The sequence below is a fragment of the Narcine bancroftii genome, chromosome 9 (genome assembly GCF_036971445.1).
Source record: "Narcine bancroftii isolate sNarBan1 chromosome 9, sNarBan1.hap1, whole genome shotgun sequence".
NCBI lineage: Eukaryota > Metazoa > Chordata > Chondrichthyes > Torpediniformes > Narcinidae > Narcine > Narcine bancroftii.
The window spans coordinates 23,715,425-23,859,603 of NC_091477.1; the positions used below are offsets into that span (position 1 = coordinate 23,715,425).

The 144,179-nt window shown below is 39.7% G+C and overlaps 1 protein-coding gene across 2 annotated transcripts; it reads left to right on the forward strand.

Annotated features, from left to right (window-relative positions):
* The first annotated feature begins 30,884 nt into the window (after positions 1-30,884).
* tgfbi (transforming growth factor, beta-induced) lies at positions 30,885-99,320 on the forward strand. Of its 2 annotated transcripts, XM_069897772.1 has the most exons (17): positions 30,885-31,081; positions 31,552-31,650; positions 63,056-63,120; positions 63,790-63,947; positions 66,321-66,485; positions 66,624-66,770; positions 69,305-69,446; positions 71,119-71,331; positions 74,546-74,683; positions 89,031-89,176; positions 91,478-91,614; positions 91,925-92,055; positions 94,186-94,301; positions 94,391-94,493; positions 95,648-95,727; positions 98,311-98,335; positions 98,451-99,320. In XM_069897772.1, exons 1-17 carry the CDS (start codon positions 30,963-30,965, stop codon positions 98,486-98,488), a joined length of 2,022 nt encoding a protein of 673 aa, XP_069753873.1. In that variant the 5' UTR covers positions 30,885-30,962; the 3' UTR covers positions 98,489-99,320. The 2 variants fall into 2 exon arrangements, with proteins under 2 accessions (XP_069753873.1, XP_069753874.1); XM_069897773.1 differs by lacking the exon at positions 63,056-63,120 and having other exon boundaries at positions 30,911-31,081.
* Positions 99,321-144,179: the final 44,859 nt, after the last annotated feature.

The window sequence follows — 144,179 nt, forward strand, 5'->3', positions numbered from 1 at the left end:
GAGCTGAGTGGAGAGCCAGCAATATTGCGTCTGCTGTGGAGCGATTGTGACAAGAGGCCAATTGTAGTGGGTCCAGATCTTTTCAACACCCAACCCCAACCAACCAATTTTCCCTTGCAACCGCTGCAATCGTGTCTGCCTGTCCCGCATCGGACTGGTCAGCCACAAACGAGCCTGCAGCTGACGTGGACTTTTTTACCCCCTCCATAAATCTTCGTCCGCGAAGCCAAGCCAAAGAAAGAAAGATCTTTTCTTAGGAACATGTTAATTCTGGCCATGACCATCCTCTCAAAGCATTTAATCCCAGTAGAAGTTAGTGCAACTGAGTGCTAGTCATTGAGATAGCTCACTCTACTCTTCTTAGGCACCGAGATTATTGATGCCCTTTTGAAGGAGGTGGAAACCTCTGACTGCACTAATGAGAGGTTGAAAATATCCATGAATACTCCAGCTAGTTGGTTGGCACAGATTTTCAGTACCCTGCTAGGTATGCTGACGCCCTGCGAGGATTCACCCTCTTGAACAATGTTCTGAAGTCGTCCTCAGAGCCTGATAGCATAGGACCCTCAGCCTCTGCAGAGATTCTAATAGCGATTGTTTGGTTCTCCTCCTCAAAGTGGGCATAGGTGTTCAAGCTCATAGGGTAATGAAACTTCACAGCCATCTATGGGGTTCACCCTCGCTTTGTAAGCTGTAATGACCTGCAATTGCTGGTGTGTATTTGTCTCTCTCTCTCTCTCTAGCTTTGCTTCAGAGATGACCTTCAGCAGGTCGTACCAGGACTTCTTGTAGGTATATATATCCCTGGGCTTAAACACCCTTGATCTCTCCATCATCAAGTTGCAAATCCTTTGATTCAACCAATGCTTTCAGTTTGGGAACACTGGTATATGCGCACGGGCACACAGTCATCCATGCAGGTCTTGAAGTTGGTGACACTTGTTGCAAATTCATTCAACTGTCTGAGTGTTCTGCATCAAGGGTGTAACCTCTTGAATTTCCAAAACCTCTGGATCATATCCAGTAAAAAATGTAATGGACATTATCCCACATACATGGCTCAAAGATTTGTGAGAAATAAATTGGGAATTGACATCAAAACTGGCATAAATTAAACTGATCCATTGGGATGAACTCAACAAGGTTGTCAGGAGTGTTCTGATGAGGGAAAGGGAAGTTAAAGATAAAGGACAGTGATAGTGCCTGGTAGCTAAATGGTTAATGAGAACTAGAAGCATGCAGGCACTAGCCTGCTTTTTCCTCTTACCTTAACGAAGGGCTCAGGACCGAAACTGGTTACCCTTTAATTCCTATGAATGCTGTGTGACCTGCTGGGTTTCTCTGGCGCTTTTTTGTTTTGCACTACAATCACAGCATCTACTAGACTCTCCTGTTTAACTCAATGAGAACTAAAGTTCATCAGGAAGGGACAGTTCATGCAAAGGAGGGAGAGTAACACACAGTCAACTCAGAAGAGTGATAGAATACATTGAGATTGAAAGAAGCCAATGGACATCAGAATGCATTGTATCCCTGTTGTTTATACTACAGTTCCACATCCAGCATTTAAAAATATCAGTATCATGTCTTGCTGTTTTGTTCAGCACTTTTTAGAGAGGAGGCTAAATCAAATTTAATTATTCTGCTAACCACGTACAATTATTGCATGGAAATACTTACGGCCTTGTACCCATAGAGTCATAGAATCCACAAAACCAGAACAGGTTTTTGAGCCAATCATATCCATGCTGACCATTAAATAGCTATCAGAATTGATCCCATTTATCATATTTCATAGCCTTCTAAACTTTAGTGATTCAGGAGTACAACTTGATACTTAAATGTGTGGAAGGAAGCAGCAACATCAGCCATTCAGGCAATGCATTTCAGGTTCCAATGAGCTACAATGGAACTTATCCTTTACCCTAAAACCATTCCCTCTACTTTTAGATTTCTCTGCTATAAGAACAAAAGTTTCCTATCATCTGTCCTTACTATCCTCTCATAATTTTTAAACCTCTATCAGCTGCTCTCATCTTCAACCTCCTCTAATGTGGCTTTAGAATGACATAGAATTTATATATTTTTTGCAAAATAAAACTATTCACATTATTAGTTAATTTCTCTGTAGATACACAAAACATTTATGTAAAATATTCATTTTGTTAAGCAGTTAGATTAAATAAGGGCAAGAGTAAATATTCAAGGACTGAGTGTCAACTGGGCACGGACGAACTAAGGGACTATTAACACGATGAAAAATTTTGAAGTTGTACCTGGTTGTAATGGTATGAAATGAGCTAGACTCTTGTGATGCAAGATGCGTAGAGATGTTACTTATCAGTAAAACCAAAGAGCAAAACCCTTCTCACCTGGTTAAGGTCAATTTCCTTAGTTCTGGGACATGGGAACATTCCACACAATTTCAGAGGTAATTTAAATTGAAGTTACTGATTGAAATACACGTTCCTTAGATTTCCCAGCAGTTTGAAGTCTCCGCTAGTTTCATTTGCACATCCAATTATTTTGGAAACCAGTGGACTGGTCTCACCTATTTACACCAGTGTTACTTTTCCAAAACAGGGGAAAGGGTTTTGAAGAGTTTGATTGGGACATTTGCCAAATAGCTTTCCATCTGCTTGCTTCTGAGCAGTTAATTTTGTATATATTGCTGCACTTGCTACTGGGTCAGACTGCCCAAAGGTTTAACAATCCCAAACTCCCCACAAACCCTGTTTGTATCTGCCACCATTATGGAGGTACAGACATAGGTTTGGAGAAAGGAAAACTGAGCATCCTGTAATATTATGTAGCCCAATAGGTATAAAAGACTCTCTTACAAAATAATTAATGGGCAACACAGTTCATATAAAGAACTCATTGAGAAATTTGGCATCAGAAATGATTGCTTCTTTTAACAGGGTAACTTAATGACTTGTTGCATGAAGACTTCAAGCCTCATGCATCTGTTAGCACAGCTCCCTCAGTGACTTAACAGTCATATCCCTCACTGAGCCCTGCAACATGAAACAGAGCTGATTTTTGTGGTATGAACCACGACACCAAAAATAACAGTTTCTGTCAACTTAAGCTTGGGTAACTCCACAGCCTGAACCAAAGTATCCCTGAGTTACAAACTAGGATGTTACTGAAGCATCATAAATCAGGATTTTTTTTTTGTAGCGGAACATCCTGCTTTCTAAACTTCAACATTGCATTTTGTGGCTTTGAATATCACTTTCACTGATTCTCTGTATAATGAGGGATTAACATTAAATGTTTCTGTTTAGCTCACACAAAGACATTTTTCCTGCACCATAAGCAAAAGATTTTCTGTTCCGCCAGGACATAGTAGACACCATTAATGAGGCAGGACTAATCTATCAGTAAATGAAAAGTCAGTGCATAACATACACAATACAGAACAAACATCTGGAAGTCATTTTATTGAGGGGAAGTCAGGAGAGCTTACGAGATGTTGAAAATCTTACAATCTGTTTCAGTGCTTCTATCCATGGGCTTTACTGCTTTGGAAGAATGCCTTAAAAGGAGAAAACACTGAACATGCCTTTTCAGGAATACACTCTTCTTAAGGTCTAAAAGCGTAGAAAAATAGGATAAAGACTCTCCATCAGATTAATTGCCAATAGCTTGCATTCAACTTCACTAATCACTCATAACATGATCTTCAGTAATGAAAAAGGATGCATTTCCTCACAGTACAAAACTGATTAATATGAACATTGAACTGGCTTCATTAACAGTAAAATCTGAACAGCTGACTCATGTTTAATTTTAAATTTTAATTGCAATTTGAAAATTACATTTTAAGAAATACCAAACTTACAATTACACTTTGTCAAACTTGCACTTTTGCTTGAAATACTTAATAAATAAAGAGATGTAGAACAGAATAATTACATATTCAGCCATTCTGAAAGGCAACAATTTTGGCCGACTATTTTCTGATAGCAGCAGCAGTTGGCTGTAAAAATTACTATTTTAAAAATCATTAGATCTATACAAATTGTTGCTAACATTATTTATGTAACCATAGAAACATTCATAATATGTCAAAGTGGCTTTGGCTGAGGCAGTGGATGACTCTGGCAGATGACCATGTCACCAACTGAGGAATATGTATTGGAAATATTAAACTATTAAAAAAAACTATAGGGAAAACCAAGGGGTCTATAATCCTTTGCAGATAACAGAAGAATGTTCAGCTCTAAAATCTGCCATACATTGATTTGTGCGTCAACTGCTGAGATAACCAGGGCACAAACTTTGCGTCTATTTGTGGGCTGGCAGAAAATTCATAAATGTGAGATGGACAGAGTTCATTTATAAAGCACCTGTAAAGTAATAAAACATTCTAAGGTGCCAACCTGAAGGTTAAGAAAGAAAATATGATGCTGAACTACAAATGAAACTTCTTGACTGAGTGATCAAGCTCTTGGCTAAAGCAGAAGGTTGAAAGCTACACCATAAAAGTGGAATGGTAATGGAGCAGAGAAGTTTAGGGAGAGAATTCCTGAGCTTACATTTGGCCATGGTATTTGCAATTAACCACACGAAAAAGGGTAAAAAATGGAGAAGGATAATGTTTATTTTAAATGAGGCCATTAATGCATTGAGTAACAGCATTGGTGTAGATTAGGATACAGGCAGCTAGTTATTTTGGATGTTCTCCATGAATCCGATTGAAATGCCTTCCACAATCCTCTTTTACCATGATAGGCAATTGGGACAAGAAAATTACTCTTTGTTGGGTTATCATTCGGAGGAAGAAGGAAAACAGTGTCCAGGTGCATGGGGCCAATGGGCACTGACACTTTGTGATGCAGCAGTTGAGCAGGTCATCATATTATTGAGCAGCTTCACCCAAACCTGACTCCTTCATATCATTAATGTATCCTAGCAGTCCTTTCTCCTTCATGTACTTATCTAGCTTACCCTGAGTTATGTCTATGTTATGCCCATCAACTTCTTCCATATAAATTGTTTGAATTTTTCAAGTGCAGTAATTTCTTTTCTATATCTACCATGTCAAATTTTCTTAGAGCTTTGTCTCTGGAGAAGTGAATTGATAGAACTCATACTGCCCTACCTTGTTCAGTCTTTCCTGATAGCTTTAGTGTCTCAGTTCGAATATCATTCTTGCAAATTTTTTGATAACCCTGTGTCCTTTTTACAGTATGAAGAGCAGACCAATGCATAATATTCCAAGTATGATGTCAACCAACCACTTATCCAGCAAGATGGCAGAAAGGAGAAAAGGCGTGGGATGTGAGTAGGCACAAAGCACCATTAGATTTTCCAGTATGTTTGTGGAGTTGCAAGTAAAAGTTAGAGTCCAAAGGAACTCTAGTAGTTTCTGATGGCATGATAACAGATGACAGAGTTCATTTATAAAGCACCTGTAAAGTAATAAAACATTCTAAGGTGCCAACCTGAAGGTTAAGAAAGAAAATATGCTGAACTACAAATGAAACTTCTTGACTGAGTGATCAAACTCTTGGCTAAAGCAGAAGGTTTAAAGCTACATCATAAAAGTGGAATGGTAATGGAGCAGAGAATGTTTAGGATAATCACTTTACAGTGAGATATTCCAGAGTTACACAAAAGTAGTTGAATTCAAAATAATATTGACCTTCACTCAAGAGCACCGTCACTTCTCCTATCATACATCCTTCATTCATATTTCTTTGGATCGGTTTCAAGGTAACCAATTCTGTTCATGAGAACTTGCCAAGCTTCTAAATACCTTCTTCAATCAAACCTTGATAACATCAGGTCCCACATGCCCATATATGGACAAGTCCAAACAAATGAACCAGAACCACAGAAGAAAAGAGTAGAAGGATAACCATTGTTGCATGCCCTGATTTTGAAGGAATGGAGGTATTAGACTTGTTGGGCAGATTTACATATTCAGAAATAATGTGACACAAGAAAGCTGAGCAACATTCATCATGTACAAGTTCAAGCTTCTTGCGGTATGTTCTACTTGCTTGCATTCTTTCTTCAGGAGTAAGTGTCATTGTGTGTACAGCCTTTCACATCACAGTGAGGAAAAGTGTAACCACTTACTCAATTTGGTGAGACACTTGGAGTATTGTGGGCAGTCTGGTTGCCTAGCTACAGGAAGGATGTCAAAAAGATGGAAGGGATGCAGAAACGATTCACAAATTCTTATTGGGACTGGGGAGCTTGGGTTTCTGTTCCAGACAGGAAGCTAGTGATCGCATAGAGGTATATAAAATCATGAGAGGCCTAGAAAAGGTGAAAGTTAACAGTCTTTTACCCAGGGATGGAGAGGCTAAAGCAAATGAGCTTAGATTTAAGATGGGAAAAGAAATATTTAAATAGGACTTGAGGGACAGTGATTTGCGGGTATGAGGAACAAGCTGCTAGAGGACATGAAAGATTATAACCTTTAAACTAGTGGTCTCAAACTTTTTTTCCACTCACATACTACCTTAACTAATTCCTTACTAACCACAGAGCACCTATGTCATAGGATTGGTATGTGAGTGGAAAAAAAGTTGAGAACCATTGATTTAGAGCAGGGGTGTCAAACTCAAATTCACGGAGGGCCAAAATTAAAAACTTGGACTAAGTCAAGGGCCGAACTAAATATTTATTGAAATTTTTCGACAACATCTGCATGTTTTCTCTTCTTTCAACATATGTAATGTTAAACTTTAGGATATAACTTTAGGACGATAATGTTACAGGTCAGGAGTAGGTAGCTCAAGTTCACCCTTTGCTTGACCTGAGGGAAACCTATTTGGTCCCTGTGGAGATGTAGTCAGCATTCACAGGCTGTGTCCATTTTGGCCTGCATCAGGACTCAGCATTTCCTGCTCACTCCTCAGGCTCTAGGCCTCTATTCACCCTCGACCCACCATCCCTCTACCTGACCAGTCCTTTACCCAACCTCTACTCACCCCTCACTCCACTTGCTCTGCCTCTACCCACCCCATCCTATACACACCCACCTACTGCCTCTCCCCTCAACCTGTTCCTCCCTCTACCCGTCTCTCACCCTCTAATCACCCCTCCCCTACTCGCCCTGCCCCTCCCCTTTTACCTCTTTCCTATCCACCCCTCCTTCTACTCATCCCTCCCTCTAACTGCCCCTCGCACCACCATAACTTCCCCTGCCCATTACTCCTCACCTACACCCTCTGCCCACCCCTGCTTGCCCACCCCTGCTTACCCACCCACTCAGGCCCAGTGCGCTGCCGATCAGCCTTTGCGGACAGCCACCATCTCTCTCTTCACGTGCAGGGCCAAACCAGCCGTCCCTGGGGTCCGTGCGGGTGCAAGCGCTGAAGGCCGTGGCGACCGGGAGAAGTGCGCTCGCACTGTGGAAGGGCCGTCCGGTGCCAGTCACGCGGGGCTCGCGCTGCCCGGGAGCCGTGCGCAGCCTGCCATGCCCGTCGCGCCGACAGGAAATCACAGGCGCTCGCCAATCCGCCGCACCGCTCGACAGGTGGGAGAAGTGACTGGTTGTGCGGGGAACCTTCCAACTGGCTTGCCGGCTGATGACATCGACAGACTTCTCGTGTTACAATTTCTCGTGTTACAATGGGGAAGGATGTGCAATGAAGGGGGAGGATGGTGGGGGTGACATTACCAAAAAACAGCATCGGCTCTCGCTGCAGGGCGGGCCACCTCTAATACATTTTTGAAATGATCTTGCGGGCCAAATATAATTACATCGCGGGCCAAAGGGCCAGAGTTTGACATGTGTGGTTTAGAGGGATATGGGCCAAACATAGGCAACCACAATGATCCCAGGTAGGCAACTTGGCTAGAATGGACATTGGACTGAAGGGCCTGTTTCTGTGCTATATGACCCTATGCACTATGGTCACTGAGGAACTCCTTCAGGAATGTCCTGTCGTTAAGATGATTAACTTCACCCACTTCAACCATCTTCCTTTCTGATAGGTATGAAAACAATCAGTGGCAGTTTTCCCCCCTTACCTCACCCCACCCCACCCCCCGATTCCCAGAAACTCCAATTTAGTTAAGACTCCTTGATGCCATACTTGATCAAATGCTGCCTTTACATAAAGGGTAGTTACTCTAGCTTCATATACAATGAATATTTTCTGAAAGAATAGTTTTTCTTCAACAATCTGAGTGGTTTTTTTTGCAATTGCCTGCACATAATTAGAGGGATTCACATTTTCTTCAGATCAGGTGTGGGCAATCTTTTTTTAAAAAGAACTTACATTCCACCTGAAGTATTCGCTATGCCATAATGGCTCTGTGATTGGTAAGGGATTGCTTAAGGTGGTATGTGAGTGGAAAAAAAAAGGTTTGAAAACCAGTGTTGTAATCGAACCTAATTGACTCGTTATGTGCACAGTTTCATAACTCCAAACAAAATGTGCCAATGACAATTTTTCTCAAGCAAACTATTTCAGTAACATTTTGGTCAAGAGCAGAGGTTCTCAACCTTCCCTTCCCACTCACATTCCACCTTAAGTAATCCCTTACAGATCACAGTACCTTTGGCATAGGGATTACTTAAGGTGGAATGTGAATTTTTAATAAAAAGGTTGCCGACCCCTGCTCTAGATCTTTATGAGCTCTACAGATTTTGCTCAAAAATATCTGTAACCAATAACAGCAGCTAATGGAAAATCTCAGCCTTGATGTTTAATTCCGATGAACATTTTCCTGGAAGTATGTCTGAGTCAGGAGGTGTAAATATTTCCCCTAACTCTGGGATAGAATGCAATAAGCATTCAATGCCGAATGATTGATAATTTTTCCTCAGGCTAAGAAATTCATTTTTGGCAATCATTGCATCATGTTTTCTGATTAATGGAGAGTGAGGGGGATGTCACGTAACAGAATCTGCTTTTGAGAAAACCACTGGACATGTTGAAAATCTCTGCCTGATGCCAATAAATAGTATAGAAGATATCTCATATAAAATGAGCCTGGTATTTTAATACATAGTAAAGTGCTAAAATATTACATTGCATTTCAGTCTGCCATACACTGTGATGTCAACTTTCTGTTCATTGGTCAATTTTTTTCTCTTTGTGTAGAAAATATCTTTTGATTCTAATTACATTTTCATAATATCGTGCTTTGGTTGCAGATAATCTAAAACAGTTAAAATGACCAAATAGTCCACTTAAGGAACATAAAAACATGAGATGTCAATTAAGAATAAGATAAGAATCAAAATGGGGCAGCATGGTTGGTGTAATGGTTAGTGCAACACCTTTACAATTCCTGTGATTGGGAACAGGGTTCAAATCCTGTGCTGTCTGTAAGGAGTTTGTAAATTCTCCCTGTGTCTGTGCGGATTTTTCCCAGGAGGCTCTGGTTTTCTTCCACCATTCGAAACGTACCAGGCTGTAGGTTAATTGGGTGTAAATTAGGAGGCATGGACTTCTGGGCTAAAATGGCCTGTTCCCATGCTATATGTGTAGATTTTTTTTTTAAATTGAATTTATTGTGATGAACAAGTCATGGAATCTGTTGTCTTGCAGCAGCAAGATAGTCCAAACATTTATATAAACCTGACAACAATAAATAAATATAGTGCACGAAAAGTCAAAGTTAGGCAGTGTCTGTGGTTTGTTGATCATTCTGGAATCTATTGGCACTGGGGAAGAAGCTGTCCTTGTGATGCTGAGTGTTCATCTTTTGGCTCCTCTATCTTTTTACCGATGGTAGCAGAGTGAAGAGGACATGGCCTGGGTGGGTGGGGGGGGGAGGTCCTTGAAATTCTGGAGATACCACCTCTTGTAGATGTCCTTGATGGAGTGAAGACCGGTGCCCATGATATTGCAGGTCGAGATAACAACCATCTGGAGTTTTTTCTTGTCCTGAGTGTTGAGACCTCTGTACCAGACAGTGATGCAACCAGCCAGAATGCTCTCCACAGTATATCTATAGAGGTTTTCGAGAGTCTTTGGTGACATGCCGAATCTCCTCAAACACTTCACAAAGTATAGCCACCGGCAAGCCTTCTTTGTGATTCCATCGATGTGGAGGCTCCAGGAGATGTTGATACCCAGGAATTTGAAGTTCTTGATGTTCTTTACTATTGAGCCCTCGATGAGGATCATTTCGTGTTCTCCTGAAGTCCAAAATCATCTCCTTGGTTATGCTAACGTTGAGTGCAAAGTTATTGGTGTGACCCCTAACCCTAACCCTCAATGAGCTGATCTGTCACCCTCCTGTATTCTCCCTCATCGCCATTTGTGATTCTGCTGACAACTGTGGTGCCATCGGCAAACTTGTAGATATCATTAGAACTGTGCCTGGCCACAAAGTCATGGGTATCTAGTGAGTAGAGCAGTGGGCTAAGCCAGCATCCTTCAGATGTACCTGTGAGGAGGAGACACTGTTTCCAATTTGTGTTGCTTGTCATTGGCATCTACTTATTTTTAATCATGTATGAGATTTGAGCTAAATTTTGATAATTCTTATATGTAGGTTCATCAGGTTACATATTGCATGAAAAGGCAAAAAAACATTTGCTCTTCATTTAATATATATGAGTTTGATAATGTTTAGACTAACAATCTGCCTTGAGTTCTTTCAGTGTCTGTTTACTTAGGTATAGTTCCTAATGAGGTAGCTTTAGCAAACCACATATAGCGTCAGGTACTTATCAGGTTCAAATTCATTATCATCTGATTGTACGTATACCTCCCGACAAAACCGTGTCTCGTCAGACCATGGTGCTCGCAGAAAAACCACACAATACACAGTACATAAGATAATGTAAATAATCAAAATAAATATGCAAATGTATTTTGGATGACTTTCATGGTTACAGGATATTGTTCATCAGTCTCTCAGCCTGTGGGAAGAAACTATTCCCCAGCCTGGAAATTCTGATTTTGATGCTCCTGTACCACCTTCCTGATGGTACCGGGTTGAAGACACTGTGGGCTGGATGGAAAGGGTCTTCTATAATTTCTTGATCCATATTTAGAAAACACTCCCAGTAAATATCATCTGTAGGGGAAAAGGAGACCCCAACGATATTCTGGGTGATGCTTGCAGCTACCATCCCAAACGATGCAGTCAGACAGAACACACTCGAATATGCTCCTGTAAAAGTCTGTCAAATGGGAGCTGGTAGCCTTGCCCTCCTCAGCCTCCTTGGATAGTGTAGGTGTTGCTGCACCTTCCTGTATAATGACAAGGTGATGTGAGTTCAGAATCAGTTGTTCCTTATATGCACGACAAGGAACTTTGTGCTCTCCACAATAGAACAGTTGATGTTCAAGTTTCTTTATTAACTGATTGTACAAGTACTACCCATTGAAACCGTGTTCTCTGATTCTTGGCGCAACACACTGCAAAATGAAACATATGCATAGTATATAAGGAGTACTTGTACACAATATTAAAATCAATAAATATTATTGTTAAATAAGCAGTTGAGTCACAGAGGGTTGATATGAGTAATTCATCAGTCATTCAGCATTCTCACTCCCCTGGGAAGAATTTGTTCCTCAGCTGACTCTGATACCCCTGTATCTCTTTCCCAATTGGAGTAGCTGAAAGATGTTTTGTGTGGGGTAGTTGGGTCATCACTGATTTTGTGAGCCCTCTTTAGACAATGATCCCGGTAAATTTAATCAATGGGGGGAGGGAACCTCAGTGATCCTCTGTGCCACTCTTATGGTCCTGTGGATTGACCTCCAATCCAATGCTCTACAGCAACTGTACCGAACTGTGATGCAGCTGGTGAGGATGCTCTCGATAGAGCTCCTGTAGAAAGTTGACAGGATGGTGGCCAGTAGCCTTGCCCACCTCAGTCTTCTCAGGAAGTGCAGTCATTGTTGTACCTTCATGACAAGTAAGGAGATGTTTTTTGTCCAGGATAGGTCACTTTTCAAGTGGAACTTGGTGCTCTCTACTCTCTTCACTACCTAGTTATTAATGTGTATTGGAAGGTAGTCATCTCTGGTTCTCCTGAAGTCTACAAATATCTCCTTTGTCTAGTCCACATTGAGACTCAGATTATTATTTTTACACCATATCACAGGATTTTCCCCCTCTTCTCTGTGGCTGATGAGGCCAACTTCTGTTGTGTCATATAAAAACTTGATGACTTTGTTTAAGTAGCATCTGGAATTGCAGTTGTGGGTCAGTAGCATGAACAGGAGCGGGCTGAGCACACAGCCCTGAGAGGAGACAGTGCTTGACGTTCTACTTCCAACCCGGACAGATTGTGGCCTTTCCATTAGGAAGTCCAGAATCCAGTTAAAGAGAGGGGTGTTGAGGACAGCTTCTCCATGAACCTCTGGAGTATTATCTTATTAAATCTTAAGCTGAAGTTAATGAACAGCAGCCTGCTGTATGAGGCATTGTTTTCCAGGATGGAATGGAGGGACAAGGCTATAAGCATCATCAGTGGAATGGGTCTGACTATAAGCAAATTGAAATGGGTCCAGAGTCTCTGGGAGGTGTGCTTTGATATGTTCCATCATCAGACATTGAAAGCATTTCATAATGGTGGAGATCTGAACCACTGGGTGGTAGTCATTGTTACTGTCAGTATCTTTGGTACCGGGATAATGGTGGCAGTCTTGAAACCCTTGAGGACAATGGACTGTGTGGCTAGTGTCACACAAGTAACTGTCGATTCTCTGTGCGAACCACGCTTTGCATTCCTGAGTTTAGCACTTGCTGCTCTTAATTCCATCTTGTCACTTGACCTGAAAGCAGGAGCATGATCTCTGTGCACCATTGGGTGTAGCCATGGTGTTTGATTTACCCTGGCTGGGTAGTGTTGGATCACTATGACATTTTCAATACATTTACTTATCACTGTATTCATTGATGTGGTCGTTGTAGGTGGCCGTCTCCCTGAATGCCCTCCAGACCGTGGATTCAAAGCAGTCCTACAGAGTTGTTAGGCCTTATCTCATCAATTATGCCCAAATATGGAATTCAAAGATGCATTTAAGACCTCTTTATGATTTATAATTGGAAAATTTTCATTTGAAAATCAAACTGTAACTTGTTATCTGGTGTTATTTTACCATCTAACATTTATCAGCCTGAAATTATTTTCAAAATAGGTGATCTTTATTAAATGTAGATTCTGAGAACACATGAACTTGAGATATATAAGCAGGAGAAGGTCTTTCAACTCCTCAACATGCTCCACTATTCAATCTGATTGTCATTATCTTTTTTTACACTAACCCTTGATCACTTGATATGTAAAAAGCTATTCAGTCAGAATCGGAATTTACTGTGATTAACAAGTCACGAAATTCATTGTTTAGCGGCAGCATCGCTGTGTAAATATTTATATAAACCACTTTATAAAAATAAATTAAAAATAGTGCACGAAAAGTCAAAGTAAGGCAGAGTCTGGCTCGTTGATCATTCAGGAATCTGATAGCAGCCTGGAAGAAGCTATCCTCGTGCCACTGAGTGCTTGTCTTTAGGCTCCTGTACCATTTTCCTGATGGTAGCAGAGTGAAGAGGGCATGGTCTGGGTGGTGGGGATCCTTGAAGATAGAAGCTGCTTTCTTAAGACACTACCTCTTGTAGATGTCCTCGATGGAGTGGTCTGATGCCTGTAATGCCGCAGGATGTGTTAACAACCCTCTGAAGTTTTTTCTTGTCCTGAGCAGTCACCTCTGTGCCAGATACTGATGTAACCAGCCAGAATGCTCTCCACTGTACAACTGTGGAAGATTTTGATCTACCGAATCTCCTCAAACACTTCACAAAGCAAAGCCACTGGCTACCCTTCTTCATGAAGCAGAACGTTGTGATAGTAGGGGATTTTAACTACCCAAGTATTGACTGGGAATCCCATACTGTAAAAGAGATGGATGGCTTAGAGAATGAGATGTGTTCAAGAAAGTTTTGTAATTCAATACATTGGGGTACTAACGAGAAAGGATGCAGTACTTGATCTCCTATTAGGGAACAAGGTAGGTCAGGTGACAGATGTATGTGGAGGTGAGCATTTTGGGTCCAGTAACCATAATGTCATTCGCTTCAAATTATTTATGGAAAAGGATAAGTCTGGTCCTCATGTTGAGATTTTAAATTAGAGGAATGCAAATCTTGTTGAAATGAGAAAGTATTTAGAGGAGTAGATTGGGATATGTTGTCTTATGGCAAGGGTGTGTTAGGAAAGTGGATGGTCTTCAAGAATGAAATTTTGAGGGTGCAGAGATTGCTTGTTCCTGTTAGGATTTAAGGAAAAGTTGCCAGGCATAGGGAACCATGATTTTCAAGGGAACATCAGTGATTTGGTTAAGAAAAAGAAAGAGATGTATAGCAAGTGTAGACAACACGAAGCTTATGAGGTACTTGAAGAGTTCAAAAAAAGCAAGAAAATACTTAAGAAAGAAATCAGGAAGGCAAAAAGACCTGAAGTTGTTCTGGCAGATAATATGAAGGTAAACCAGAAGGGGTTCTATAAGTATATTAAGCGTAAAAGGATAGTGTGGGACAAAATCGGTCCCCAAGAGGATGAGAGTGGTCCAACTGGTGTTTCTTTGGCTTGGCTTCGCGGACGAAGATTTATGGAGGGGGTAAAAAGTCCACGTCAGCTGCAGGCTTGTTTGTGGCTGACAAGTCCGATGCGGGACAGGCAGATACGGTTGCAGCGGTTGCAGGGGAAAATTGGTTGGTTGGGGTTGGGTGTTGGGTTTTTCCTCCTTTGCCTTTTGTCAGTGAGGTGGGCTCTGCGGTCTTCTTCAAAGGAGGTTGCTGCCCGCCAAACTGTGAGGCGCCAAGATGCACGGTTTGAGGCGTTATCAGCCCACTGGCGGTGGTCAATGTGGCAGGCACCAAGAGATTTCTTTAGGCAGTCCTTGTACCTCTTCTTTGGTGCACCTCTGTCACGGTGGCCAGTGGAGAGCTCGCCATATAACACGATCTTGGGAAGGTGATGGTCCTCCATTCTGGAGACGTGACCCATCCAGCGCAGCTGGATCTTCAGCAGCGTGGACTCGATGCTGTCGACCTCTGCCATCTCGAGTACTTCGACGTTAGGGATGAAAGCGCTCCAATGGATGTTGAGGATGGAGTGGAGACAACGCTGGTGGAAGCGTTCTAGGAGCCGTAGGTGGTGCCGGTAGAGGACCCATGATTCGGAGCCGAACAGGAGTGTGGGTATGACAACGGCTCTGTATACACTTATCTTTGTGAGGTTTTTCAGTTGGTTGTTTTTCCAGACTCTTTTGTGTAGTCTTCCAAAGGCGCTATTTGCCTTGGCGAGTCTGTTGTCTATCTCATTGTCGATCCTTGCATCTGATGATCAGTATTTTCTCAGGAAACTGACATAGAATCAATGAACATATGGAGATTAAGGAGGAAGGGGTGCTTGCTGCCTTACAGCGAATAAAGGTAGATAAATCACCTGGGCCAGATATGATATTCCCTTGAACCCTGAGAGAGATGAGTAGAAATTTCATGGGCCCTGGCTGATTTATTCAAAATGTCCTTAGCCACAGGTGAGGTACCAGAGGACTGGAGGGTAGCTCATGTTGTCCCTGTTGTTTAAAAAAGGCTCCAAAATTAAACCAGATAATTATAGGCCAGTGAGTCTGACATCAGTAGTAGGTAAATTATTGGAAGGAGTTCTGAGAGACAGGATATATTTGCACAGTCATGGGCTGATTAAGGATTGTCAGCATGGTTTTGTGCGTGGTAGATTGTGTTTAACAAATCTTTTGGAATTTTTTTGAGGAGGTAACCAGGAAGGTGGATGAAGGAAAGGTTGTGGATGTTATCTACATGGAGTTTAGTAAAGCCTTTGAGAAGGTCCCATATGGGAGGTTAGTTCAGAAGGTTATGATACTAGATATTCAATGAGAGATGGTAAACTGGATTCGAAATTGGCTGTGTGGGAGAAGGCAGAGGGTAGTAGTGGAAGGTTGCTTCTTGGATTGGAGGCCTATGACCAGTGGTATACCTCAGGGTTCTGTGTTGGGACCATTGTTATTTGTTGTATATATCAATGATCTGGTTGATAATGTCCTGATGTCAGGTCACTTGTCTGAGTGCTACTGGTACCATGTAACCCAGTACTACTTGTCACATGGTCAGGTGGTCAGCGATGAAACTGGCTTCCCCACCAAGCTTGCCTGGTGTGGAGGGTGGCTAGACATCCTGGAGGATGAAAAACAAGACTGTTAAAGGGCAATGAACCTTCTCATAGGATCAATGGTAACACGTGCTGTGAAGCATGGAAAAAGCATCCCTTGTATTGAAGTTTGGCCATTCACTGCAACAGAACTTCCACCAGCCGTCTTGGACCTCACCATGCCACTGGGTCTGGGAGGAGATGTCGAGAGGGTGGTTCTGAAACTGAGCCAACCCCTACTCACATAAATCCATTCACGCACACGCTGTTCCTTTCTGAGGAGTGGGTTGTCCTCATATCAAACCCCACAAACTGATTCAAAGGAACCATCATCATTCTATGCGATGGATAGCCAGATTGTGATTGTGTGGATGATAATGTTGGAATTAGATCAGCAAATTTGCTGATGATACAAAGATAGGAGGCGCTGTGGACAGCAAGGAGGTTATCAAAGCTTGAAGAGAGACCTGGACCAGCTAGTAGAATAGGACCGAAAGTGGCAGATGGAGTTTAATGCAGACAAGTGTGAGGTGATACATTTTGAAAAAGCAAACCAAGATAGGAGATGTACAGAAAATGATAAAGCACTGAGGAGTGTGGAGGAGCAGAGAGATCTAGGAGTGCAGATACATTGTAACTTGAAGGTGGCGTCGCATGTGGACAGGGTTGTAAAGAAAGCTTTTGGTATCTTAGCCTTTATAAATCAAAGTATTGAGTATAGGAGTTGGGATGTAATGTTGAAGTTGTTTACGACATTGGTGAGGCCAAATTTGCAATATTGTTTGCAGTTCTAGGCACTAACCTATAGGAAGGATATCAATAAGATTGAAAGAGTGCAGAGATTTTCTAGAATGTTGCCTATCTTCAGGGGATGAATTACAGGGAAAGATTAAGCAGGTTAGAACTTTATTCGTTGGAGTGAAGAAGAATGAGGGGAGATTTGTTTGAGGTTTACAAGATTATGAGAGGTATAGACAGAATGGATGCCAATAGGATTTTTACACTTAGATTGATGGAGATAAAAGTGAGAGGTCATAGTTTTCAGCTGAAAGGGGAGAGGTTTAGGGGGGACATTAGGGGGAAATTTTTCTCTCAGGGGGTGGTGGGAGTGTGGAATGAACAGCCATCTAATATGATGAATGCGGGCTTGATCATGTATTTTAAGAGTAAATTGGATAGGTACATGGATATGAGAGGAGTGGAGGGAATGGAAACAGACCAGTGGGACTAGAGAAATGATGGTTGGCACAGACAAGAGGGCCTGAGTGGCTTGTTTTCTGCATTGTAACATTCTATGGTTCTATGATTGCATTGCAATGGTGGCTCCAGGACAGATCCTCGGATATGCTGACACCTAGGAATTTGTTCTTGATCCTTTGCATGACTGAGTCCTCGATGAGGACTGAATCATGTTCCCTGACTTCTTCCAGAAGTCCATAATCATCTCCTTAGTTTTGCTAAAGTGGTTTGTTGGTGTGACACCACTCAATGAGCTGATCTATCTCCCTCCTGTACATTTCCTCATTGCGGTTTGTGATCTGCCGACAGCTGTGCAGACATCAGCAAATTTATAGATAGCATTGGAACTCAAGTGGTGGTATCGACCAGAGCTTCCACAGCCTTCTGAGGTAAAAGAAACATAAGATACCCATGGCGTGAAGCAATTTCTCTTGATTTCTGTCTGGAATGGATGAACCCTTATTTCTTCAGGCAGGCTGGCATCATCTCTTCATGTACCTTGACAGAACACAAGATATCAGAGCATCTGGCCCATTGAGTCTGCTCCACCAATTGATAATATCATAGCTGATCTAGCTGTAGACTCTGTTCCATCTATTGCCTTTTCTTCTAAACTTTAATTCCTCTAGTATGCGTCTTAAATATATTTCATGTGGTAGCCTCTACTGCTTCCTTGTCAGAGAATTCCACAGATTCACTACTCTCCAGGAAAAATTGTTCCTCTTTATCTTCATCCTAGATTTACTTTCCTGAATCTTGAGGCTATGCCATCTCATTCTAGTTTCACCTACCAATGGATACACTTTCCTGCATCTATCGTATCTGTCCCTTTCATAATTCTATATGTTTCCATAAAGTCCCTTTTCATCCTTCTCAATTCTAGTGAGTATAGTCCCAGGTGACTCAATCTCTCCTCATAGGCTAACCCCCCTCATCTCTGGAATCAACCTGGTACACATTCTCTGCACCACCTCCAAATACTTTCTCAAGTCAGGATCCCAGTCTGTTTAACACCTCTCATGTGGCAAATTCACCAATACAGGAAACCATCCAGTTATTACTGGTATAATTCCTCTACCCTGTTTATTCTTCAATATGTTGAAAGCTGAGACTTCTATGCATTATTCCAGATGTGGACTCACAGTAATTTGAGCATGACATCACAATTTTTAGTACATATAAATATTTGCTGTGGGGCTTCATATAAACGTTTCAGTGATTTATGTACAACAGCATAGAAATATCTTCCAATTTTTCACTATTTAAAAAATGCTTCACCTATCTATTCAATTCCATGTCCTTGACCATTCATTTAGCCTATCTCCATTCTCCTAACACTTAATAAGGACGTGGCATAAGAAAATAGATGGGCTAAGTGAATAGGCAAAGACATTGCTGATGGAATATAATGCAGAAATATGGGAAGTTACTCACTTTGCTCGTAAAGAATAATTGTACATTTCTCTATACCCCGCGCTATCTTTACATAAGACTCTACCTTACATTATTTGACTTGTTGAAACACTGGACCTTGTAATTTTGTTTACTTACTTGTTTTCATTGCACTACTACCTGTCTGTATAGCACAACAAACAAAGGGTTTTTTTTTGCTGTATCCTGATACACATGACGATAAACTATTCAGTTCAATTCCCTTCAAACTTCTTCATAAACCTTTCCTGCCAACCTGCCTTGCATCTGCAAATTTTCAAATATTTCCAGATTATGTTTATAAATTATTTATAATTCAGGCCCCATCACTAATTCCTACCACAGCCCACTCATCACTGCTGTCCAGTTTGAAAATGACCCAGTTATTTGGCTGTCTTTTCCATTTATTCTAGTCCTCCGTCTACTTCAGTACATTGTGCCCACTACCATGTTCTCTAATTTCTTTTTGTAATCTTTTGCGTGGCACTTTAGTGAAGGTATCTGAAAGTCCAAAGAGATGATATCAACTAATTAGTATTTATCAATTCTACTAATCAAATATTAATAATTTCAGCAGAATTTCTTTGTTGAACATGAATTGAAAAGGAATTAATGATTTGCTATTGGATGCTTGTAAAAAATCACTAAGTGTTTAGAATCCAACAATTGCATCCAACACTTTATTTGATTATGGCAGAGCAAGAAATTTTTGCAAAAGAAAAAATGTGATACTTTTCAGGAACACAGGCATAGGATACAAATTCAAGGAAAGTAATGGCAAATCTTTATGATTCACTGGCTAAGATCATCTGGAATATTAGATCCAATACGTGACTCATGGTTTCAGATTTACTATCAGAGTTCATACATGGACATCACATACAACCCTGATAATCTTTTTTCCTGTAGGCATTGCAGAGGTAATTGGTAGTGCAAAAAATAAACTGTACACAGTGTAAAACTGTAAACAAACTGCAATATAGAGAGAATAAAAAAATCAATAAAGTGCACAAGTAGGAGTCCTTAAATGAGGCCCTGATTGAGTTTGTTGTTGAGAAGTCTGATGGTGGAGGGGTTGCAGCTCTTCCTGAACCTGGTGGTATGAGTCTTGTGGCACCTAGACCTCATTTCTGATGGCAGCAGTGTGCTGAGTGATGAGTGTCTTTGGTGATTGCTGCTGCTCTCTGACGGCAGCGCTCCCTGAAAATGTGCTCAATAATGGAGAGGATTTTGCCTATGATGTCCTGGGCTGTGTTCACTACAGATGGTGATGCAGCTGGTCAGCACACTTTCTACCATACTTCTGGAGAAATTTTCCAGGGTTTCTGGTGTCATACCAAACCTCCACAAACTCCTGAGGAAGTAGAGGTGCTGACATGCTTTCTTTATGACGCCATTGGTGTGTTAGGTCCAGGAAAGATCCTCTGAGATAGTGACTCCCAAGAGTCCATTCCAATTGGCTCACTCTCTCCACCTCTGATCCCCCAATGATCGCTGGATTGTATACCTCTGGCTTTACTTTCCTGAAGTCAGCAATCAGCTCCTTAGTTTTGGTGACATTGAGTGCAAGGTTGTTGTTGCAATATTCAGCCAAGTTTTCAAAATCCAACCTGTATGCTGACACATCCCCTTCCTTTATACAACCCATTGTTCTGGTATTGTCATCAAATTTGTAGATGGTGTTATTCTTGTACCGAACCACACAGTCGTAGGTGTAAAATGAGTAGAGCGGGAGGCTAAGAATACAGCCCTATGGTACTCCAGTACTGATGGAGATTGTGGAGAATTTCTTGCCAATCTTCACTAATTGTGGTCTGCTGGTGAAGAAATCCATGGTCCAATTACACAGTGGGGTATTGATTCCCAGGTCTTGAAGTTTGCTGATCAGTTTTGAGGGGATGATGGTGTTAAATACCAAACTGTAGTTGATGTATGCATCTTTGCTGTCCATGGGTTCCAGAGGTTTTTGTAGAGCCATAGACATGATACTCTGATAGGCGAACAGGATGTATCCATGTCCACAGAGTGATATAATTTAGTAAGGATGTCAAAGCCGTAGGAGAGGGCATAGAATGACTGAAGAAAATGCTCATCACATTAAGTTTCTCGGGAAGTTGAAATTGGTCTCCTCATACTAGAGAAGGCAAAACAAACATTTTTTAGGATTACTTGTAATCTTGGGTGATTTCGGCAGAGTCAACAATGAGAAATAGTTCCTTATGGTAGAAGAATCAGAGCTATAAATTAAAGATGAATTGGCAAAATAATTTAGAATTATAATGAGGTGTTGAGGTGATGAAACAAGTTTTGCAGAAATTTTCAAGGATAATTTAAATAATTGTATGCATGTAAAAATATTCCAATGTAAATGAATAGGGTATGAGTGTACAGTAAAATCTCTGTTGTCTGGAATTCAAGCCACTGGCAAAAATGATCGAGGAAAATAAATGGGTAAAAAATACTGTTTTAAACTCGCCGTTAGTTCTCCATTCATGCAACACAGTATGAAACAACTGGAAAACTCACTTATCCGGTATCTACCAATCCCCTTAGGTTCTGGATATCAGGGATTTTACTGTAATTGGATAGTTTTCGTAAAGAATTTTCTAGAAAGTTCCATTATTCTATTGACATAATACTGAGAAACACTAGTACTATAAATAGTTCATATTAATCAGAACTAAATACAAACTGAAAGTAAAACTACAATGCAATTGAGCTATTTTTGGTTTATCGTCTACCCCATCAAGTCCTGAGCTTTGTTTAAAATAGATAGACCTGAGAATAAATAATTTAAAGATAATTTCCTCACCAGCTACTGAATATCACCTTAATGTAGACATAGCCATGAATATGACATCAAATGTGTTGCAAAGAGGGTTAAAAAAATTTTTTTTTGAGGATTTGGGATTTTGTAACTCTTGAAATTGAATAGTGAAGTGACCAGGTTTGGGTTAAGGAGATGATTAAATATTTGATTTGGGATTATAAGGTTTAGATTGCCATGGTTTACTCTGCCTTTCATTGCCCTGAGATGATAGAAGGAGTATTACAATATGGAAGGATAAAAAATAATGGCAGTCGAGGTTATTTATTCCCATCATACTGTTGCAGTATAACCTTTCTGGTAATGAAAGACAGATTACTTCTACAACTAATAAAAACCATGCTGAACTAACTCCACATCTTTGTTATAATCTCACTCTGCTTTCCTCTGTAGTAGAGATTGGCGTAATATACTGAATATTGTGGTAACGTTTGATTGTCAGTACTTCCATTAGCACCCTGCTGCTCTGAGTTTGGAAACCAGAGGCATTTCACGCCAATGTGAGAAGGGAAATCTTTGATTTCTTCTTCTTGTCCAAAGATGGTTCTCCCAAAACAAAATCTCTTTGGAATTGATTATCATTTGAATTCTCAGTGGTGGTACTCACTAATGACACAACAATTTCTCTGACTTCTTTTTAATGATTTCACAAAGCTCATAGGATATGTCTCTCAGTCCTCAGAAAAGCCATCAGTAACTGTTTTCAATGAGGTTAGAATTAAAACAAGAAAAACAAGGTTTTTGATGCATTTTAAAATTGGTATCAAACTGTTTTCTTCTTGGCTAAGGATGAAAACTGTCTGGATCCACAGGGACATCTGAAAAGACTACAGCACGAATGCAAACCATGCTTAACAGTGCTCATTGGCAGGAATGAGACCTCAAAAATTTAAAGTATAGATTACTTTAAGAATAACAATTGATATTCTTGAATCTATATTTATAAACTGTTTTGTGTCACAAATCAAATAAATGATGAATTTTACAGTGAGACATCTGATTATAAATTTTGGTAATTTCAAATACCTTTTCAAAACAATGATTTACACTATAGTAGAAACATTTTTCTTATTTCTTGTATTTAGTGGTTTTTGATATATTTATTTATTGTTATTTTTAATTTAACAGATCAGAAAATATAAGCTTGTAAAACTGGAGGATGATTAACTCCTATTTGATACTAAACTGTTCTTTCTTTGGCTTGGCTTCGCGGACGAAGATTTATGGAGGGGGTAAAAAGTCCACGTCAGCTGCAGGCTCGTTTGTGGCTGACAAGTCCGATGCGGGACAGGCAGACACGATTGCAGCGGTTGCAAGGGAAAATTGGTTGGTTGGGGTTGGGTGTTGGGTTTTTCCTCCTTTGCCTTTTGTCAGTGAGGTGGGCTCTGCAGTCTTCTTCAAAGGAGGTTGCTGCCCGCCAAACTGTGAGGCGCCAAGATGCACGGTTTGAGGCGTTATCAGCCCACTGGTGGTGGTCAATGTGGCAGGCACCAAGAGATTTCTTTAGGCAGTCCTTGTACCTTTTCTTTGGTGCACCTCTGTCATGGTGGCCAGTGGAGAGCTCGCCATATAACACGATCTTGGGAAGGCGATGGTCCTCCATTCTGGAGACGTGACCCATCCAGCGCTATGTCAATAAATCTACAAAACTAGTGTGTGCACAAGTGTGAGTGTACTGTATTAGAAATATGACACAAAAAGATTCTTTTTAGAAGATTCTCACAAGATGCCATCGTACTGTATTCCAAAAGATCTTGCAATGTTAGTTGCAAAAGTAATGATAGTATGAGAGAAAAACAAGGCCTCCATGACATAAGCAATCATGTTGCTGGCAGAGTGTCAGCAAGGTCCCACATCACATTGCTAAAATCGACATTCTGTGAGGAGTGGGATTATAGTCCTCCCTTTGAGATGGCGAAAGTGACTAATTTGAAGTACATGGTGTTACTTAATCTCAATTTGAAAAAGAAGAAAAGAATGCAGATGCTCAAAATCTGAAATAAAAACAAACAGAAAATATCAGAAATATTCAATAGGGCCAGGCAGCATCTCTAGAGAGTAACCATTTTAACATTTCTGTTTGATGCCCTCTAATCAAAACTAAGAAAGTTAGAAATCAAAGATGCTTTAAATTGCATTTAAAGGAGTGGAGTAGAGTCAATGATGTCCAAGGTAAAGCCAAATGTGGTTGGGAAGACAATGGTGGTGCCATCTGAGAGAAGGTGATGAAAGCTTATTAATGACATTTTTGCAGGAAATATAAAAGATGTTAAATAAATGTAAACAGAAGAGAAAGAGTTTTTTTAAAAAATGAGATAAAATCATGAAAGGTATTGATGGGGTTGACAATAAGATTTTTTTTTCCCCAGGGCAAAAACGTTACAGTCTAGAGCAAAAGCATTTAAGGTAAAGAGGAGGAAGTTATAAAAAGCACCAAATACATATTTTCTGCACTGCAATTGCTAAAGGTCCAGTCTAATTTCTGACTTTTCTTTGTCTGCTAAAAGGTTGCAAACCTGAAATGCTAATTCTTTTTCTCTCTCCTGGCCCGTTGAATATTTCCAGCATTTCCTGTTTTTAACTCAATTTCAGCTGCTGAATTGGCTCAGTAGGTCCAGATATCTACTCTCTGGTAGGTCATTAATTCTATTTGTGTCTTATATCAATGCCTGAAGAGGGGGCACAAAATCAGTGAACCGGTGCGGACTCGAAAGGCCAACATGGCCTGTTTCCGCTCCGTAAATGGTTATATGGTTATATATCCCTGAGAGACGTATTGTGTACCAAACAAATTTGTAAAAGTGGTCTTATGACTTAAAACATCCAAACGTTGGCACTATTATTCTCTTAGAGGAATTCTTATAATAAATGTTCAACCACTTATTAGAAATAATTATTAGATGAGTGTGCCCTAATGTCAAATATAATTTGTAGAATTAAAGCCAAATATAAAAACATTCAGTCATTTTAACACAACTTTTACAGCAGAAGACAGCTTGAGAGTATTAGCAACAATACTTCAGAGGAAGCTGTGACAAGGCTCCTGACTGAATTTTTATTGCTTTGAATTTGACAGGTAGCTGAGACATGTTTTTTTTTTAAATTTATATCAATGACAGCACCATCTGGAAGCTGTTATAGCCTTCAACAAAATATATTAATGTGATTGAGAAATACAGTGAATTATAGATTAAGAATTAGAAATTTTGGACTCGTCTTCTCCAGACACAAGCAATTTTGTTGAAACATTTGCTGATATTTACCTAATAACAATTAATTTCTCAGGAAGTTATCTGATCAATATCTTTTGACAGATGGTACTGCTCTTCTCTCAGTTTAGTACAGAGTCAGCACTAGATTCCTCTGAAATACTGACTCTAAAAAGCAAACCAATCAGCTGTTCCCTCCCTCCAACCAAATCAATTTTCATTGAATTGGTAAGAGACTTGTGGTTAACACAATCCCAGCAAACAGAAACACAAATCTGAAATCAGTGTAGGTGTACAATGAAAACTATCATCCTGATAATAATTTGGAACTCATCCAGAAAAGGAATTGGGACAAAATAGACTCTATTTGATGGCAGAACACGGAATTGCAGAACATAGAATTGTACCACACAGGAACAGGCCCTTCAGCCCATGTGTCTGTGCTGAACATGTGCAAATCAAACTTCTACTCTGCTGCAATGCTCCTGGTAAATATTCCTCCATCCCCTTTATATACCTAAGTCTTTCGAGAAGCCTTTTGAATACTACCATTGTATCTGCTTTCACCAACGGTAGGTAACATTTTGGCAAATTTTTCCTATACTTTTTACAAAGCCCCCACATCCTTCCTGTAAAGGGGTGATGAAAATTACAAACAGTATTCCAAGTGTGGCCTAACCAAAGTTTTATAGAGGTACAATATCACCTTCATGAAGCTAAGTATACCAGAAGCCATCTTTGCCACTTTATCTACTTGTGTGGCCAATTTTGATGAGCTATGTGGCTGCTCTCTTAGATCTCTCTGAATGTCATTATCTCTATACATTCCTCTTGCATTTGATCACCCAAACTTCTCCAGATTAAACACCATCTGCCATTTCTCCACCCATATCTGTAACTAATCTTTATTCTGTTGTATTCTCTTGTAGCCCTCTACACAACTCCCCAATTTTTGTATAATCTGAAATCTTATGAACGACTCACCTACTTTTTCACCCAAATCATTTATAAATATTACAAACGAAATAAAATGAAATGATCTGCCTAGACAAAGCTCAGTTTTTTACCTGTTATGGACAAAAGAAATTTTAAGAGGCGAATCAGCTAACCTAACGGCAATCAATTCACGGCATCACGCAAAATGAAAATCCTAAGTGTCAGCCTAAATTCTTATTATCTATTTTGAAGTATAGAGTAACTAAAGGAAAATACTTTTTCATTGTAGTGGAGTAGAATCCTCTTATCTACCATGGTTTGTGTTGTAGAAAACAGCTGCAGAACAGTGTTGCCAGTAGCCTCCCACTCAGTTGGAGTTAGTGTATAGAAGGAAGTTAAGTATGATGGATGGACTTGCTTCAACTTGCAGCCACCCACATTCAAAATGTGATTGAAGTTCATTTGGAAGTGGATAGCAATGAGAAAAGAAAGATAAGCACAGCTGAAGATGAATCATGGTCTCTAAAACATATGGCAACCAACTAGAGGTTGCTCTAATAGTACAGCTCTGCCGCACAGCATATGTAATGTGTACAAAACTCTTAGTACACCTACTGCTTCAGATGTACTTGTGCTCTCCAGAGACCAGCATTCACTTTGATGGCTTGGAGAACTTATGCACCATCATACACCAGTTAGGACACTTGCTGCCAGAAATGTAACAGACACAGGTTGGTTAATTGAGTTTTCTAGGTCAGGAGCAGCTTCTTTTGCAAATAAAATAACAAGTAACTAATTCAAATGGATGCACTGGAGATTTTTAACGACCTGATGTTTCACAGCCAAATGCTGACCTCACTCGATATATAGCAATGGGAAGGTTCACCTCGTTGTGCTTGTGAAAGGGACCTTCTCAGACATGCACTCTCATACACTACAGGTGTGTTAGGCACAAACAGGGGTAATAGTCTAATGGTAACATTTTGAAGGCAGGAGTTTTATCCTCAGTGTCCCACAGAATCTTCAGCATCGGGTCAATGTTACATTGTTGCTTAGGGATGAAAGTTGTTACCAGGCTCAACATGACGTCAGTAACTATTCTACAAAATTAACTCATTTACTGGGGAGTTTTTGGGGAAATTCTGAGCTCCTGAAAAATGATAATTGAGAAAACATTTATGATATGAACTCTCTTCTTCACTAAAGCTAGATCTTCAGCATGACTTGTGGCAGCAACCTTGTCACACTTACATCCAGACCTGCTGCTCTTCCCGAGGGTCACCTGCAGTGGCTCCCTGTCGTGCTGGACTTATCTGTGGAAGGAAATGTACACGCATTTTGTGTCTCCGTATCAGCCTTCTTCCAACTGCATAAGGATGAAAGCAGATATCAGAGGATGCAACTTCATTTAAACAGATTTGACATTTTAAATAGGTCACAACAGACTGTCAATAGATACATGGTGAAAGTGCACTGATTTTTATCATTCATTCCTAGCTTTTTCCATTAAAAGCTCCTAGTCTTTCGCAAGACATGCTGTAGTCGCTAGGGAAACACTGCAGAGGAGTACTGAAACAACCAAAGGCTCATAAAAGCAAGCACAACAGAAAAACACATATCCTGAAGACTTCTAGATCTTGAAACAACTATAAAAAGCGCCAAATACATATTTTCTTACAACAAGGATGGAGGGCCATTAAGTCCACTGAGACTATGCTAGCTCTCAGAGGAACCACATCAAATCCATGCATCCACATATTTCCCTGAAATGTCATGAGGCATCAGTTTTTCTCTGAGTCTGATCATCCCACTGTGGTAAACCACTGTTATGCTGTGACTGGCTGCTACTGACTAGACATGCCTCCCGAGACTGATCCTACCCAAAGCCCCTTGCTTGCCACCCTTTTACATTTGCTCTGATAAGTTAAGGAGGTGGATGGTTGTTTGATAGAGGTCTGGTCTTTAGCCATTAAAAGCCTGATTGTTTCACTACTCAGGCTTTTGTGAATTATTGATGGTACATCACCCACCAACCTGCTCATTTTTGATGTAGAAGGAAATTGAGGCACTGGGAGGAAACCCACGTGGTTACAGGGTCCATGTCAGACTCCACACTGATGGCATAAGAGACTAGGATTGAATGGGAGTCCCTGGAACTGTGAGACAGGAACACTACCTACTACATCACTATGAAGCCCTACCCAAACACCTTCAATGCAGGAGCCATTATAGTATCCAAATAGATCCCACCGTAATGACCTGATGCTTCCTGCACCAGATGCTGAACTCAGTACAAGACAGTTGGAAAGCTCACTCTGTGGTGATAGTTAAAGGAACTATGCTATGCTTGCACAAGGGAGTACAGGAGTGTTAGGCACAAATGAGATAAGAAGTCCAATGGTAACATTATAAAGGCAGCAGAGTTGTCCTCAGTGTCCCACAAAATATCTGTTATCTGAAAAAATATTATATAGCTGTTTAGGACTGAAAGTAATTACTAGGTTTGACACTTCCAAAATAATTCATTGGCTGTAAACCTCTTTGGAAATCCTATGGTTATAAAAAGAGATATCGAAGAACAAATTAATTACATGAACCCTTTTCTTCATTGAAGCTTGATGCTGACTGTAACATGTGGCAAATACCTTGTCGATACTTCTATCCATATGTGTCAGACAAGTTGCATGTATGAACATCACAAAACCTCAACTTTCAGTACAGTTATGCTTAAAAGCTTTATTAAAGGGCAAACACACAACTGCTATCTTCGAGTGATAGGCAGGATCTTTTAAACACACGTTCTCACTTTCATTAGTGGGCCTGATCATATTACTTTATGCCAAGAGTTGTGGAACTGGAATGGTTATAGGCACTTCACTTTTCTAATAGATGATTGGACATCATGCATCAAAGATGGGCATCTGGGGAAGTCTTTAGATGATCTAAGTTCTCCCAAGAAAATAGAAGATCATACTGTCAACAGAGGTGACTTTGGGATGAGCCATGTTCATGTTCAATTGTGGACTTCTTGGCAGCTGCTCAGGCAAAGTTTTTGATTGACTTACTTTTTATGATCTCCTGCAGCTTATAAAAAGGCTTAGTTCATATGAAGAGGTGGCAAAGGAAAACATGTCTTCTCAAAGAGGAAGCCTGTAGTCTATTTCACCTCTTGACTTCCCCCCAGGCCTTTCATCACTTACAAGGCACACATCAGGAATTTGGTGGAATGTTCTGCATTTTCTTGGATGAATACAGCAACTGCTCTTGGCACCATCCAAAACAAAACAACTCACTTGATTGGTTCGATGTATAACATCCCAAATATTCTTTCCCTATGCCACTGATTCACAGGGGCTAAAATCTGGACTGCTTTTGAGTTCTCAAATTAGTTATCACCTGCAGAATTTCTTGACCATAATGTCATATTGGAAGATCATAGCATTAAATATCATTTGAAGGGTATTTTAAGTCAAACAAATATAGACAAAGTTTAAAATATCAGAATGATGGAAACAAAGAATATATTTTAAGTGAATATTCTTGAAATTATTACTTTAAATCACTTTTAGTGAATAGAAATCGGCTGATCTCTCTCAATATTGCTTTACTGAATCAGTTTTATAGATCAATCTGTATAATTTTCCTCTTAGCAGGTTGTCTCACTCCTTTCATCTTCTTATCATTGTGTTCACAATGTTGTAAGTAAGTAATCGATAATGTTAAATCCATGGCCTTATGAGGTTATTAACAAAGTAAATTTTATAAAATCAAACGTTTACCCAATTGTTTATATAACTTGGCTGTGTTTGACAACCTATAGTTTGGTGAATGATTGGAAAGTCATTGCAAGTCAGCAAAACAATAAAAAGAGTTGTTAATTTAAGATCATGGGATGGGTAATAGATTGACATTGCCACAGAAGCCTGATTTGGCCCCTTCCTATATTGAGCTGCTAATGGTCAACTTAACTGTAAAATGGAAGCTTGCCAAATAGATTGTACAAATTACATATACTCCAATGTCACTGAGACTGCAATATCTGAGATAGAATTTTACCAAAAGGTTAACCAAATTGTAATTGGGCTCAGGAATGGACTGGGAAAAAATGCTGCAAGGAGAATTATCTGAATGCAATGAAATATAAAGTATTTATTAGGAAAGAGGTTAGCTATTTCAATAATATTAGTACTTCAAGGTATCAGATGTCTTCATTGACAACTTGGATTTCGAGGAAGAAATAAGATGAAGAGAGTCTGACTGGATGATGTATCATTTCATTCTTACTGTACCTTTTCCTTGCAGTTTGAAACAGTTGCATAGCTTACGATATCACTATGCTTGTACTAGATTTTCATTCAAGCATTTAAATTTCTTACTTGGCTTATTGCAATTTGAACTTGTATCTGTAGATCATAATGTAGGTTACTAGATTACAATTGAAATTCTTTGTCAATACTTAAGGACACAGATTTAGGGTAAGGGGTAAAAGACTTAGAGGGGATCTGAAGAGAACCTTTTTCATCCCGAGAATGATGAATATCTGGAACGCACTGGCAAAGAGAGTGGCGGAAGCAGTGTTGCTAACAGGGGCCCATTTGAGTTACCTAGTGCTGGAAGAAGGAATTAATATGGATTGATGCCCATAGGTCAGCCTGAACAGATGGGCTGGATGGCTTATTTTCAAGCAGTATAATTCTATTGCCATGTATCTCTAACTACTTCATGCATAGATTTGATGAAGTAATAAGATAACTTTTAATAAAAATGTTTTCATTGTGATGCCTGTTCAATAGGGGAACAGGATTGAGGGCCTGAATGGCTTGTTTCAATTCATAGATTTCAAATCATTTCTGGTGTTTTCCATTTTTTTAAACTCCCACAGTATTTGTTCATTCCATATGTAAACCGATCATATATACCTCCATTTCTTTTGATTTAGTCTCAAACCAAAATTATGCAAACATCTTGCCAAAGTAAATGAGAGAGAAGGCATGAGGTTGCTTTAAAGTTTCAATGACAAAACTGTGGGTTGCTCCTCTCGCCTGCAGGGTCTGGCCTGCCCATAAGTTACATCAGTTAGATCTTACATGCTAATGATCCTCTCCGCCCCTATAGCTCAGGGCTCTATAAATTGCAACTGTGTAAAAGGCAGCATTTTACCCCAGCAGACTGTTTAGATTTTTCAGAGAGAACGGTCAGAATGAAGTACCTTGTTCTCTTTGGTTTTGCTTTAGTTTTGTTTTGCATTAGTCTGACCAATGCGATATTACCCTATAAACAAGTGTTACAGCACAGCAGGATCAGAGCCAGGCAGCACGGGTAAGTAACTTTTAAAGCAATTTTAGCAATGTTTTGCCTGAAACTCTTAACTTTAAAATCAGTTTACTGGAATTCAGATATCATGTTGTGCCTGAAGTGGCATACAGCACAAAGACAGGTATGTGTAGAAAAACTAAAGTGAAAGTGAAAAAGCCCACAGGCTTGATTTAAAAAAAAACTTTAAAAAAAATTCAGGCTGTATTGTCCATTCAAGCACATGTACTTGAGAAAGACACTATTGTTGGAATATTCACGTTAATTTGGAATAAAAAAGTCACTGTCTATTTCAGTAATGAAATCACAGCTTTTAAAACTGAATTTGATGAGAGGCGTGTTAGGTAGTACTATACTATGGAGAAACAATAGTTTCATTGAATGGCTGTGTGGTAGATTGATTATGCTTTTGCTCTTTCCTGGACAAATCCTGTTCAGCTTTCTTTACTTAAAAGAAAAAATGTGTTCTCCCTCAGCCCCAATGTATGTGCTCTGCAGCAAGTGGCAGGATCCAGCAAGAAATACTTCACCAACTGCAAACAGTGGTACCATCGGAAAATCTGCGGCAAACCAACGTAAGCAAAATAGAAATTAAAGTTAGTCTTCAGTTTCAACATGAGACTGAAAATATTTAGCAGAATTATATGTTCTAAGCATGACAGCAATGGTTCTAAACAAATGTTCAGAATTCATTTTACTGCTTATCTTGTTAAAGTAGTTTTACAGTGAATATGTACAAATAAACATTATAGAACAAAGTGTTCACCATCAAACATCCATTTGCAATTAACTTCTACTGGTACAATTCTGAGTTGGACTTGATTATGAGCTATAATTGACATTTAAAAAAAAAGATTTAGAAGAAAACTGTTTATACCATGAGGAAAGAAGTAAACATTTGGCAAATGACCTGCCCAAAATAAAACCAAAAGTATCACGTTTCACCCAACATTTGAGGCTTAATGTTAAATTCTGAGCAAAATGTCCTAATCTGAACTGTACCAAGTTCTGTTAGTATAGTTCTAATTAATTTAGCAAAATACATCTTCACAGTCAACTATCCTTCTGTAGTGTAGAAGTGTATTGCAAAAGGATGTTTGACTGTGAAGATGTATTTTGAATAGCCAGGTCTGAAGGTCTGATTTCCTCAGACAGACTTAAAAAAAAGATTTCAATTCACTTATGTCTGGGTGTTGTAATAAAAATGCATCAAGTAGCAAAGTGGAATTTCTTATAAAGGAGTGATTCTGGGATATAAAGCTTTTAGGTTAAGTATCCCAATGCATAATAGGGTGATCCACTTGGAACATAAGTAGGAGTCTGTGGTAACTGGCCTGTTGTGTAAAATATTTGACAAATCTCCCTTTGTTGTCGGAGCTGGAAGTTTCCAAGTTAAACCTGCCTCTGGATACCACACAGGCACATGGTGCCACTTCAGAACATCAAGTAATAGGGAAGAGAATGACAGAAACCTGAGTTGGTGGAATATTGAAGTCCAAATTGGATCAACGTGTCCAGATATTGTAAAAGAAATCCTGTATGGTTGCTCCCACAGCATTTGGGTCGGGAAAGGGACAAATTTTTCAGGTTCTTCATCATCTTTTTAGGACTTTACATATATGTCAGACTGATTAATATATTGGTAAACATAGTTTAAGCACAATGTATGGAGGAAACATGTGAAATGATTAAATATGCTGAAAGTAAAAAAAAAATCAATCTATTCTGTAAATAAACAGCTGAAGGATAAAACAAAGTCTTCACATCCTAGTAAGGTGGTGTAGGTTACACATAGAGTACTTCAGAAATAACAAGGATGGCAAGCAGTGCACACTATAAGAAAAAGTCACCCATGACACCAACCAGATCAGAGTGTGTTCATACACTGTGGCAATGAGGCACATAAAAACAGAATAGATATTTCAGGATTTTAATTTTTTTTAACCAATTACAATGTAAAATTGTACAAGTCTTTCTCTCAATAGAACATTATATCATTCATTAAGAATTGCAACACAGAAACAGGGCCTTCAGCCCACCAGCTGATCATTAAATACTATCCATGCTACCCATTCACCAGCACTTACTCTGTACTAAGCCTACTATGCAGTGACAATTTAGGAACACATCAAGGTGCTTCCTTAATATTGTAAGGATACAAGTTCTGCGTTACAGGTGAAAAAAAAAATCTTCCTCAGATCTCTCTAAATTCCTCACTCCTATCTTTAAACCATGTCCTGTGGTCTTAGACACTCAAACCTTTCATTTATCCTATCTATGCTTCTCGTAATTTCTATCAGATTCTCCCCCACCCACCTTAGCCTCCTCATTTCTAAAGAAAATAAATCTAGCCTCTCCAGTCTCTCATCAAACTGAAATGATCGATCACAGGCAATATTCTGGTCAATTTCCACTATACCATTCCTCGAGCCTTCAGAATTCCATAATTTAAACTAAATCCATCAAGCCAAAAAGAACCCATTTACATTGATCAAATGCAAATCCCATTTTATTTTGTTCACTTTCCCATCAATCTCTCAGATTCGTCTACACACTATGGTCATTTTACACCAGACAATTAAACAACCAGCCTGCATGTGTTTGGGATGTGAAAGGAATTTGGAACACCCAGGGAAAATCCATGCAGATGTCCAGATCCCACACAACAACACTAGAAATCAGTTCCACAAACTCTGAGGCTGCAACTCTGTTATGATTTCCCTTTGCCATATTTAGTTGATCAGAAAGATTCAAAAAAAAAAATGACAGCACTGCCACAGCTTCTGTAACTGTAGTGCTGCCCTGGTACAGTCTCACGGATATCGGGGAATGGAGACACAGCATTCCCCTGAGTGGTCTAACTGTCCAGTCTGACTGCTGTCAGCTCCATACAGGCTTTAAATGGCCTGTTAAAGGTGGATAATTTTGAAATCCTGCGACCACTGCGTCTGAACCCAAGATGGTGATGCTCTTGTTTGGCAGCAGCCTCAAGAGGTTGCAGACTCCGGGGAAGAAGAGGCCTGGTGCTGGGCTCCAGAAATTGGGAAGACCACCTTCCATTTGAGAAGGAGAAGCAGAGGAGATGAGCCATAGGATAGTACCGTGGTGGCAGACTAGCAAGGAGCTCTAAGCTGAAGAACACACAAATGGTGGACTGTTGATGACTCATGGTGAGGAACCCACACAGATTGCAGGCTGGGGTCAAGGGACCCACACTAGGCTGCAGACTGCTGGAGATTGGCTCAAGACCGGCTGAAGGGCTACCAGGTATCTGAACTAAGATGTGAGGCAGTACCGAGGGTGCTGAAGGCTTTGATTTTGTCACAGGTTTGGATCTGGAGTTCGGGTTGCTGATGGTTTGGACTAAAGTCTGTGTGGCTGCAGGAGTGCTGGAGGTGAACCCATGGACACTTGGTGACTCGGTGGTGGTGGGGGTGGGGGGGAGAACAACACACTTTCTTTTTCTTCTCTTTCCCTGTCTGTAAGGGGCACGGCAATTTCTGCTGATGACGAATCTTGGTCTGCTTTATGGAAGGCTAAAGGAAATTTCATGTAATATTACATTTTCTGTTTTATTACATGACAATCAAAAATCTTGGAGTTCAGAGTGTCGCTTCATGTTAATGATAATTACACTAGTTTTATCTCTCTTCACCTCAGTGTCCAAACTTTCTTCTTTTTTAATCCCCTTCCTTCATCATTCTGCTTTAATTTTATTTGTCATTTTTGATTTAATTATTCAAATCAAGGACTTTTTTTCTGGAAAATTGGTGTAATTGTCAATGTGGGAATTTACTGAAGTGTACATTAGTCTCGGAAGTGTAAGCTGTGAATGTTGATGACTGATTGAAGCATTGGGATCAATATTACCAAGGCTGATCCTGTCTTCACATATATATATTTTCAACCTCAGATAATTCTGAGGTCAGTATCATCACTGCTGGTTGAAACAACGTGGGTCTCTTTTTTGAAAGATGCCAGCTTAATGTTGGCTGTTTCATACCATTACTCAGGCATGTCATAAATGTCGAATTGGAACATCATGTCAAGGTTCTCTTGATAACTTTCTTTGATGTTCAGATCACTGAAGTAATTTCTGCCTGAGAATGGCAGAAATGCATGTGCTCTGCGTAATATATCTGCTCTGAAAAATTCTTGAAGTCTATGAGCCTATTATATCTAGAATGACGTTCTGCTTATTTAAATTAGAGTTAACTTTTAAGTTTAATGATAGAGTCTCTATTGTGGTTACACATTAAAAATAAATTAGACTGAAAAGAATGAATAAAAATGTTCAAAAGATATCCTTATTGTCAGTTGTACTGAACATGAAATGATAATATTTTGTTATTAAATTACATATTATGTATGACCATCTATCATATACAATTTCAAAAGACGAACTTTTTAAAAAAAAAGATTTATTTTAAAAAATGTATATATACATTTAACATAAGCTTATGTTAACGAAGCCAATATTTATTCCCTTGTCCCATGAGAAGATGTGGTGAGTGGTTTGCTAAGCCATTTTGGGGAAAAGTCCTCCACATGAGATAGACCAGACTGAATAAGGATGACAGAGTCATGGAGTCTGTAGTTAGTAAAGGATTACTTAAGATGGTATGTGAGTGGGAAAACAAGGTTGAGAATCACTGATCTATGCCTTGTTCTTTCAAGTACCCAACCAGTTAACTCTTGCATGTTGTTCCTGTCCCAGCCTTCACCATCTCCTCTGGCACCTCATTCCAGTCACCAACTACCTCTTCTGTGAAAAAATGCCTTTAAACCTGTTTCTTCTCACATTAAACTCATTGGCTATAGTTTTAGATACTCCTATAATGGAAAATAGACACTAGAAATTTACCTTGTATATGTATCTCATAATTTTAGATACCTCTCAGCCTCCTTCACTGCATGGAAACCTTTTCCCTGCTGCAAGCTTGCAATACACCATCTTTACCACCATCTCTATCTATGTACTCATTTTCATGATCTATATTTTACAGTCATTGTACTGGTTGGCCCTCCCCTGATGCTGTAACTTCTCCACTTGAAGTCCACATTTAGATATTCAAGGGGGAAGGTGGCCTTGATCAAGTGAGATTTCTCCACCCAGAAGAAGTGCGGGTTGCACTCTGGCCATCTGCGGGTCAGCTCCCTAATGTACCGGAGGTTGCGGGCTGGTGACTCTGGGGTGGCAGAGGCTGTTGTATAGGGCTTGGAGGTGATCTGCTTGCATGTTGGTGCAGGTACCCCAGGACAGGGGATTGGGAGGCTCGTTGAGTTTCCCAGGCTGCTTCAAGATCTTGTAGTTGTAGGTGGACAGTTCAATTCTCCACCTCAGGATCTTGTCATTCTTAACTTTTCCCTACTGTTTGTTGTTAAACATAAATGTGACTGTACATTGGTCAGTCAGCAGGGTGAATGGTTTGCTGGTTAGGTAATGCCTCCAGTGGGCCGCTTTCTCAATGGCTGAGTGCTGGAGTTCAGGGCCCTGGAGGTTAAGGGAGAAAAATACCACCAGCCTGCCCGCCTGGTTTGGTGTGGCAGCCAGGGTGAAGTTGGATGCATTGCTCTCCAACTGGAATGGGATGGATTTGTCTACCTTGGCAATGTCGCCTTTGATGCGAGTGAAGGCAGCTTGGGCCTCTGACGATGGGGGAAAAGTAGCAGTTTTTACCAGGGTGTGAGCTTTGTCTGCATAATTTTGGATCCATTGTGCATAGTATGAAAAGAACCCCAGGCACCTTTTCCAGGCCTTGAGGTTATGGGGGAATGGGAGCTACAGCAGGGGCTGCATATATAAAACCATATAACAATTACAGCACAGAAACAGGTCAATTTGGCCCTTCTAGTCCACACTGATCCAAGTACCCTCCTCTAATCCCACTTACCAGCACTCTGCCCATATCCCTCCATCCCCCTCCCATCCATATACGTATCCAACTCTTTATTAAATGACAAAATTGACCCTGCCTCCACCATCTTTCCTGGAAGCCCATTCCACACAGTAACCACGCTCTGAGTAAAGAACTTCCCCCTTATGTTACCTTTAGCCGTCAACTCTCAACCCATGACCTCTTGTATCCATCTCTCCTCTCAATCCACATCAACTCCATCTATTCCTCTCATTATCTAAAACACCTCTATCAAATCCCCTCTTAGCCTTTTACGTTCAGGGTCGGGTCCAATGACCCCATTCTCCACCCTAATATAGCCAGCCACAAAGTGCGGAACACACATTTCTTTTGGTTATGTGAGATTTTGGGATTTTGCTCTCTGGAGGAAATTTTTGCAGGTTAGCTTCATGGTCCTGCAGGTCATGGCCACAGATGTTCACATTGTCCAGGTAGGGGAATGTGGCTTTCAGTTGGTGGTCATCCACTATTCGGTCCATCTCCCTCTGTAAGTCCGAAACTCTGTTTGTGACTCCAAAGAGGACACTGATTAAATGGTAGGGTCAGCCATCCGCCTTGAACACTGTGTATGAGCTGTCCTCCAGGTGGATTGGGAGCAGGTGATAGGCCGACTTGAGGTCAGTGGTGGAGAAGGCCTGGTACTGGGCAATCTCATTTGCCGTATCAGCTATGCGAAGGAGGGGGTAGGCATCCAAGAGGGTGAACCGGTTGATGGTCTGACTGTAGTCCTCCAACAGCCAGCTCCCTATCATGACTAGAAGCCCCCCCCCCACATCTCCATTGGGCACACAAAACTCAAAACGGTCAACCAGTTTACCTATCTCGGCTGCACCATTTCACCGGATGCAAGGATCGACAACGAGATAGACAACAGACTCGCCAAAGCAAATAGCGCCTTTGGAAGACTACACAAAAGAGTCTGGAAAAATAACCAACTGAAAAACCTCACAAACATTAGCATATACAGAGCCGTTGTCATACCCACACTCCTGTTCGGCTCCGAATCATGGGTCCTCTACCGGCATCACCTACGGCTCCTAGAATGCTTCCACCAGCGTTGTCTCCGCTCCATCCTCAACATTCATCTCCAATATCGAAGTACTTGAGATGGCAGAGGTCGACAGCATCGAATCCAACTGCGCAGGGTAGGTCACGTCTCCAGAATGGAGGATCATCGCCTTCCCAAGATTGTGTTATATGGCGAGCTCTCCACTGGCCTCCGAGACAGAGGTGCACCAAAGAAGAGGTACAAGGACTGCCTAAATAAATCTCTTGGTGCCTGCCACATTGACCACCGCCAGTGAGCTGATATCGCCTCAAACCGCGCATCTTGGCGCCTCACAGTTTGGCGGGCAGCATCCTCCTTTGAGGTTCTTCTGCAGGTGTTTCGTCTGGCCGCAGTAATTAGCACTTTGAGTGCTCGGCGATGGCAACTGCTGTTTGGGACCCCAAGTCCCAAGATGATGATGCTCAAACTCCCCAAGTGGCGGCCGCACTACTGGTGGAGTAAGCTTCCGCATTTAGTTGGCCCGCCGCTAGTGCCTTGACGCGATCGGCCACATTCTGCAAGGTCCGATCATCCTTCTCCAAGAGCCTTTGACTGATATGATCAGACTGGCCACACAGGTGGTAGATGACTGCTGTAATGTCGGTGTAGCCACAAGCTCTCCCCAGCTCCCGCAAGGCTCAAATGTATTCGTCAATGGATTCACCAGGTGCTTGTCAACAGCTGTCCAGAAGGTATCAGGTGCTTGTCAACAGCTGTCCAGATGGTATCAGGTGTGGATCACATTCTTTGGGGTCAAGTACTCCTTTTGCAGAAGCCCCATAGTGGCTTAATATCTCACAGCCTCTAATCATCTAGAAAATGTGGTGTCCAACCTGAGCAAACAGTAGGTCACTCTTATTGACTTCTTCCCGAATATTGCGTCGCCTCATGAAGGCATTCAGGCAGTGCAGCCACTGATTGAATTTTATGGAGGCCTCTGAATCCTTAGGGTCTGTGTTCAGCTTCTCCGCTCCAATAGCCTTGTCCATGGCACGTAGGTATAGCGATTAAATTGTAGCCCTATCAATTAGACCTGACAGACCAGAAGTCGAGATTAATAGGCTTTAATCGCTATAAACGTTGTCATATCTTATGTGCTGTTGGCCTGATTCCAAGGCAGTATTGATTGGGTGATACTGCCTTTATTAGGAATTCTGGAGGGGGAGGATTTACAGTATCAAGGGTGGGCTAACAAGTATAATGACTGTACTTTGTTCCACCATAGAACCCAGGGATCAACATTAATCGTTTGATCACCTTCAAGATACTCAGATAAATTTGAGAAACATTATTTCTCGTGTATAAAGTCATGCTGACCATCCATAATTAGATCTTGCCTTTCCAAAAGCAAGTAAATCCTGTCCCTCAGCATTCCTTCCAATAACCTTCTCACCATTGATGTGAGATTTGCCAGCCTGTAGTTTTCTGGCTTGTCCTTAAGCCTTTTGTTAAAATAGGGCACATCATCTTCCTGTCTTCTGGTAATTCACCTGTCCCTAACAAAAATCTGTCTTAAAACCTGAGCAATCTTTTTTGTTTCCCATTACATCCTGATCAGGGCCAAAGACATCTACTTTTATATGTTTCTTGTCCTCTCTCGATAGACATTAATTGTGACAAAGACTAGTAATTGGTGATTCCACAAATTCTGAATTGTGATTAGAAATCTGGTCTCTGGATTGTTAGTGTGGGCTCTGAATTACTAATTGTGTAACAACCATTAAGTCACCGCCAACACAGTAATAATTATTGTTGATTTTACTTTATTCATAAAAGGAGATTAAGTGTAAACCAGATTCCATAATTTTGCCATTGAGGAAAGGATCGAATTGTTCTCAGAACCTGCCAGTGTTCTTTAATAACACCCTATCTTATCATTATTGAAGTGGGAGTTTCTGTGGATAAGCTTACTGGACAGTTCACTATATTAAATAGAAACTGCGCTTTAAAACAACTCCATTGGCTATGAAATTCTTTGTGGTGTCCTGAGATTATAAATCTGCTATATAAATGCAAGAATATGTTTTTAAATGGCAGTCATACTCTATTGAGCTTCAAAGCGAAGACTATAAAGTCCTAATTGTTGCATTTCCAGTATGACTGTTCCTCGATAGTAGAATCTTGGCTAGGTGATATAACTGGGATATGTGTGCAGATTGGTTCCAGGATTCAGAAAGTAGTAATGGTCCGAATTTTGTGTGCAAGTAATTATATACTATATCTATAATTCACACTGATTACACGATGAATGCTGCCAAATTTCCAGCACAATGTTTTGCTGTACAATTCCTTAAGTCAAGTTTAACTAATGCTTTTACATTATGACCTACTCAGATGCAGTTAGCACACGTCTATTACAGCGCCAGTATCCTGGGTTCGAACCTTGTTCTGTCTGGTTGTCTGGTTTCCTTCCACACTTCAAAATGTAAGGGGTTTACAGATTAATTTGGGTTGTATGGATGTTAATGGCCAGAATAAGCTTTTACCATGCTGTGAATAAATTAAAAAAAAATTAAGATACAAGGACGTCTTGTCTTTATTGCACGTGTTGGGACTCAACAGAATGAGAAATGTACATGATGGCATCAGGTGCTTATTCTACATCAGTATTCAGCTTCATTGCAGTGAATATGACTTAGATGCTAAGAAGGTAGATTATTTTTATGTGCGATGTAATTGCATTCCCATAATGATAAATTGTAGATACACATGGAGCAGTAAACATGTCTGGTGAAGTCCACGTTTTTTTGAGCCTACTGCCACTGAAAGCATAATAAAATTGAGCTCAGTGGCATCCAACAATGGGCAGTGCATCTCCAGTAGCTATTTTGGGGGGGGGATATTCATTACATTGGAGTCCATTGGTCACGTTTGTAAAACTAGTTATCATAGATGCTCTGAAGCCAGCTTCTGTGTGACTTAAAAGGGACTTCTTTGGCACATAACAGTTTGGTACTGTGAACAAGACAGAAGCGGTCCCCTTTAGATGAATTACTTTACATGTTTTCTTTGAGTCCCCAATTCACTCTTCCACAAGAGTGAATCTAAGCACACCCAGCCATTGATTGCATGATTCTGTCCACCCACCAATTTCCTAACCCCTCCCAATCCAATGATCACCCACCTGCACATCCACAAATCAAGCAATCACTTCCTCACACTTAATTTGCTAATCTCCTGATTTCCCAATACGTACCAATCACCTGATCTCACCTTACCTGCCCCTGATAAGATGAACCCCTTACTCCCACTTTACTAACCAGTGATTACAGACTGCCCACACTGCGTAACCAATAGCTTGCAGTGGACCTTCGCCTCCTCCCTCAACATTCCTTGTATTCCCCACCCCCTGAAACTCACTGATTTGAATCTGGCCAAGGCTCCACCCTTGTATAATTTATTTTGGGCCATCTCCACTGGCACAGCATGTGATGGAATAACCTTCTTTCATATAAGGTTGTATTTGTTTAATCTCCAACACCTTGGATTTAGACATTGAGTTTCTGAGCGGAGAGCATTTGTGGTGTTTTGGTTGTGTTTAATGGGAGAGCAGTACGAAGGTGCCATGATGGTGTATGTTTAGGTAGAACAGTCGTACCGTGGTTAATACATTCAGTGTGCTGTGATCATTTACAAAGATAACCCAGTGGCAATGTGTGAGGGGCTGCAATGTTGTTTATAATTGGATTGAGTGGGAATGTACAATGGAGGTATCATGGCCATGTACAGTGAGGTGCAGTGTCAACTTACAATTATAGTAATGAATGATACTTGCTAAATATTGTCAAGGCATGTTAATATAATGCTACAAAGAACATACTAACTGAGAGAAGGGAAACAAATTCATGACAGTATCTTGTTTGAAATTAGGAGCTCAGTAGTAGAAGTGTCAAGAAATTAGAGCTTGAGGTCAACCATATGAGTCTCAAGAAAGAAATCTCAGTACATTCAAAGTTTCTAATAGCAGTCAATGTCTTCATGAAGGAGACTTCCAATTTGCTCATAGATAATCTTATTCTCTAGTAAAAAAATTTTTTAAAATTTAGACATGCAGCATGGTATCAGGCCATTTTGGCCCATGAGTCTATGTCACCTAATGTAGACCCAATTATCCCACATTTAGAATGGTGGGTTTTCCCCAGAGCCTCCATGCAGATATGGGGAGAATGTACAAATTCCTTACAGACAGCGTGGGATTTGAACCCCAGTTCCGATCCCTAGCGCTGTAAAGGCATTGTGCTAACCACCACACCAATTTTTATTGCTCTTTAATGGAATAAAATATTCAACAACAAACTGGATCATACTGATAAATAGCAGTGAAAACTGGAGTGTTACTGTCACCTGAATAGCTGGGTGTTGTGTGGGGAAGAGTATCAGGTTTGGTGGGTTCACAGAGAGACAAGTCTGGACACAAGTGTGTCCATTAACACACGGGAGACAAACAGGGCAGAATGTTAAATGGTACTCGATTACTATTTCATTTAAACAACAATACAGACATTCACGTCAGACCAAGGTTGACCTCTAACAATAGTGAACTTATACTTGACATGCCCACACACTTGAGTACACACACTACAAACAGGGACTCTTAACGCACCCAGTTCCCTGTACCAACAGGTGCGGCAAGTGTTGGTCTATCGCAATACTACGACTCAGCTTCAGTGTAGTGCTCACCTTTCCCACGACACTTCCTACGATGTTCACAGTAGTGACTTGGCATGGAGTGATGTCCAGGGCTAGGACCATGAGGCAGAGACGCTTTTGGAAGACTACTCAAAAGAGTCTGGAAAAACAACCAACTGAAAAACCTCACAAAGATTAGCGTATACAGAGCCGTTGTCATACCCACACTCCTGTTCGGCTCCGAATCATGGGTCCTCTACCGGCATCACCTACGGCTCCTAGAACGCTTCCACCAGCGTTGTCTCCGCTCCATCCTCAACATTCATTGGAGCGACTTCATCTCCAACATCAAAGTACTCGAGATGGCAAAGGCCGACAGCATCGAATCCACGCTGCTGAAGATCCAACTGCGCTGGGTGGGTCACGTCTCCAGAATGGAGGACCATTGCCTTCCCAAGATTGTGTTATATGGCGAGCTCTCCACTGGCCACCGAGACAGAGGTGCACCAAAGAAGAGGTACAAGGACTGCCTAAAGAAATCTCTTGGTGCCTGCCACATTGACCACCGCCAGTGGGCTGATATCGCCTCAAACCGCGCATCTTGGCGCCTCACAGTTCGGCGGGCAGCAACCTCCTTTGAAGAAGACCGCAGAGCCCACCTCACTGACAAAAGACAAAGGAGGAAAAACCCAACACCCAACCCCCAACCCACCAATTTTCCCTTGCAACCGCTGCAACCGTGTCTGCCTGTCCCGCATCGGACTTGTCAGCCACAAACGAGCCTGCAGCTGACGTGGACATTACCCCTCCATTAATCTTCGTCCACGAAGCCAAGCCAAAGAAATCTGTGCTTCTAATAACCATACATTATTTAAATTAACCAATGGTGATGTGTACAATAATGGTTGGCCAGGTCCAACCTTGATTGACAGGTGATGTGACTTCTGAATAAGTTTCAGGGAGAACACATGACTACCCACAATACACACATTCCAGACAGGCAGGAAGGCCATGTTTCCTCCACACACAAATCTGGGCCTATTTAAGCATAAGTTACATCATATGGATTCTTTGTTTTGTTGTTGCAATCAATAGGTTTCCCTACCCATTATGGTATTATAATGTCTAATCCAGTACTGTAATACTTCTAAAGAATAACTAGTTGATAAAAGGGAGATACAATAATATCTTGCAGAGTTCTCATCCAAAACTTTGAGTAATAATTTTCTCCCATTGATGCTACTCAACCCACTGAGTTCCTGCAGCAGATTGTACTTTGATCTCGATTCCAGCATCAGCTGTCTCCCGAGTCTCCAGCCTAATAATAATATGCAATTTTTAACTTTGATCCTTCAACCTTTTAATAATATTAATAATGCATCTGCAAAACATCACAAAATAGAATAAAATATATATTTCTTAAACAAAAAGTAAGACTGAGGAAACATTAAGTTGAGATGGAAAGTCTATGCAGGCCACAAGAATGAACTCTTGTTACCGGGAATTGGATACACCAAAAAGGCAAGATTTCGTAAATCCTGCAAAGTGAGACAGTAATTGGCACAGAGAACCCAATGATAGCAACAACAGCTGCATGATCATTGAGTCAGAATATTCTTATTTAGAAAGTATTGTTCTTCTCTGGTAATTTGAAACATTTTACATATGGTTCTCAGAACACGACTACTCCTGAGTTCATTGCTGTGGACAAATTTATGAAATTCCCTCCCAGTTTTACAAAGCCAAATAGCTAGATGTGAATAGAGCTAATGTTATTTTGTCAGATACTTAAAAATAAAAATTCATTGAAGATGTGTAAAGCTGTTTTATCAATCAATGTATTTTTTTCAGCAACTCTTGTTAAGGGTACTATTTTTATTTTATATTTACATTTTGGTACAAAAGGGACTGAGTTGTGGTGAGAAAACCGGGGGGTGGGGGGGGGGCGGGAGTGAATGAGTAGAAGAGCCCACTTACTCATATGTGTTAGTTACTAAACTTGGCAAAATTTGCATTTTGGTGACAACTGCACCTATAATGGATCCAGGCTTCTCATATATATATTTAGGGACAGAGATATATATTTTAACTTTAATGGTACAGTGCAGTAGAAGGTCCTTCCATCACATCGAACCCTTGCAGACTACTTACACCCATTTAACCTACCAACACTGTGAGTCTTTGGAGGTGGGTGGAGACCGAAGCACTCAGAGGAAACCCAAGCGGACACTGGGAGAACATACAATTCCTTGCAGATAACATCGAATTCGAATCAGAGTTGCTGACGCTGTCATGGTGTTGCTCTAACTGCTACGTGAACTGTGCTGCCATTAGATTGGAGTGATCTCTTTGCAGTCATATCCAGACCGTTTTTCAAACATAACTAAAAGTAGTTTGTGTACATTTGCCATGGAAAAGAATATTTTTCAGAGGGCAATTTGCCAGCACTGTTTTGCATCATTAAGAGAAATTTTCCTCATTATTTAGGAGCAAGCAATAGAAAAGAAGAAACATAAGTGGACAAGAGTCTTTGAATATGCTCCACTGTTTAATTCAATTTCAGTTGAATCTCTGCCTCAATGGCATGTTCTCACACTCTCGCCATAAATCTTGATGCCTTTTATGTTAAGAAATTGATTAACTTCTTAAATATTTTCAGCAATTTAGCTTTCGCAATAAAGAGAAGCAATGTGTAAAGTATCATTATTAGGATTGTGTAAGGACTAGTCAATTGAATTAGGATTGCGAGGTACAAATGAAACATACATTATGTTCCGGGATTGGATACGAAGGGCAGCAATACTAAACCTTTGCTTGTTGATAGGAACTTCCAAGATGTGATCCTGCATTGATATAAAAATGGCAAAATTAATCAAAATCAAGATGTTATGTGTTTAGGGGAGAACTTTGAAGCTGTGATGTTTCCAAGTGCCTGCTGCCCTTTTCCTCACTGATATGGAAGGTGATGTCAATGAAGCTTCTCCTAATTATTGCAAAGTATCTTGAAGATGATACACAAGTTTGGTGATGGAAACAATGCTTGTGATAAGCTTAGGGCACAAAGGACTTTAATATCAACAACCTCCAGTAAATGAGTGAGAAAAATAAAGATGGCTACACTCCATGATAAGTACATTACTGTGGGAGTCAAAATGGTGATATGTTTCATTTACTCGATGCTTGGATCAATTGAAAGGTTATTATGATAATACAATAGGGACTGAACAGGACTTTCAGAAATAAGTTCATTTGTCTTTCTTTAAATTTGGAATTCCTTCTGAAGACTGGAATGCTGTATGTTTTTTTATTAAGATTGAGTTGAATGTTATTGATTTAGTCTTTTGTCGTGCAACAATGTTATGGATAGTCAGGTCACAGTGACTTCATTAGCTATTTTAGATTGAGTCATAGATTGAATACATAAATGGATGGAATTTTTACCACTGCAAGTGGTATTGCAGGAGGGAAGAAATTAATTTTGCTCTCATCTATAATTGCTAAGATATATGAGCTGAGAAAAACATTTTTAGCTTTACAATATGAGTTTGACAGCCAGCATCAGGTTGATACAGATTTAAGGCAGATTGCCAAACACTGAAAGCATGCTCCATGTTTGGAAAGGATAATGCATGGTGACATAATTTGTGGAATCTTCAATGGAAGCTGCTCAATGAGAAAAGTACTGATTACGCAAGCTTTTGATATTGCCCACCTACAATATCAATAGCATTACACATGTATAATATCAAGAGTCTCATTAGCTGTTGAAATATTGTGTATAACAAGCTGGCCAATGTACTTTTCTCCCAGACCTTTGGTTTTTACAGGTGGAGGTGTTGCAGGTGGAGATGTGTTATCCCCCGTCAGAGGTAATACAGGTGGTAGTAGTGTTTCTGCTTACTGGCACAACCGGTTCATTCCTCATCCTCTAAGCGAACAACTTTAAGATGGTCAATGCTAACAGACTCCCTCTTGCCTTGTATATTGAGAATGAAACACTTGGGAGACACACGTATCACCTTATAGAGTCCAGTGTCTGGAGGTGTTGATGTACTGGGCCATGTTTGATGAATACATATGAACACAAACTGAGCTCAGCTGGTACATGCGATACAACATTTTGTGTATATATCTGGGCAGGAGTGATATTTGTCATGTACTGCCGTAGTCAATGAATATAATTGTCTGTGTCTAGTATCGATGAACAGGTAGTCCTTGACTTCCAATCTACGCAAGTTACGATCACCCACACATACAGCTAAATTTTTTTTTTAATTATGCGTCTGCGGATACGTAACATAGCGCTATACTGTGTAGGGCCATGTGCACAGTCGCCATTCTCTAGGCACGCTAGAAACATGGCAAGCAAGAGGAAAAACATATCCCTTGCTGACAGAGCTGCTAAGAGACTGAGGAAAACCATAACTTTGGAGGTAAAAATGAAAGCCATTAACTAACATGACCAAGATAGAAAGGTCAATGATTGCACACAGTCTACAGTTGTCACATTCCACTGTGTTGACAATTTTAAAGGATTCAGAGAGAATACATGATGCAGTCAGAGGATCTATAAGTTTGAAGAGTACAATTTTAACTGAGCAATGGCGAGGGCCCATTCATGAGATGGAGAAGTTATTAATGGTGTGGTTGGAAGACCTGATTCAGAAACACATGACACTGAATTTAAGGTCTATTCAGATGAAGACTAGAAGTCTCCGAGGCATTGTGAGAGCAAGCGGGAGAGGATTACATTGGGAGCTTCACCGCAAGTAATGGGTGGTTTAGTATATTTAAAAGAAGGCACAGCTTGCATAATATACAAGCCTCAGGCGAAGCAGCAAGTGCCGATGAAGGAGCCACCAAAAAGTTAATTGAAAGGCCGGATGAGTTGATCCGTGAAGGTGGTTATCAACCAGAGCACATTTTCAATGTGGATGAAACGAGACTTTTTTGGAAGAGGATGCTGGAACAAATGTACATCCATAAAGAAGCTTGCACAATGCCAGGATTTAAAGCATTTAAGGACTGAGTGACCTTGTTACTAGGAGGTAATGTTGCTGGTTTTAAGCTGAAGCCTTTCCTCTGAGGACCCATATGCATTTAAAAACATTAACAAGCGCACCATGCCTGTCCACTCCAGGTCCAAACCTAAAGCCTGGATGACTAGGGCCTTGTTTGAAGACTAGTTTGCTAACTGTTTCATTCCAAAGGTTTGGCAGTGTTGTTTAGAAAATAGTCTTAATTTCAAGATTCTCTTAATCTTAGATAATGCACTTGCACATCTCCCTCATTTATCGGACATTAATCCCAATGTTAACGTGATATTTCTGCCACCAAACACAACTTCAATCATTCAGCCTACGGATCAAGGGGCGATTGCGACTTTTAAAGCTCATTACCTTTGCTCAGCATTTGCACAGGCCATTGCAGCAACCAGCAATGATCAATCATTGTTACATGGTTTTTGGAATAGTTACAGCATTCATAATTGCATCCAGAATATCACACCAGCACATGAGAATGTTACAGGAATATTATACATGAATAGAATTTGGAAAAAAATGTCTCAAATGCTACGTTCACACAAGCGTGAATGAGGAGGATGTGCTTGACGAGATTAAAGAGAACATTGTGACACTCAATGGATCTTGATTTGGTAGTCGAAATTGAAGATGTGAGAGAATTATTAGATCTTGAATCAAAGGAATTGACCAACGAGGATTTAATCGAGTTTGAAGAACACATTGCGGAGGAGGAAAAGAGGATGAGGTACCAAAGAAGAGGGGGATACACTGTTAAGGGGCTATCCAATGTGTTTTTACCAATGAATAAGGCCCTTGCTGAGTTTGAAGCCGTGGTCAGAATGAAAGATATTGCCAAGAATGATTGCCAAATTCAGGACATTTTAAGTTCTTATCATCAAATTTACGATAAAAAAAAAGAAACAAATGATGCAAACAAATTTAGACATGTTCTTCAGATGTCTTTCAGCAACTTCTTGCCCATCAAACCATGAAGAAGACTGTGAGGAGCCACAGCCAAGTACTAGTACAAATGCAGTGATGGGATCAAATTCAGATGAAGAGACTTCTGATTAAAGTTGAAATGTTGATAACCTTTATTAAAACCACTGTACAATACGGTACAGTACATATTTACTACAGTATTGCAGTGAACAGGAATTCACTGACTGTGTGTAGTTCAGATGGCTGGCTCCTCCCTTGGCTCCACCCTCACCTACCCCAGTATAAACCTTAGCTTTCCCACTTCACCTCAGATTCACCTGAGGACTATTGTATCTACCGGCCATTGATTGTAAGCTATTAAAAGCGTGTTTGTGCTTCTCTCAAGTCTGAGTGCAATCAGTCTCATTACAAGTATTAAAAGTACTGAATAAAGTATATGTTGAGATACTTTATTATTTACTTGAAGTTCATATGTTTTGCATCTTTATTAAAGGTTCTGCAATGTACATATGTTGAGAAAAATTGCCTCAGGACCTGTTTTGGACATGTGCGGTGGAGTAAACCTGACCTACGACAAATACTAGTTCAGACTGATCCTCCGGACCCAATTACAGTCGCAAGTTGAGGGCTACCTGTATGTCGATCAGCTGTTACCATCTGTCCAGATAGTCCCATATAGTAGTTCAGCTGGTGTGCAGCTTATGTCTTCTTTTACTGTTGTACGGATCCCCGGTAGTATGATTGGCAAGAATACATACCACTGGTTTGGGTTCTGCTGGGCTTTCAATGCTGCTTTAAGTTGATTAAGTTCATTTGATGCTGCCATTAGCTGCAAGATGATAGCCTCTTGTGTGGGTGTGTGTACTAGATTGGTCAGTTCATGAAAATGTTGAGATTCAAACTGTCTGTCGTGATCGTAGATGGTGTGCCATAACATGTTACCCAGAAGTAGACAAAAAACTCTGGCTACTGTCTCAGCCATCATATCATGAATAGGTGTAGCATCAGCCCACCAGCTAAAATGGTGAGAATATAACTGTACCCATTCGACAGAGGGAGAGAACCTATCAGATCGATATGTATGTGTCGAAATCTGGCATCTGGGCTAGCGTTTGTGTCAAGGAGAGCTCTGGTATGATGGTGAACTTTGGCTTTCTGACAGATGATACAGCTCCTAGCTCACTGCTTAACATCCTTATTCATGTAAGGCCATTCAAAGCGACATGTTATCAGTTTTTGTGTAGACCTAATTCCAGGATGTGACATACCATGGGGAGCATTAAAAACAGATCGCCGATGTTTCTTGGGAACATAGGGTCATTCATGTCCAGATATGTCCATTACTTGCTGGCAAGGGTACATGCTTGAATGAAAGTGAGGTTGATTGTTGAACTATAATCTTCATCCGTCTGGTCACAGGCAAGTTGCTGAAAATCATTGATAGAGGAGGTAGGCAATGCATCTACATGCAGGCATGACAGTGCACCTGCTACTGTGTTTTTCTTCCCTTTGACATGTTGAATATTGGAGGGGAACTGCGATATGTAATCCCAGTGATGGACTTCACATGGGGAGTACCTGTCTTTCTGGGAATAAAGAGCGTATGTCAAAGGCCCGTGATCAGTGTAGATGGTGAAGATGCAGCCCTCGAGTAGATGGTGAGGCAAGGTAAACGGCCAGTAGTTCATGACCAAATGTGCTATACTTGGTCTCAGCAGGTTGGAGTCGCTTGAAGAAAAAGGCAAGTGGTTGCCAGGCACTATCTATGAGCTGTTGAATGGCTCCACCTACTCCGACATCTGATGCATCGACAATGTGACCTTAAGGAACATCGTGTTGAGGATGAACCAGAGTAGTCGCTTCAGCCAGGTCGCTCTTAGCACAAGGGAAGTCTGAAAACTTCACCTCGTTGAGTGAGATGGACTGATTTTTCTTCATCCTGTTCTTTAGCAAGTCCATGAGTGGTTGGAGTACATCAGCACAGTAGTGGGGGGGTGGGGGGTGGGGGGGGAAAGAAACATCCGTAAAAATTGATCAGACCAAGAAACTCCTTCAGCCTCGTGAGTGACGAAGGAATGGAAAAATCACAGATGACCATAAACCTTGTCGTCCTGAGGATGGATCCCGTGTTCATCAACTATATGGCCAAAAAAGGTGAGTAACGGCACTTGGCTGGGTTAACAACTATGTTGTACTTGCATAAATGCTCGAAAAGTAGCCGGAGATGAACCTTGTGTTCATCATCTGTAGAACTGGCTGCTAGCAGGTCATCTTTGTAAACATGAACAAAAGGAAAACCACATTGTCCGTCAGCCTCTGAAATGTCTGTGTCGTGTTTTGTAAACCAAACGACATATGTACACACTCAAAAGTTCAAAAGGAGTCATGATGGCTGACTTGTGTATGTCAGCAGGTTCCACTGGGACTTGATGGTATACCTGAATCAAATGGATCTTGGAGAAAATGCAACAACCATTAAAAGATGATGAAAAATCCTGGAGTTGCAGGATGGGGTCACTGTAAGGGCATTCAGGGCACAGTGGTCTCCACATAGGCACCAATCTCCTGGTATCTTCTTGGGAACCATGTGAAAGGGAGACAACCAGCTTTTTTTTCCATGGTGTTTATAAATTGTATGCTTTAGTGCTACCAACTTTCCCACTCTTTTTAGAAATTGTCCACTATTGCTATTTATTACTATTTATTCCCCCTCCCCTTTCTCCTGCTGTAATTTTCCCATGGCAAAGTTTATACCTTCATTTAAATTTTCCTTCATGTTCCTGCATTCATGCACAAATGGGTCATTTCAATCCCACCATGCAATTGTCCATTCTACAGTTGCTTGATTGCAATGCTGACATCTGCAGGCGTTGGGCATTATACTAGGGGTTGAGGCTGTCAATCCCTGGCATGAGATGATGTCATCTGACACCTGCATTGAGACAATTTTCCTTTCACACTAGACACTATAAAGGCCGATTAGCCATTAATTCCTGGGGCCACTTCCGAGCAACAATGGTCCCAGCACCGATCCCTGAGGCACACCATTAGTCACAGGCCTCCAGTCTGAGAAGCAATCATCCACTACTCCTCTCTGGCTTCTCCCATCCAGCCATTGTCAATTCAATTTCACGACTTCACCATCAATATCTAGTGTCCGAACCTTCCTGACTAAACTCCCATGTGGGATCTTGTCAAAAGTCTTATTAAAGTCCATGTAGACAATATCTACAGCCTTTCCTTCATTTTACTTATTGTAAGATTTTCCATTGCAGACTCCCATAACTTCAACCACCTCTTTCTCCAGTTTCACTAGCGATGGACGAGTCTGCATGAAACATACATATACGACACACGGACCTAGCTGTACGTAGGCCTCAAAAGTGTAATATTCAAAAACACATCAATTGCAGTTTGAAAATAGTTCCCAGTCTGGATCTTTAGGCCAGTAAAATCTTTGGCCAAGGCTAACACTTTACGTGCCAATTCTTTTCTTCTGCCTCCTTCTTGAAAGACTGCTATTCCATCTTCAGCAGCCGCCTTCCATCAAATATTTTTTCTTGTGTGAGTTTTGGCTGTGTCAGTAGCGGGTGAGATTATATCAGAGCCAATTCTGCCATTGCTGGGTCTGTGCATTTGTTGGCTTCACTGCCAGAGATTGGACTGATTATTATGATGAAGGACCCTGAAGCTAACTGTTACATCATCTGCTAACCAATCACAAACCAGATAAAGATCCTAAGGCTTTCCTGATGCATAGGAATAAGTGGTTCAGCAGATATTTTTGAGCTGTTTCCTCCAGCAGAGCTCCTTACTTACTTTCCAATTTTCTATCAACTATAACTTTTCTGTTTCCTTAACTGTGGTTTTATAACGGATTGTTAAAATAAGAAATGGGATTATGTTACACCAGGAAGTAATTTTGTTTGCATTTCTCACACTCTTGGATATTCCAATTCTTTCAGGGGCTTTTTAACATTACATGCAATGTAATAAATATGGGACCCAGATCTATTTATTTGGTGCCTTTCACAGCTTCCACAGTAGAATGTGGTAGGACGAAGCAACAAGCTGAAGGATTCTACTCCCTTTAATTGCCCAGTAACTCAATTCCATAATGTTTTTTTCCAGTATCATGGTATTCCAAATCAATTGCTCCAGTCTCCTCTACCCAGTCAGATGCAGTAATATAAAAGTGGGAAAGTTACATATCTGTCAGATAGATAATTGGTGAGGCCTGATGTGGAGCACTGCATCCAATATATTGGTCTCCTTATTTAAGGAAGGATGTAGATATTTTGGAAGAAGTAGGAAGAGTGTTTAATAGAGTGATAGCTGACATGACTGGGCTATCTTGAGGCCAGGACAGCATCTGCTGGAGTTTAGAATCATTTATAGAGAAACAGCCTGACCTCGGCTGATGCTGAATCCTGATCCCACTGAGGTTATGAAAGAGTTGTTGACACCCCACAGCAACACAAATTTAGTGTACCTTTTTATGTGCTCAATAAATTTGCAGCAATATATCGAGAGTGGATTGGTGTCATTCTGAGGTTTTTTTTTTAAGTTTCTCTGACTACTACCAAATACCAGTGGAGCAGAGAAGACTAATTAAGATTCAATACATCTATTTTTTTTCAAAATTATGAAGCTTATTTTGAATGAGGAAATAGAATAGGGACATTTATTTTGGTAAGGATTACTGGTGAGAGATTAATTTATATCGAGTGAGGAGAATGCTTTGGAGGATTTTTTTACTGAGTTGTTAGACTCATGGGCTATTTGACAATGAGCTGACCAGCCCATTTATGTGGCATAAAAGTCTGCAGTTATATGGTACATAGTGCTCTGAGCTCCTGCACTTTCTTGGCAAATGGAAATAGTTTTTTTAACTTGCATGTTTCATGAATGTGAATGTAATTTGCTTCAGCAGGAACTTGGATTGAAATACATTGTAAAATCTTAGACATATTTTGGAGATCAGGATATGGTCCTGCTAAATTAATCATAACATATGAATAAATCAAATAATGTTTTACTGAAATACAAGTAGTATTTCTGGCAGAAAAGAAATAGGACAGGAACAAAACCACAGTTTTGTTTATAGACTTTTTTTTAACATGAAATAGCACAAAACTTGAACCTGTTTTAGATTATATAAATAATGTAGTTAAATAATGATGTTGTCAGCCGAATTATTCACCAAATTAATCAGATCTGCTCAATCTTTATTAGACAAGCTAAAAAGGAAGAGATCCCTCCTTGAAAAGGATAGCTTCGAGCATATTCCCAGAGGAGACACAAACGTTACAACAGCTTGTGGAAATAATGAGCATTCATCAAGAGTGCAGGAAGTTCCTTGGGGCCAAATTTCCTGTAAATGAAAAAATAAATAATTAAGTTTTCATTGCAAGAATATCCCTTTCCCTTATTTTACCAAAAGAAGATTTGCTGTAAATATTCTCAGATAGAGTTTCTGCTATGGGAGCAATTGAGGATTCTAATCATTGTGCACCTAAAATTATGCCAATTTTAGAAACTTATACTTACCCTTGAGTGCCCTCCATAATGTTTGGGATAAAGAGATTTTTTTTTTCCTTTATTGGCCCCTGTGCTCCACAGTTTTAATTTATAATCAAACAATTCACAATGTGATTAAAGTACACATTCCAGATTTTATTCAAGATTATTTGTATACATTTTGGTTTGACCATGTAGAAATTACAAAACTTTTTTTATACATTGTCCCCTTATTTCAGGGCACAATAATGTTTGGGACATTTGGCTTCACAGGTGTTTGTGAGTACTCATGTATGCTTAATTGCTTCATTGATACAGATATAAGAGAGCTAGGCTTGCTTCTAAGCTTTTGATCATCTTTGGAGTCTGCCATTTCCATTTTTCAACAGGAGGACCAGAATTGGGCCAAGGAAAGTCAAAGAAGCCATTATGAGGCTGAAAAGCAAGAATAAAACAGTAAAAGACATCGCCCAAACCAAAATCAACTGTTTGGAACATCATTAAGAAGAAAGAGTATACTGGTGTGTCTGTGTTAATGACTACTCTCCACAGAAGACTTCATGAATGGAAATACAGAGGCTACATTGCAAGATGCAAACGACTAGTTAGCCGCAGAAACAGAATGGTCAGATTATATTTTGCCAAGAAGTATTTAAAAGAGCCTGCAGAATTCTGGAAAAAAAGTCTTGTGGACCGATGAGACCAAGATTAGCCTGTATCAGAGTGATGGCAAGAGCAAAGTGTGGAGGCATAAAGGAACTTCCCAAGATCCAAAGCATACTACCTCATCTGTGAAACATGGTGTTGGGGGTGTTAAGGTCTGGGCATCTATGGCTGGCATGTAACTGCTGATGGCTGTATCAAAATGAATTTGTATAGAAATATCTGCTCAAGTTTGAGCAAATGCCTCCAAACTCATTGGATGGTACTTTATACTACAGCAAGACAATGGTCCCAACATATTGCTAAAGCAACAAAAGAGTTTTTCAAAGCTAAATTCTGGAAAATTCTTGAATGGTGAAGTCAGTCACTCAATCTAATTTCAATTCAGCATGCCTTCCATATGCTGAAGAGAAAACTTAACGGGACAAGCCCCTGAACCAAGCAGGAACTTGTGATGGCAGCAGTAGAGGCCTGGCAGAGCATCACCAGACAAGATATTCTGTGATGTCTATGAATCACAGGCTTCTAGCACTCATTGCATGCAAAGGATATTGTTGTGGTCGCGTACTTAACTGCATCGGGAGTGGTGCTGGTTGTCGCTGATGACATATCGGAGAAGGCGCACAAGAGGAGTAGTGTGCATGTGCGGGTTAGTTCAGAAGGGTGCATATGTTATGATGGATCTTGGTTGCAGGAGGAGGAGAGTGAAACTGTCAAGATCACCCGTGTGGTGGGTAGCCAATGAAAAGTTCAGAGGGGTCTGGCTGGGTGGTGTTTGGTGGGATGAAGAATGTGTCTGAAGGGAATAAAGAGAGTCAACTCCATTTTGTGCTGGAAAAAAAACTGAGAGAATGTATTCTTTAATTGTGTGTAAACTGGGTAAATTACTGCGCTACAATATGCAACAAACATAACTACTTTAATAAACATAATATTGCTACGACCCAAATATTATGGAGGGCATTGTATGTCCAGCCCATGAACATTTGCTCCAACTCCTTTGCATATTACTAAGATACAGAATTTTGCCTCAGGCAGCAAATTAAATAGAAATTTAAAGAAAATTAATTTGAAAAACTATATATAAATAATAACAGAGAAAAACTTCACATGCTGAACATCTGAGACTAAAGCAAAACAAATGTTCTGAAAACACTCAGGTCATCTGTAGAAAGAAGAACTAAGTTAACTGAACTGAAAAAGAGAAAACTAGAGTTCTCTGAATACTCACTTTTCATCCCACTAACTCTGCATCTAACATCTTTCCACTATTATGTATTCCAACTCCAATATAGTCCCATCACCAGTCACCTCTTCCCTTTCCCCCTCTCTCTTTGCTCTACAGTGGGAAAAATGTGACTCCTTCGTATGCTGTGGAATACCTTCACATCCTCCCTCACCATCATTCAACGACCTAAATAGCCCTTCCAACTGAGGCAGAGATTTAACTGTACCTCTTCTAACCTGGTATATTGCATTTAGTGCTTGGATCGTGTCCTGTTGACAGAGAAGAAACCGAATGTAGACTCGTCTATGGTTTTTCAGAACATGGCTTTCTGACCACAACAGCCATCTTGTCATTCTGGTTGTCCTTTTAATGACCCTTCTCATTTCCCATGACAATCTCTCTTTCCTCAGCTCTCTCTATTGCTAGAACAGCCAAATGAAAATTGAAGAACAAGTTCTCATAGTCAGCTTGAATTTTCCACTTTTATCTATTTCCCCCTCTCCCCCCCACACACACCCACCCCAACAGACACCCCCATCCCCACACACACCCACCCCAACAGATGCACCCACCCCAACATGCACACACATCCCAACAGACGCACCCACCCCAACACACACACCCACCCCCACCCCAACACACACATCCACCCCACACGCACCCACCCCCCACCCCCCCCCACACACACACACACACACACACACACACACACACACACACACACACACACATATCATTCCCCCTTTGTTTACCTTTTCCATTCCTCCATTACCTAATTCCATCTGCCCCTCATCACCTCTCCATCCGGTTCTACTTATCACCAACCGGTCTTTATCCCTCAACCCCCTCAGAATGCAATACACTGTCAATTTTTTCTCTCCTTTCTCAGTCCTGATGTAATATTTCTTTTTAAAATACTTTTATTGCATTTAACATATAAGCATAAATATAGAATTGTCAATTACATAATAATTCATTTGTATACAAGGAAGCACACACAAAAAAAATCAATGGAAAAAAAAAGTAGATAAAACTACATCAATAATTGTTTGTAATTGAAATGATCTGTGGAACCATGTTAAACCCATTTGTTGAAATAACATATAAAATAAAGGAAAAACCTAAAAACTAAAACTAAATTTAATCTATCCCCTCCCTCTAATCAAGGTTACCTTATAAATTAATTTAAAAAAAATCAATAATGTGGAAACAACTGGTGATCCTGGAGAACAGGTAATGAACCAGCGGAACATTCAATAATTGTTAACATTCAATAATTGTTAATTCTTCCAATTATAAATAAAAATTAAGAATGGGGCCCACAATTTCATAAATTGAAACTTTTTATCTTTAATAATATATCTAATTTTCTCTAAACTTAAATAGGACATTACATCACATAACCACTCTGCATGAGAAGAGGATGAATCATCTTTACATTTCAATAAAATTGCTTGTCTGGCTCTCAACATGGTGAAGGCTAAAACTGTTTCCTGAAATGCCAATATAAGTTTATTAAATCACAAGAAAAAGCAAACAAAGCAATTAACGGGCAAACTTTCAAATTATTCTTAATAATCATTGATAAAGTTTGGAAAGTATCTTTCCAGAATCTCTCTAAATTTGGGGACTCCCCAAACAAATGGATCAGACAAGTTTCAAAATTTTTACATTTCTCACATAGTGATCAGTATCTGCATAAAAATTAGATAACTTAAGTTTGGACTTATGAGTTCCATGGACCACCTCAAATTGTAATAGCAGTGTCTTGCACAAAATGAGGATGCAATATCTCAACGTGAAAAATCAACCTGCATGTTTTGCCTCCACACTTGTTGCCTGACCCACTGGTTCTTGTAGAGTTCTGTTTTTCTTAACAAGGATTTTGCCAGGATTAGAATATTGTAGTTGAGAGGAAAAATGAACATATTGGTGTTACTTTCTTTGAAACGCTGTAAATTGAAGGGAAATTTCATTGAGGTGAACAAAATTATGATGATTCAAATAAGTAGGAAAGAGTAAGATGCAGAGAGTTAAAGACCAGAAGGCACAGATTAACTGAAAGATTTAATGGGAGAGTGATGATATTCCATTTTGCATCCAGTGGAGTCTGTGATTCACTGCCTGAATGGAGATAGAAACAGAAAGCTCACCTCGGGCACATCCCATTATTCTTTAAATAAGAAGAGCTGTGACCAGAAGTGGTGTACACCCAGTCTGGGTGATTCCTTTATTATTCTGGCACCATGAGTTGAATTGGCTTCAATAAAATTGTATCACAAAGTGTACATAAACATTGCAATCTACAGGAATAACAAGTAATGTAGTTATAACACTAGAAAATCATGTATTGTACTTAAACTTAATACATAATAAGGCTGGCAATCAAATTTCAGTGATGATTCAATAACTCCATCAATTTACACTGTTCATAAATCACAAAATAAAGATAGTGATAATGAATATTGCAACATTTTCATTATAAACACTTCTGGCATATTTTCTGATATGGCTTCATCAGTGATTTATTTGAAAAAAATAATTAAAATTTATTGTGAACTGCACCATTTTGTTTTGGACAAGCTATACACAGAATTGCTTTCATCTTGTAAATTTTGTATATGCATACACTTTCAATTGGTTTTAAAAGACATACATATGCAAAATATCCATAAGATAGTCATAGAAAGTAATATTCAAGGTAGAAGCATTGAGTGAGAGCTCTGAAACATTTTGTCCAATCCCCATCAATTTGAAAAACCGGCAGTAAAATGTTTAGTCATTGTAAAGTGTTAACTGTGTAAAATGTGGAGAGCGAACTTAGTGTTAAAATCTGTTCACTGCCAACATAAAGTGCTTTCTGATGAACTGCCACCATATACTTACAGTATATTAGGTTAACCATCTGAGACTCTCATATTCACAAAACAATATTTAGCCATAAATTTGTATGCGTGAATACTTGCCCTGCATGTGTATTGTTTGTGTGTGTGTGATTTCTGGCTATGTGTCTGAGTGTTTTGCAACGAAGAGCGGAGAACGCTGTTTCACTGTTTCATACTTGTGTATTCAGACGATAATAAACTTGACTTGAAATGTTACCAGTATTGTTTGCCCTACCAACATGACGTTCTTTCTTAAGAACTTAAGATTCTTAGACTTAAGAATGTTGCAAATTTCACTTGCACAAGTTCCAAAACAATGGCAGATGGGTCCCCAAGCCTGTTCACAGTTCTGTATTGGACCTGCTTGGGTTAGCTCAGGAAATTCAGATTGACTTTCCCAGGCCAGCTGTACTCTTCCTCAGCCCACAGATTTTGAAGCATTATATCACAATTCTGCTAGCATTCTTTCAGCTCCTGAAATTTGTTGGGAAGGAGTTGATTCACAATGATAGGAATGAATTGGATGAAAAAATCATCTCGGGGGTGGAAGAACCTGCACATAGAAGGAGGTTCCTTCTATAAAATACACGACATGGTGAAGTGTCTGTAAGTATGAATGGCCTCAATGAATGCCTGCATTTTTGAAAGCTTTACAGTGTGGACTGTTCCTCACTTCCGCAATATAGCAGTGAGCTGCAAAAAGACATATGCGACACATCTCAGCAGAGGCTTGTCTGTTGGTAAGGTTTCTGAGAGTGAGTGATTTGACTTGATTTTGAAAGATATGATTGTTTGATCCTTGTGGTTATTCTGTGACCACAAAGCAACATACCAAAAAATCCAGAGATCTTTCTTCTAAGTAATATAAGAAGTAAAGAACTTGGACTTGATTTGGATGGAGCACAAAAAAGATTTATTATGATAGCCTTAGCTGTAGCAAAAAAATGTATTATGTCAACCTGGAAATTAGAAGATAGCCTGAGAATACAGCAATGGTACATAGAAATGAATAAATGTATTCCATTGGAAAATATAACATATAATTTAAGAAATAACATCACAGTATTCGAACAAATTTGGGAACTGTACATGGAACACAATAGAGAAGTCCTACCGCGGACCTCCACCGCCTAAAATGACAGAAGGAGAAGAAGATGAAATGAATTGACCCAGTGTGTAAAAGTAGATGACACAAATTTCTTGTTTATTTTCATTGTGTGATGACATTGTTTAATGGGTTTAATGTATCATATAGGTTGAATGTTGAGTGAGTGGGGAGGGGAGGTGTGAGGGAGGGAGGGAAGGGTGGGGGAAAAATGACACTGTGTATATTCAAGAGGGAAATGTCTGTGTGTATTTTGGTCAGTATGGTTCATAGGGTGAAAAATAAAAAAAATTGAAAAAAAGGACAGACTAGCACAAATTAAAGCAATGTCGTCAGGGTCAAAGTCTAAGTCACCCTCACTCGGGAGGCCATGAACTGCAGTAGTACTAACTGTTTTGTGCTGTGACCCTTCAAGGAGATGTGGGGTAAAGTGGAGGCTGATGGCGCAACCTTTTTGTTTTAACCTTCTGTTGATTTTTATTCCTTTCTAATTTGATCAAATGAGGATCATTCAATTTTACAGGATTTCTTTTCACCACTTCATTTTGAAAGGGAACCTAGGAGGGAGAAGCCGGTGAACAGAATCTCAATTTAGGTCAATGTAATTTTGAGGTTTGATTTTCAGAGAGGTGGCCGTCTGTCTAAAACTGCAGGAAATAAGTGTCAGGCCCTTTAAATAGCACCCTGAGCCTTCAGCTGGTCATCATTAAAATCAATATGGCCTAGGGACACAATGCTGATGTTGCAGAACTACTGATAACTTGCAGCAGGAAATATTCAAACCAGGAAGCCCATATCTTAATTTCAACTAGAGTTAAGTTCACTCACTCTGGGTGTAAAGCAGTTTTTAGCTGTTTCATGCTGTTGATTTTCTAGGTTGTTCAGACAAGTTTCTTGAGCTACGTCTCCTGCCCGGTGTATGTGTGCTTTTTGGTTGACGGAATCCAGACCCACTTGCAGTAGGGTCCATTATCAGATGACTGTGCTGTTGTCTGCTTTATGCCACCTCTCTGCCTTTTTTTCTTCTCCTAAGATTACACTTCATTCTCAACTAATGGTGTTTACATTTTAATCACCTAACACAAATAGTTAGATTAATCATTCCCCAACTAATTTCCTTTGCATCTTTTGAAAGTTAAACCTGTCTTAATGAGAGATAACTAAACCTCAGCTATCTGGTAAGCCCTAATTACTACTGAATATCTCAGTGGCTCAAAAAACAGAGATTCTGTGCTGACTTTAACTCATTGAAAAAGTTCCATGGTTTTTAATATAATCATTGTTTTTCTGTTTCAAGAGAAAACTTCTTTATGAAATTGCAGTTTCTAACTTAATCTCATACTCATGCACCAAACTATATCTTGCTCTTTTAGGAGGATTAGTTAAAATGTTGTTCTTACTGTTTCCTCATTGACTGCTTTTTTGATTGACTGCCTTTTTGAAGACATCGCTATTGCCGAATATGTGAAAACCTCTAGAGCTGACACAAGAATCTAAGGATTCGGGAAATCTACTCTGTAAAGATGGCCAGATTTTTGGTTAACTTTTTTCTCTCAAAGACAGCTATGAGAGTTGCACTTCAACCATCATTCCAAAACCTGGCCCATTAATTCTTTTCTTGACTTAGATACTGATTGAGCATTCTTATTTTTAGTAGTGTAAAATGAGATTGAATAGTTGACCATTGTATTAATAGAACTCTATTTTGAAATATTTACAGAGAAATATAACCAAATTTTAACATTTTATACAAAAGTCTGAGAATGCAATAATCTTTTGTTGAGATGACATAATGAGAATTCAAAATGTATTTAATCTTAGTGTGGTAAACCACTGAGATGTATAATGATCTGGTCAAGCATACCTATTAGGCGATTGTACCTGTGGCCCCTCCCCACAAGCTCCTGTATAAAGGTGACAGTTCCACAGCCCCCTGCAATTCAGCGAAGGACAGCCGAACAGTAAAGATATGCTATGTTCTCAAATGAATTAAAGCCTATTGGTTTCTCCACAATAGTCTCCTGAGTGATTGATGGAGCATCAATTTAATTCATTTGAAGTTTTCTACAATGGAGCAGATCCTCAAACCAGAAAAAGTGGAAATCAACTCTCAATTGCCTGAGGCATCAACCAACTTCGAACTTTGGCTGCACTGTTTTGAAGCATTCCTGCAGGCCTCCACTACCATTGTGCGATCAGAGACCGACAAACTGCAAGTACTGCACTCCTGGATCCCAGTGAATGACTGAACTTATGACTTTAAAATTGTAAGCTTGTAACTTTGTAAGTTCCACTTCACCCTGTGGGACTCTTTAAAAACAAGGGGTGAATGTGGTAAACCACTGTAATGTATAATTTCTGGTCAAGAATACCTATTGGTCGGTTGTACCTGTGGCCAATCCCCACAGACTGCTGTATAAAGGTGACAGTTCCACAGCCCCACTGCAACTCAGTGCAGGACAGCCAAACAACAAGGATATGGTATGTTCTCGTGAATTAAAGCTTATTGGTTTCTCCACAATAGTCTCCTGAGTGATTGATGGAGCATTACTTCGTTCATAATGACATTGTATCTTCATTATCTGTGTTCTAGTTGCATGTCCTCCATTTGTCCTGGAATCTCCTGTTATCTCCTACATCCCAAGATATGCTGGCTGAGTTGGCTGCAATAAATTAGGGTATTGATGTGTATATGAAAGAGAATAGGGTACTGAGAAATAATGGGGAATGGGGTTTTTTGAGAGCTATCATACTCAATGGTCGGAGTAACCTCTTTCTATGTGCCAAGAAAACAAAAATAAGTATGTTTCTATATCTTGTAGTCAATATATTTCCATGAAACCAAGAGTAAAAGATTAAGAGAAAAATGTTCTGCTTACAAAACATTCTAAATTATAGAATTTATTCATTATCAGATATTGGTTGTCATTTTAACTTTTATCAGATTTTACTGTATTTAACCAGAGGCAAACAAAGCCAATTTTGTTATTAGAAACCCATAATTGATTTGGTTTACAGGATCATAAGCTATGAATGCTGTCCAGGATACTCCAAGGTGTATGGTGAGAAGGGCTGCCCTGTTGGTAAGATATTATCAATACATAATTATTGGGTCATGGATTTTCATGGGTTGATCCCATTCATTGTCAAACTAATTGAAATGTTTGCTGGGACAGACACAGAGCAACTGTGCTGGGCAAAACTCTGGATGACATCTTGTCCATTTTAAACCTATCAATTGGGCTCAACCTGGTTTAATTCTGCCCTACAATTTCAGTACTGTGGAAAGGCAGAAATCTGGCACAATAACTTGGCCTTAATTGAATAAAATTTAGAAAGTGGGAACTGTTTTTCTCTGTAGGGTTCTTGGACATTAGAATCTGTAAACTCAATCTCAAAAATCTTTGATGCAGTGAAGTCCTAATTTAACCTCTACACATTGTTTGATTAAGTTTCCATTTATGGTATAAACTAATATCGAGATGCATTAATTGACAAATATTGTTTGTCCAATTGAGTGAACTTTGTCATGATTGAAAAATTGGTTTATATTTTACTGTGTAGAGGAGCAGCATATGTCCAAATGATATGCATATTCTTCTGAAACATTTAGAGTTTAGATGAGTCCTAATGTAATTATTGTTACATATTTTATAACTCTCCTGTCAACTTATTTTTCTCAAGTTATTTCATGTAGCATAAATTGTAATTATTAACATTCTAATGCTGTTTGTTCTTCTCTACTTTTGCAGCATTACCAATTACAAATATTTACAATACACTGGGAAATGTTGGATCCAGTACCACTCAGCTGTACTCTGAACGTGCCAACCTCAGAACACAGATTGAAGGGCCTGGCACTTTCACAATGTTTGCTCCTAGTAATGAAGCATGGTCTAGTTTGTCTGCTGTAAGTATTCAATGTGTATTTTCATTTTACTTTAAAGTGAGGAATAGAAAGAATTGCCTTGCACAATTTCAGAAGTCCAAACCATCTCACTGTCAATATGATCACTTATTTAATGAGCAAGGAACCATGGGGAAAATCATTATTGACGTTGGTTAGAGTTCATTATTTAACATCTAAAGACCAGCTCTTGAAATTTAGAAATCACTTCTTCCAGTAAGTAGAGAGAATGAAGTATGGTTCCTTTCATGGAGCCATGCTTTCCCAAACAGCTTACAGTCAATGAAGTTTTCTTGAAGTGCCATTGTAATAGTGCAAATGTAGCAACTTCCACACAACAGCGTCTCAGAAATGTTTCAACATCTGATCTAATAGATGGCACCATCTGGTGATTCAGTTCTCAGATCTGGTCTGCTCCAAAATCTCTGGAGTAGGACTTGTACTCAAATACCTCTGATCTGAGTTGTACCACTAAGCCAGGACTGACACATTACTCATAAATTAAAGCACATCATATAAATTAAAGATGGTAAAAGAAAGAGATCAATTGAAACGTTTGGGAGTATCATAAAATGTGAGTCAATGCTTCATACTTGGTCTGCTAATTTACTTTCTTAATTCGTCTCTCGTCCAAGCAGTGCTCTAGTACTATATTTTCAGACATTATTCAAGAGATTTTGTACATGGATACAGTCAGTGATTTCACTATAGTTCTGATCAATTCAGTCCAGATGCAGTTGTGCCATTAAAAAGTCGCATGTGCCAATATATCATCTTATAAGTCATTATTAACATGGAAATCGAGTTAGAACCAATAGAAGACTGCAGCACAGAAACAGACCCCTTTAGGCTTTCTGGTCTGTGCCAAATTATTTTTCCTGTCTAGACCTATTGACCTGCATCTGGAACATATCCCTCCCATCTATGTATCTATCCAAATTTTCCAAAAATTTAGCCTTTATTTACCAATTCAGCTGGAAGCTCATTCCACTCTCTGTATGGAAAAAGTTCCCCCAATGTTCCCTTTAAACTTTTCACCTTTTACCCTTAACTCATCTAATTTTTATCTCACCTAATCTCAGTGGGGAAACGTTTACTTGCATTTATTCTCTTTATTTGGGTGGCATAGGCTTGTGGGCTGGAAGGGCCTGTTCTTGTGCTGTATATCCAAAATTAAAATGAATCATTTTGGATACCTCTATCAAATCTCCCCTCATTCTTCTACGTTCCAGCAAATAAACTCCTAACCTGTTTATCCTTTCCCAGTAACTCAGTTCTTCAAGTTGTGGCAACATCCTTGTAAATTCCTGCATTCTTATTGATATTCTTGTGCAGTTAGGTGTCCAAAACTGAGCACAAATACTCCAAATTTGGACTCATCAATGCCTTATGGTATTTCACCATACCATCTCAAATCCTATACTCAATGCTTTGATTTATGAACGCCAATATGCCAAAAGCTCTCTGTATGTCCCTATCTACCTATGAAGCTACTTTCAGGGAATTAAGTATCTGTGTTCCCATATCCCTCTGTTCTACCACACTCCTCAGTGCCTTACTGTTTACAGTGTATGTCTTACATTGGTTTGTCCTTCCAAAATGCAACACCTTACATTTGTCTGCATTAAATTTCATATGCCATTTTGCAGTTCATTTTTCCAACTGGTCAATATGATAAATTTTGTAATGCAAGCTTTGGAAGCCTTCTTCACTGTCCACTACACCTCCAATCTTTATGTCATACACAAACTTGCTGATCCAATTTACAACATTATCATCCAGATTGCTGATATAGATGATAAACAACAGTGGGCCCAGTACTGATCCTTCCAGCACACTGCTAGTCACAGACTTCCTGTCAGAGAGGCAATAATTCACTACCACTCTCTGGCTTCTCCTGTCAAGCCAATGTCAAATCCAAGTTAAGTAAGAGTCTCATAGCTCTTGGGTATCTGGAGTACTCTGCAGTACATGTTGAATTAATTTTATGTTCTCACATAAGGTATTGCTTTCCAGCAGAATCTAGAAAATAAATACTATTTATTGCAGGATACTTTTTGGTACCATATACCTCACAAAAAAAAAATCTGGACTACTCTTAAATTTTAGCTGAGACAGTGAGTATTTCCTCACATACCACTCATGACTACATTCAGAGACAAGGGCCAGTAGACAGTCATTATAAATAATTATTATTTACATTATAATCAAGAATATGAGGCCAAATTAAATGTATTTACCAAATAAATTAAAACATTTCTTGGTTTGTGTGCTTTACGTACACATTGGAGATATTTAAGACAGGAAACACTTCACATTTCATGATTAAAGAATGTTTACAATTTGATCTATTTTTCTTTTTACTTCAATTTGTAGGAAATTATTGATGCCCTCGTAAGCAACGTGAACATTGAATTGTTGAATGCCTTACACTACCACATGGTTGATAGGCGTATTCTCACAGATGAACTGAAGCATGGAGTGACGTTCCCATCAATGTACCAGGATTTAAATATATTTGTACACCACTATTCCAATGGCGTAAGAATGATTTATCCTTTGCCCCTATTTTGAAAATGTATTGTCTTGCACCTTCTTGTTGATGACGTCCTTTCAGTCTCTTCACCCTTTACTTTTTTAAGGACCTGCTCAGATATTAAATGTTTATGTTCAATACAGATTGTCACCATCAACTGTGCACGAGTAATGAAGGCTGATCAGCTTGCAACTAATGGAGTGGTGCATCTCATTGACAGAGTACTCATGGCTGTTACAAATTCGATTCAGGATACTCTTGAAATTGATGATAACTTTCAGCAGCTGAGGGTAAATTGAATAATAGTAAAATAGCCGATTAAGGAATTGTTATGTGAATGTGCTAAATGCTTTATATGCTTCTATTGTAAGTTTTATGATTCTGTATTTGCAACTGGTAGGAGAATCTTCCACCCCTTTTCCTTTCAGATTTGCCAGATTGAGTTTCCAAAGAAACTATCATCAGATGGGAACTAGATTATCCTCACAACTAACCAACAGACAGGAAGCTTTAATAAAGGGCCCAAAAGAAAACAAGCAACCTTGTTATTTTCTAGGAACCATCAAATTTTCCAGCAGTAATCAATCATTGCTATTTTAACTGAGTTGATGAGATATACTGGTAGTTAGTTTCCATAATCACACTAATAAATATGAAAGTGATCCAGAAGAAATTTTCGGGACATTTTTGTGATTTCTTTTTTGCTCGAAATGGGAGGAAATTGCACTTGTTTCCTTTCACATATTTCATTGCAGAATCTTCTCATGTTTGCATTAGAAATCTGTTTTGGGTGAAATGGAGAAAATTTTATTTAAACAAAAAAAAAATTTAGACATACAGCACAGTAATAGGGCCATTTTGGCCCACGAGCATGTGCCATCCAATTTACACCCAATTTTCAATCACCCCCGTTATGTTTCAAACAGTGGGATGAAACCGGAGCCCCATGGAAAACCCATGCAGACACGGGGAGAACATACAAACTGCTTACAGACAGTGGGGGATTTGCTGTGAAGACATTGCGCTAACCGCTACACCAACCATGCTGTGCTAATGGCTCAGCTACTTCCTTGTGCAATTCAGTTTGGCATTTATACAGTTCAAATGCCCACCTAAACATGTCATTGTCTGCACCTTAACTTCAAACACAGCACCTGCAGAATTCCGTGTTTCACTCTTGTTGCATCCTGTCCGATTCCCCAATTGCCTGACCAACTAAATAAATTGGAGGTTTTGGTGCAATCCATGACCTTCGTTAATCAGTTAAATGAAAGACCAAAGTCTAGAGCAATCAACAAAATGATGTGAATTGGAGGATACACACCATGTCACTACTGTCTTGCATATGGTATTGCCAGTCACTTTCTTTTAATCATTACCTATGCAGAAGTCGAGCTGTGTGTCGATTCAATGTTTGCAGCATATATTTTCATGAACCATGCTGGTGTGAGATCACTCAGCCCAGGACACAGTCAGGGCAGATGATCAAGCAGGGGGCTGACCACACACTCTGGGGACTGTGGCTTGCCCCATCCACAGTTCTTTTCTTCACTTCCATTGCAATCTTCCTCCACAATCTCCCGTGACCACTCTGCAAAGAGTTTAGTTGTGAATCAACTGCTAATGGCTCTTATACCTGTCTAGAACCATGCAGAAATCATTTTAACTCGCAATTCTGCTGAACGTTATCCTGTTGCCTTTTTTTGTTAGTGTTTTTGCCCAAGTTTCTGATTTTGTTTTACAGCTCACTTGATGTCAGTTTTAAGCCCTGCATTCTTACAATGCACTAAATCAGGGTAAAACACAATTGCTGAGCTATAATGTCAATATTATATTTAAAGAATTGTAAATGAATATAGTACTAGCACAGACAGCTGAAAAATATTTGTTAAAATTCACTTTGAACTTAAATCTGATCTCCTGTATTATTGAATTCATTTGAATCTCTAGTTATCTAGATATCAGAATATTTTCTTGTTATTTACCAAGTTGTTACAGTCTGTAAAATTGGTAAGAGTCAGTGATTTTTACTTTTACAATTTAATTTGGGATGTGAGCTGCATCTGAATTGGCAGGAGGACTTGGTTTGGTGTTGCTTCAAAATTCTGTCCCTCTTTCTATCAATGGATTTGGACAAAGTAGCACACTTGCAAGGAGCAGGGACAAGTTCCTATTCCCATCAACAAACCAAAAGAAACCATTGGCAACTACAAGGCGGGATCAAATTGGCATAATATTGGGTTATTTATACAAGAATTATTTTATCAGTAATTTTTAATGAACATGTTTTGCTGGTGGGAAGGTTTAAGTATTTGGATCAAATATCAGAAGGGAAACTATTCCTTCCCTTTCCTGTTCTCCTCCCTCCCTTGCCCCTCCCTTCACCTAGCCGTTCCTCATCCCCTTGATCTCTGCTGTCCCCTCCCTCCCTCCTGCTTTGTGACCACCCCTTTCCCCCTATTCTTTTGTTCGGATGCCTACCAACATTTCCCTTGATGAAGGGCTCAAGCCCGAACGCTCGGTTAAGTATTTTTACCTTTGCTATATAAAGGACACAGGCTTGACCTGCTCAGTTTCTCCAGCTTTGTGTGTGTTTTTACTTCAACACAGTGTCTGCAGATTTTCATGTTTTACTTCAAATTACAATGGTCCTGTTGACAGGTTCCTGTGAATGAGATCCAACCAGTAGTTGGAAATGCAGTGAGTCAGAAGAAATATATTATGACGTGAATAGATAAGGAATGTTTGGTCTGAGGATGATTATTTTTATCCCTATGATTTCTGACTGGGGGTTCTTCTGGCTGTGTTTGTTTGTGTGCTCCAGGCTGCAGTGGCTGCTGCTGGTCTTGAGGAGATGCTCAGCAGCAAAGGAGAGTACACTTTCTTTGCCCCCACTGATGAAGCATTCCAGAAGGTGTCACCTGACACACTGAACAGGATTTTAGGTGACCCAGAGGCTTTGAAATGTAAGCAAATGTTAACAAATTATCATGGAGACCCGAGAGAATTGGGAAATCTAGTGCAGCCATTCTCAACCGGGGCTGTACAGTCCCACTGGGAGCTACATCACATTTAATGGGTGGGGCACACATAGTGAAATCATGAATTTTAATATGTTTTATGTAATTGGTAGGAGAAACCAACTAAAATTGACTGCTTCCAAGTGAAGGTGACCCATAAGCTTTGTGAAGACTCCAAAGAGGACCATAGCCAAAAAAAAAAGGTCGAGAATGGCTGATCTAGAGCAAACGATGATCTGCTCGAGGAGCACAGCATCCATGGGGAGCAAGGAATTGTTGCATTTCCTAGCTGAGGCCCTGCATCAGGACTTCGAGAGGAGAGGGAAGATATCCAGTGTAACGAGGAGAGGAAAGGGGTGAGATAGGCTTGGTGGGTGGGGGGAAGGGATGATGGGAGGGCGAGAGCTGTCAAACAGAAGCAGGAGTGTAATAGGTGGAAGAAGGCAGACAGACAAAGTAAAATAAAAGGCCTTCCTGACTCCATCTGCCTGAAATCACCTAATGTAGCCTGTTCCACAAAGGTCCCCTCTTTACAATGGCCATCTTCCCTCCCCACTCTCAGCACTGTCACAGGGTCTTGACCTGAATTGTTGACAATTCCTATCCCCCAATAGATGCTGCTTGATCAGATGAGCTTGTAACAAATCATACTGTTGGTTAATATAATCCAATTCTAATCTACAGTTCTGCTAATAACACTTTTAGCATGTTAAAGCTATTCACCAGCAGATCTACAATCAACCTGCTTGCATCTTTCTTCACCATATTCCCTTCTCACCGATGTATTTTTCAAACTCTCCTTTAAATGTTGCTATACATTAATCATCTGAATTCTTCTTTGTTATGGAAAGTTGCATGTTTTCACCACATTGATGAAAGAAAAAAAGATTACCTTGTATTTCTATTGGATTTATTGGAAACTACTTCATATTTGAGATGCCTGTTTTTGGCTTCCCCAGAGACCATAAACATCCCGACCTTACCAAGCCCTTTAATATTCTTAAAGATTTCCATCCAGTCACCCCACAGTGTTTCTCAGGGTTAAAATGTCTTGGCCTTTTCCATCTGTCCTGATCCCTTCTATTTACTTCTGATATTGTCCTCGTAAATATTTTTACATCTTCTCTGGTGGCACTTTTTTTGTACTAAAAGAACCATAATTGTTAAAAGAACTTGAAATGTGATCTCACCATTTAAGGTAACTTCCCTGCTTTTTATTTCTTTCTCTTTAGAAATGAACTGCAGTGCTACATTTACTCTTCCATCGCCCTGTTTAGCACCATTGCTCCTTTTCTGATAGTTGTTGAAATATATATTTTCTCCATATTCTTCTAAATATAATGTACCTATTTAGCACATTATGAAGTCATTCTGCAAGTTTATTGTAATGGTTCTCCTCCATATTTACCTGATTTTTGCAAATGTTGAAGTTGGACTTGATTCAAAATTAATCTAAATTATTTGTGTCAATCATGAATGGATATAGTCTTTGTTAACATCACAATTTATTCATCTGAATAACAGCTTTTTGTCACAAGATTTCACATTTATTGCTTATAAGGGAAAATAAGTTTCAACCTCGACACCCTGAGTTTCTGTAATCATATTATTTTGACAGCTTTGCTAAATTACCATATTTTGAGAAAAGTACAATGTGCAGAAGCTATCATCTCAGGGGCACCCATGGAAACCTTGGAGGGCACATTACTGGAGGTAGGCTGCAATGGTGACAGTGTTACACTCAAAGGCAAGGCCGTCGTTACTGCCAAGGACATACTTACAACAAATGGTGTCATTCATATGATCGATGAACTTCTCATCCCTGATTCTGGTAAGCAAAACTGCAATGTATTATTGTTCTGAATTATTCATATCAGATCTTGATGATGTAACGTAACATCTATGAACAGGGCCACACTGTTAGCATAATGGTTTGTGCAGGACTATTACAGCGTCAGCGACACGTGTTCGATCCAATGCTGTCTGTAAGGAGTTGTATGTTCTCTCCATGATTGCGTGGGTTTCTTCCACACGCTCTGGTTTCCTCCCACTGATCAAAATGATGGGGTTTGTAGGTTAATTGGTGTATCTGGGCAGCATGGGTGTGTGGGAAGAAAGGGCCTGTTGCTGAGCCGTACCCCTAAAATTAAAATTAAAAAGAAATGTTTCCAAATCACATCCTGAATATTTTAAGCATTCTGAATGAATATAATTTCTTTCACATTAATTTCACTTTATTTTATAGTATGGATACATATTGTATCTGTAGATATCTATCTTGACTAAGGAATAATGTTGATGGTCATTTCTAGTGAAAGAACTAAGTCAATTAGATAAGAGGAGGAAGGAAGGATCCATAAGGTTTAGGAAGCAAAAGAGACAAGAAGGGCTCATGAAAATAATATGGTAGTCAGGATGGAATTTAAGAAAGGACCTCAGAGAACTAGAAGAAGGCACAAGAATGCCCTGACAAGAAGGATTAAAGAAAACTCTGACATGTTCTATGCATACGTGAAGAAGGATGACTAGAATGAAGGTAGGGCCCCTTAAGGATAATGGGTGGAATATGTGTTTGGAGACAGACAAGGTAGGGGAGTTCCACAATGAATACTTTCCTTCAGTGTTCACCAGAGAGAGGGATCTTGGTGAATGTGTGGTCAGTATAAAACAGGCTAATGTGCTGGAGCATGTTGCAGTTAAGAAAGAGAAAGTGCTGGATCTTCTTTAAAATATTTGGATTGTTAAGTCCCTGGGATCAGACAAGATGTACTCCAGGTTACTACAGGAAAGATTGGTGGGGCATTGGAAATGATCTTTGCATCCTCTCTGGCCACAGGGGAGGAACCAGAGGATTGGAGAACAGCACATGTAGTCTCCTTGTTTAAAAATGATAATGGGGAGATTCTTGAGAATTATCGACCAATGAGTCTTATGACCGTGGTGGGCAAACTATTTGACAGGATTCTTAGGGGAAGGATTTATGAGCATTTAGAGAATGTAGTCTTCTCAGGGATATGGCTTTGTGAGAGGCAGGTTGTGCCTCATGTGCCTAATAGAGATTTTTGAGGAAGTGACAAAAGAAATTGACGAAGGTTGGGTGGTAGATGTGCTAAGTCTTTTCACTGCTTAACATCAGGGAACTAAAATTATGAATCATGAACAAGTTTCCTGTTGACATCCTCCTTTTTAGAGAATGTTCCTTCATCAAACAAACCTGACTGTCTAAATACGTCTAATTTAAAAATGTTTCATTAAACAAATATCGTTACTCTGAACATTTTACAGCCTTTTTCTTTCCACCCACTTACCACTTTAAATATTGCTTAAAGTGGAATGTGGGTGGAAATAAAAAGTTTAAAAACCACTGTTTTAATCATACCTAATTGACTCATTATGTGCACAGTTTCATAACTGCAAAGGAAATGGCCCAAAGAGAATTTTTCTCAAGCAAAATATTTCAGTAACAACTGAGTCTAGAGCAGTGATTCTCAACCTTCCCTTCCCACTCACATACCACCGTAAGCAATCCCTTACAAATCACAGAGCACCGATGGCATAGGAATTACTTAAAGAGGTATGTGAGTGGAAAGAAAAAGGTTGAGAACCACTGTTTTTCAGTATAATCTGAACTAATTGAGATTTTCTAAGATTCGGATCTAATATTTGCTTCAACCTTAGAAAGGGCAATATAAATTCCTGGGGGTTCAAACAATTCAAGCTGATAGAACATTTCCAACTATGCTAGTTCCTTTTCATGAAACACTAAAGTACCAAGCACCAGTTTACTTCGTTTTCACGTTGGAAAAATTAATGCTTCACATGAGTAGATTTTTTGGCCTTGCTAAATAAGGGAGGGAAAATCCAGCCTCATTATGGCATATGTTTTCAGTTCTGTTCATTTTAAACAGAGTTTATAAGCACTTTTTGGAGATGTATCTATTGCATGTGTGAAACCAGTTCCAAGGGTCCCAAGGGCAAAAAATTTGAACTGCTGGTTGAGCTGTAGTTTTTATTTACATGCGTAGGGGAGTTGCATCAGGGGTAAAAGACACACATTCGCTAGATTAAACAACAGTCGCAGATAGAAAGCTATATCATCAAGTTACAACATGCGATACCTGCCACCCCTTAATATCTCTAGCAGGCACAGCTCTTTTCTAACCTGAACTAGGGACAGTAATCTCTAGAATATATAGACAAACAACACTACAGCTCCAAACCCTTTGTGTGTGCATGCCTTACCAACGACTCTCCTGCATTGTCCACGGTTCCCAACCTGGAGTGAGCAAGGGCTTATCTCAGAAGAAAAGTTGCTTTATAGTACCATCAGCTGAAGAGTCTGGCCCAGGTATTGAAGGCAATTAAAGGGGCCAATAACCAGGTGTGCTGACCTGTTGGCAAGCCTTGACCTTGATTGGCAGGTGAGGTAACTTCTGACAAGGTTCAAGACAGAGAAGTCACATGACCCTCCACACTACATTATCACAAGCTCATTGTAACAAATTCCCTGAGTGATCTGATGTTACTTTCAGCTTACTGAACCTTGGCTAACTTCGAATTACTCACATCTCCACAAAATCTAATTTTCCCTTTGACCTGAGTGGTTTCTGTAGATAACAAAAGTGATTTGTAATCCTCAGTTAATTTGACCATCTAACAATAACTTTTTCTCCTGTTAAGTGCAAAATTGTTTATTTGAAATAATAATGTTTTGCAATTATTTTATATATCTATATTGACTGTGTCTTTCTTTTGTTTTTGAGAAATTGCTATGTCATCCAATTAATTTTGTACCTTAACTGCTTTATAATCACGGTTAAAAATAATTTTTGATCCAGACATTTACAATATCATATATGAACATTTGTATCTAATTAAATGTTGTGATCCAAAACAGTACAAACGTTTAATAGAATTATTGCCCCATATGCACCTTCACACAAATTGTATTCTTGAACACATTTGTAAAAGATGCCTTCATATTTGTAGACATCTTTATTTTCCATCATTGCTGTTTTGAAAGATTAACTTTAACTACCTTACAGCAAAAACCATCTTGGAATTGACGGAAAAGCCCGGTGTCACCAAAATAGGAAGCTTATTCAAACAAACTGGTCTGACCTCCTATTTGGAAAAAAAAGAGCCTTTAACTCTTCTTGCTCCTTTGGATATTGCATTCAAGGGTAAGTGGAAACTTTAGATTGTTTACATTTTGAAATAAATAATCAAATTTCTCAACATAATTGGACCCTTTGTATGTGGTTCTTAAAAGATAAATTTTGTTACCAATTCCTCCTTGTGTGTGTACTGTTTACATGTGGAATGCTCCAGGTGAGGGTGTGGGGAGGAGAGTGCTGGGGCTGTGGGCTACTTGCTTCTGTAAAATTCAATGCTTACTCCATTGGGTTGGAAGCTACCCAAGATGAATATGAGATGTTGCTCTCCAATTTCTGGTTGGCCTCTCTGTAGCAACAAATGGACAGGTCCTTGTGGGAGTGAGAAGGAGAGTTAACATGACATGCAAGCAGAAGCTAATCACCCCTCAGTCTAGGCCCCATCATAATATGATGTACCTGAATGAAATCTCCACCACACCCATTAATCAATAACCACTGCACCCTGGTACTGAACAAATTTTGATCGATTTGCCATTCTTTTTATTATTCCAAGAGTTTTTATTTTTTGGCAAGTACTGTATATTTTGTTGGACTTTCTCAACATCTTGCAGAAATACTTGTGTACTAAGTGATTTAAAAAAAAAATTAGCAATACAATGGGCCCTTCCAACCCGTGACCCCACATCGCCCAAATGGACTCATGTAACCAATTAATCTGTTAACCTTGTACGTCTTTGGAATGTGGAAGGGAAACCAGAGCAGCCGGAGGAAACCCATACAGACATACGGAGAATGTGCAAACTCCTTAGAGACAGCAGCAGATTTGAACTCAGGTTGAGCTCAACACTACAATAACCTGCTGCCCAAAAACTATATCAAATGCTGTGCTTTTACTACCCCTCCCCCCAAATTTAATCATATGATAGATGACTTTCCCTCAAGAAAATCTATGCTGTCAGTGATTAATTTGCCTTTCCAAGAGAATAAATAAGAGTAGGAGAAGGATATCTGGCTCTTCGAACCATCTCTCATTCCCTTCCTATTCACCTCTGGTTTGAAAGAACTCAGTTGATTGAATCTACACAGCTCGATGTGAGGAAATGTTTCTTCGTCTTGATTCTAAATAGCCTACCTATTTTCTCAAGCCGTTTCATGGTCCTAGAATCCTCCTCAGTTATTGAAACACACAACCTGCATGTTTTGCCCATCGAGCCTTTGAACAACATTGTAAGTTTGGATGACCTCTTATTTTTCTGAAGACTCAAAAATTCAGCAATAATTCCTGAAACTAGTCAAATGAATCTTCACTGGATAGTTAAGGATTTCAAAACTCTACACAAATCTCGAGGTGCAGTCTCACAAAGTGTTATACAATTGACGTAAGACTTCTTCACTCCTGTAGACAACCTCCCTTAAAATTAAGGCTTGCATACCATTGTTTTCCTAATCGCTTTCATCAACAAGTGAATCTAAGCTGCTTATTACCCTGTTCCTCACCAAGAATTATTGGTATTGTTCCTCAGGATAGATTCCAATAGTTTACTCACCACAGTTCGGCCTGTAATTAGTGCTTTCAAACTTTTGTCCATTTTTAAATCATGGTACAACAGCAGGAATAAGTTCTTCACTGATTCTGCAATTTCCTATATTGCCATTATTATTATTAGCTTTTAATCTAGTCATCTGGGCCTGGTTATTTATTTATTAAAACCTTAACCCAACCAATATTTCACCCACATCCACTTTAATTGTAATCCTTTCATTTCTTATCAGGCCCTTCTTTTTTCTAGTTACCTCTTGCTCCTTGTGTATATGCAAGATACCTCTGGATGATCTTTGATATTACCCAAAAATATCTGATAATGTCCACTTTCATTTTCTATTTTTGCTTTTAATTTCATTCCCATATTTTCTATTTTCTTCCAAGCTTTCTATTGCATCAAACTCTTAGTATCCGAAATCAACTTTCTCCAAGGCTTATCCCAGCTTTTATGAACTTCATCATTTCACCATTCTCTTTCCTGAGGACATTTTTAGTTATAGATTGCTTGTAGGAAATTGAATGATAGGCTTGAAGTAGAATGGATTAGCATAAACCTGTGCATTCATAGAGAAAAACAGAAATTTATACCATATAGCCATATAACAATTACAGCATAGAAGCAGGCCAACCTGGTCCTTCTAGTCCATGCTGAACCTTTCTTCCACCTAACCCCACTGACCTACACTCAACCTTTATCCCTCCATTCCTTTCCCATCCATATACATATCCAACTTCTCCTTAAATGATAATATCGAGCTTCCTCCCCCACTTCGTCCAGAAGCTCATTCTACACACCATCCACTCTCTGAGTAAAGAAGTCCCCACCCCCTCATGTTTCCTCTAAATGTTTGCCCCTTCTCAACTCATGTCCTCTCATTTGTATCTCCCCCTTAAAGGAAAAAGCCTCTCCACATCAACTCTATCTAAATCTCTAATAATTTTAAATACCTCAATCAAATCCTCTCTCACCCTTCTACGCTCCACAGAATAAAGACCTAACTTTTGACCTTTCCCTATAACTTTTACCTTGTAACCCCAGCAACATTCTAGTAATTCTTCTCTGCACTTTCTCCAAATTGTTGATATAATTTCTATACTCTGGTGACCAAAACTGCACACAATACTCCAAATGTGGCCTCCCCAATGCCTTGTACAATTTTAACATAACATCCTAGCTCCTTTACTCAATGCTCTAATTTATAAAGGCCAATATACCATAAGATTTCTTCACCACCCGATCCACATATGACTTCACCTTTAGGGAACTATGTACCATTATTCCTAGATCCCTCTGATCTACTGCACTCTTCAATGCCCTACCAGTCACTATCTACATTAAACTCCATTTGCCATCTTTCAGCTCACTCTTCTAACTGGCCTAAATCCCTCTGCAAGCTTTGAAACCCTTCTTCACTCTCCACAGCTCCACCTACCTTAGTATCATCTGCATACTTACTAATCCAATTTGCCATCCCATCATCCAGATCATTAGGGCAAATAACAATGGACCCAATACTGAACCCTGAGGCACACCACGAGTTACTGGCTTCCAATCTGACAAACAGTTATCTACCACTATTCTCCGGCATCTCCCATTCAACCACTGTTGAATCCATTTTACAACTTCATTGTTAATACCTAATGATTGAACCTTCCTAACTAACCTTCCCTGAGGAACCTTATCAAAGGCCTTACTAAAGTTCATGTATACAACATCCACAACATCCACTGCCTTACTCTCATCAACTTTCCTAGTAACCTCCTGGTAAGGTTTATCAAACATGATCTTCCCCTCACAAATCCATGTTGACTGTTCTTAATCAAAGCCTGGATATCCAAATATTTATATATACCATCTCTAAGAATATTTTTCATTAACTTACCTACCACTGATGTCAAAATTACAGGCCTATAATTACTAGATTTACTCCTAGTACCTTTTTAAACAATGGAACTACATGAGCCACCCTCCAATCCTCTGGCACCATTCCCGTTACTAATGACATTTTAAATATCTCCGTCAAAACCCCTAATTTTCTACACTAACCTCCAGCAAGGTGTGAGGGAATATTTTGTCAGGACCTGGAGACTTATCCACCTTTATTTTCCTTAAAAGCGCCAGTACTTCCTCTTCTTTAACATAATCTTTTCCATAACGTCCCTACTCATTTCCCTTCCTTTACACAGATCAATATCCTTCTCCTTAGTGAATTCTAAAAAAAACTGTTCAAAGTCTCCCCCATCTTTTTTGCTCCACACATAGCCTCAAGGGGATCAATTTTATCCCTCACTATCATTTTGCTCCTAATATATCTCTAGAACCCCTTTGGATTTATTTTCACCTTACTTGACAAAGCAACCTCAAATCTCCTCTTAGTCTTTCTCATTTCCTTAAGATTCTTTTTACATTCTTTATATTCTTCAACACCTCTTTACTTCATGCTGTCTATACTTTTTTGTACACCTCTCTTTTTCTGAACCATATTTGCAAAAACCCTTGAAAACCAAGGCTCTCTAAAACTTTTAACCTTTCCTTTCATCCTAACAGGAACATACTGTCTCTGCTCCTTTAAAATTTCACCTTTGAATGCCCTCCATTTTCCTTCTTCATCCTTCCCATAAAACAATTTTTTCCCAGTCCACACCTTCCAAGACCATTCTCACTGCCTCAAAATTAGCCTTTCTCCAATCAAAAATCTCAACCCTAGGTCCAGACCTATCTTTTTCCATAATTATTTTGAAACCAATAGTATTGTGATCACTGGACCCAAAGTGCTCCCCAACACACACCTGTCACCTGATCTAGCTCATTTCCTAATAGCAGATCCAACACTGCCCCTTCTCTGATTGGTACCTCTATATATTGATGTAAACATTCCTGCACACATTTAACAAACTCCAAACCATCCAGCCCATTTCAGTATGGGTGTCCCAGTCAATGTGTGGAAAGTAAAAATCTCCCACAATCACAATCCAGTATTTACTACAAATATCTGCTATTTCCTTACAAATTTGTTCCTTCTTCACATTAGGTGGTCTATAATACACCCCCATAAGTGTAATCATTTCTTTCCCACTCCTCAATTTCAAAGCACTTCTAGAATAATCGCTCTAACAAACAATGCAACACCTCCCCCTCTTGTTCCCCCTATTCTATCACACTTGAAGCAACAAAATCCTGTTATGTTTAGTTACCAATCACACCCCTCCCGCAGCCATGTTTAACTAATGGCTACCACATTATAATTCCAAGTATCTATACATACTCGAAGCTCATCTACTTTTCTCACAATGCTCCTAGCATTGAAATAAATACATTTAAGAAAATCTCCTTCTCTTGCTCTCTGTTGATAATTAATGGTGCATACAACTTTTCTGTCTTCAATTTCATCCTTCATCCCTACATCTATTCTTTCACTGTGGTCCCCCTCCCCCCTTCACATCTAGTTTAAACCCACCGGAGCCACACTAGCAAACCTACCTGCAAGAATATTTTAGCCTTTCCGGCTAAGATGTAAACCATCCCGCCAGAACAGTTCCCACCATTCCTGGAATCTTGCCCAGTTATCTACAAATCTAAAGCCCTCCCTCCTGCAGCCATGTGTTTAGCTGCACTGTCTTTCTTCTTCTTACTTCATCTGCACGTGGCACAGGTAGCAATCCTGAGATTAAGTGAACTCCAAGATCCTTGGTGCTCTCTACTCTCTCCACTACAGTGTTGTGGAGGGTGGTCATCCTGAGTCCTCTTGAAATCCACAATCACCTCCTTTAACTTGTCCACATTGATACAGGTTATTGTAACCATTAGCTGCTATTAAATGACAGCCCATTAAATTGTAGCTTTAACTTGTCAGATAATAAATTCTGCACTGGCAATTCTTTAAGCCTGAGACATTCTTTATAATATTTTCCCATCATGTAACTCAGGATGACCACCTTCCACAACACATCAACAACACTGTAGTGGAGAGAGTAGAGAGCACCAAGGACCTTGGAGTTCACTTAGGTAGTGTCCTATCCTATACACAGCATCTCCTCACTTATCAGGAAGGTGTAACAGTGACTGCACTTCCTGATAAGACTGAGGTGGGTAAGGCTACCTGGCCAACATCCTGTCAACTTTCTATAGGAGCTCTATCAATAGTATCCTGGCTGGCTGCATCACCATGTGGTACGGATCAGAGATCAATACATGGGACTATAAGAGCTCCAGAGAGGATCATTGGGGTCTCCTTCACCCCGACCCCATGTTCTTTCTTCCTGGATCGATATCTGAAGAGGGCTTGCAATATCATTAAGAACTCCTAACACCCCACACATAGCATCTTCCAACTATTCCTGTCAGGAAGGATGTACAGAAATATCAGTGTCAGAACCACCAGGTTGAGAATCAGTTTTCTTCTCACGGGCAGTGAGACTGCTAAATGACTAATGAACTGCTCATACAAACCCTCCATGACTCTACCATTTTTTAACAATATTTATTTATTTTTATATATGCACTGCAGGTAAATTGCTTGTAAATATGTGTCCTATGTCTATTGTGACAGAATATGTTGGGTTTGTATTGTATATAGATATGATTTTGGGAGATAAAATGTGGCAGGTTTTTTTTAGTGCAGCTCACATACAAACACTTTAAAACAGATCTCATTTAAAATACTGGAGCTTTGCTCAAACTAGACTGGCCGGCTCCAAATGCCTTTGCAAAAGCATTGGGGAGTGTCCAAGGGACTTCACTAATGGATTATTGTTTTGAAAAGCAACAGATGAAAGATCTCAGAGGAGTAGGTTCTGAGCCGCAGGCTGTCTGGGAGTGATGTTTACTGTTCTAAGAGGGTCATGTGGTTTTTACAAGCAGAAAGAGGGTAAAACAGGCTTTTCTCTGAGAGAGAGAGAGTGAGAGAGAGAGATCAGTTCTGCAGTTTTACAGTTCAGCAGCAACAGCTGGGACTAGAACAGGACAAGCTGGCAAGCTTGTGGAAAAACCCCATTTGGAAGACTGGTTGTGAGGGCTTAGTTCAGCCTGGTCAGGAGAGGACTGGCTGCCTAATGTTTCACTTGAAATAAGAGAAACAAAAAGGATATCTGTGGTGACCTGAAAAAAATCCTGATGGGGCAAGTTTCTTTGGCAAGACCCTGAAGTGGATGATTAAAAGGAATCAGTTGTGGGTGCCCAACGAACAACAAATCTTTTTCTGAAAACCAACAAGAACCTTCCTGAGCGGTAACCATTTACCTTTCAAGCACCAAAGCCTGGTGAACTTCATAAATATTAAATTCTGTCCACAGTATAAGAATTGCCTGCAACCAGTAAACTTGGAGGAATGAGAAGTGAGATTGGACTGTGAATCAAATAACTTTTCTGAACTTCCACACACATTACATACACGTACACTTAGAATTAGAAGGGGGTTAAGTTAGGATAGTTAAGTTAATAGTGATAAGTTAAATTGTGATTCTGTTTTCATGTCTAAAGATCATTAAAAGCAACTTTTGTTTAAATAACCATTTGTCTTGGTGAATACCTATTGCTGCTGGGGTTTGGGGTCCTCTGGGCTTGTAACACTATATATGCATTTGCATGTTTTTTACATCAAGGTCTAAAGAATACTGTTTAGTCCAGTTATACTTGCACAATTGTATGATAATAATTTGATAAATTCAAAAACTATTTAAATATGTTATTTTCTGATATAATAATTGTGAACATTGATAGGAAATATCACCCAATTTTGCTGCTGACTGGGTCCTTGTCCAATTAGGGCCTTATTTAGATTTTCCCTGTGGAATGTATGATCCTGATTCCTGCTGAAGTCATTGGTTTCATCAAGAAGAGAAGGTATATGGGTATGATCCAGCCTTCTCCACAAAACTACACAAGGAAATTTTGACAATCAGCTTATCCACACTGCAGTTTAGTTTGTTGTCAGCAAAATCACAAGAGAGTTTTGAATTCACCTGACAATCAAAATCCATTTAACAATGGTGAAAAATTAATGGAACTTTAAAAAACATTAAAAATCCCTTAAAATATGAATTATAATGATTTCACATTTGTTGCTTGCAAGTTGAGTGCTAGCTGAGAGAAAAATGTGTTATTTCAGGGTATGATTAAAACTATGAATAACTCATTACACTTTTTTAATTACATGATTAATCACAATAACCTTTCTAAATCATTCAGAAGTGTTTAGTTTTCATATTTTAGTAATTTTAATGGTCCATTTGTTTTTTTCTACAGAAAAGTCTTGTGGTCTATAATGAATTATATGTTTTGAAAACCCTTCAGTTTTATCCCTCCCCATCTCTCTAATGTCCTAGGGACCTGCAGTCCTCTGAGGTAAACACATCTCCAGTTCTGTTCTCTTTAGAACCCCTGTTTTTTACAGTTGTTCCACCACTTGCCCTGTGCCTTCACTGTGCAGTGGCCCTAAGCTCTAAAATTTCCTTTCTCAGCCTCTTTGATTTGCATTCTCTCTTTCCTTTTCTGATAAGCCCCTGAGAGTTGATCAAGCTTTTGATAATGGGCAATAATATATTTCTACATACAATATTTTTTTGGGGGGCGTGGGAGGAGGGAGAGAGATTGAAATAGAAATTATGTTACCCCTGGCTGAGGTACACAATGTCAAGAAAAGGTATTAGTCAATCAGCACAAAGATGAATTAAAATTCCCTTCACTTAGAAAGTAATGAAACTTTGCAATTCTCTGGTAGAAGGCTGAGAAGGTGTAGTATCCAAATATATACAAAGCAGATGTCGATTAGATTTTGGATGTTCAGAGATATTGGACACTGAAATCATACGAAGAGTGGCACAGTTAGGGTAGTGGTTAGCGCAGCGCTGTTACAGCACCAGTGATCGGGACTTGGGTTCGAATCCTGTGTTCTCTGTAAGGAGTTTGTACATTCTCCACATATCTGCGTGGGTTTCTTCTGGGTGCTCCCATTTCTTCCCACTGTTCAAAGTGTACTGGGAGTTGTAGATCAATTGGGTGTAATTGGGCGGCATGGGCTCGTGGGCCCCAAAGGCCTGTTACTGTGCTGTATGTCTAAATTTAAAATTTAAAAAAATTAAATCATCCAATGAAATGAGGAGCAGAGATGAGAGGTCAAATTGCTCACTCCTGCCTCTGTTTCACTCATTGACATGTTGATTTTGTATGATAAGTATATTTGACTGGTTTTGGATGTGAAATGTTTTGTGTAACCCATCACGTTGTTGATAACTTTTTGAAATAGATTTGAACATATCAGAATTCCAAAGTTAAGAGTTATTAATGGTAATCTTATGCGCTAAGTAAATCTTACTGGTCAAGAAATTCATGCTTATGCAATAAGTCAATCACCTTGAGATCACTTGGGTAGGCAGTTTAAAAATTGTTCAAATTAATTTGACCAAAATATTTTTGTTTACAATGGGACATGTTTTGGATTTTTAAATTTAAAGCACAATTAATGTGATCTCCAAATGTTTAGCAGTTGCAAGTTTGCAAATCTTTTAATGTAAGCTTAGAATCAGAATTTATTGTCATGAACAAGTCATGAAATTCAGTGTTCTGTGGCAGCGTCATAGTGTAAACATTCATATTATAACCATCTTACAACATTATTCTAAAAAATAATAACAGTGCACGAAAAGTGAGCCAGTGTCTTTAGTTCATTGATTATTCAGGAATCAGACGGCAGCGGGGAAGAACTGTCCTTTTGCCGCTGAGTGCTCATCTTTAGGCTCCTGTACCTTTTCCCTGATGATAGCTGAGTGAAGAGGGCATGGCCTGGGTGGTGGGGGTCTTTAAGGATAGATGCTGCTTTTTTAAGACGCTGCCTCATTTAGATGTCATCGATGGAGTGAGGTCTAGTGCCCGTGATGTTGCAGATGGAGTTAGCAACCCTCTGAAGTTTATTCTTGTCATGAGAGTTGGCACCTCCAGAATGCTCTGCACAGTATACCTTAGAAGTTTTCGAGAGTCTTCAGTGACGTACCGAACCTCCTTAGACATCTCACAAAGTAAAGGCACTGATGAGCCTTCTTTGTGATTACATCAACCTGGAGGGTCCAGGACAGATCCTCGGAGATGTTGACACCCAGGAATTTGGAATTTTTGACAGGATTTGCAAAATTTCCAATTATTCGGAATCAAGATAGAAGAAACCACCTCAGGAGTTACATTCCACTTTGTTTTAAGTTTAGGCTTTGATTCCAATTTGGGCTGGATTTTCGGCAGTGCATTTGGCACAGAAGAAGCCTGGAAGTGAACTGACATGATTTCATTATTATCCCATTGACACTAGACATCATGACTGTAAACTAACTCATTAGAAATGCATTCTAGTGTGAGGCATTGAGCACAGTGATTATGTGAGAAGACAATGAATAGACAATAGATTTGGCTAAAGACACTGAAGTAATCAAGAGAACTGAAGATTTTCTTAATACTAATTGATGTTTGATTTCTGTGTGAGACATTGCAAACACTCCACTTCAGTATTGGTGATAAGATCATCTTCTAATTTTTCTTTGAACATAATTCAAGAAAGATTTTGTGGAGCCTTTCCTGTGGAGCCCTGTTTCAGTAACTGTTGGTTTTATTACACAGCAATTTTACTCTCTATTGGGGAATCCATTTGCACTGTCTTGAACAGCCTAATACATTCTCTGGCACTTTGAACTCTAACAGAAATCCATACTTTGTAGCTCCTCGTGTCTGAAATCCCCAATAGTCTCATCTATTTGGAAATAATGGCCAATGCTGCAAGGTAATGCAACAGTTGATGATTTGTCGCATAGTGTCGGACAAGTGTTTCCCCTATTCCTACTATGTCTACACGGATGGCACGGATGGCAGTCTCTTCAATCTGAGGCGCCTGCAAGCTCACACCAAGACACAAGAGAAACTTGTCCGTGAACTACTCATCTTGCAGATGATGCCGCTTTAGTTGCCCATTCAGAGCCAGCTCTTCAGCGCTTGACGTCCTGCTTTGCGGAAACTGCCAAAATGTTTGGCCTGGAAGTCAGCCTGAAGAAAACTGAGGTCCTCCATCAGCCAGCTCCCCACCATGACTACCAGCCCCCCCACATCTCCATCGGGCACACAAAACTCGAAACGGTCAACCAGTTTACCTATCTCGGCTGCACCATTTCATCAGATGCAAGGATCGACAATGAGATAGACAACAGACTCGCCAAGGCAAATAGCGCCTTTGGAAGACTACACAAAAGAGTCTGGAAAAACAACCAACTGAAAAACCTCACAAAGATAAGCGTATACAGGGACGTTGTCATACCCACACTCCTGTTCGGCTCCGAATCATGGGTCCTCTACCGGCACCACCTACGGCTCCTAGAACGCTTCCACCAGCGTTGTCTCCGCTCCATCCTCAACATCCATTGGAGCGCTTACACCCCTAACGTCGAAGTACCCGAGATGGCAGAGGTCGACAGCATCGAGTCCACGCTGCTGAAGATCCAGCTGCGCTGGATGGGTCACGTCTCCATGGAGGACCATCGCCTTCCCAAGATCGTGTTATATGGCGAGCTCTCCACTGGCCACCGTGACAGAGGTGCACCAAAGAAAAGGTACAAGGACTGCCTAAAAAAATCTCTTGGTGCCTGCCACATTGACCACCGCCAGTGGGCTGATAACGCCTCAAACCGTGCATCTTGGCGCCTCACAGTTTGGCGGGCAGCAACCTCCTTTGAAGAAGACCGCAGAGCCCACCTCACTGACAAAAGGCAAAGGAGGAAAAACCAAACACCCAACCCCAACCAACCAATTTTCCCTTGCAACCGCTGCAATCGTGTCTGCCTGTCCCGCATCGGACTTGTCAGCCACAAACGAGCCTGCAGCTGACGTGGACTTTTTACCCCCTCCATAAATCTTCGTCCGCGAAGCCAAGCCAAAGACTATGTCTACAACAGGCAAGGATTGAACTGCTCCCAGCTGTACAAGACTGACTCAGACATTTGATCAATGACAAAGAAAACAGTTCCTGATTCAGTAGTGATCTATATTTATGTGAGGGTGAATGAATGCAGTAGGTTTAACATGATGGCTAACACAATGATACCATTACTCTCTCCCCCTCAGTGTTGTGGATTGAGTCTCATACACCCATTTCATGACCAGCTCACTCTTTCCAATGTTATCTGTCTTGCTTATCAATACTTTATAGGTTAATATGAAAGTGGTATTCTACTTACCACCTAATCCTTTTTCTTAATTAAATTTGGATGGAAATAACTTGGTGTTTAAATTTTTTAAGAGCTCAGCAGTGATTTGAACATTATTATTTCCAAAGACTTTGTAGATAAATCTTGTACTTTTGGAGCTGAGGCTGTTTGTTGTATGTTGAATTTCTGAGGCTTGTGGATAGATGAATAATTTCAGCAAATATATAATGACCCTTGTCAAAACTTTCGCATTTTTCATATCAAAAATAAATTTGATTCATAAAAATGTGCAAAAGAAACTGCAAAGAGCAGGAAGTTTTATTTACATTGAAAGTTTCCTCCAGCCTTATACTTTATAGCGTTGTAAGTGGATCGATGAATGATGAGAAGTGATTTAATAGAGGCACATCAGATTACAAGGGGCTTGGATAGGGTGGGCATTCATCACCTTTTTTCCCAGGGTGACAATAGCAAAGTGGAGAAAGGTTTGGGAGAGATGGCAGTGGTATGGCTTTTACACAGGGATGGATCCTGGAATGCATTGCTGGGATAAGTGGTGGAGGGTGGTACAATAGAGACCTTCAAAAGACTCTTAGATAGGCATATGGATAGAAGAAAAACAGAGTTATGGGAAAAATTAGATTGTTGTGGAATAATTTTTACATAGGTTGGCAAAACATATTGGGCTAATGGGCTGTAATATTATTATATATACATATATATATATATATATATAAAATATCATAAAATATATTGAATATTTATTTTATCTGTGTTGCACAGTCAGTTTGTTTACATTTATTTCTTTGTTTACATTTCTCTCTTTTGTGTGTATATATATCTTGTGTATAGTTTTTTTTGCATTACCAATAAGTAGAAATTCTACTACGTCTGCAGGAAAAAGAATCTCAGGGTTGTATGTGATGACATGCATGTACTCTGAGAAGTAAGCTGAACTTTGAATATTCTATGTTCCATGTAAATTTATACACTTATAGCATTATCAGGTTAATATACTCCACAAACAAAGAACATGTGCCATTGATGTAGCTTCTTTGAACAATATATATTTCAAATTATTGAGGAGCAGTTTACTCATCCCCTCAATGCCTAGTGGTGGCAGGACCTTAGATTGCAGACCTTCCTCTCAAAGCCTTTGCATTGGCTGCATTAATTTTAGTGCATCCTTGGCATGTACTCCTGCAGCCAGGAATATGTCAGTCAGTAGCATTAATTGGAACATCTGATTGTGCAGTAAAACAATGAGGTTTGGACAGGCCAAAGTGTGCCTTTCACTGCATTGATGATCTTCCGTGTTTGTCTCAGAATTTGTTCTTGGAAACAGCCCATTGATCTGAGAGTTCTTATTTACACAGCGACTCAGGATTAACTTTTGGCAAGAACCCTTGCAAGCATTTCCAGACTTTTTTGCAAATGCACAGCTCACAAAGAGGAGGAACATTGTCATGACTACCTTCTTGAGGGCAGAATGCTATGAGAGTGAGACTCTGACTGATCTAACTACAGGGTTCCACTCATTATTGATGCATGCTGGTGAATATGGTGATGAGGCCTTTTGCCACATAACTTTGACAGTCTGCTCAGAATACTATCCCACGAGATCCACCACATCCTCCCTCAAAACCTTCATCAAATCCCATGCCTGCCAGACTTAGAGTCGAAGGATTTTTCCAGCAGAAACTTTTCTATAAAGGACGGGTAGTGCACTAAAGTCCTATTGAATGGAACATTGTGCTACATCAAGGTTCGACCCATCAAGGTGCAGAGTGATAGTTGGTACTTGTGTACTTTGCTTCTATGCACAGCTTGATGCACAACAGTGTCGATCAGGATGTGGCCAAAGCTGGGTACACATTTTCCCACGTTCTCTTGAAACCTGAGCTCCACCTTGGATTCCCAGATGAAATGGAAGCTGGCTCGTGTGAATGCTATGGCAGGGCAGGTCAGGGGCCACACCTATGGCATATCCAGCAATATGGAGAGTGCTCTGTACTGCACCATCATTGCAAGGGAGTGCTATCCCAAATTTTATCCTGACTTCTTACTCCAGCCACTTTTTGCTTCTTGTCCCAATTCCTTTGAATTAGATCTTCGGGGAGTCACACTTTATGATGAAGAAAATGGATGGATGAGCTAGGCTGGCAAAGCATGTGGCTATGCTATTCCTGTGGTTGATTCTGGCCCTGTTGTTAGTTCAAACTGGTTGCAGATGCTAACCAATCTGCAGGTTAACCCATGGATCAAAAAGCTGAAGGAATTGACATTGTCCATTTACAGGGAGGCTTTGATCTAAGTGCTCCACTGCCTAGCATTTCAGAACCTCATAATATGATGAAATATTAAGTTGTTGTCAATTTCTGTGCAGGTAGTAAGTTGTATGAAGTTTAAGTGTCATAACACATCAGGGCTGATAATGAACCCAAGAATTTTCTATAAATGACAGAAAAAATAACCTGGAAATTAAACATAACCAAGTTTAATTTTTTTTTTACCTTTAATGTGCTTGACATTTACATAGATTGTATGACAGTCCTGTCTTGCTAATGGATTGGTCATCCATTTCCTGCAAACATGGCTCAAGTGGACACTAAAGCAGGTTCTCAAACAGATTTAGTATTGAGAATTGTCTTAGTGAAATGTTTAATCTAAAATTTTCTTCTATGTTTTACGTAGAGGCACTTACAGTTGTGAATGAAGATATGAGTAACCTACTACTTGACCATGTCGTGAAAGATCAGCTCTCTTCAAAGTATCTGTACGATGGGCAGACACTTGAAACCATGAGTGGCAAAAAACTCAGAGTCTTTGTTTATCGTAATGTATGCATTTGTTCCCATTCTTCCCAATTTTTAAATACATTACTGTGAGGAAAGAAAGATTTGTATTTACAGAGGACCTTTCGTTATCTCATGATGGCCTTGTGTTTATCACAAATTAAGTACCTTTGAAATGTATTAATAATTTAATGCAAGTATCCTGGCAGCCAATTTGCACACAGCAAGCTCTCACAAACAGCAATGGACTATTGATCAGAGGATTTGGTGTTAGTGATTTCTAGCCAGGATGCTAGAATCAATGTCCCCGTTCTTCTTCCAAAAAGTGCCATCTACATCCAAGAAAGGGAGCAGGCAGAGCCTTAGTTTAACCCCTCTACCAAAAGACAGCTATGAATTTAGTCCTTCCTCAGTGAGGCCAACCCAGCTTTTGACCAAAATCCTTTGGAGTGGAATTCAAAATCTGCTGGCTCAATAATCACGCTAATTATAGCAAATTATCAGATGTCGTTAGTTGTATCAAGGACAGATGTCTAACATATTAAAAGCTAATAATAAGCCCAATAATTTTCCACAAATGACAGAAGCAATTTGAAACTGGAAATAAAATGTAACCCATTTCATTGAAATTTTGATTTAATGCATAACACGGTCCACTGTGGCATGACAAACTACCCATTTTTTTAATCACAATTGACATTTATGACTATATAAATCATTGAATCACATACTTCTGAACAAGATGAGGCTAACAGATGGAATTTGGAAGCAGTGCACATACATCATTACATTTGATAACATTTCAAAAACTGTTGAAGGATTGTATTTGTGAAGTCCTGTCATCCCAACTCTTTCCCAATAATCAGGGCATGAACAAATGTGGATGAGGTCTTATTGCATTCAGGCATGGCTACTTTATCGCTGTAGAAGAAATTTAACATTATAAAACCATGCCCATCTTTGCATATATGATGGAAGGACTTGGATTTGGAGGCCTGGGAGATTCCCCTGAGGAACTCCATAATGTGGTCTTAGGGTTGAGGTGACTGGTCTCAAACTGCCACAATGACCTTCTCTCATTCAAAATATGATTCCAACTTTAGGAGGTTTCTTATGGGCTGGAGTCATATGCTGAAAGGCTGTCAATTTGCTTAATATGTGAAAAATAGCATTTAGACCATACAAGAGCCAATTGTTCTCTCTCCACCAAAAGGAAGTCTAGTTATTATCATTGATATTCAATGAAATTACCATAATCATGTCCACCACTAATCAACATCATGTGATTCCCCTTTGGTAATTTATATAAGCCGTATAAAAATGACTACAAATGCAAATCAGAAATGAACTATCCTGGAAGGAGTGATGTTTGCTGTTCCTGGTCGAGAACAATTTTCCATCATCCACATTAGTCAGGAGCATAAAGGAACATTCTCCATTTGTTGAGATGATTACATCAGCCCACCCAATTAGCGCACTCCATCACCCTAACCATCCGCTTCTCTACCTCTAGTGCTATGTGGCCACAGTTATTGCCAACTATAAAATGGACTGCACCTGACAATGTCCTTAAGCCCACAACCTGCTCCATTAACACTTTGGACTCTAGCCTTTTTTAACCTTTCATAATACACTGTATACTTTGGACTGGGTCCATGGGTAAACTACAGTATGAACACCAATACGAACCAGCTAGTGGTAGGGTATAAAGCCAGTCTCGGAAAATAGGGCATGTCCTGTTTTATATGCGCTTGTTGGTAGTCCTTGAAAACTGAGACTCGGATGTGGAAATTCCATTTCCTGCGGTTCCCCTCCAAGAAACACATGATCCTGACTTAGATATATTTCATTGTTCCTTCATTATCGTCGAGTTTGCATCCTGGAACCCTCTGCAAATAGAACTGTTGAACTAAATTCTGTTCTTGTCAGTGCTGCCAACATTTCATAAATGAATATAAGACAAAATCATTTTCCAGTGCATATTGCTCACTTGTACTTTGAATCACCAGTAATCACTTAAAAAAAATCGATAAATGGGTGACCACAAATGAAATTGTTCAAATTAACATTTAGAATACCAATTGGACTTTTTTTCAGTAAACACAAAGAAATTCCCTTTGGTCTTTAGTGCCAAATAGATGATGGAGTTTGAATGTCTACCTTAACCCACACCACCCCCATCCCCACATTCCATTCCATTGAAATTACCTGATTAGTGTCAGTGATCAAAGTTTCATCCCCAAAGATTGGTACAATGTTAATATAAATTTTAAGGAGTAACGTATCTTTCAGACAGGATGTAGGAGCATGTTTTCATTCCTGACAGATTTCTTTGATCTGTTTTAGGCTTTATGCATCGAAAATAGCTGTATTGCGGCACACGACAAGAGAGGGAGATATGGTACCATGATGATAATGGACAACATACTGACTCCACCAATAGGCACAATTATGGACATTCTGAAGGCTGATGATCGCTTCAGGTATGGAGTGTTATAAAATAGAATGGCCCATTTGTATGAATTGCAGCTTATAAAGTTATGAATAAGAATAAGGGCTTGAGGTTTGTTGCAGTGAGGCCAGAGGGAAAAATGCCAATACTGAAAGTTTGAAATAAATACAGAAAATGCCAGTTGACCATTTTTGGTCAGCTGTGGAATGCTATTCATCTGGCAATGATTCACCTTCTTGGTAGAAATAATATATGTAACTCAAAGGGGAAAAGAAGGGAAAAAAGTCAAAAATATAAAACCCCAGGTTTCATTAATTAGTTTTTTTTTCTCATAATTGCAGCATGCTGGTGGGAGCCATCCAAACAGCAGGACTTACCGAAACTCTCAACAGGCCTGGCACATTCACAATCTTTGCACCAACCAATCATGCAATCCTAGCTCTACCCAGCAGGGAACAGAACAGAGTGATGGGTAAAAGCTGCAGGCATGATGAGCGTTTCACTTACATTGTTGCAGGCTAACTAATTCTTTTGATCAGATTCCACAGTATAAGTGATGACTTGCTAGAAATAATGAAAACCTATAATCTCCTACTTACAGAGCAAATTAATGCAGATCCAAATTTTCTTAAGCAGCTGCTTTTAAACTTCTCACAAATCTATCACATAATTCAGAATCTTCTGTCTTGTATGCGTGCCTGCGCGCGCATATTCATGAGTGCCCACGCGCATATTAACGAGCGCCCACTTATAGGGTGTCCCTCTACCTTGCCTTTACCAGATTCAGTAGCTTGTGACAGGCATTTACTCTGTCGGCCTAGCATTTTGGCTCTGATTTTGTAGTTTGTGTGATATGGTCCAAAACCCAATATGATGTATTTACAACCAATAGCTTGTATGATACAAATCCTCTGGTGATAATTCATCTCGTTCCTTTTAGCCTCTCTTCTTTTCACCTAAACTCTATTGGAATTGAGGAGAATAACTTGCGTGAACAAATGCTACACCTTTGATGAACCTTTTTCTGAATATCCATTCCGCAGTTTCGAAGCAGTGACTGTTGTTGGATAAGGCTGAGGCTTTAACTGAACCTCTGTTTACAGTTTTTGATTAATGGTGCTGATTTAAGTATGGATTATTATTCCTGCTCGACTTGGTGGTTGTTTTAATCACATGATATTACACCAGGGCCTCAGTGCCTTATGTGCATGGTTATTTACTTTACTGTGGACTGCAGTAAATTCTTGAACTACAGACACCAGTTCTCTCAGACAGCCAAAATACCAACCCTTGATATTTAATGATTTAATGAACAGCTGAATATCTCTACCTTGCCCACATATTGAGATCATAATTGACCACACAACTGTATCAACTACCTAATCCTGTCATCAACCATGTCCCTCTACTTCACAAGTTTTCTTCCCATTAATGAGACATGGGTCCAAAATGATTTCAACTTCCCTGCAACAAAATATAAAGAGTCCAACTTTATCTGAGACAAGAAAAATCCATTTGGTCAGTACTTCACCTCCTTGCCAAAGCAACCTCTCTGCATTCAAGGACTGCGCTGTATAAAACACCACAAGCCCACAATCCTTTCTATATATCTGAGCCAACTCTTACCCAAACCCAATACGTGGTCAGGTACAGGCTTTACATGAAACTACTGGTTTCTCCAGTTAGTAAACATGATTTTCCCCTCCACAGTGCAACTAACCATTCCTTTAAAATTGCTTATTCAAGATTCTGGGGTTCTGTTTGTTTTGGATTCATTGGAATACCTTCCCATCCATAGCTCTGCAGTGGTACGATCCAGTGCACTGGTCAAGACCTGTACTATTTTGACTGTATTGTTCTTGACTCTAGTGACTTTTGCACAGCACAGCATCACCATCCCAAATGTGTAAGGTGGATAGCTTTGCCTGTCTGTGTCAGACAGAGTCCTAGTTTGGCACCATATTCTGTCATTTCAGACTACCCACAGATTATCAAAGCAATGATTTCCATTGAATACATGAAATCTGAATTTGCACCAATGCATAACACCAGACAATAGTACTAATGAAATACACAAGGCTGTTTTTAATTAATTTCAAACTCCGTGGAATATAAACTTAGGTCTGTCGTCAAAAAGGAATGAATCAACTGCAGTCATGATTCAAGCAAACATTCAAGCAGATTGAAAGCCATTTTGAACATGAAGTAAAATCACTTCCCAAATAACTTAATACTTGTGGTGATATGTAATTACACCACTAGGTCACCAGGGGTCATCCCGGTGACCTTGTATATAAAGCAGTCCAGAGCTACAGTCTAGCCTTCCAGGTTTGTCTTGCAGAGAGACAAGACCTCTTAGTGTACATATTAGTTTATTAAATCTGTCTTATACTCACACTGCTTTTGTGGTATTGTCAGTGCAATAATCATTCTAATAAGGATGGAAAAGGGGGAAAAAAAGAGAATAGATGCTGAAAATGTGAAATAAATCAGACAAAAAAATGTTGGAGAGAGGAAGTCAAGCTGAGAAGTATGGGAAAAGTATTTCTTCAAAATGTTTGATATTGGTGAAGTATTGGTTTCTTTACTTCTTTCTCTTCAGCTGATCCCATGTTGTTGAAGTATCATATCAGTGAGCGAATCTTGGTTAGTGGTGGTGTTGCCAGCCAGATTGTGCTGTTGAAATCACTACAGGGTGGTAACTTGGAAGTAGGAACAGTAAGTATTAGTATTACTATTGGATTCTGCTGTTGTTTCATTTTGGAGAACACACTGAGTAAGTGTCATTACTGTGTATTCTCTTTCAGAAAAATCACATCATCAATGTGAATAAAATTCCAGTTGTAGATTCAGACCTGATGGCAACCAATGGTGTTATCCACGCTATTGACCGGGTGTTGCAACTTTCTGGTAAGTAGCAGGATACATAAAAAGAATGAAAAATTTTGTTGTGTAATTGCACCACTGAGCCATTGAATGTCAATGAATAATGCACCAACGAAAGTTGATTCAAAATACTATGGATGATGGAAATCTGAAATAAAAACAGAAAATACTGGTAAAGTTCATAAGGTCATACAGCATCTGTGGAATAAAGAATTTAGATCACTGATTGTTAGTCAGGACACTTTCTAGCTGATAGCTTCCAAATGTAAAAAGATTATTTTCAAGTTGAAATTTATTGCCATCTAGCTGTACTTGTACAATCAAACAAAACAGCGTGTCTCTGGGCCTCGGGACGTACACATACAATACAAAGTACATAATAATCACTTACATACAAAATGATATAATTTCAAATACAACTCCGATTATCCAAAATGGTTGGGACCGGCTCTATTTTGGATAAACAATATTTTGGGATAACCAGTCATTTTTTAAAAACACCCCAGAGGCAAAAGAAAATCACTTTGTAACAGTGTTTAAACAACATCAAACAAGGGAAGGCTTTTTAAGCACGAAATAATGTTGAATTCGCACAAAAACACCTGAACAAAATAAGATAAATTCAACACGAAAAATTCAAAATTCTACTCAGATTTCTCCTAAATTACAAAATTTTTTCAACCTGTGACATCAGTTCGACTCCAAAAAAAATTTTGGATAACTGATGATTTCTGATTGTTTCGGACATCCTCGTTTGTCCAAAAATTATATCATTTTGACTTTGAAATTTTTCAGATAAATGAGAATTGATGATTTTTCTGAAATCCTCAATTATCCAAAATTTTTTTGGAGCAGATAACTGAGTTGTACTGTAGGTATACACAAATATTTTGGGATGATTGACTCGGTTGCAGGATACTGTTCATTAGTCTCACAGCCTGTGGGAAGAAGTTATTTTCCAGCCTGGCAGTCCTGATTTTAGTACTCCCGTACCACCTTCTTGATGGTGCTTTATCTAAGAGAAATGATAATAGGGGCAAATGTTGGGATTTAATTTGAAATTATGGAGGTATAATTTTAATTTACAGTTGTTACATAATCTATTTTTTTGACCCATGGTTTAACTCAGGAAATTCACTGTAATGGCTTTTAATGGAAATTTATGTTTCATTTACAAGCTGGAAGACAATCAGAGAGCAGAAATGGCATGGAAATCAGCAGTGAAGATATTCGGCGTTTTGGGTACCGGCCTGCCAAGGTATGATTCACTTAAAATTATTCACTAACCGAACTGCAAAAAATATATTTTTTGTCAATACTGGACAACAATTTTTTTTCCAGAAGGTTTGCTTCCTGAAAAAAATTGGGGATTGTGATAGACAACTTCAAGCTGAACACAAAAGATAATTTCAGATTTGTTGTACAGGTATCACTCAGGAAGTTGGAGAAACATTAAATTAACTTTTATTGAATATAGTATGATGTTAATTATACTATAATTATTAATTATAATGATGTTGACACATTGGGTTAGTTCATCTGACTTAAAAATGTTTTTCTGCTGATTTTCATTTATACTCAGCATCTGATGCCTCTCATGTCAGTGTCCAACAATAGTCAGCCAGCAATGGTGGATTCCAGTTGGCCTGGTACCGCTTTTACATGGTCGCAATGTCCTGGTGAAACCTTCCATCATGTTTGACACTGATTGCACCAAGATCAACAGGGAAGAAATCCAAGTACAAGTGCAGAAAATGCATTTGGCACTTGATTGTTTTGTATGCTTGAGGCATGTTAAAAAAAATGTCAGAAAATCACAAAAATAGGTTATATCTAAAAAAAAATACGTGATAGGAAAATTTTAAGATGAGTTTTGTGATCAGCGCCCCAAAATCTATAAAATACACCCATGTGTTCAGGAAGCAAAATGTTCCTTGTTCAGTGATACTAGAAAATATTATCAGATTACATGGCTAATTTAATTATGCCAACTAGTCCAGTGCAGAGGTTGATGAAGCAAAGACAGAGGGTGTTAAGTAAAATATGTTTTCTGGATCTTGCATTCTCTACCAAATATTAACCTTGGATGTGTCGATAAAGGGTCACTACCCAAAGCATTGACTGTCTATTTCTTTCCATGGATGCTGGCTGCCCCATTGAGTCCCTCCATTTCCTTTTTGATTGCTCAAGTAGCTGGATCCTGCCAGGTCATAGCATAAATTCAGATAAAAACCAGTAACTTCATCCTTGAAAGATTGCTTCTTTTAGCATCTGCTGATCAGTCTGGTAAATTTCTAATATGTTTGAGAATAGGAAAATTAGTTTGTGGAAGAGTTAATCCAATGACATATGCATAATGAAGAGGTGTTCAAAAGGTCGAGTAAATGTCAGTCTAAGGCAGTGGTTCTCAATTTTTTTCTTTCTACTCACATACCACTTTAAGTATTCCCAATCAGTGCTCTGTGATTAGTAAGGGATTGCTTAAGGTGGTCTGCAAAGACAGTGCCGCTTTAGTTGCCCATTCAGAGCCAGCTCTTCAGCGCTTGATGTCCTGTTTTGCGGAAACTGCCAAAATGTTTGGCCTGGAAGTCAGCCTGAAGAAAACTGAGGTCCTCCATCAGCCAGCTCCCCACCATGACTACCAGCCCCCCCACATCTCCATCGGGCACACAAAACTCAAAACGGTCAACCAGTTTACCTATCTCAGCTGCACCATTTCATTGGATGCAAGGATCGACAACGAGATAGACAACAGACTCGCCAAGGCAAATAGCGCCTTTGGAAGACTTCACAAAAGAGTCTGGATAAACAACCAACTGAAAAACCTCACAAAGATTAGCGTATACAGAGCCATTGTCATACCCACAGTCCTGTTCGGCTCCGAATCATGGATCCTCTACCGGCATCACCTACGGCTCCTAGAACGCTTCCACCAGTGTTGACTCCGCTCCATCCTCAACATTCATTGGAGCGACTTCATCTCCAACATCAAAGTACTCGAGATGGCAGAGGCCGACAGCATCGAATCCACGCTGCTGAAGATCCAGCTGCGCTGGGTAGGTCACATCTCCAGAATGGAGGACCATCGCCTTCCCAAGATTGTGTTATATGGCGAGCTCTCCACTGGCCACCGAGACAGAGGTGCACCAAAGAAGAGGTACAAGGACTGCCTAAAGAAATCTCTTGGTGCCTGCCACATTGACCACCGCCAGTGGGCTGATATCACCTCAAACCGTGCATCTTGGCACCTCACAGTTCGGCGGGCAGCAACCTCCTTGGAAGAAGACCGCAGAGCCCACCTCACTGACAAAAGACAAAGGAGGAAAAACCCAACACCCAACCCCAACCAACCAATTTTCCCCTGCAACCACTGCAACCATGTCTGCCTGTCTCGCATCGGACTTGTCAGCCACAAACGAGCCTGCAGCTGACGTGGACATTACCCCTCCGTAAATCTTCATCTGCGAAGCCAAGCCAAAGAAAAGAAGAAAAAGCTTAAAGTGGTATGTGTACTCCAAAGGAAATTGGCCAATGACGATTTTTCTCAAGCAAAATGTTTTAGTAACAATTGGGTCTAGAGCAGTGATTCTCAAACCTTCCCTTCCCACTCACATCCCACCCTAAGCGATCTCTTACTAATCACAGAGCACCGATGCCACAGGGATTACTTAAAGTGGTATGTAAATGGAAAGAAAAAGGTTGAGAACCACTGGTCTAAGGGGTGAACAGGGTAAGCCTTTAATTTGTACAGTGACCAAACCACATAGCATTCTTTCAGTATGATTGTTATTTTCTTTTGGACATTCCTCATGAAAATCATAACCTTTTTTTTGTGTTGCAGGTTGCCAGCCCAAGAATTAGGAAAGGTAGGGCAAGTACAGTAAAATATTTACTATTTAAAATTTTACCTAAATGTCACTGTATATTTGAGTTATATATTACTGAATTATTACATTAAAATGTTTTATTTTAAAATTCCAGTAACCAGAGATGCCATTCTGAAGAGAATCAAGCATTAAAATTTGAAACGTACCCAGTGAACCATCTGTATTCCTTTCTGAAACATTGAATTCTGAGACACTATTTTACTCTCTTGAATGTTTCATTTCCTCATTTGTGATTTCATATTGCTAGTTGGTTTGTACAGTTTTGCTAGAATTGTTACTTTGTATACATCTCTCGTATGTTGCTTTATCATTGAAGTGGAATTTTGTTTGAAAGCTAGATATGGACATTAGGTAATTTTAAAGATCAAAAGCATGACATAGGTGTGTGCTTGCATTTATACACATAATTGCATTTGTATGTAACAGCTGTGTATGTTGCATACACGTAGTTCATATCCATATTTTTCATCATTTTATGTGTATGTTTCACCATGTGTTTGTGTTTGAAATACTTTTATTTCATTTGATTCATGTGCCATTCAGCAGAATGTTTCTGTGGATATGATTTGGTTTCTAAAATGCTGTTATGAATATAGGCCAACATTTATCTGCAAGGAAAGAATTTTTGCAGTGTCACGTAATATTATTTCCTATTATTTTGTTTTAAGTTTGTATCTTCTTTGACACATGGCTGGTTGTGTTTATAGTCTTTAATGTTTTGTCTCTCTATATATATATAGTATTTGACAGCATATAAGATCCACTTTTTTTCCCTCAAAAAAAGTTCAAAAATACCCCCCCCCCCGGGTTTTATATGTGAAGTTGAAATTCGGGTGATAATGGTGAGTAATGCTGACAGGTAACATCGTCGCTGTGTGGCTCACTAGCATCATGGGCATCTATAGTTGGGGGCTGGTGGCGGGCTGTTGGTGGGAGCAGGGCGGTGGGGTCGGTATGGGGGCTGTAGCGGGATGTCGAGGGGGCAGGCCAGTGAAGTCAGCGTAGGGGTTGGTGGCGTGCTGTCAGGGGGGCTTGGTGCTGGGGTTGGTGTGGAGTTGTTGGTGGGCTGTCAGGGGGTGGGCGGTGGGATTAGTGTTGGGGCTGTAGGAGGGGCGGGATGGTGGGGTCGTTGTGGGGGCTGGTAGGAGGCTGTTGGTGGGAGCAGGGCGGTGGGATCAATGTGGGGGCTGGTGGCAGGCCACCGGGAGATAGGGGGACAGCAAGCTGCTGGGAGAGAGCAGGTCAGAGGGAGCAGCGCTGGGACCGATAGCGGCAGTTAGTTTTTTATAAAATGTTTTCTGCTATAGCTAAGCTACTTTTCTCTTGTAAATTACAGCAGTATTATTATTAAAAAGATTTTTCCTGTTGTCCTAGTTGCATGTTTTGTCCAAGTTTTTTTCTGCTATACCGTAGCTACATAATTCAATAACATTAAATGCTTACCTGTAAATACACCAAAAAATTTCTTAATGTTTCCAGAAATTGAGAAGGGAGGAGTCTGTCTAATAGTCTTATGCATTTGGCACCATATTTATTGGGTTGTCTGATATCTTAAATAATCCTCTATCAAAAAAACTAGGAATACTGTTTTTTACTTTGGATATCTGGAAGATCTTCAGACAACAGTATTTTACTTATACTGTAAAGTCTTTGAATTCACCATCTGAGATCTAGAACAACACTCATATAGCAAGAAATTTTGGCTGCAACATGTATCATTGTTTCGCATCAATTATAATTCACTTAAACAATAGAATCATGCATTCTGCAAACCATAGCCACACACCATGAATCTAAATGGAAGACAGATGCTGAGGATTTCATCCAACATAGAAACTGAAGTTCATCATTGTGAAGTTTACCTGGTTTAAACCTTTGAACCTGTAACTTTTCTCCTCCTCCCAGCAGATGCATTGCAGAATGGCTTAAGTCTGATGGACATGCTCAGATATTCTGCCACAGACCGGGAGGTGGCAGCATACAAAATGAGTATAACATTAAGGTGCTGGAGGGTGAGTGCCTGGCCAGTTTTGGGTTCAAGCCTCATTTGTAAACTGCCTGTGAGTTCCTGGCACGACTTAAGTCCAATTACTGCTCTTCTGTTATGGAAACGATGTAAACTATTCTGTTCCCACAATGACAGCAGACTGATGGAGAAGAAATCCCAGATGGATTGTGCATTTTCCCCCCCAGTTTAAACCTGAAACTCAATGAACATCAATTGCAGGTTGGCCTAAAAGTTGTGCTGGGTATCAATAGGCCGTCCTGCCATCAACACTTCCTCTACCCCCACCCAACAATGGGTGAGGTGCAGTTGGTGGTGACAATCCATGTTTAGCTGTCATTATCATGGTCTCATCTGGCTACTCCCATCTGTCAAATCAACTTTCCTGGGCTAAAAACCAAAGTCATTTGTAATATAATCTTTATGGTGAAGCAATGATTCTATCCCAGTTACATTATTATTGGAGAATGTTGTGACCTTTCCACAGAATTTCAGCCATTTCTCAGCTTTATGCTCGATTCAGGATGAGAGTCGTGTAATTAAACAGAATAGAAACAGGCCCTTTTGACCCATTATATCTATGCCAGCCATCATGTTTATCTATACTAATCCCACTTGCCTGCGCTAATTTCAGATTTCTTTGTTTTGTTCATTCAAGTACCTGTCTAGATGCCTCCTTAATGTTGTTTTCCTACCTCCTCCACTTCCTCTGGCAGCTCATTGCAAATACCACCCACTCTGTAAAAAAAACCTTTCAGGTCCCCTTTAAACTTCCTCCCCCTCACCTCAATCCTACACACTCTAGTTTTAGACACCCCTATCATGAGAAACAGATTCTTACTATTTACTCCATCCATGCCTCTCATAATATTACATAGCTCTATCATGCCAGATCTCAACCTCCTTTGCTCAGGGAAAACAGAAGCAATCTATGCAATCTCTACTTGTACCATAAGACCTCCAATCCAGGCAACATCCCTATTCATATTTTCTGCATCCTCTTTAGATGAATCACATTTTTCTGACAATATGGTGAACAAAACAGTACTAGATATTTTAGTGGGGTATGGCCACAATTTTGTAGAACTGCAACATTGTACTTAATGCCTCAGCCATTGAAGGTAAAGTATGCCTCATATCACCAGCCTGTACACCCATGTTGCCATTTTCAGGGAACTATGTATTTGTAACCCTGGATATGTCTATTTAACAACACCCATTAGGGTCATGCCATTCACTATGTATGTCATGCCCTGGTTTAATGTTCCAAAATGTAGCATTTCACACTTATGCAAGTTAAATTCCATTTGGCATTCCTTGGACAACTTCTCCAGTTCATCTAGACCCTGTTATAAACATAAATAACCTTCTTCGCGGTCCACTACTAATCCTGATATAATTTGCAAATTTACTAACATATAGATGCACTTAAAGACAAATTTCTTTTAGTTATTAAATCATGGCAGATGTATTTTTCTTCTCAACCCTGTTTTCCTGCCTTCTCCCCAAAACTTTTGATTCCCTTACATATTAGGAAATTATCAACCTCCTTTTTAAATATTCTCAGTGATGGCCTCCACAGCCATCTGTGGTGTTGAATTCCACACATTCAGCACCCTCTGGTTGAATAAATTTCTATTCATCTCTGCTCTATTCTGTTTTATTCTACTCTGTTTTGATCTCAGGCTGTCCTGGAAATATCTTCTTTACATTCACCCTAAATAACCCTTTCAATATTCGGTTTATTTTGATGAGGTTCCCCTCATTTTTCAAAAATCCAGCAAGTCCCGGCCCAGGGTCATCAAAAGCTCCTCATACATTAACCCTGGAACCATTTTCATAAACCTCCTCTGGACTCTCTCCAAAGCCAGCACATCCTACTTTAGATATAGGACACAAAACTGCTCGCAATGCAACAAATGTGATCTGACGGGTCTCGTAACAGATTTGTTTGCTTTTGGTCATGTTATTAATGTATCTTTTATTCTTCAGCTCTACAAAATTTGGGCAGACAGTTGTTGTTACATGAATAATTGTCTAACAATCTTATTCTGAATTGAGCTCATCAAACAAAAATTGCAGAGGTCCATCCGAAGCCAGCAGTTTCAAATCAAACCTAAAGCAAAATGGTATGGAAGAATGCCATCGAAGGCAGGAAGCTGTGTCGTTCAAGGAGTTTTATCAGTTTCGCTGCCAAAACAGAAGATAAACATAGACAGAGGAAAGAATGTCTGACTGTTGCGACAAAACTATTAGTTTTCTTGCTTTACTTCTTGCGCTTTAGTGATTTAAGTGTCTCACCAGGTTCTAATTTGTTTAAGATCACTGAAGACTCTGTCATCTTAAGACAGAAATCTTTTTAGTTTCCTCTTTTTGTTGATGTTGAGGAACTGTATGACTCAATTATTGAGGGTCTAAATTCAAAGTCAGACAAGTGCTTCCTTAAATATAGCAATTGCACTGATTGGTATAACCTTGCAGTCCCCTACCTTATTTTAAGTATCTGCCAATACCGTGTCAATAAATCAATCTGAGTTCTTAATTTCTGTTTATAGAATTCAGTTTTCTAAATGCCCATTTACAGTCAACTCTTACTGACCTGGAAACATGCCCACACCACTCAACCATTTTATTCCATGCCAAATCTCCACTCACCTTTCCTGGAATTTAACTAACTTTCATCCATTTGTAGGAATGTCATTTTGAATGAGTTATTTTATTGAGTCATTTATTTTAAAGTAAATATTTCAGTTCTCCATCTTTTACATAGGTTAATATTACTAATGTAACAGTCAAATTTTAAGGTGACTTACTGATGACAATTGTCCTTCATTTTTTGGAGCTAAGGTGTTTTTTACCCCTGCTGGATATGAGTCCAGAGTGAAATGACTATGATTTACATCGTGCTAGCTCCAGCATTGAGGTACCATTAGACTTGCCACAAAAGGGAGATTGCTTTTCTTGCAATAAAAAAAATTGGCAAGTAAAAACTAATAAAAGGAATATGGTGTTGACTTGACAATGATGAAGAGATTCAGAGGTGTACATCCAAATAATTTTTCTTAAAGGAGATGAACACCAATCCTGGTCAATTTCCTTGATGAGTGTTGCTCTGAAGGATTAGTTCCTGTACTGAGTTTCCAAGGTGGCCACGGAAGGCATGAGAGAACACAATGTGCTTCCACAGTAAGATATGACATTTTTACCATCTCCACAGTCTTGGGGAATGAGCGAATTGGTGGAGGATACCATGTAGGATGTTCTAAATGTGTTTGATGACCTTGTGTCGTGTGTTCACTGAAAGGATTAATGAAAAGATTAATGAGACATGCAATGAAGTTACCTGCTAGCAAATTATGGAGCCAAGAACTCTTTCTTCTTTATATGATTGCTGACCCTCTTTGAAGCTAAGATGCATGGGAAGGATTGTCTGGTTAATTACTAAGCTTCTGTTTTCATGCAGTTATAATAATCATAACCAGTTTTACACGAATGAATATTTCAATGAGCTGATCAAGGAAGTGTCCAAATTCATCTTCCCAGAGGGTTGATAAGTACTTGATATTTCCAGTGATGGAAGTCATCACGTGAATTCTTGAGACAATCCTCTGTTCGCCATTTTGGCAGGTTTGCTTTGTGGAGTACTTGACTGGGGGCACTGAAACTGACCCTGTGCCTATGAATGTGGATAGGAAACATTTAAAAGAAGGAAAACTGAAAGGTTATATGTACACATACTAGTTTGTAGACATTTACACATACAAAATATCAAAAGTCAATAACCACTAGTTATTGTAGTTCTCAGTGTACAGTACAGTTGGGATTTGTCTTATTAATTTTTTTGATGTGTATCACACATCTTGTTTAGTTATCTCCTTAAAGACCTTCTGCTTTTTTCTATTTCTATATTTCTAATGAAACTATTCTTTTCATTTCCAATATTTGCTTGAAACTGCATTGTGATTTCAGACCCATTAAAAGTACAGTTCCTTGAAACATTCAATTTAAAATCTTTGGAAGTGGGCAACAAGTCCAGGGAACATGGCAGCTATTGTGATGTCAAACACAAGTTGATAGTTTAATGTGAAGCTTTATCAGCATCCTGTTCAGTAAGGTTCGGCTTGAAATTTCACCCTGCAGATTCTACCTCCATAATAATGGAGTGAATATATCTAAGAAAACTAAAGAGGAAAAAAAAGAAAGAAATTAGTGGGCCATTCAGCCTTCACATCTGCTCAATAAGACTAGAGTTAAACCTCGATAACAGGGCCATCTTCCTCCACTGACCCAATAACCTTTGACCTTCTGAACTTCCAAATCTCTCAGCTTTCCTTGTGATTGTATAAAATGATCAAGCCTCCATACTTGGGAAGAGATTTCAAAATTCCTGTTGCCATCTGGGTGAAGATATTTATTCCTTACTCAGACCCGAAAAGCTGACATCTTATTTTTGAGATTCAGAGAAATGCCAGTCAGTTCTGGCAGGACTGATGGTTTCAAACTATTTTGTAGTTGTCAGTCACAGATGATGCAGCAAAGGGGTGGCACGGATAGTGTAGTGGTTAGTGCAGTACTGATACAGCACCAGTGATCGGGACCAGAGTTCGAATCCCAAGCTGACTGAGTTGTTTCTATGTTCTCCCTATGTTTGCATGGGTTTTCCCCTGGGGCTCTTGTTTCCTCCCACCATTCCAAACATATTGGGGGTTGTATGTCAATTGGGTGTAAATGGGCAGAACAGGCTCATGGGCTGAAAGGGCCTGCTTCTGGGCTGTATGTCTAAATTTAAAAAATATATATTTAATGATTTGTGTGGCCTCTAAATACATTCTTCAATAACTTAACTTAAACCAATTTGAATCCCAAAATTCAGAATGTGAATATTTACCTCTTATTTAAAGATAGGAATCGCTTGTGTGCAACATAATTGTAAACATTGTGAATAAATGATGACTGTGTGCCACCTTTCAAGCAGTAATATTCTCTGTTCATAATATTGAATATTTTATCGGTAATAAATCTCTGCCCATTCTTTAATAAATTGGGTGAAACAATTATTAGTGTACCTTGTATTTTGAAGCAAAAAAATGTTAAGCCTGCCTTATTTTACACTGTAATTGCTTTGTTTCTCATGACTAATTCATAAATATCCACAGTAGTTTTCACCTGTTCATTGACTTCATATCAACACCTGCAAAGAAATGAGCAGACGCTTAATTTTAAACTGCTCTTTAATTATTATTTTCTCATCAAGGTTTGTGTTGGTTCAGATTCCATGGGGTTGAGAGGCTTGGCAGCTTCCCTTTTTGTTTGTACATTCATGTGATGTGGATGCAAATACGGAGATGTGAACATATTGGCAACATCATCGGTTACTGGCCTTTGTTAAATGCTGCTGGGAAGGATCCAGTGAGCTGCAGTTAATGAAGGGCAGATACACCAACAGTGCTCTTTGATAGGCAGTTTAAGATAGTGAACCAGCAAGGAAGAGAAAAGTAAAACATGTTTCTCTTTCAGGGTACCATATGGCTTGTGGGTGATTTGGATAGGGTAATACAGGTATCCCAAAGAACTTACTACCTTTGTCTAATTGATTGAGACAGTAACCCAGAAAAGAAATGCCTTTGAAGAATTTTTGATGAGTTGCAGTGCATCCGATTGACGATATATTTTGCAGCCATGATGTCCCAGTGATGAAGTGGAGGGGAATGGTTAATTCTAAGGATAGGTTTCTGATTGACTGAGTTGGGTTTGTCTTTGATGCATTGCTGTTGGAGCACTTTTGTTGTTGCAGCAGCTTTCTTGCCCTCGTGATTTTATACGTCCCATTCCACATGGTGGGATGAGATATGGAACTAACAGTTGCAACACTTGATTCTACACCCATCCTTATGTTGTCTTTTATTATTGTAAGTGTAATTAAATTGACTAAAGGTTGTATGGAAAAAAAATGGTTATTTCTTATTTGCCTAACCTAGATAAAGGTTTGTGTGAGTAATCGACTATGGAGAATGGTCTTGAATGTAAATTTCAACAGCTCTTAATTCTCTCAGTTTTTTTTTCTGGAAGAATGAGCTCTGCAGTAATTTAAAGGACATTCCATTAATTTTTAAAATGTAAGAGCAATTCCCGGATTTATAATTTCAATGTCCATCATTTTACTGCAATGCAAGCTCTGAATTTACAGAGTAATGATGAGATGGATCGGGTCATCTGACTCAAATGCACTGTCAGCTCACAATTACAGAAACTCAAAGAGGTTTTTAAATGCAATTTATCAATTCAGCGACATGCACCAACCATATTGTACAGGAGTCTTTTAAATTTTTATGAAACTGTTGAAGATTTTCTTTTATATAAGTTAGCAGTGCACCTCACTGAGCTGGAGCTTTGAACTACACCATCTGTTCTGAGTTAGTTTTAAAAGGCTCTGTAATATGCCACTGTAATGTTTTTCATTTTGCTTTCAAAGATGTAGAATTCTACTAGCTCTCCCAAATTGCAGTGCCATCTTGCTTAGTTCTGTGTGATCATAAAAGCATCAGAAAAATGGGATATATTGAATCATCATTCTAAAACCCTTTATAGTCATGCCTTTCAGGGCAAAAATGGGAGTAATATCCTGATCATATCAACTTCTTGTACGGAGGAAAATTAGGATTAGGAGTATAATTTAAGAGCATTATCTCTTTGTCTGTTTAAGAGCCCTGGTTCTTCCTTTCGCATTGTATTCTTCCTTCCAGCTGCAATTCTTTAGCATTGCCTCTATAGTTTTTTTTTCTTCACTCCTCTTTGATTTACCCAGATGTCTAAATCCATCGCATCATTACAATTCTTGAAGAAGTTAGTTCCTTTCAAACACTCCAACAACATGGGGACAGGGGGAGGAGGGGATGGGCATTGTGAGCTCAGACATTCTGAAAGAGTTCATGCCAGATATCAGAATTCAGGTTAACCCAATACTCTCAAGACAATTTAGAGAAGAATTCCTGCATTAGTATAATCAGAAAATTGTTTACAAGTTGTGTTAATTTTCAACTTCAAATGGTGGTAATTTTCCAGAGTGATTTTATGTTTGAAGTTTCTGCTCAATATCAATGGCATAATTATAGGCCTAACTACAAAAAGGTTATTATTTGCATGTTAGGTTGGGCAGTGACACACCAGCAGATTGCCAATAACTATTTTGGTCATTACCACACCAGCCCCTGCAGTAAACTTAAGTTTTGCTCATAGCCCAAAGATAACAATGTGTTGACCATCCCTCCTGTCCCAATTCTAAACTCTGGAGGTCATCACTAATAGGATTTATGGTGACTGTGGTAAGGCTGTTTGGAGAAGAGTCTAGTATTTGTGGGTGTAGATTGGCATCAGTGGGTAATGTCCAGAAATGAGCTCAGAAGAAAATTGAGAACTATGTGGATTGTGTTTGAGAACAGGGAATCCAGGGGAATGGGACCATGTTAGGAGGTGGAGTCATTCTGGGAAGGTCACATTATGTTTGTTGCATAGGTGGTGAGGGAGGAAGAGCCAGTGCTCTGCTTGGTAGAAAGGAATCCGAAAGCAACGGCATTGTATTCAGAGATATGTGGGAGGCTGGCAATTTGGTTGGGGGCTATGGTGTTGAGAGCAGGAGACTGGCAGGTTGCTAAGGGTTTGGAGTGGGGAATGAGGAGTTGAAGGGGCAGGGAAATTTCAGATCTTGCAGCAAATAGGCAGAGGAGATTGTTGGGATCAGGATCCTCAGACTGGGTATCATTGAATGGTGGGAGGTGGGTTCAGTTCAATATGGCACAGGTAGTGGTCATGTGTTATCATGCATGTTGTTCGGCATTTATTTGCAACCTGGCAGAGCGCTGTTAAACCATGTTATTCTGGAAATGAATGTCCACCAGACAATATAGTTCAAGTTCCCACAATACTCCAAAAGGAATGTTGCAAGGGAACATCACACATGTCTTAATGTGAAAGTCAGGTTGAGGCTGCAGTGTGACTGATGGCAGGAAGTAACTAGTCACATTTTCCTATTGTTGAAAAATAACCTGGAAATGGTTTCAGACACAATCTATTCCAGGGAAAGCCAAATTCAATCTCACCTAGACTGAGACCTTCATAACCCAGCCCAATTTTCAGTGGCAAAAGAATTTACAATTGTTGTTTGCATTTTGGTTTAAAAATATTAATTGATATATTTAAACCATGGTAATAGTGGCTTTATCACAAATTTTTTTAACATGCCAATTCTGCCACATGTAAGAACAGACTTAAAATTACTGCAATTGGCTTAAATATAATCTATACTCAATACACACAATTCAGTTTTCTTTAAATGACACTAATTCATTTCTCAGTGAACTGTCACATTTTAATCTTAACATTGGAGCCAGATCCGATAGAGATGGGTTCAGTCTGAAAATCCTTCAGCAGTTACAAAAGTAACACTCCTTTTTTTTTGGCTTCCAGAAAAACGTATTTGAAAACAATTTAAGGTCACAGTTGCGTGACATAGTCTGCCATGAATTTTCCCCAGTCTTTTGTGGTAGTTTAGCCAGGTTCAGTTTATTGTGCAGACTGAAGGAAAACCATAAACGAAGATTCTTCTGCTGGCTACTAATCTAAATAATAAAACAGACAACACACACGGAAACAGCTGATCCCTCCAGCAGAACCATCAGATCAAGTGCATTATTCAAAGTGCCACAAAGATAGAAAAACAAAGTGCACCAGTCAACTGTGCCCCAGAACCTCAGTAGGTTAACAGCCTTTCAGGGTATCAATCAGCTCCTTGGTTATTGTTGGTGCACTGTTCAGCCAAGCTTTCAATCTCCCTCCTGTGTGCTGATTCTCCACCTCTTTTTACACAATCCACTACCATGGTATGGCCAGCGAAGAAAGCTTTTCCTCCAGCCTCTGAGGTATGATTGTATTGAACAGCAGCCTGGCGCATGAGGCTGTGGTGGTGCACATCGCGACGCAGGTGAAACAGCTCTGCGTTTGTCACCGCCGCGGCAGCAGAGCAGCCACTTCAATATGACACTGATGGGTTTTGCTTCCCTTGTGGTCAGAGGGGCCATGCACGTGCACTCGGCTGCATCATTACATCACCGCCCATGCAGAGGCGGGACTTACCAGCCACCTTTTAAGGCACAGCACGGGTGTTTCAACTTAAAACGTTGGAAGCAAAACTGCCTCACAGGGTGTAGCCTCGGTCTTTCATTCCCTCTCCGTAGCTACCACTACAAGGCATTGTTTTACAGGTTGGTGAGGGTAGAGTGGAGTGACAAATCTGTAGCATTATCAGTGGATTGGGTCCAGTGTCTCTGGGAGGTGTTCTCTGATAAGTTCCATACCAGAATTGATATTCCTAAAAAAATTTTTAAGGATTTAAATAAAATTATAAGGAAATTTTTATGGAAAGGTAAAATGTCGAGGATTTCTAAGGAAAAATTAATATGAAGATTTGAATCGGGAGGTTCACAACTTCCAAATTTTGAACATTATTAAAAAGCAGCCCTGTTATAATTTCTTTCTTCGAGGAAGGAGAGAAAGTGGCCTGGGTTACTATAGAAATGAATAAGATAGGTGAAAAAGAATCTGAGGAATTTTATATATAAATGGAATGAGGCATTATTAAAGGGAGAAGTAGGTACACCAATATTAAGACCAATATTTGGTTAGAATGTGGGATAAGGTACATATGTTGATAGGATTTAAGGGGTATGGATTGGGGAGGATGCCACTGGTACAAAATAAATTGATCCCATTAACGTTGAATGATATAAATTTTATTAACTAGTCAAAAAAAGAATAAAGTTTATTAAAGATTGTAATCTAGGAAGATATTTAATGACATATGACCAATTAAAAATTAAATATGGAATACAAAATAATGCAATATTTGGATATTATCAACTAAAGGCTTATTTATGAGAGAGTCCAACCGCCTCTTATTTATTGTTAGAAGATGATGAAATAGAAACAATAATATCAAATCCAAATATAAAAGTTTATATCTGTTCTGTATTTATTATTTTTGAAGGGGGCAAAGAAGAAATATTTATATAAATCGAAGCAAAGGTGGGAAAAGGATTTGGATATAGATATAACTGCTAGAAATTGGACACAAATATGTTATGATAGTATGAAAATTACAATAAATGTTAGATATAGAATGATACAGTATAATTTTATACATCAGTTATACTTTACACCACAAAAGCCTAATAGATTGAATCTAGTTATTTCGGATGAGTGTTTTCGATGTAAACAGGATACAGGTACTTTTTTGCATTCTACATGGACATGTCCCAAATTGAACTCTTTTTGGACTAATTTAATAGATTTTCTTCAACAGGTAATGGGTGTTAGACTCCCAAGAAATCCTATGCTATTTCTTTTGGGGGATATATCACGGATTAATCCAGATTTAAAATTGGATTGGTTTCAAAAGGAATTTTTAAAAACTGCTCTGGCAGTTGCCAGAAAATGTATAGCTGTTTCATGGAAATTGGATACGAATTTAGTATTAGATAGATGGCATGGTGAAATGCAAAGTTGTATACCTCTGGAAAAGGTTACATATCATTTAAAGAATAAATATGATAATTTTTTGAGAATTTGGTTTCCCTATATGTAAAAGATTGGTGTTATAACTTTACATTATGTTAATTGGTAGAATATGGTGCGAACTTTGTCACTCCCCGGCCTCACCCTAATCTCTCGTTTCATCACTTCTGTTAGATGTTATATATTTACTCAGAATTTGACCCAATATTATATGTTATACAGTAGTGTTTTACTCTATCATATATTTTATGTTTAGTAGATATACTGATAGTTATAAATGTTAACATAATCAGATCATAATTTAGTCATAAGATAATATCCAGTACTGTTTTTAAAATTAATCTATTTCTTTTTCTGTTCTTTCTTTCTTCCTGCTTTCTTTGGGGAGTTTTCTGTGTGGGAGGGAGTGGGTGGGGGAGAAAAAATGATAAAATAGCATGTATTAATTTTGATATATTGTAATTTTGGCTAGTATGTAATTTTTACATGTGCCAATAAAACAAAATTTGGAAAAAAAAAGTTCCCTCACTGAATGCTCAAATGTTTTCATAATGGTAGTTGTGGATGAGGCCTGGTACTTATGATGATGAGTCCGTTTATTGTCATTGTCTGGCAGAACCTGCCAATGAAACACACAAAATCTCAGCTTACAATTACAAAAACTGTGTAAGAATACAATAATACACAATTAGTTACTAGAGTTTAGACAGTAAGTCAAGTTGCAACAAGATGTTAAAATATCCACCATTCAGATGGAGAAGAACTCTTCCACTAATCTCCAAGTACTGTTCCCCTCTTTGGTACTGGGATGATGATGGCTGCCTTGAAATCAGGACTGGTCAGTACTTGGAGGGGAGACTGTCTAGGAATACAAGGTGCTGTAGGTTTCTGTGAGGGGCACTGGACAAAGTGGCAACTCTGTCTTCCTTACAGTAGACAAAGAATTTCCTGTATGTGTGGTGCACTGTCGAACAGAAGCAAACACACAAAACATTAAGTCTGTACAACAGGCTTTATTCGACATAAACTTCCACGGAGCTAGCTGTGAGGAGTGCTGTTGCAAGATCTGAGAGTGTCTTTGAAGGGATGGCTCTGGCTTATATCCCGGAGGGTGATTGACAGACGACCAGGTGGGACTTGGTCCATTCAGGTCAGCTGATTGACAGCCGGCCAGGTGTTGTCCCTGTGCCCTTCTGCAGGTACAGAGGTTGCCCCCTACAGTAGGCCAGAGTATGTTACAGTCTAAATGTAGTATTACATGACAATAATGGAACCTTTACCTTTAACCATGATAATACATTACTTTGACAATAATGTGTCCTTAGCTTGAGGAAAAACTTTCAGAGCTGCACTTTACCAAATGTCTTACAAGTCCAAATACACAACATCCCTCCATTTACATCCAATACATTTGACAGCACATTTTCCCTGCCTGACTGGATAACAGTTTTCCAAGGGTCCAGTTATTATTTAGAAAAAAAAGTGCTAATCCACAGGGACCTTGCCACAATCAAGGGGTGTGGTGAGGGGTTGTGTGCATGGAAGAGGGGGTCAGGAAGCTCCAGTGTGATTTGGATAAATTGAGGGACTGGGCAGATACATGGCAAATGCACTACAATTTGGATAAATGTGAAGTTATCCACTTTGGTAATACAAACCGGAGGGCAGATTACTATTTGAATGGCAATAGATTAAGAGATGGGGAAGTGCAGAGAGACCTAGGGGTCCTTGTACACCAGTCTCTGAAGGCGAGCATGCAGGTACAGCAGGTGGTTAAAAAGGCAAATGGTATGTTGGCCTTCATATCAAGAGGGTTTGAGTATCGGAACAAGGATACCTTACTGCAGCTGTACAGGGCCTTGGTGAGACCCCACCTGGAGTATTGTGTGCAGTTTTGGTCACCTTTTCTAAGGAAGGATGTTCTTGCAATGGAGGGAGTGCAGAGGCGATTCACCAGGCTGGTACCTGGAATGGCAGGAATGACTTATGAGGAAAGATTGCGCAAATTGGGATTGTACTCGCTGGAGTTTAGAAGATTGTGAGGGGATCTCATAGAGGCCTATAAAATTCTGGCAGGACTGGACCAGAATGGATGCATATGGGATGTTTCCAATGATGGGAAAATCCAGAACCCGGGGCCATGGTTTGAGGATAATAGGCAAACCATTTAGGACCGAGATGAGGAGGAATTTCTTTACCCAGAGGGTGGTGAATCTGTGGAATTCATTGCCACAGAGGGCAGTAGAGGCAGGTTCATTAAATATATTTAAGAGGGAATTAGATCTATTTCTTCAGTATAAGGGTATTAAAGGTTACGGAGAGAAGGCGGGGACAGGACAACACCTGGCCGGCTGTCAATCAGTCGGCCTGAATGGATCAAGCCCAACCCAGTCCGTTGTCAATCACCTCTGGGATATAAGCTTGCGCCAGCCCCCCAAGGCCTCACTCAAGAGTTGCTGCGGCCACAGCCAGCCTGACTCTGTGGAAGTCTTTGTGGATTAAAGCCTGTTGTACTGTCTTTATCTTTGTGTTTGTCTGATTCTGGCTAACAGTGCACTACAAGGGGATGATAAAAGATCACAACAAACATGTCCTCGTTGCAGCCATTAAACCCCGAGGATGCAGGCCATCAGGCCTAGAGGGCTTGTTGACCTTAAATTCCATTAGTTTGCATTGTATTTTTTCTCTAGGGATAGAGGTTACTTAAAATTTCTTCCTTTTAACCTCCTTAAGTCCTACTTTTTGTCCTGTTTACCATCTCTGCATTTTTCTTATTCTGTATTATTAAAAGACATATTCTTTTTTTTAATGTAGTTTTAAAACACTTACTGCAGAATCTGTTTTTATACTTCCTGTTTCACTTTATCAATGTTTTTATTCATTCTTTGCTTGTTTCTCAATTGCCTGTGCACCCCAGACATTCCTATTGCTATTCTCTGCAACATTATAAGCCATTTATTTTGAAATAATATTTCTTTTAGTTAGCTTTTGATGAAGTGTCCACAGATTTTCGTGTTTTACTTATAGCTGTAGATGAATCCCCTTTGCCATTGTTTTAAATTCTCACTGTGATTTAAAAATATAAATATTTGATTTCTCTAAATGTCTGTCACTGTTATACCTTAATAGCTTTACATCTAATTTCTTAAGTTGTAGCTATAAAATGTAAAAAGGTTTACATAGGTACATCCATAATCTTTGCAACCATTTATTTTTAAATCACCACCAGGCAAACCATCAGACATTTGGCCTTTAGTCCTCTTTGGTTTGCACAATACTTTTTCTCCAATAACAATAATTATTTAAAATGTTTTCCTTCCTTTTACCTCTTTATGTCCTACATTTTTATGTTGTGTCATTCACTTCTTCATGTAAATGTCTTAGTGTATAGGACAATCGGCTTGGATCCAAATTTGTCAGCTTAACTGGAAACTTTCTTGCCTCTGTCTGTTATTGGCTTCCATGTCCATGATTATATTTGGATTCTCCCCTTTCCACAGCAAGTCACACTCAAAATGCTAGGAGACATCTTAATCTGGCACTGGTCAAGCATCACAGCCTTTGGGACACTCATTCTAAGCAGTAAAAAAGCAGTATCTATCCCCTACCACTAGCTAACTCAGTTTGAATGGCCCTCTGTATCACAGCAGTGTGAACAGTGTGTTGCTAGCCCTTCAGAATTTTATCCATATAGGCTGAATGTTTTTCACATCAGTTGTTAAAGAACACAAGCTGAAGCTATTTGAACACCATCTCCTGGGTTTCCAAACCTGCCTGTTACACACTCCTGTCCTGTAAAATATATCCCCTGGAATGATGTTACAGCTTCTCCAGTGTATTGCAATGTCCAAGCTTCAGACTCCTGTTCTGTGCTCAAGGTTTCCTGGCTTTGGAGATCACATTGGTCCCCACCAATGTACAAGGTGACAGCTTGAGCACATCACTTGTCCTGTTATCTCGATTATAATTGACTTATTCCTTTTCTTGCATTACATTTTGTTACAAATAGGGTTTTTAGCTCAGTTGTATTCTAGTTTAAATTACCAATTTTAATTACATGAGTTTTCCTCAAAATTTTACCTACAACCAAATTATTGAATGAACTTCAAGTGACATCACTTGCCAGCCAATCGCTTGTCTCACTTCTTATGATGTTACAGAGAATTTATCTTTGAACACCAAGAATATGCTGCTGTTTCTGCACCAGGTAAGGCCGTGATGATTGCTGCTAATGTCATGGAAATAATGGCCCCTTAGCACTTAATATGCTGTTACAAACAATCAATAATCTTAATCAAAATTTGAAACAAACAAAATTAACGTTTTATGATATCCATATTAAACTTCAGTAAGTTCTAGCTCATCCAGGATATGATGCCAGATAAACAGTAAACTAAATGATTAATTTCAACCTGTAGGCGTATTTTTTTTCACATTTAGAGAGTTGTACAGCATGGAAATGTACCCTTTGGCTCACTATGGCCATCCATGGAGAAAGATCTAAAAGAGATGTGTGAGGAAAGGTTTTTTTTGCACCATGATGCTTGGAATCTGCTGCCAGAGAGGTAGCAGAAGCAGAAAAAGCAACAATATTTAAGAGGCATTTAGACAGACAGTCGAACAGACAAGGAGTAGCAGGTTACAGACTGAGTGCGGGCAGATGGGTTTAGTAGTTAGATGTGTGAAGTGTAAATACTTAGTTCCCTAAAAGTTTCAGCACGTGGATAGGGTGACAAGGAAAGCATCCAGAATAGCCGCCTTCATTAGTCAGAGCTTGCAGGAAGGATGTGGAGGCTTTGGAGAGGGTGAAGAAGAGGATGCTACATGGAATGGAAGATATTAATATTAAGGAGAGGTTGGAATAGCTTGCATTATTTTATCTGGTGACTATTTGAAGGTAAGATGCAATAATATAGAAATAAATTTATGAGAAGCTTTAATAGGGTCGATAGAGTTTTTCCCAGGGTGAAAATATCAAATATCAAATACTAAAAGGTGTAGGTTTAAGACAAGAGTTTAAAGGAGATGTGTGAGGCAAGATACTTTTTTTTTAGGAGTAACCAAGAGGATTTATTAGGGCAAGTTGGTGGGCGTTGTATTCCTAGACTTTAGCAAGGCCTTTAACAACAGCCCACATGATTTTGTCTGTAAGGTTAGATCTCATGGGATCTGAAATAAACTGGGTAAATTGGTTCAAAATTGGTTTAGTGAAAGGGAATTAATGGAGGGTTAGGGCATGTTGGAAATGGACTGGAAAAAGCAGCACCACAAAATGGAGTATAAAGAAGTTAGCATGTAGAAATGGAAACCCTTGTGAATTCTATTCAAAACTCTGAGCATACCACATCTGGAGGACTGTGCACAACTCTTGCCAGCATTTCTTGGAAAAGATAGAAGTGTTCTTCAGGTCTAGCATAACATTATCAGGGCTCCAAGGGATGGATCCTGACATCTGATCACTTAAACAGTTCATATTTTTACAAATAGTGAAGGCTTTTAGGGCTTTGAAAGGAATTAATATTACAGTTAAAATTAAAAAAAATCACTAATGTTGAGTCCAATGTAAGCGACAAATTAAAGTTAGATTTCCCAGTCATGTAAAAAAGACTAGAAACATCTTCACACTTAAAGGATGATGAAAAATATGGAAATATCTCTGAGAAATGTTTTATTTCATTAATAATTTTAAATTTGAGACTGGTTTTCGCTAGCCAAGGTTAAGGAATATGAATTTATGACAGGAAGATGAAGGCCACATCAAGACTAGTTATGATCTTATTGACTTATGAAATCTGCTTCAAGTACTGAAAAGCAAGCTTTCCAAATTCCAGGTTATTAATATAGAATTAAAATTGTTTGCACAATAAGGTGTTTCTATTTCTCATTGCCCTGGCCTGGTCTGAAACATAAATGAATAATGAAACATTATTTTTATGCTAACACTCATTTTCAAACCAACTGGATAAGCCTCAATAACCTTGATGCTGATTAAAATTAACAGAACAGAAATTGGAAATTTTTAACAGCACTTCTAAATTAGTAAAAATTGGGACACTTCCATTCTTTGAAGTGGAAGCAATGATTTTACAAAAACATATTCATTGAAGAGCAACAAATAAATTGATTCAGACATTGTAGTCATCAGTGGAAATATATTGGATAATTTTAAGCAAATCTGCCTGGTGCCAATTCAGATGAGATAGACCTCCCGATTCTACATGCTACTGACTTTAATTCTGAAAACCTATAGTTTGTTTGTGTCATCCTAAGGTGTATTGAGGCAATGGTTTATGGGGAAAGGATGGAGAGGGCTGAAAAATGCTGCTGTACCTCGATAGGTGGATTCCAGAGATTGCAGAACAGTGCATTCTCAATACCCAGTAATCTAAAAGCAGTTTTCAGATCCTAAAAGTATTGGCATGTTTGCTTACAGAGTCTATGAGCAATGTATTCAGTGGCTTGGGTTTTCCAAGGCTGTCATCACTGAGATGCGTGAAATGTAATGGCCTTCAGCCACTATCTTGCTCCAAGACCAATGAAGGTCATGGTGATGGTCACCCCGACTCACTGAAAACAGAATCGTTCTAGGCAGCCACAGCATTGCAATGCAGCTTTAATTAATAACCCAGATTGTTTTACCCACAGAAAGAAAAGTCAATCATGAATATCCAATTGGTTGTGCGTAATTGCTCAACTGTGTGCAGAATTTTACTGGGATGACTCCTTTGTCCTGAATGAATTTGCACTGATGGAAGGAGAATAACGTAAGTAGCAGGGTCATCTTGAAGAACAATTATGATCTTCCAAACATGAGTGTATACTGTGCTAAAACAGAACATGCTGTGCAGTGTACTGCACTTTGTATAACCTTGGTAAATGTGACAGTGGCAGTGTCAACCAAAGACAGGCAGATTCAGGGGGAATAAAAGGAAGATAAAGGTTTCAATGGGAATTTAATCTTTCAACTTCAGAAACTTCAACAGAAAAAGTAAATATTGTCTGAATAGGATTCTACGATAGAAATATGCCTTTCCTATGCAGTTTGCAAAATTCTAATCTACAATACAAACTATGTTGGGAGATAATGCATACAAATTGTCTCACATCATGCTCTGTAGGGTTCACTTTCAATTAATCCCTTGGCAATGAGTTAAACAGCTTATGTTAACAACTCTATATCTCCTAGAGAGTGATACATCACTTAAAGTACCCTGACGTCTACACAGATTGGGGCAGCCAAGCCACGACTCGTGAGCCACATGCGGCTCTTTGACATTTAATGTGCGGTTTGTGGAAATATATTGGCTGAAGCAGGAATCATACGAGCCAGTGCTCCCAATGGTGGTGTTAATGGGTGTGGCTTGCGATTGCGTGATTGTGGCATGTGCGGCTGTGAAATTAGTGGAACGTAAGTGTGATCCCAGCTGTATGCCGATGTCCTGACCGCAGACTTGCATAGGCCCTGGCTGCCCGCCCATCCAAGCTCCCAAAGCATGGTCACTCCCTCATCCAAGCTCTTGACGCCCCAACCACGGACTCTCGCCTAAGCCCTGGCCACCAGACCATATGATCTCCTGACGCCCAGACCACAGACTCTCACCTAGGCCCAGGCTACCTGACCATCCAAGCTCCTGATGTACCAGCCACTCTCCCATCTGAGCTCTTGACGCCCTGACCATGGACTCGGCACTAGGCCCCGGCCACCCACTTGGCCATCCAAGCTTCCGAAGTACCAAACCTGGCGTAACCACATGGCTGCCTGCCCACCAGAGCTCCTTGACCGCAGACTTTCTACCTGGTCCTAGCCACCTGCCCACCCATTCGTGCTCCTGACCCGATGCCCTAAGTGACGCAGGTACTTAATGTAGTCAAAAGTAATGTGTGTAATAGTCGATCCCCTAAATTTTACCCTAAATATTGATCCACAAAATTTGAATATAGCATGAGTATATACAGTAGGTGTACTTTTTGATTATTGAAACTAATGCAAATGACCAGTGTAAAAAATACATACATGAATAAATATTATTATTTACATTCATTTCCTAATATTTATATATCTTTGTAACAAAATGTGCATGTAAGAGTAAAAATGTGTCATAATTTTTTCATGTCTTGTGGTTCTCAAGCATGTGAAGTTTAATGTACACAGCTTTTACATTAAGTAAGTTTGGCCACCTCTGCTGTAGATGTTAATAGCGAGCTTGAAAGCTTTGAACTACATGCAACAGTTGCCATCAAGGTAATTGAAGCATATCATGAAATATTGATCAGGTTGATATGTCGTGGTATGGATATGTATCGAGGGGCTAAAATTACCGTACTGAAGTCTATCCTCACTCAGCAGTGAGAAATTCCACTCTCTCAAAGGTTGCTCCAGTAAGTATAGAAAGATTAAACCAAGCAGGGTAAAATAATTTAGGGTGCACGGTTAATGTAGAAGTTAGTGCAACGCTGTTACAGTGCCAGCGACTGGGGTTTGAATCCCACACTGTCTGTAAGGAGTTTATACATTCTCCCCGTTTCTGCATGGGTTTCCTCCGGATGCTCTGGTTTTCTCCCAACATTCAAAATGTACCAGGGGTTATAGATCAATTGGGTGGCACAGGCTTGTGAGCTGAAAGGGCCTGTTATAGACAATAGACAATAGGAGCTGGAGTAGGCCATTTGGCCTGTCGGGCCAGCACCGCCATTTTAGATCATGGCTGATCATTACCATCAGTACCCCTTTCCAGCCTTATCCCCATAACCCTTAACTCCGTTACCCACAAGAGTCTTATCTAACTCTCTTTTGAACATAGTCAGCGAATCCGCCTCTACCACCCTCTGTGGCAGAGCATTCCACAGATTCACACTTCTCTGGGTAAAAAAATGCTTTCTCATCTCCGTCCTAAAGGGCCTACCCTGTATTCTTAAACTATGCCCTCTAGTCCTCGTCTCCCCCATCATTGGGAACAAGTAATCTGACTTCACCTTGTCTATCCCCCTGATGATTTTATATACCTCAATCATGTCCCCCCCTCATCCTTCTAAACTCCAATGGATATAAGTCCAGTTTTTCTAGCCTTGCTGCATATGACAACCCTGCCATCCCTGGAACTAACCTTGTAAATCTGCGCTGCACACCCTCTATAGCTAGAATGTCCTTCCTCAAGTTTGGAGACCAGAACTGGACGCAATACTCCAGGTGGGTCTCACCAGGGCCCTGTACAACTGCAGAAGGGCTTCTCTGTTCCTATACTTACCTTGCTGTATGTCTAAATTAAATTAAATTGAGAAAAAGAAATCAAATTTGCATTGGAGGATAAACTAAATAATTTCTAGGATTAGTTACAACAGCTAATGATATTAGACAAATTATTTCAGTATCACGTGCTCTGCTGCAGTGAAGCCATCATTATTAATAGAAAGGTATCTTTCATCATCAAGCAACAAACTAGCTTTTGTAGGTTTTACTTATGTACCCCTTTCCTTTGTCCTCAGTGATGACCTTGATGATCTACAACTAGCTCTTCCATTGGGTGAACTTCAGAAACTTACCAAGCACCATTCAAACAGCCATTCCTTCATCACTTCCATTAATTCTGGGCCATCTGATTTCAAGCCCACACACCTTCACTCACTTTTAACGACCATGTGTTTCATGAATCTTCTAATACAACATGATACCGCAGTTCCATTTGCAGAAATATCCAAGCCAAAACTTCTTTATCAACACTTAAAGCATATGATCTACTCATTTAAAACAAATAAAAAACAGTACTTGCTGGAAATACTCAACAAGTTGGGCAGTTGCAGGGAAAAATCAAGTTTATTATCATCTGATTATACAAGTACGACCAAACAAAGCAGCATTGTCTGGTCCTCTGTTCAAAACATTTAGACACACACCCAGACAAACAATATATATGGAGGACAAAAATATCATATATACAAATAAGTAAATAAAGACTATTATGTTAATATGAGAGTTTTGGATGGTTAGTGCAAGCAGTTCCTTTGGTCATTCAGCATTTCCACTGTCCGTGGGGAGAAGCTGATCCTCAGCCTGGTGGTGCTGGCTCTGATCCTCCTGTATCTCTTCCCCGATGGGAGCAGCTGAAAAATGCTGTGTGTAGGGTGGAAGGAGTCCTCAGTGATTTTGTGTGCCCTCTTCAGACAATCCCAGAAGTTCACGCGAATGGGGGGAGGGAGACTTCAGTGATCATTTCTGCCATTCTTATGGTCCTGTGGATTGACCTCTGATCCATTTCTCGACAGAAACCGCACCACACTGTAATGCAGCCAGCCAGGACGTCTTGATAGAGCTCTTGAAGAAGTTTGACAATATCATGGGCAGTAGCCTTGCCCACTTGAATCTTCTCAGGAACGTAAAACATTGAACAATACAGTGCAGCGCAGGCCCTTCGGCCCTCGATGTTGTGCTGACCCATATATTACTTCCTAAAAAAAAGTGCTAAATCCTCCCTACCCCATAGCCCATCCATGTGTTTGTCTAAGAGTCTCTTAAATTCCCCCAATACTTCAGCCTCTACTACCATCCCTGGCAAGGCATTCCAGGCATCCACAACTTTCTGCATAAAAAAAACTTACCCCTGATATCTCCCCTAAACTTCTCTCACTTCACTTTGTTCGTATGTCCTCTGGTGTTTGCTATTGCTGCCCTGGGAAAAAGGTGCTGGCTGCCCACCCTATCTATACCTCTCATAATCTTGTAGACCTCTATCGTCTCCTCTCATCCTTCTTCACTCCAAAGAGAAAAGTCGCAGCTCTGTTAACCTTGCCTCATAAGACTTGTTTTCCAATCGAGGCAACTTCCTCGTAAATCTCCTCTGCATCCTCTCCTTAGCTTCCACATCCTTCCTATAATGAGGTGAACTGAACACAATATTCTGTGTGGCCTTACCAGAGATTTATAGACCTCTCTACTCCTGAACTCGGTCCCTCTATTAATGAAGAGCAATAACTGTTGTGGTTTCCTGATAAGTGATGAGACGTTGTGTGTCACTTAACGCTTTAGGTTAGTATGTGTAAAAGCAAAAGTGAGATACAGTATAACTCCTGGTATCCGGAATGTATAGGGATTCACAGATGCCGGATAAGTTAATTTTTTGGTTGTTTGAGATTATGAACTGACTTCTAAGGGGCACCAGTTTTAAACTTGTGTATTTTTTTAACCTATTTATTTTTTGCAAATTTTTTGCTGGTTGCTTGAGGGATTTTACTGTAGTTTCAAGTTGCCATGAGTAAGATGGAGGAGGGATAGAATAAAGGAAATACATCTAATACCAGAATTATCCAATGGTAACAGAGATAATAAAAAAAACAGAAAAAAGATGGTATTTGATGTGAAATGTTAACTCTATTTCCCTTTTACACAGACGCTACCTTGCCTGTTGAATGCTTCTAGAATTTTGATTATTTCATATTTTGAACACCTGGTTTGATTTTGATGTTCAGATAAAGGAACAGATGAAGACTGTGAAATGCAAGTCAGAGCTATTGCTGGAAAATATAATTTTCATGTCTTGTGTTTTATTTGAATTGCATATGGTGTTTATGATGTTTTTATGCCAAGTTTTTGGGAGTCTCATTAAAATTCTTGTTGTACTTTTAGCCAACAATGTAAGAAAAACCTAAACAAGGAAAGTCATCCCAGAAACAGGAACAGTGGGGAAAAAAAAACAAGCTCTTAAATGAAGTGCGTTGGAAAATAGATAATAAAATGCAATGATTAGAAAACACAATCTATAATATATTTTCATTACAACAATTAAATGAGATAAAAAAAAGGATGCCTTTTGAAAGACAGAAGTTACGTTAGTTCATTTAGATAAATTTTGAACAATGCAGAGAGTGTTTTGTTGTATCCTTGCTACTGTTTCATGGTCTGCCTCACAACAAACAACTCCTACCATTTGTCTCTGTGATGCAGCCTGTAATTGAGCTGATGTCAGAAATATTCCTGAAAATTTCTGGCCAACAGCATTGCAGAAATACTGTTACCTCAAGAAATAAACCCGCCATCACTTTCTCAAAGATATCTAAATAAAATCATAAAATTAAAGTACTTGCTTTGGAGGTTTAATTTATCAATAAACATCCTTTTTAAAAAGTGTAGTGAATGATGGTAATGTGATTTAATAATTCAAAGCACTGGACTTCATATGCACGTTGAGATACTGGCTTGTGACTATATCTTATACCATTGCTTCCAGATGACAGGCTGCTTTCCTAAGACAGATCCTTAAAAAATTGACTCCATATTCAGAGTAGTGTCCAGAAAAGATGAACTAGTCTGGTTCCAGGGATACTGTATTTAAGCTACTTCATTTGACTGAAAAGGCTGGGTTTATATTCTTTGCATTAAAGAAGTATGAGAAAAGATTAAATTAAAGTATATGATTAGGACAGATATCGACAAAGTAAATGGAGGAAACGTCACCACAGCAGCACATATTCAATGATTTAGACAAAAGATAGAAGCTTGAGTATAAAAGCTGGGCAGTTTTATTGTAATTTATAAAACATTGGTTAGGCGACATTTGGATTTTAATGTGCAATTCTGGTTACCACATTATAGGAAGGAAGTGGAGGTTTAGAGAGAGTGCAGCAGACATTCACCAAGCTACAAGGAGAGGTTACCGGATAGAAGTATTTAAAATTCACTAGATATGTTAAAAAAAAATGTGGCCCTTATGACTAAAGGGATCAAGGGGTGTGGAAGAAACAGCAACAAGGTATTGAAGTCATGTGACCAGCCATGATCATGTTGAATGGTGATGCAGGTTCGAAAAGGGTGAATGGCCTTCTCCTGCTTCTATTATCTATGATTTTATATTAAATTATTGAGCGGGTGTAGAGCTCGTCGAAAGAACCAAAGACTTGTTGATCCAAACCAAGGCTTTTATTAGCAAAAGACAGGAGCTCTTCACAGGTGGCCGACCAGTCCGGAATGATCCGACCTGGCTAGGGACACAACCCTTTAAGGCCCAGACAGTAGGCGTGGCTTAGCTCTCAGCCAATCGCTGTAAGCACAGTCTAGATACAGTAACTATATACACTATATACACTGGTGATAGATCTGTACTATTACAGCGGGGTATATAGTTTGAGTCTTACTCCAAGGGTGAATATGTGGAGTACCTTAAGGCACTGGCTTAAGGTTAATGGAAAAGTTTAAAGAAGTATTGCCTCGTGCAGTACTTTTCGAAAGTCTTTGTGTTTATGAAATGTGTGAGCCAGTTTTTTCACAGAGATAGGTGGCTGCCTGGAACACACTGACAGGGAAGGCAGTAGAAGCAGGTCTGTTGGCAATGTTCAAGAGTGATGTGGACAGACACACGAACAGGTAGGAATTTGTTTTTAAAAATGTAGACATATAGCGCATAGAAATAGGCCCTCCTGGCCCATGACCCCATGCTGCCCAATACCCCAATTAACCTACAAACCTTGTATGTTTTGAAAGGTGAGTGGAAACTAGAGCATCCAGAGGAAACATACACAGACAGGGGAGAACGTACAAACTTCTTAGAGACAGCTCCAGATTTGATCCTGTGTTGCTGGCGATGTAATAGCGTTGTGGTAACTGCACCATCATGGAATAGAGGGTGGCAGGAATAAGAGATGGGTTTGGTTTAGACTGGGATCCTGGTCTTGGTGGGCTGAAAGGCCTGTTGTTCTGCAGTATTGTTCTATTTTCTAGATTAGGTTGAGCAAGATGATTTTATGTGCAAAGCAGTTATGATCTGGAACTCACTGTCTACTGAGATAGTAGAAACAACAGAAAATCAGGACTTTTGAAAGGAATTGAATAGGTGTTTAAATGAAAATAATTTGCAGGATTAAGATAAAATATAGCATGAATGAGATTGATCGGATTGCTTTACCAGAAGCTGCTGTTGATACAATGGGCGAATAGCCCTCTTCTGTACTTTAGCAGTTCTGTGTTCCCAATGATTCTCTCTAATTAATTATATTTTTTCTAAACTTAGACATACAGCATGGTAACAGGCCCTTTCAGTCCGTGAGCCTGACCCACCCAAATACTCAAATTAACCAATAACCCCAGTACATTTTTGAAGGGTGGGAGGAAACCGGATCACCCAGAGGAAACGCACGCAGACACAGGAAGAACTACAAACTCCTTCCTGACCGTGCTAGATTTGAACCCTGGTTTCCTGTTGCTGTGGTAACTAAGTCTGTCTTGAATGGCTGTTTCAATGATTCGTTGAGTTTTACAACTGACACTTGACACTTGTTGACTGCTTCATAGCCATATCATTCTTTCTTTCCAATGGTCCTGATTGTCCATCCAAGCATAGTTTTGATAGGATAAGGCCCATCTCTCATACTCAGTATTATTTCTATTGGTTCCAGAGCCGTTGGCACATCTAAACCAATTAGCATCTCTATCTCGGAGCTATCTTCCAGTCCATAAACTTTCCTCAGATATGACCACTGATCCCCATCATTTTGATGTGGGATGTTTCTTTTATGCACAGGCGTAGGTTTTTGTGTGTATATGCCTGGAAGATCACAAAAATCATCGCTGTGTATTCCAGCAACCTCTAACCCTGAAATGATGTTAGTTTCTATGACCTTTTCTTGTCCCATGGTTTTCAATAGAGTCCTTGACTTTCTTCCTTCAAGATTAAGCTTATTCGTAAATTTCAAAATGATGCAGTGCTACCTGGGTCAAGAAAATGCATAAGTACGTACCATTTTAACCCTTGCGCTTACTGCTGCACTAACCATGCTACCCTAGTTAGAGAATCCCAACCTCACTGTAAAAAACTTTGATATATTGAATCAGCGCTTGGTAAGGTCAGTTTTATGGATGTGAGCTTTGGTTGTAAAATTTGACTTTATCAACAATAAAATGGATGGAACTTAAGTGAAGTTCTGGGAAAAAAAAATCTTTTTTTTTTCTATTCTCCCAGAAAGAATCAAGATTTCATTGCCAATGCTCCTATGCTGTTGGAAACATAAACATCTCTTAGCAGTATTGCAAGTCTCAAAATGTACAACAAAACCATCAGATGTAAAGTTTACATGATGTCAAAAATATAGATCTCTCCTTCCTTTGGATGTTAAAATAAATTATTTTCCATTATTTATGAGAAGGATTACTCTTGATTAATTTCTCCTCTGGGGACTGTTTCCCTTCCATCTGCTTCTCTCCATCAGTTTGTCCTTTGTCAGATATGTAACGTCTGAACTCAAGCCACATAGACAGAGACAAAGCCTAGCAACAGCATAGCAACGGGCAAACCAAGACACTGTAGCACCAAACACCACAGCATCTAACACCAGCTGTTCAAATCTTTAAAGAGATTCAAAAGAAGCCCTAAAATAATTAAAGAGGTTGAGGGATTCGTTCACCAAATTAGCCCCTGGCAAAATTCTCAGAGCACAAAACAGCTGTCCAAACTATACTCAGTCATTTTGAGATGAGGACAATGAACTGCAGGGGAAATTAACAAAATCTCTCCATTTATGCATTGGAATCAGTTTTAGTTATTCATCTTAAGTGGGCGGCACTCAATTCTGCAGACTTACTTCTCCAGAAGGGAACCTAACTGAAAAGATGTGGGCGATATTGACATCTACATAATGCTGGTGAATAAATAAAATTCTTCCCACGGACTAAGACAACAAATTTTTATTTGCACAGACATCCAGAACATTTCAGAATCTGTACTGGAGTTAAATAGTTTACGTCAGTTTTTACTACAATTAACCTCATGTGTGTCCTCACTGTACAAATGTATTATCTTTGGATCATATAACTTGCAACGCCTTGCTCTTTCAAGGGACTTAATAGTAATCATTTTAAATAGCTTGTGGTGCAATTCTTTTCATAAATGGTGATGGATCTATGCAATTTTTTCCCCCAGGTTGGTTGTGGAGATGAGATCATTGAAGATATTTGTGGAGGAAGCAGTTACATTTTAGAAAACACTGGGAATGGGCAGTTATGGAGAACTGGAATAGGAGATGTGACCAGTGATTGAATCATTCACATATTTTCTTGTATTCTGTAGTTCCAATTTCTATTGGTGAAATTTGATCCAGCAAGTAGCTCCTTCTCAATAAATGCCCCATTTAGATCAGAGAACATTACAGAACAAGCCCTTTAGCCCACAATATTAAGCTGGCCTGTATAAACCTCCTCACAACAGTCTAATCCTTTCCTACCTAACATCCATAACCCCGTGTGCTGATTTAAGGGTTTGCACCACCATCCCTAGCAAGGCATTCCAAGCTTCATTGGTCACTATAACTTACCTATAGTGTGAACATCTGGGCAATGGTTTAGAGATAGGGCAGTTAATGGGCTTGTGCAAGGGAGTAGATTACAGCAAAGGGATTGGAGGAAAGGGATTGTTCTGAGAGCTGGCATGCAAAAACAAAATGGCAGCACTGCCAGAACTCATGTAACAGCAGAGCTGCTGCTGGGAAGCAGGGAGCGGAGACACAGCATTCCCAGCAGGGTCCAACTGCCCAGTCCGATTGCCGTCAGCTCTGTACAGGCTTTAAACGGCCTAGTAAAGGAGCCGACAGAGGTTTACTTTAAAATCATGTGACCATCAGGTTTGGGCCAAGATGGTGGTGCCTATGTTTGGCAGTGGCCACGAAAGGTTGCAAACTCCAGGAAAGGAGGGGACTGGTGCAGGAGATTACCCCCCTGTTTGAGAAGGAGAAACAGGAAATAGCCTTCAGGACCAGTGAGTGGCTCTGAGGCTGAAGAACACAGAGGCGGGGGTCTATTGGGACTCGAGGTAAGTTCAGAGTGGGAATCAGTTGATGAGTCCATCAGGGGATCGGCTATTCTGGATTGGGTTCCATGTAATGGACCAGAGGTGATTAGAGAGCTTAAGGTAAAGGAGGCAGTGATTACAAAATGATTGAGTTGACTTTGAAATTTGAAAAGGCGAGGCAAGAGTCTGATGTCTCAGTATTTCAGAGGAGTAAAGGAAAGTATAGTGCATGAGAGAGGAACATGAAAATTGATTGGAAAAACACACTAATGGGGAAGGCATCAAATCAACAATGGCTGGAGTTTATGCTTGAAATGAAGAAAGCGCAAGACAGGCACAGACCAAAATGAAAGCAAATTGTGAATGGAAAATTGAGCCATTTGTGGCTGACGTGGGCCAAAAGTAAAAGAGAGGGCATACAAGGAAGCAAAAATAAATGGGAAATTTTTAAAAACTTGGAAATACAACTAAGAACGTAATTAGGAAGGAAAAGATGAATTATGGAAGGTGGTTAACAAGTAATATCAAAAAGGAAATGAAAAGCTTTTTTAAATATATAAAGAGTAAAATAATGACTAAAGTAGACATAGGACCAATAAAGAGTGACACTAGAAAAATTGTAATGTGAGTCAAGGAGATGGCAGAGGAACTGAATGATTATTTTGGATCAGTCTTCACTGTGGAAAAGATTAGTAGCTTACCGGACTTCCGTGGCTCTCCTGGAAGAGAAGAGATTGTGGTTAAGATCATGAGAGAGAAGGTACTTGGGAAGCTAAAGTGTAGATCTCTCCCACACAGGATGAAATGCAACTTCAGGTTCTGAAGGATGTAGCTGGAGAGATTGTGGAGATAGGTAATCATCTTCCAGGAATCAATGGGGTCTGGCATGGTTCTGGTGGACTAGAGGATTGCAAATGTCACTCCGCTGTTTAAGAAAGGAGTGAGGCAGCAGAAAGGAAATTATAGATCTATTGGCCTGACGTCAGTGGTTGGAAAGCTGTTGGAGTCGATTGATCATGGAATACCTGGAGATGCATGAAAAGATAGGCCCAAGTCGGCATGGTTTCCTTAAAGGAAATCATGTCTGACAAACATGTGGTCATTTCCTTTAAGCGACCACAAGTAGGAGAGACAAGGAAGATGCAGTGGATGTTGAGTATTTAGAGTTTCAAAAGGCTTTCAACAAGGCAGAGATTGACAGGTACTTGATTAGTCAGGGCATCAAGGGTTACGTGGGTGGATGGATCAGCTCATGATTAGAATAGTGGACCAGATCGATGGGCCAATGGGCCTACATCTGCTCCTATATCTTCTAATCTTGAGAACGTGCCAGCTGTGGGCTGCTGGAAACTGCAGTCAAAGGACTCGCACCAGGCTGCGATGATGTCAGCAGGGGGAGCGATGCAGCCTCTGGTGCGCTGACATCAGTCATCCTTGACCAAGTGAAATCCCACCAGCTGAGCAATTCGACGATGGAGTTGAGGATAAACGGACACCTGATGGATTGTTTAATAGACACTGGCTTGATGGAGAGCTTTATAAACTCTACAACCGCTTGCTGGTACAAATTAAAGGTTTACCCCATGAACTACCCTATCTATCTAGTGTCGCAATCGTATCTGATGACTATTCAGGGGTATTGTACTGTGCACTTAACTGTAAAGTTGGGTGGGGGGAGGAATTTTGCAAGTTCCGACTGTATGTATTGAAGGGTCTGTGTGCTTCTGTGTTACTGGACCTAGACTTCCTGAGTCACCTTAAAAGAGTGACCATGGAGTACTCAGGCCCACTTCCCCCAATCACGGTGTGAAACGGAAGGTCCCAAAACCCAGACACTACATGCAGCGTCTTCATGCTGGAAAGAGGTTGTGCCTACCGTGCTCCACTCCATAAGATCACTTCGCTGTACCACGACAAATGCGACTCCTCACAAACTAATATTTGCAATTCCAAGGAAATCCACGTCGGGGATCACTCTACCAGCATGGCTAACAACACCACGACAGTCCTGCTGTAAAAGCACATGAGGGGAAGCAAACCAGACCCACTGGCTGAGAAAGTTCCCCTAATGCATGCAAAAGCAATGTATGCCTACATGGCATACCTGGATGGCGGGGAGGACAAGGTCTCGATCAGAGATCTGGCACCTTCAGGAACTGAGGTCCCAACACCCACAATAGGCCGGGAACCACCAAATACCTTGCTCAGGGTTGCGGACGACATGGTTCCAACAAAGCTACCATCAGATCCGGGACCCCTGAGTCCCTCTTTGAGTCCCACTATCCAAGAACCACAGGAGGCAAAGGAAGTTCTGGAATAGCAAAGTCCACCAGAACTAAAGTGCTCAACCAGAACAACCAGGCCCCCAGATAGGCTCAACTTGTAAATAATTGTAAAAAGCACGTGCTGCTAAATGTGGTCTCTGTTTTTGCCCACAGGTTATTTTCTGAGGGAAGGGGTGAATGCAGTGAAATGGACATTCACTGTCTGCGTGTAGATTAGAGGGCACCCCCTCCTCTTGGCTCCGCCCCGTCGGTCCCGATATAAACACTGTTTTCCCATCTTACCTCCGATGTACTTGAAGACTATTGTAGATACCAGCCGTTAGTTGTAAGCTAATAAAAGCGTGTTTTTGTTCCTCACAAGTCTCCGAGTACTATCGATCACGTTACATCGTGTCAGAGGTTTGGATCTGGAGCTTGGGTTGCCGATGATTTGGACTAAAATCCGTGTGGCTGTGGGTGCAGTGGATGCAAATTCATGGACACTCAGTGACTCTAGAGGGACTACCTTTTGCTTTTCTTTCTCTGGCTGTTAGGGGCACTGGGCAATTTCTGCTGATGCTAAATCTTCATCTGCCTTATGGTAGAGTAAAGGAAATTTTGTGTAATATTACAATTTCTGTTTTATTACATGACAATAAAGGAATCTTGAATCTTGACATTCTTGTTAACTGCAACATTTTCCCTCCCACAAACTCATAATTGATTCTTTTATCTACTTTCCTGATAATAAGGGGAAATTTATGTTAGCCAGTTAGCCTACCAGTATATCTTTGAGAAATGGGTAGACACTGGAGCACATAAATTAATCCCATCAAAACCTGTTGGACTTTATTGGAATCAAATGAGAGGTTGAAGAAGGAGAGATCAGAGTAGGAATCAGGTGAGAATTAAATGAACAGGCACTGGCAGCTCAGGGTCACTCAGCTTCTGATGGCAAGAGTGATCCTGTGTTTTCCAAGAGCGAGTTGGAATAGAATTACAGATTTGGAAACTTATCAGATCAGTTGCATTTCTTTTCTGGTGCCAAGGTAATGTGAGAAGAGTAAAGCATCAATGCCTGGGTTCATTGCAGCCTGGCCATTAATTTTTATTTTATTGTTTTTCGCTTGTTATTTCTTCCATTTAAATTCAAGAAAAATAACTGTTGTCTGCAAATTTAATTAAGGTGATTTTTAAAAATGTCCTATTCAGCAGTTTGAAACCTCTTGGCAGGCTACATTTTGAAAGCTGAAGCTTACACTATTTTAAGCTTCCTGCAGTATTTCTGTTTTTTTTAAATGCTTTGAGCTGCAGCTCTTGAAAGCATTCCAAGTGCTGACAGCCACCCCCTCCTTCCCCATTACAGAAAAGTTTCTTCAGATAAACTGACCTTCAGAAGGTTGAAAGCAACAATTTTTTTAAATTTTAAGTGCTTGAGTTGCTTTCCAGTTCAACACACAGTGGAATGCATAATATATTCAGTTGATGCAGGGAGAGTATTCCTCAACTCTCACATACACCATGCTGGATCTGAAGTGCAGTCCTGGACTTTAATTTTCTTATGAGCCTTCACAGACACCTTCACTTTAACATATGGCTGAGGCAGGCCTCCTGAAACAAGGAACTATTTTATGATTTTGGCAATTGCTCACAATCGTACTGCTAGAACCTTCGGTAAACCAACATAAATAATCAATCTGTAAACTAGAGTGGGTGAAAAATTTTGGACCTTATCAACACAAATCCCCTTTTAAAAGAAAATGTCTGCACTGTTTCAATGTTCTGAATATATTACAGTCAAAAAAAAAATTTCCATAATGTATATTATTATAGCACTGTGAGATTGAATAAGTATGGTTTGCTCGAACTGCATTGGCATAGAATAGTGCACAGAGTATATTATGCAGAGTTGGATCAACAGCTTCTGTGGTGCTGAGCACATAGAATGCACACAGATGATGACAATTCTTGAGCAACATCCTACTGGAGGAATGTCTGTGAATCTGAAGCATAGAAGTGTCATGAACATTTAGCATAGACCCAGACCAGGAAAGCATATTTGTGCAGCAGGGGATCATGTGCTGTCAAAAGCAATTACCAGTAATTTGCAACTTGGTTAGGTAACCTATTGGAGCTGAGCATGGCTCATTTTATGGAGCAGATAAAATTAATAGGCAGTGCAGTTTATATGACTATTTTCACCAACACTAGGTCTCTCTCGCTCATCTGGGATCAGGAGGAGAAGGTTGGACATAAAAGAAGCCAAAAGAAAGAGGCGGTGTTTGTGGAAAGAGAAATGGGGCGGGTGGCAGTGAGTGAGTGGCTCAGCTTCACAGGCCGCTCGCTCACTGCCACCACCCACCCCCGCACCTCATTAAATTCGCTCGGGGGGGAGGGGGCGTGTTTGTCGAACAAAGGCTCAGCGTGGAGCCTGATCACCAAGGCCCAGTGCTCCCTTCAAAGCAAATGATCAATCGCCTGCTCGCTGTGGCGGTGTGTCCTGCCCGTTGCCCTAGTGACTGACTTCTCTCTCTGTCGCCCCCCAGGCACCTGCGGGTTCCGGGGCACCTGTCAATCAATCAGCGTTTGCCTGGTTGGGAGGGGGGGTGGGATGTGCCTGAGCCTTGGCATGCAGTGGACAGGAAGAAGTTGCTGTGTATGAGGAGGAACCCATTTGCCAACTTACCGGGTACCTGTAAATACACTAAAACCAATTTTTCCCAAAGTTTCATGATAAAACTGCGGATCTTATACGACAGTGGGTTCTGTATGCTGTCAAATATGGTAATATTCTGTTTCTCTGAGGAGGCAGCTGATTTTACAGGTTTCATTTGTAAGTTAGGAACTAACATGTAGGTGGACATATTAGATGCTTTGTTCTCTCACTTTCTCTTTTTCATATGATTAACGTTGAGGTTAGTGACGTGCTGGGTACTGTGGGAGGGGTGTTAACAGCATCCTAGTGCCTTGCCCATGCTCTGCATAAATGTTAGCAATGAGCATTGACAGGCTATTTTATATAACAGCATATTTTTGTACTTCTTGAATGGGCAATCACATTCTTTGTTTAAAAAATAGTAAATTTGAACAGGAAGAAAATCACTCTAAGCCAAGTGTAGGCGCATTGTTCTCCACTTCTGAAATCTTCCATTGAAGTCAATAGCATCAACCATTCCATTGAGACCCTTGTAGATGCGATGAGCACAAGTGGACAAACGCTTACATGAGCATCAGCGAGCCCTCCAATGGATGAAATTTGAAGAAAGAAGCTAATTTTATACTGGGTAAAGCCCATTAGAAATGTACACTTACAATGGGTGGCTGTGAATCACAGCAAGTAGAACAAGATTGAAACGACACCAAATAAATGTGTGGGAAATATTGGCAGATCAACTCATATCCAACTTTGTTCAGTCAATTAAGGAAATCTGAGATTAGCTTATGTCAGGTACTGGTGTATCTGATGTTGTTTCTCTGTATGTACACCTTCAATTGCTTCCCAGAGACAATGCTCACCTCCTTGAATCTCTGGTAGAAACATTGAAGATGATACACACATAAGGTGAACATTGATTTCAGATTCAGATTTCAGATTTATTGTCGGAGTACATACATGAGATCACATACAACCCTGAGATTCTTTTTCCTATGGGAAAGGCTGAATTACCACTTATTGGTAATGCAAAACAAGATACACATGTAAACAGATAAAGAAATGTAAACAAACTGTGCAATACAAAAATAATTTAAAAGAAATCAATAAAGTGCAAATGTAGGAATCCTTAAATGAGTCCTTGATTGTGTTTATTGCTGAGGAATCTAATGATGGCAGGGTAGCAGCTATTTCTGAACCTGATGGTGCAAGCCTTGTGGCACCTATACCTCCTCCCTGATGGTAGCCACAAGAACAGAGTGTGTGCTGGGTGTGTGGATCCTTGATGACTGCTGCTGCTCTCCAAGGGCAGCATTCCCTGTTGATGTTCTCAATGGTGGGGAGGATTTTTCCAGGGCTGTGCCCACTATCTTTTGGAGGGCTTTATGCTCAGGGTATTGGTGTCCCTATACCAGTATGTGATGCAGCCGGTCAGCACACTTTCCACCACACCTCTATGGAGATTTTCCAGGGTTTCTGATGTCATACCAAACTTCTGCAAACTCCTGAGGAATTAGAAGCACTGACCCATGCTCTTTATAGTTGCAAATGTAGCTGCACTATTTCTTGATTTCTGTAAAATGTAATCTTCAATGATGTTAAGCATCCAGATGATTGGACCCCACTGAAGATGAAAAAAGGGAATTGTTCCCTCAAGATCATCTCAGATATGCTTCTCTATTGAGAACCTTGTTTCTCTCTTTTGGGGAGCTGTCTTCCCACTGTTTGTATTACAGGCTATCTCTGGGTTAAACAAACTAACTTAGAAACAATCCTATATTTGAGCAAACTCCTCATGCTATTAAATTCAAAAGTCTGATGCACACACAAAGTTGGTTCCAACAAATGGCAGTCAGTTTCCCCTCTGTTACTCTCCACTTTTAGTAGTTGTTCTTTTTTATGAGTCTCATATGATTTTGATGCCATTATTTGCAATACTATGAATACCACATCGAGTGATTTTATGTATATTCTGACTTAGAGACAAAAATTACTTATGGGTATTCATGAAAATGGTTTCCACTCCTTGTCCAGGAACGGCACGGATGGCAGTTGTGCAAGGTAAAGTCGGGTAAGTGATGATGATATAAAATAAAAATACAAAGCTGGAGTAACTTTAATCATGGAGTTTTTACTTCAATCACGGTGTCTGCAAACTTTCATGTTTTACTCATGCTGACAGTATATTTTGACTGTTCCACCTCCCTATCTGATGCCGTAGTTATTTGGTCTGAGATGGCATTAGATGCACTCAGAGGAAATGTGTACCAAGAGTTATTAGTCATAATTTTTCATTGTTTCAGTGAATTGTACATTTCTTATGGTTTTAAAAGGTACCAATTTGATATAATTAAATGGGGAATATCATAATTCACTGTATTGTAATGGATTTGAAATACAGCCATCCCCCCTTAGCCACGGTTTAGCTTTCTGTGGTTTCAGTTACCCGCGATCTGAAACTGTTCCGACTGCCCTGCTCTCTCTTCCATTGCTCTGTATCAGTCCCAACTAATCCACTGCCTCATGCTCTCTGTCTGTAGTCGTGTATCACAGATTCAAATGCCCCATCTCCCCCCACAGCCCTATGTCAGTCCCCACATTGATCCCACTGCCCCACTCTCTCCCCACAGCCCAGTTTCGGTCCCGACACTGATCCCTACTTACAAATAAAAAGTTTACAGATACACTACAGTATCCCATACAGCTTTACTAAGTAGATAATATGGTGTCGCACAACGTCCACATCACATAACGCCCAATTTCACAGAACATATCGTGAACATTAAATGGCGCATAACCTATATAGGGTTTGGTACTATCCACAGTTTCAGGCATCTGCTGGGTGTCTTGGACATATCCACTGCAGATAAGGGGGGATATTTGTTAAATTCAAGTCAAATTTGACTGACAGTTCAAGTAAATGCATTTGAAGATTTTTATGATGGAAATTGATGGATCTTGGGAAAAGATAAGCTGAAGATTATTTATGGCTTGACAAACAACTTCTGTCCACTGCTTGTGAGACTACATTGAGATTGCATAAATCTTGCTGAAGCTGAGTTGAGGCCTGCCTGTAGCTGTGAGATAGCACATTATATTGCTTCAATCTTGCAGTATATTTCATAATTTTTTTTATTAAATAATTCAAAGTTTATGGGCAGAAACATTCTCCTCTGTAACTCAGTTCCTTACAGTCTAAATGGTCAAGTTGGAAATGGTCAATAACAGATTACCCAAGGCTGCCTAATTGAAGGGTCATCTGAAAAAGGTAGAGTAAAAAATTGAATTAACACATGTAGTGGGGTCAGGATAATTAATCAAATGTAGCAAGTCTGAGCTTTTCTCAGTTTAACTTGGATTTAACAAAACTTTTCAATTACTTATAGATCTTTTGAAATGATGATTTAATTTGAAAAGTGCACTTGTATACAGGCAGGCCATTGCTTCGCTGGAAATTAAGCCAAGCAAATCACTTCCCAGTCTCTGCCAGGCCTATTCTATTAATCTTTGTCAAGAGGTTTGCAAGGGCAAATGAGTAGACTTTGTTTCCTGTGGGAGAGCTTGGCTTTAGCTCAATGCTTCCTTTACAATCATTTCAGTTAAGGACATACCGAATGCACCCACTACTTTGAAATGGCATCTTTCTAATAGAGGTGAGGAAAGATTATTATTATATTTCATAACCTTTGGCAACAGTATCATTGGAATATTCAGAAACATGATTGTAAGCCAGACCAACCACAGATGCTTGGAATTTCAATCTGAACACCAAATAGATCAGTTATTGACACATATTTAACACCTTCCTGTTAAGCAGAATGAAAATTCATAAACATAGCAAATATTTTGATCCTTTCCATCTCATGTTGCTTCTAACGTTCAATAGATTTACTTATTCACAAGTGAATCATTACAAATATTGCCGAGAACCAAATGAGAATGATTGCGCTTTCAGACATGGAAATCAATGGAAATTACTGTATATACTTGTGTAATTGTCGGTACCATGTAATACTTGACCCATCTTTTTTGGCCCAAAAATTGTGTGTTTTTATATGACCTGTGTAAAGGTCAAGTTCAATTTTTGGCCCTGATACTCAACCATCAGAGCACCCAATGTCCCGACCGCCCACCCATCAGAGCTCCTGATGCCCCAATTGTGAACCCTCGCCTCAGCCACTTGCCCATCTGGGCTCCTGATGCCCCGACCACCTACCCATCCAAGTTCCCAACCCCTAATCACCCACCTATTTGAGCTCCCGATGTTCCAACCGCATCATACCCTTGCCCCAGCTGCCCATCTGAGTTCCTGAAGGCCCGAACGTGGACTCACCACCTGGTTTTGGCAATCTGAGCTTCCGATGCCTCCTGATGCAGGTACTTACTGCAGTCAAACATATGACCTATGTAAAGGTCAAGTGCAATTTTTGGCCCAGATATCCACCCATCAGGGCCTCCCCCGCCCCCAAATTTGACCTGAAAAATTGGTCCAAAAATTTCAACAGTTTCACAAATAAAAACAGTACTTAGTGATGCAAGAGTGGGAGGTATGTAGGTGCATTTTAATTACCTAATTTTCCTCTTACTTCTCTTCATAGCTTCATAAGCTATAAAACATGGAAATAAGACTGTTAGCTAATTTATATGTGCTGAACAAAATGAGTTAAACAAGAAAATCTGTAGATTCTGGGGTTGAATGAAATACACATAACTACTCGAGAAACTCAACAGGTCACTCAGCATCCACTGGAAGTAAAAGGTAACCAACATTTCAGGCCTGACCCCCTTCATCAGGAATCGGAAAAAAACAATTAACAGGCAGAATAAAAAGATGGGGAGGAGAGGAGGGAGGAAGGGAAATGTGGAGGAGCACAGACTAACAAGCAAAAAGTCATGAGGATACAGGTTTGAGGATAGAAGGGAATGAAGCTGGTGGGAGGGAGAGGAAAGAGGGCTAAGAAAGGTATCTCTCCAATAGGAGAAGAGAAGGAGGTCTGAAGTTGGAGTAAAGAAGACAGAGGACTAGGAAAAGAGCGAGACTGAGGAGGGAGCTCATGGAAATTGAAGGTCAATATTTCTGCCATTTGGTTGGAAAGTGATGAGAAGGAATATAAGGTGATTATAAGATCAGCCATATTTTTAATTAAATGGTGGAGCAAACCTGAGCATTCCTTGCCTTCTGTTTTATTTTTCTATTTCCTTGCCTTTTTAGAGATAAAGTTGGCATTGTGTTCAATTCTTAACATTCCCTGATGATCCGGTTCTCTATCAACTGTTTCATTGTTAATGAAGACAAGACATGAAAGAGTTAATGTTGGCTGTAAAATCTTCACTCTCATGTTTCCTTGTGTTCTTTATAGATGATGGAAAGAGGTAGGGTCAAATAACAATGGAAAAGATGACAAAAGAAAATTTCCAAATATTTAAAAATGTTCCATCAAAGTTCAAGTCAAGCCCAAAAATGGTATTGTATTTCACAAGGTGACAATGGGGAACAAATCCTTAAAGTAGTGTGATGAATTATATTCTAATCTATTTGCACACTCTTTATGATACTGAAGACACAATGGAGAATGTATTCCTTTTTACTGGGCACCACTGTTCTTCAGTCGCAATAAAGAATAAATCGGGGTGAAGTCTTTTTACTTTAGGCATGTGCTCCATCCCTCTGTTTTGGGATCGATTGAAGCTTTTATTTAACACACCACTTCAATGACCAAGGGAGAATTTTGAAATGTTAAGAAACAACTTGATCAATAAAAGAAGAAATTTATTGGTTTAATCTCAATCAGGGAAGCTGATTTTAGGAAGATTACAATGGTGACAATTAACCTTCTTCAATTGCTGTTCAGACACCACATTACTCAGATAACCTGTAGCAAAAAATGCATAGGGGATAAAATTGCCATAATATGCTCCAGTTTGGGGAATCAATGCTAAGAGCTACATTAATTCTTTAAAAAGATGTAACTTGTCCATTATCCCTCTTGTAAAGTCTCCAGGCACCGTGATTGAGGTAAAAGCACAATGCTGGAGAAAATTAGCAGGTGAAGCAGCATATTTTATGATGCAAAGATAAAGATACATAACCAACGTTTCAGGCCTGAGCCCCTCATCAAGGTAGGAGCAAAATATAGGCAGTTACCTGAATAAAATGGTAGGGTGCAGGGGTAGGAGCATAGGCTCACAGGCAGGAGATGGATGAGGGAGGGAGAGAGGGGACAACAGTAAACAGGGGAGGGGGGATGGAGAGGAAAGGATTTGGAGAGCTGGAGGAAAAGAGACAAAGGGTTGGGGAGAAGAGGGAGTGGTCTAGCAGAAAGTGGAGGTCGATGTTAATGCCATCCGATTGGAGAGTGCCTTGATGCAATATTAGGTGTTTCTCCTCTAAATTGTGGGCGGCCTTGGTTTGGCAGTGCCTGAGGCCATGGACAGACATGGCGGAGTAGGAGTGGAGTGTAGAATTGAAATGGTTGGCCAATGGAAGATGGGGTGTGGGGATGGGAAACAATGAGGGAGATGACCTGAAGTAATGAGGTTAGAGATGGTATGTTAGATGGTGGCTTGATGTTCTTTGATGGATTCCTGTTAAAGGGTAAATAAGAGGAAGTATCAGAGAACTGTTGTCTAGGCTCGGCAAGATAGAGGTCAGTGCACCAAACCACAACAGCAACATCCTTGTCTGCAGGTTTGATAGTAAGGTTGGGATTTTTAAATTTAAATTTAGACATACAGCACAGTAACAGTCAATTTTGGTCCACGAGTCTGTTCCACCTAATTAATCTACAGTACATTTTGAACGGAGGGAGGAAACCAGAGCCCCTGCAGAAAACTGCGTGCTTAGCCCAATTCTCTACTCATTATACACCCATGACTGTGTGGCCAGGCACAATTCCAATGCTATCTACAAGTTTGCCGATGACACCACAGTTACTGGCAGAATTATAAACAGCAATGAGGTAGTGTTCAGGAGGGAGATAGATCAGTTCGTTAAATGGTGTAATGACAACAACTTGGTGCTCAATATCAGCAAAACCAAGGAGATGATTGTACACTTCAGGAGGAAGTCAGAAGAACACAACCCAGTCCTCATTGAGGGCTCAGTAATGGAGAGGATCAAGAACTTCAAATTCTTGGGTGTCAACATCTCCAAGGATCTGTCCTGGAACTTCCATGTTGATGCACTCACAAAGAAGGCTCACCAGTGGCTATACTTTGTGAGGTGTCTAAGGAAATTTGGTATGTCACTGAAGACTCTCATAACTTCTACTGGTATATCATGGAGAGCAGTCTGGCTGGTTGCATCACTGCCTGTATGGAGGCGCCAACTCTCAGGACAAGAATAAATTCCAGAGGATTGTTAACTCGGCCTGTGACATCACAGGTACCAGACTTCACTCCATCCAGGACAGGCAGCCTCTATCCGCCAAGACCCCCCACCACCTAGGCCATGCCCTCTTCACTCTGTTACCATCAGTAAAAAGGTACAGGAGCCTAAAGAGGAGTGCTCATTGGCACAAGGACAGCTTCTTCCCTGCTGCCATCAAATTCCTGAATTCTCAATGAAACAAAGACACTGCCTTATTTTACGTGTACTATTTTAATTTTTTTTGTAAGATGGTTATAATATGAATGTTTATACTAAGAGGCTGCTGCAAAACATCACATTTCATAACTTGTTCATGACAATAAATCCTGATTCTGATTATTTTATAGACCCTTTCCCACATTGATTTTTCATTGCCCAAGCATGAATCAAAATTGTTGTAACAGGATTCTTCAAATAATTTTTGCAGATTAAGCAGGCAAGGATAGTGAATGGTAACAATTTATGTGCTAATCATGTAGGTTAAGTGCCACATTGACCACCGCCATTGGGCTGATATCGCCTCAAACCGTGCATCTTGGCGCCTCACAATTCGGCGGGCAGCAACCTCCTTTGAAGAAGGATTTCTTTGTGAGTGCATCAACATGGAAGTTCCAGGACAGATCCTTGGAGATGTTGACACCCAAGAATTTGCAGAGCCCACCTCACTGACAAAAGACAAAGGAGGAAAAACCCAACACCCAACCCCAACCCAGCAATTTTCCCCTGCAACCACTGCAACCGTGTCTGCCTGTCCCGCATCAGACTTGTCAGCCACAAACAAGCCTGCAGCTGACGTGGACATTACCCCTCCATAAATCTTCGTCCGCGAAGCCAAGCCAAAGAAATAAAAGTGACTTATTTTATTTGCATTCACAGAATTCAACACCATCATCTCTCAAAACTAATCAACAAATTCCAAGACCGGTGCCTCAATACACCACTGTGTAATTGGATCCTAAATTTGCTTACCTCCAGTCCCCAATCAGTGTGGATTGGCAAGAACATCTCCACAATCTCCATCGGCACTGGAACTTCACATGTATCGCCCTGTTCTACTCACTTTATACTTCTAACTATGTGGCTCAGTATGACAACAACCCTATTTATAAATTTGTTGATGGTGCACCAGTAGTGGGATGCATAAAAGAGGGTGAAGAGTCAATGTCAAGAGGAGATTGAAAACCTGGCTGAATGGTGTAATAACAAGAATCTCTCACTCAATGTCACCAAGACAAAGGAGCTGATTGTAGACCTTAGGAAGGGAAAACCTGTGATGTACCAGGGATCAATGGAGGATCAGAAATTGAGAGAGTGAGTACATTTAAATTCTAAATTTCTATCTTGGAGGACATTTCCTGGACCCAACATACTAAAGTCAATGTGAAGAAAGCATGTCAACGCCTCTACTTCCTCATGAGATAGCGGAAGTTCAATATGACAACGGAAACCTTGGCAAACTTCTACAGATGTGTAGTGGAAAGTGTGCTGACTGGCTACATCACAGCCTGGTATGGGGGCACTAACTCCTCTGAACGGAAAAGCCAGCTAAAGGTAATAGATACAACCCAGTATATCTGAGGCAAAACTCTCCCCATCACTGAGAAAATCTACATGGAACAATACCTTCGGAGAGTAGCAGCAATCATCAAAAATCTGCACCACCTAGGATCTTCTCTGTTCTTACAGTTGTCATCAAGAAAGAGGTCTAGGTACCAAAAGGCTTGAGCCACCAAGTTCAGGAACAGTTGCTACCCCTCCGCCATCAGACTCCTAAACAACAGACTCAACCAGAGACTCTTTCTATACACATTATTTCTAACTGAATATTTATTTTTGTCTCTATTTTCATTGACAGTTTGTTTACATTTTTTTCCTTCGTATACATATCGTTTTTCTTGAGTACAGTTTAGAGTTAGCGACAAGCAGAAATTCTGCCTGGCTTGCAGGAAAAAGATGACTTTGAGTATAAAAGGGAGTTCTTTGTCCAGTTTTGCTGCATTCACTCCTTTCCTATGAAGTAAACAGAGAGTGAATTTCAAATCCCTGTTTATTAAGAAAGGATGGATCTTGAAATCCCAGAAATAAGGAATGTTTACCGAGTAGAATGAAAAGGCTTGTGATCATTCTTCATTCTTTTGCTTGTTTACAAGTTAGCTGGTTTGAGGGAATGTGCAACTTCTAATGTCCACAGCCAGATGGCAAATTTTGAAATATGGGCTAAAGATACACATGTTCTTCCAGCATCAAGTATTTTAGTTCATGAATGATTTGTTTTATAATTTCATATACAAAACAAAGATAATGACATGTGATTTACATACATCATGATTTATGCACAAGTTACCCAGCAACCTTTGAATAGGAGAAGGCATCTGAATCGTTAAGACAGTTGATTTGTACTGCTCTCCTGTCAGCTCTGCAAGAGCCATCTCTCTCCCAGCCTCATTCCAATTTCCACAAAGATCATATATTTACACAGTAATTGCCCAATAAACTTGGTTTAAAAAAAGCTGAGTGAATAAAAGCTTGTCATCAACTTGTCAATTGTTATTAACTGCCAATCAATCGACAAATAAATAATATGTAGACAAATTATTCATTCAAATAGGAAACATGGTTGGAAATATTAAAAACTATCAAATTAGTTACTGATTATTTTTCAGAATTTTCCTTTCTATTTTCTTAATCCCAACCTTTTTTGATTTATTTTTCTTAAAGTATTCTTTGATTTCACATTTCCTCATTCTCTTTGAATTGCTGAATCTTTAAGTAATTATTCTCATTGATTAATCTCTGCATTTAGCCAAGTCGGTAACCTGTTTCCCTTTGTTGGACTTTAATTAGTTTCACTTGCTGCCAAAGAATGTTGATCTGAAGAGTCAAAGAAACGTTTAACTACACAGGCATAGCAATGGATGCCAGCTCCAGGAAATGAGATCCCATTGATGGAGTTTGTTAGGATATTAATACAGATTTTACTATACAATTTGAAAACAGAGGGACCACGGGAGGGCTAAGATATCATTGGGGCAGCAGTGCAGATTGGGCAAAAAGTCTGTGAGGCAAATTTCCATCTGTCCAATGGTGATGAAGAGTCTCATTGAAATGATGAGACACGGTGTCATCTCAAATCATTCTGCTTCAGAGGGCAAGAAATCCACTTGGGTGGAAAAAAAACATTAAACTAAGAATTGGTATCATTGAGCACTAATCCACCTTCAGTTTTGGAGACCGTTTATATGCAGCAATGAGAATACGCTTAAAAGAGATTGGTGAATGATGAATACTTAACCAACTTTTATCTTTTCAAATAAAACTGCTGCAGATGCTGGGAACGATATCTATATGGAAAATATGAGAAATCTCACCAGGTCAGGCAGCATCTCTGGAGGTCTCAGCTCACCCAAAAGGTGTCTAATGAAAGGCCACCAGTGTGAAAACTTTACCTACCTCTTAACTTTACCTAATTTGCAGAGTACATAGATCAATGCATCACATTACAGGCCCCTTGACCCTCAGTGTGGTGCTGACCCATATATTCTTTCCTCACAATAAAAGTACTAAACTGTCCCTACCCCATAACCCTCTCTTTTCCTTCCATCCATGAGTCTGTCTAAGAATCTCTTAAATTCCCCCAATTTTTCAGCCTCCACCACCATCCCCAGCCAGGCATTCCAGGCACCACAACTCTCTCTGTGTAGAAAAGCTTACCCTTAATATCTCCCCTAAATGTCCTTCCCTCCACTTTGTGCATATGTCCTCTGGAAACAGGTACTGGCTCTCCACCCTATACCTCTCATAATCTTGTAGACCTCTATCAAGTCACCTCTCATCCTTCTACGCTCCAAGGAGAAAAGTCCCAGCTCCGCTACGTTGCCTCATAAGATTTGTTTCTTATTCCAGTATTTCCAATGTTTTCTGGTTTTATTTCAGCATTTATTTTCCCGATTACAACTAGATGTAAATATTGTTATAAAAGCATCCTCCTATTCCAGTAGTGGGTTGGGAAGAATACATTGTCCTACCACAACATGTGTATTAAAGTTGATGGGCTTGGGGAAGTAAAATCTGAAATAATCTCTCAAATCTTTGCAGTGATTTGAACTAGTCAGTGAAAATCATGTGAAGACAATGTCAACCTGCTGACCATGAATTGTGAATTGCACCGAAGGTTGGGCTGAAAACATTGATCAACAGGTAAAT

Coding starts and splice junctions, on each gene's coding strand:
- tgfbi (XM_069897772.1), top strand. CDS start 30,963: ATGAAGTACCTTGTTCTCTTTGGTTTTGCTTTAGTTTTGTTTTGCATT. Junction 31,651..63,055: donor AAAATCTGCGGCAAACCAAC/GTAAGCAAAATA, acceptor TTTGGTTTACAG/GATCATAAGCTATGAATGCT. Junction 69,447..71,118: donor TGACCCAGAGGCTTTGAAAT/GTAAGCAAATGT, acceptor TTATTTTGACAG/CTTTGCTAAATTACCATATT.